Below are 127,742 nucleotides of genomic sequence, written 5' to 3' on the forward strand. Positions count from 1 at the left end.
CCTCCGATTTTCGGTTCACGAACCTCCAACGGAAACATGCGAAAAAAGTTCGGGTTCGTGCTAATTTTTGAGCCGCAATAGACTTCAATGGGGAGGCGAACTTTGAAAACTATAAACACTTATGCTGGCCCCAAAAGTGATGGAAAAGATGTTTCAAGTGGTCTAACACCTGGACGGGGGGCATGGCGGAGTGGGATACACGCTAAAAGTCCCAGGGAAAAATCTGGATGTGACGCAAAGCAGCGTTTTAAGGGCAGAAATCACATTGAATGCTAAATTGCAGGCCTAAAGTGCTTTAAAACATCTTGCATGTGTATACATCAATCAGGTAGTGTAATTAGTGTACTGCTTCACACTGACACACCAAACTCACCGTGTAACGCACCGCAAGTTACCAGCTGTTTGTGTAGTGACGGCTGTGCTGGACTGGTGCGCAACATGGCGAGATTGCTCTTCCTCACTCAGTGATGTCAGGTAATGTCGGACTGCCTTATCAATTTTCAATGGTTCTTTCTCTACCATTGTTAAAGCTTACATCTATTTTTTTAAATACTTGTCCTGCTTGCTGTTTGTTAGGATCTCCTCTGCTGCATGTATTGCTGGCTGCAAGTTTACTGCAGCCAAGCAATTCCTGATGTCTTTTCATGCAAATGGCCTAGTTTTGTATGACTTTCTCTGCTGTCAGCCTGTGATTGATTACCATTAACCTGTGTGGGAATTTGCATGTCCACTCCCTCTGGATGACCTCAGCATAAAGAGTTGCTTCCTGCTGTGTTCCTTGCCCGACATAGTTTAAGTCTTCGCTTGTCTGGCTGCTGCTACTGGACCCCTGTCCCTGATTCCGTGTTACCGTGTGGATCGCACTAGCTCTTGCGGTAGAGTAGTGGATCCTTCCAGTCCTGTTTTGCGAAGGAAGCCATCGCTGCGGTTGCGATTGGCTACTTTGTTCCTGCCTGTCTTGTTTGTGAACGCTTGCTACACAAGCATTCATTCTGTCTGTCTTGCAGTGTGGATCGCACTAGCTTTTGCGGTAGAGCAGTGGATCCTTCCAGTCCTGTTTTGCGAAGGAAGCCATCGCTGCGGTTGCGATTGGCTACTTTGTTCCTGCCTGTCTTGTTTGTGAATGCTTGCTGTGCAAGCGTTCATTCTGTTTGTATTGCCGTGCGGATCGCACTCGCTCTTGCGGAAGAGCAGTGGATCCAATCAGTCCTGCTCCTGTGTATGGATCGCACTCACTCTTGCGGAAGAGCAGTGGATCCTATCAGTCCTGTTCCTGTGTATGGATCGCACTCACTCTTGCGGAAGAGCAGTGGATCCAATCAGTCCTGTTCCTGTGTATGGATCGCACTCACTCTTGCGGAAGAGCAGTGGATCCAATCAGTCCTGTTCCTGTGTATGGATCGCACTCACTCTTGCGGAAGAGCAGTGGATCCTATCAGTCCTGTTCCTGTTATCTGTCTGTCTTGAGCAAATGCTTGCTGTTGCCTGAGGTAAGGCAACCGATTAGCAAGCGTTCCTGTTATCTGTTTGTTTGTATTTTTCGTGTTCATCTGTTAGTCAGTTGGTACGCTTTGTCATTGTTGCGCTTAACGTGCGGTGACCGTACGTCCAACGCGCTTGTCACTGTTGTGCTTAACGTGCGGAGACCGCGTTTAGTTTGCATTTGTTATTTTGCTAGTACTTGAATTAAAATATTAGTTCATTGCCAATATTTATGCATACTGGCGTGTTTGTTATTTTCCTTGCTGGTCTCTCGCTCTGCCTTGTCTTGCCTTTGCCTCTTTTCTGTCTGTCCTTTTAGTCTGTCCTGTTATGAATGCTTACTGTCACTGGGAGTGACTACGATTAGCAGTCAGCCTATCCTCTCCTTCACACTACATCTGTGGCTTCATTCAGAGGTGTTTCTCCTCTGTGCTCCACAGCTCCTCCTGCTGGCTGGTCTGTTCCTCCACAGGTGTATTTGCACCATAACTGGGGTCCTCTGTCTGAGCGCTTGTGGGAAATCTCAGTGTCAGCGTACACGTTGTGCGCTAATCGTGGAGATTATCCCACAATCGTTACACTGTTCAGTACCTGAAATGAGAATCTAATATGGAGGGCAAGTCTGCCATTCATTCAACTGCGTGACTGATAAACTTTCGATATTACTTTCTCAGTACCATGGAGACCACAGGTAATGGCCGGGGAATCAGGGTTCGATTCCGGTCCGGAGTGGGAGCCTGAAAAATGGCTACCACCATCACACATCCAAGGAAGGCAGCTGGCACGCTGTGGGCAAAGGAGCAGGAACGGCTACCATCACACATCCAAGGAAGGCAGCTGGCACGCTGTGGGCAAAGGAGCAGGAATGGCTACCACCACACATCCAAGGAAGGCAGCAGGCATGGCATGCAAGTCCCGAGGTAGTGACGAAAAATAACAATACAGGAGGACTTTCGAGGCCCTGCTATATATGAGACGAATCAACTTTAAATCCTTTAACAACAATTTGTTATGGAGGGCAAGTTTTCAATCCATTCAAGTGAAAGGTATGCACTGACTGCCAGGTATAATACAATGTGCAGTCACAGATGCAGTGAAAGGTATGCAGTGACTGCAAACAGCTGTTTGTGTAGTGACGGCCGTGCTGGACTACTGCGCACCATGGCGAGATTGCTCTTCCTCACTCAGTGATGTCAGGCAATGTCTGACTGCCTTATCAACTTTCGATGGTTCTTTCTCTACCATTGTTAAAGCTTACATCAATTTTTTTAAAATTAGTTTTTCTGCTGGCTTTACAGTGCCTTCAGCGAGAATGTTATAAAGGGCAAGTCTGCCATTCATTCAACTGTGTGACTGATAAACTTTCCATATTACTTTTGTACTTTTTTCCCTGTCTGTGTAGTTCCTACAACGAGAATCTTATGGAGGGCAAGTCTGCCATTCATTCAAGTGAAAGGTATGCACTGACTGCCAGGTATAATACAATGTGCAGTCACAGCTGCAGTGAAAGGTATGCAGTGACTGCAAACCGCTATTTGTGTAGAGACGGCTGTGCTGGACTGGTGCGCACCATGACGAGAGTGCAGGTGATGGCGGCTTTCCAGCCCATATGGTCGCCGGGCTGAGGTAGCTCATGTTGCCGATCTCCAGTTGGTGCGGGGTCAGCCACTGATCCACCTGTTTGTTAAGAGAGGCCAAGAGAGCTACTACAGTGTGGCTCTCCTCTTTGAGGCAAGACATGTCTAAGATGGCGTGACACCGTTGTACCTGACATGCAGCATAGGCCCTGGGGAGCTGGGGCTGTGCAGCTGGAGAGATCGCAGCACCAGTAGAGTTGAACTGCCACTCAGCCAAGGAGGAGGAGGATGAGGACAGCGAAGAGAATGTAACAGGAAGAGAGGAGGTGGCAGCAGGCCTGCCTGCAAGCCGTGGAGGTGTCACTAGGTCCGCTGCACAGCCACGTACTCCCTGCTAGCCACCGGTCACCAGGTTGAGCCAATGGGCTGTGTAAGTAATGTACCTGCCCTGACCGTGCTTGGCAGACCAGGCATCCGTGGTCAGATGGACCCTTGACCCAACGCTGTGTGCCAGAGATGACACCACTTGCCTTTCAACTTCATGGTACAGCTTGGGTATCGCCTTTTTGGAGAAATAATTGCGGCCTGGTATATTCCACTGCGGTGTCCCGATGGTCACAAATTTTCAGAAGGCCTCAGAGTCTACCAGCTGGTATGGCAACAGATGGCGAGCTAACAGTTCCGCCAAGCCAGCTGTCAGACGCCGGGCAAGGGGGTGACTGGCAGACATTGGCCTCTTCCGCTCAAAGATTTCCCTCACGGACAACTGGCTGCTGCTGTGTGCAGAGGAGCAGGAACCGCTCAAGGTGAGAGACGAAGTGGAGGAGGAAGGCTGTGATTGTGAAGGTGCAAGAGAGAAAGTGGCTGAAGATGATGTACCTGAAGGAGGAAGAGGAGAAGGAGGGTGGCTTTGCTTTTGTGTGCTGCTTTTCCTCTGGTGAGCTTCCCATTGCAGTTTGTGCCTTTTCTCCATGTGCCTTTGTAAGGCAGTTTTCCCTACGTAGCGGTTGGCCTTTCCACGGCTCAATTTTTGGTGGCAGAGAGAACAGATGGCAATGCTCTGATCTGAGACAGACACACGAAAACATTTCCAAACCGCTGAGCCCCCCTGGGATGATGGCACTATGGTGGCATCAGCAGCTGACATTGAAGGGCGTGTTGGCTGGCTGTCCATAGGTGGTGATACATGGCACCGGACACTGCCACCAGCTGTTTCTGAAGACGATCTCCCCCTGCTTCTTTCAGCAACTCATCTCCTCCTACTCCTCTCTGACTCCCCCTCATGTCTATTAGGATCCCACGTGGCATCCGTATCATCATAATCATCCTCCCCAGCTTCGCTTGCCTCAGACTCCTTATAAACTGCACCAACAGCAGGTACTTCCTCATCCTCCTTCTCACACGTTAAGTCCATAGTGTCGCCTAACTCAGACATATGAGGTGGTGTAACTTGCTTAGCGCCTTCATCTGGTTGTAACAATAATGTCTGTGAATAAGTTAATTCCCCACCAAATAACTCCTGCGAAGTGTCAAATGCAGCGGATGTGGTGCTTGTAGTAGTGCTGGTGGCTGCCACGTCCTGACAATCTTGGGAGTTGATGGGATGTGTCTTCTTCTGAACACTGTACTTTGATCCAGGGCCGCACGAAATCACGTCAGCACGACCTCGAACAGACCTGCCGGGTGGCCTGCCTCTGGGTCTGCCCCTGCCTCTGCCTGTTTTGTCCATATCGGGGAGGATGAAGTGAAAGGTATGCACTGACTTGACTAATACAATGTGCAGTCACACAGGTGCAGTGAAAGTTATTGTAAGGAGAACAGAGGCGCCAACAGAATATATAATAAGAATAAATATATAATAAGAGTGAGAGGGGCGGGCAGAGGCGGCGATGCTCCGCGATTGTGAAATTCCTTATGCGGCCCAGCCTCATCCTGACTTGCCTCCTGCGGCCCCCAGGTAAATTGAGTTTGAGACCCCTGATATAAGAAATAAATGTAAAAGAAAACCTAAAAGACATAAAAAGTCCTTATTTGATATGTAATAAACAAACGACATATAAGTGAAGTGGTAACTCTATAGGTAAATATATCGCCAGTGGCATGATTAAAAGAGAGGACAATAATACAAGCAGCTATTATTGATTGTGGTATTAATGCATTTTTTCCAGTTGTTCGTTTAGACCATCTGGAACTAAAGTTTTTAGCATCTGAATCCAATACATTTCACGTTTTTTTTAGCAGGTCGAAACAATTGGAATGGTTTTGAGGGATGGTTTCAATGAGGGTGATGTGAAATAGATCAGGATTGCTATTGTGTACCGTGGTGAAGTGCCGTGATACGCTGTGTAAGGGGGACTTGTGAGTATATCTATCATATACTTTTCCATTTACACATCACCCAACTTACTACACTATATTGGGCTCTCGGTGTCACTTCTTTTTTAGGTGCAGTGAAAGAATAAGTGACAGGTATTACAATACAAGGTGCAGTGAATGGTATGCAGTGACTGGTATTACAATACAATGTGCAGTCACACAGGTACAGTGAAAGGTATACAGTGACTGGTATTACAATACAATGTGCAGTGAAAGGTATGCAGTGACTGGTATTACAATACAATGTGCAGTCACACAGGTGCAGTGAAAGGTATACAGTGACTGGTATTACAATACAATGTGCAGCTGTCACACAGGTGCAGTTAACAGGTATGCACGGACTGGTATATTACACAGCGTGCGGTCACACAGGTACTGTGAACAATTATGCAATGACTGGTTTTACAAATCTGCAGATGTCACACACACAGGTACCGTGAACAGGTGCAGTGACTGGTGGTATATAACACTGCTTGTGGTCACGTAGGTAGGTAGATAGGTGCACTGAACAGCAGGTGGGTATGCAGTGATTGGTATTACAAATGTGCGCCTGTCACACACACACACAGGTACCGTGAACAGGGGCAGTGACACTGTGTGCGGTCATGTAGGTAGGTAGGTAGGTAGGTAGGTAGGTGCACTGAACAACAGATGGGTATGCAGTGATTGGTATTACAAATGTGCACCGGTCTCTCACACACACACACACACACACGTACCGTGAACAGGTGCAGTGACACTGCGTGCGGTCATGTAGGTAGGTAGGTAGGTAGGTGCACTGAACAACAGGTGGGTATGCAGTGATTGGTATTACAAATGTGCACCTGTCACACACACACACACATACAGGTACCATGTACAGGTGCAGTGACACTGCTTACAAACAAACAAACACAGAACATTTATATCGCGCTTTTCTCTAGGCGGACTCAAAGCGCCAGAGCTGCAGCCACTAGGACGCGCTCTATAGGCAGTAGCAGTGTTAGGGAGACTTGCCCAAGGTCTCCTACTGAATAGGTGCTTGCTTACTGAACAGGCAGAGCCGAGATTCAAACCCAGGTCTCCTGTGTCAGAGGCAGAGCCCTTAACCAGTACACTATCCAGCCTCCACATCCTACCTACATGCTTACGGTCATGTAGGTAGGTAGGTGCACTGAACAACAGGTGGGTATGCAGTGATTGGTATTACAAATGTGCAGCTGTCACACACACGGGTAGTCACTGAATGTGCTGGGCCTGGCAGTGACACAGAAGGTATTACCAAGGCTGTATATGCAACACAAGTGTCAGTGGGACACACACACACACGCACATGAAAAAAATAGATCACAAGAACAACATGAGCTCACAAAAGAGCTGTTGAGGATGAGGAGTGCTTTTTAGCAATATGATCAGCAAAAAGGAGCAACCTAACACAAGAGCCTAACTAAGCTTTCCCTATGCCAGCAGCAAGGTTCTCTCCCTTCTCTAATTACTGCAGCCACATGAGTGAGTGAAATGGCTGATGCTGCCTGCGTTTTATAAGGGTGGAGTGGCTCCAGGAGGCAGTGTAGCCTGATTGGCTACCCTGTGCTTGCTGACTGTGATGTAGAGGGTCAACGTTGACCCTAATGATGTAATAAAGGGGGCGGGTCATACTCACATAAAGTTTGCGGTTTGCGGACGAACCGTTAGGGCCATCTCTATCCAGCAATGCTGCACAATATAGTGATGTAACAACAGACAATTGGTGTGAAATGTAGGGATAAATATAACATAATCCACATGAAGAAATTACAGCAAAAGTTGTGGAGACAATGCCTTTACCAACCGTTTACCGTTATAACGGCAGTAAATAGCCTTGTTAACAGCTAGTTGACGGTTCAAGAGGAAGGAAAGGCATCAGCTGCAAAAGATACTCCCCTTCCTGACTCCTGCAGCAAAAGATGTGCCCCCTCCATGCCTCCTGCAGCAAAACATTCCTCCCCTCCCTGCCTCCTACAGCCAAAGACACGCCCCTTCCCTCCCTCCTGCAGCAAAACATGAACCTGCTTCCTACAGCCAAAGCTACGCCCCCTCCCTGCCTCCTATAGCCAAAGACAAGCCCCTTCCCTGCCACCTGCAGCAAAACATGCACCCCCTTCCTGCTTCCTACAGCCAAAGATACGCCCGCTCCCTGCCTCTTATAGCCAAAGACATGTCCCTTGCCTGCCTCCTACAACAAAACATATACCCCCTTCTTGCTTCCTACAGCCAAAGACACGCCCCCTCCCTGCCTCTTATAGCCAAAGACATGTCCCTTCCCTGCCTCCTACAACAAAACATACACCCCTTCTTGCTTCCTACAGCCAAAGATACGCCCCCTCCCTGCCTCCTATAGCCAAAGACATGCCCCTTCCCTGCTTCCTGCAGCGAAAAGATACTACCCTCCCTTCCTCCTGCAGCCATAGATACGCCCCTCCCTGCCTCCTTCAGCTATAAATACGCCCCCTCCATCTCATGCAGCCAAAGATACGCCCCTCACTGCCTCCTGCAGCCATAGATACACCCCTCCCTGCTTCCTGCAGCCATAGATACAATCCTCCCTGCCTCCTGCAGCCATAGATACACCCCTCCCTGCCTCCTGCAGCCATAGAGACACCCTCCCTGCCTCCTGCAGCCATAGATACACCCCTCCCTGCCTCCTGCAGCCATAGATACGCCCCCTCTGCAAAAAAAACCCCATATATATTTAATGATTTAGATAATGATCAAAGAGGGATCTATCTGCTGGCCATATATAGAACAGTGTATGGACACCTTAAAAATTAAAGTGAACCAGAGGCAAAGCACCCTCATGTATTTGACCATATATATCAGTGGGAGCATTAGAGAAAACACCTACCCTGCTCTCTGTTTCATCCTTCACTGCTCAGCCTGCCTGTTATCAGCCCTGATAAAATCCCCCACTGAGCATTCAGTCTGGCTTTGCTCAGAAAACATATAGCTGAGTCATTGTAGAAGAGCCACAAGGGGGCAGGTTTGGACTTGAAAAGACATCAGAGCAGACAGACTCAGCTATAATGATTCCTGAGCAAAGCCAGACTGAATGCTCAGTGGGGGATTTTATCAGGGCTGATAACAAGCAGGCTGAGCAGTGAAGGATGAAACAGAGAGCAGGGTAGGTGTTTTCTCTAATGTTCCCACTGATATATATTGTAAAATACATGAGGGTGCTTTGTCTCTGGTTCACTTTAAGTCTCTGAATGTTACATTACTTTTGTACAGTTGTGATCCAGTTCTGCATCATATTACTGGGAGGGAGGGGGTGCCCCCAGGTGTTATGTGTGGAAGGGATAATGTCAGCTGGATAAAACATAAATAAATAGGCTTACCTCTAAAAGAAGGGGGTAGCCCAAATAAACTAATACAATTTTTAATAGAAACCAGAAGCTTGAATGATAACGTGTTTCGCGGATCGCAGTCCGCTTCCTCAGATCAAATAACAAAAAAGTGTCTCAATGCTAGCGATTTGCAAGAAGAGGCGCTCCCTGCAGTATTCTGCACATACTGTTGAGTGTCCCATACCCTCGACGTGCTATCAGGGGCTCCTGGTGTCCCCGTCTCGTTTTTTGTCTCCTTTGGAAGGTCCTCGGACACCATTTGTGCTACACCCTCTAGTTCTGCATCATGCCTGAAGAAGAAACGTAACATCTCGAAAGCTTGCAAAGAAATATTGTACATTTAGTCATTAAAAGTATCACCTAAACAACTTTTGTTGTTGCCTTCGGACCACTTACACCTAAGTCCACTGGGTGGCGGCAAAGAACACATAGGAAAAAGAGCCCTAGGCTTTCGATTTAAGGGGTGGAGCATAGGACACATAAAGGGGAGTGGGCTGTAAGTACAAGGGAGGGGGTGGAGCTATGAAGATGGCAGGTAAGCAATAGTGAACAGATGGGTCTAGGGATATCTTAGTGCTATGTGTGTGTAAAGTTGTGCAGATGCTTACTGCACTTCCGGCTCCGCCGCATCTCCCTCTGTTCTCCAGTAATTATACAAGTTCTTCACTTCCTAGTCAGAGGGGTCGGTGCCCTCCAACCCGCACATACTACACTGAGCATACACAGTATGTCCGCTTGGGCGCCCTCATGAAATGATTCTTCAATGATTGATGAATGGGAACATGTGTTTCCAAAGCCAATCACAGCACCTGTCAATGAATAAGCACAGTTTTAGCCAGAAGCCATGTTCATTCATTAAACGCAAAAAATAAAGTAAAAACTTCCACAAACACTTACTGTGAACACAAGATAAAGTGTGTAGGGGCATCTAGTCAGTGGTGAAACAGTAAAATTAAATTAAACATACATAAAAAATGTGCATCTCATATAATCATTTACCCTTTCTGCCCCTTCCCAACCCCCCATAGTAACCAAATAAAAACACTTGTAAAAAAAATAATAATAATAAAGAGCCAAGGTGACAGCATTTTAAAAATACATAACTAGTTACCTTGGAGACTCGGCTGTTTTGATATGTATGTCATGAGGGTACATTACTGTTATTTTTTGCAAATAAGGGCTTGTAATTATTGCACAGTATAATGGTTATTGTACAGTGAGAAAACAAAGAAAATAGAAAAAATAAACCTTTGTTTCCAAATAATATATTATCATCATTCATTGTACTAGGGACATCATTTAAATGTTATAATAGCCGGGACAAATGGTCAAATAAAATGTGTGGGTTGTATCTACCGCAGCATTGTTTATTTTAAAACTTTAGAGGATGGTTTTGAGAAATAGATTTATTTTTTTTTACCCTTTAAAACGCATAGAAAATGAAGTAATTACTAAATACAAGTATCCCCCCAAAAATCCTAATTTGTGGCAAAATAAATAGGATAGAGATCATTAAGGTATGAGAAGTAATAATAAAGTTATAGCTAAATTAATTTGAGGAGTGCTGACAGGTGAAAATGGCTCTTGGTGTGAATAGAGATGGCCCGAACTAGCTTCCTCAAAAGCTTGTGTTCGTTTGAACTGGGCGACCCGCCATAGACTTCAATGGCCAGGCGAATTTTAAAACATACAAGGACTATTTCTGGCCACAAAAGTGATGTAAAAGATGTTTCAAGGGGTCTAGCACCTGGAGGGGGGCATGGCGGAGTGGGATACACGCCAAAAGTCCCGGGGAAAATTACAGATTTGACGCACAGCAGGGTTATAATCCCTAATGGTCAAAAATCACATTGCATTCCTAAATTGGAGGTCTAAAGTGCTTTAAACCATCTTGCATGTGTATACATCAATCAGGGAGTGTAATTAGTGTACTGCTTCACACTGACGCACCAAACTCACTGTGTAACGCACCGCAAACAGCTGTTTGCGTAGTGACGGCCGTGCTGGACTGGTGCGCACCATGGCAAGAGTGCAGGCCATGGTGGTTTTCAAGCCCATACGGTCGCTGGGCTGTGGTAGTTCAATGACAGAACAATAGTAACTGTCCAGCTGATCAAATTTGGTCTGTCCACAATGAAGCAACGACCTTATGATGTTTGGTGTGCCACCCCCCCCGAGACGCTCATATAGCCGGCGGTCATTGCTTCATTGTGATACGCAAGCCCCTTCACCGCGGCAAGGTAATTATCACGAAGGGGAATTGACACATGTACATGCCTTTTGTTTTGTTGTTGCAGCCGCAGTGCAGCCAAGAAAAGTTAGGCAGGTACACGCACCAGAAAAATTATTATTTAAAAATTCAGGAATCCACCTGGAGTCCTGGTCCCTGTTGGTGGTGGCGGAGAAGGCAAGTGGCCTGCAGGCAGAGATGCTGTGTGTGGGGACTGACTTAAGGTCCGTACACACGCCGGACTGCAGGCAACGACGGGTCTGTTGTCACCTCCCGCTGGGCGGGTTTTCAGCAGACAATCCTTGAGCTTCTTAGATCTAAAATTGGAGGTTGAAAATGAAAAATTGATTACATCTACCTTTCGTAAGCCCACTGCAGGCAACAGCCTCCTTCACGCATCAAGCCATCATCCACCGCCACTCGTCAGGGGGATACCGTATGGCCAATTCATACGCCTACGTCGCAACTGCTCTACAGACCAAATTTTTAGACAAGAGGCTAGGGAGATGTATGACAGATTTCGAAAAAGAGGTTACTCCCATCGAATTCTGCGAAAGGCTTTAAAAAAAGCCTGGAATGTAAATAGACAGAGCCTATTAAATGAAAAAGAGACTAAGAAAAAAGAAAAGGAAGATAATAATAATTTTTTGAGGCTAATTAGCAGATATGGAGGACATTGGGAGGATTTCCGTAAAATCTTGGAAAAAAATTGGGGTATCTTGACAGCATCGCCAGAAATCTTGAAAATTGTAGGCCCTAGGCCTTTAAAGAGACTCCGTAACAAAAATTGCATCCTGTTTTTTATCATCCTACAAGTTCCAAAAGCTATTCTAATGTGTTCTGGCTTACTGCAGCACTTTGTACTATCACAGTCTCTGTAATAAATCAATGTATCTTTCCCCTGTCAGACTTGTCGGCCTGTGTCTGGAAGGCTGCCAAGTTCTTCAGTGTTGTGGTTCTGCTATGAACTCCCCCTTGCAGGCCCCTCTATGCACACTGCCTGTGTATTATTTAGATTATGGCAGCTTCTCTCTTCTCTCTTATCTTTTACAAGCTGGATAAATCGTCCTCTGAGCTGGCTGGGCTTTCACATACTGAGGAAATACAGACAAGGGCAAAGCTGTTTGCAGGAAGAAACGAGCAGCCTTAAACTTCAGTGCATGAGAATTGCAGGGGGAAAGAAACACACAAATGATCTCTTGAGATTCAAAAGGAATGCTGTATACAGCCTGCTTGTGTATGGGTGTATTTTCTATGTGTGGACATACTGTACATCAACCTACTTCCTGTTTTGGTGGCCATTTTGTTTATTTATAAACAAACTTTTAAAAACTGTTTTTAACCACTTTTAATGAAGCGGGGAGCAGCGAAATTGTGACAGAGGGTAAAAGGAGATGTCCCCTAACGCACTGGTATGTTTACTTGTGTGCGATTTTAACAATACAGATTCTCTTTAATGACTGCAAAAAGAGCACAAAATTTGCGCGATAAACTAGTCCAAAGTGAGTACAAGAGGGACAGCTCCACATGGTTGAGTAGACATGTCCCTAATGGCTCCTATCAATGTGCAAAGTGTAAATTATGTCCATATATAGATCGAGCTGATAACAAGCATTTTTGTGACAGTGCAGGGACAAGGCTGTATGATATTAGATCGTGTATAAATTGCCAGACCACAAGGGTAATCTATATGATTGAGTGCCCTTGTGGTCTGAAATACATAGGCAAGACTAAAAGGATGTTAAAAGATAGAGTCCTGGAGCATTTCAAGCTAATTGAAGAGGTGGATGAGGAAAAAAGGTTTCTCGCAACACACTATGCGGAATCCCATGGGAGTAATCTTAGGGGTACAAAAGTGAAAGGAATTTACAGATTAAATGTGTCTAGTAGGAGAGAAGACTATGACGATCTACTATACTGTAGGGAGGCCATGTGGATTTACAAGTTGAATACACTGTACCCACATGGCCTCAATAGAGAGTTGGGTTTGCGAGCATATTTGCGCATGAATGCATATAGTTGAATGGACAGAGTGCAAATATCTGTGCCCGTAAAAAGGTTTTCATATATATATATATTAAAAAAAACTCTGCTGTGTGGAAACTTTGAAGTATGAACTCGGTAACTTCTGAACTTAATGTTTGGAGTGGAAAATATAGCAAAGATCCACTTACAACTGTTTTGCAGTCAATGTCATCCCTTGCTTTTTGACTGTTTGCCCCCACTGTGAGACAAGGAGCCTTGATAGGACCACATGCAGGCCGTGACGTATTCACAGAGGAGGGACTTGGTCTCCGTATAAGCAAGCCAGGGAAGGGGGAGTGTCATACACCCTGAGGAAACGCCCATGGCGTGAAACGCGTAGGTGGGCGGAGCACGAACGACCACGCCACCCGAACTGCTCACACGCACTTCCGGACTGCCGCCCAGCCGTTTTGATACCATCTGCAAGGGTCCCGCTGGAGTGCGCAAGGGAACGCTAAATCGTGGAGACCTCACCGCAAGTAGGCTGGGACGCCGGCCAGTAGCAGGTCCACATAGCTTCCCTGCATCCCCGAGGACATCACACTGCGCAGCAACAAACTATGGCTTCAGTCATGCAAACTGGAAAATCCGGAACAGGGCATGTACAGACCGACAGAAGATGGTGGTGAGATCTAATCCTTTAATTGCCTGTTCTTTGTGCCCTCGCCTTTGCAACTGCTTGCTTCCTGGAAGTAATAGCATGAAGGCTCTAACCGCTTACTACTAACTTTGATGTGCTATATTACTATATGCAGGAAATCTATTGTGCAATATTATCGCATGCGGAAAATTCATTGCGGAAATTATGCAATGGACAGATCTTCTACCTTTTAGTAAAGGAATGCACTTCTATGTAGCAAGTTAGGAGGTGGTACCACCAGTTGTTATGCCCAGTGAGTGCATGTGTGATGTGTGAAAGCATATGGGACGCGTGTATGTGAACTTTAATATCGCACAGGTATGCAAATTTCATGCTCCGCAACTTGCCCTTGTTTTTAACCTTGTATGTCTTTTATCAATTTTCTGCAATTAATAAAATTTACTATATTTTTGAATTGATATGCACGTTATACCGATTTAATTATATCCACTACTAGGGGTTTTCAGCAGAAAGTCCGGCGTGTGTACAGTCTGTCGGCGGACTGATACGGCTGTTTCTGAGCGATCCGCCGCCGCCGGGCGGAGCGCTCAGAAACAGCCGTATCAGTCTGCAGACAGAGTGTACACACGCCGGACTGTCACTGGAACGCCCGCCCAGCGGGACGTGATGACGGACCCGTCGTTGCCTGCAGTCCGGCGTGTGTACGGACCTATAGTCTTCGGGTAGGCAGTAGCCCTCTGGGATCCATGCCTCATTCATTTTAATAAAGGTGAGGTATTGAATACTTTTTTGACATAGGCGACTTCTCTTGCCACTGACAATGCCTCCTGCTGCGCTGAAGTTCCTTTCTGACAGGACACATGAGGCAGGGCAAGCCAGAAGTTCGATGGCAAATTGTGACAGCTCTGGCAACAGGTCAAGCCTGCGCCGCCAGTAGTCCAGGGGTTCATCGCTGCTCAGAGTGTCTTTATCCACACTTAAGGCCAGGTAGTCGGCTACCTGCCGGTCGAGGTGTTGGTGGATCCAAAAGGGCTGAGGCGAGGCATTGGAATAAAGAAAGTCCTCATGTCAGACATCACCATCAGATCGATAGAGTGTCCTGTCCTTGCCTGCGTGGACATGGGAGGAGGATTACCGACACCTTTTTCCCGTTGTGCTGTCACATCACCCTTAAACATAAAGCATACTTGCCTGATTGTTGTGCAAGTGCTGCATCCTTTCAGCCTTGTGGTAATTTGGTAACATCTCCGCCACTTTGTGCTTATACCGAGGGTCTAGTAGCAGTTGCCACCCAGTACAGGTCTTTCTACTTGATATTTTTTTTATACGGGGGTCCCTCAACAGGCTGGACAGCATGAAAGACGCCATCTGCACAAGGTTGGATGACTACTAGTCATCTACTCTTCCTCACTGATGTCAAGTTCTCTTCCTCCCCCCAGCCACAAACAATACTACGGGTACCCATAAGGAGAGCAGCACAAGCCCCCTGCGACGCCTGCTGCGGTTGTTCTTCCACCTCCTCCTGAGTGGTAAGTAGTCGAAAAGACCTGTGGGGTGGCCTGCCTCTGCCTGTCATTTTTTCCATATTGGGGGTATGCAGTTCTACTAACAATATTTAATAGTGGTAGACACTAGACAGTGTGTGTAATCACAAAGAGGCACACAATCAGTATCAAATACACAGCAGCTGTGTGTGTGTGTGTGTGTGTGTGTGTGTGTGTGTGTCACAGGGCTGTGAACTTTAACACACACACACAGAGATATCCTATAGTACTTTCAATCACAAATACAGTTGCAAGCTAAGCACTGCTTATGATACACAATGTGCTGGATTGTAATAGAAGAGGATGGTAGAACTGCAAACTGCAAAGCCCAGCAGTGGCTGTGGTCTGTATGCAGTGTAATCCACACAGACAGATATCAATAACAGATACTGCTAAAAGCTAAGCACAGCTTATGATGGACAGTGTGCTGGCTTGCTTGCAATAGCTAGAATAGTATAGAGTAGAACTACAAGGCCCAGCAACTGACTGTGACCTGTATGCAGTGTGTAACCCATACACACACATATCAATAACATATACAGTTGGAAGCTAAGCACAGCCTATGATACACAGTGTGCTGGCTTGCTTGCAATATAGATAGAGTATAGTAGAACTACAAGTCCCAGCAACTGACTGTGGCCTGTATGCAGTGTGTGTAACCCACACATACAGATATCAATAACAGACACAGTAGCAAGCTAAGCACAGCTTATGATAGACAGTGTGCTGGCTTGCTTGCAATAGACAGAAGAGTATAGTAGAACTACAAAGCCCAGCAATGACTGTGGCCTGTATGCAGTGAGTGTAACCACACAGATATCAATAACAGACACAGTAGCAAGCTAAGCACAGCTTATGATGCAGTGTGCTGGCTTGCTTGCAATATACAGTGGTGTGAAAAACTATTTGCCCCCTTCCTGATTTCTTATTCTTTTGCATGTTTGTCACACTTAAATGTTTCTGCTCATCAAAAACCGTTAACTATTAGTCAAAGATAACATAATTGAAAGCAAAATGCAGTTTTAAATGATGGGTTTTATTATTTAGTGAGAAAAAAAAACTCAAAACCTACATAGAGCTGTGTGAAAAAGAAATTTCCCCCTGAACCTAATAACTGGTTGGGCCACCCTTAGCAGAAATAACTGCAATCAAGCGTTTGCGATAACTTGCAACAAGTCTTTTACAGCACTCTGGAGGAATTTTGGCCCACTCATCTTTGCAGAATTGTTGTAATTCAGCTTTATTTGAGGGTTTTCTAGCATGAACTGCCTTTCTAAGGTCATGCCACAACATCTCAATAGGATTCAGGTCAGGACTTTGACTAGGCCACTCCAAAGTCTTCATTTTGTTTTTCTTTCTGCTCATCAAAAACCGTTAATTATTAGTCAAAGATAACATAATTGAACACAAAATGCAGTTTTAAATGATGGTTTTTATTATTTAGTGAGAAAAAAACCTCCAAATCTACATGGCCCTGTGTGAAAAAGTGATTGCCCCCTTTGTTAAAAAATAACTTAACTGTGGTTTATCACACCTGAGTTCAATTTCTGTAGTCACCCCCAGGCCTGATTACTGCCACACCTGTTTCAATCAAGAAATCACTTAAATAGGAGCTATCTGACACAGAGAAGTAGACCAAAAGCACCTCAAAAGCTAGACATCATGCCAAGATCCAAAGAAATTCAGGAACAAATGAGAACAAAAGTACTGTAGCTGAGATCTATCAGTCTGGTAAAGGTTATAAAGCCATTTCTAAAGCTTTGGGACTCCAGCGAACCACAGTGAAAGCCATTATCCACAAATGGCAAAAACATGGAACAGTGATGAACCTTCCCAGAAGTGGCCGACTAACCAAAATTACCCCAAGAGCGCAGAGACAAACTCATCCGAGAGGCCACAAAAGACCCCAGGACAACATCTAAAGAACTGCAGGCCTCACTTGCCTCAATTAAGGTCAGTGTTCATGACTCCACCATAAGAAAGAGACTGGGCAAAAGCAGCCTGCATGGCAGATATCCAAGGCACAAACCACTTTTAAGCAAAAAGAACATTAAGGCTCGTCTCAATTTTGCTAAAAAACATCCCATTGATTCCCAAGACTTTTGGGAAAATACCTTATAGACCGACGAGACAAAAGTTAAACTTTTTGGAAGGTACGTGTCCCGTTACATCTGGTGTAGAAGTAACACGCATTTCAGCAAAAGAACATCATACCAAAGGTAAAATATGGTGGTGGTAGTGTGATGGTCTGGGGTTGTTTTGCTGCTTCAGGACCTGGCAGGCTTGCTGTGATAGATGGAACCATGAATTCTACTGTCTACCAAAAAATCCTGAAGGAGAATGTCCGGCCATCTGTTCGTCAACTCAAGCTGAAGCAATCTTTGGTGCTGCAGCAGGACAATGACCCAAAACACACCAGCAAATCCACCTCTGAATGGCTGAAGAAAAACAAAATGAAGACTTTGGAGTGGCCTAGTCAAAGTCCTGACCTGAATCCTATTGAGATGTTGTGGCATGACCTTAGAAAGGCGGTTCATGCTAGAAAACCCTCAAATAAAGCTGAATTACAACAATTCTGCAAAGATGAGTGGGCCAAAATTCCTCCAGAGTGCTGTAAAAGACTTGTTGCAAGTTATCGCAAACGCTTGATTGCAGTTATTTCTGCTAAGGGTGGCCCAACCAGTTATTAGGTTCAGGGGGAAATTTCTTTTTCACACAGCTCCATGTAGGTTTTGAGTTTTTTTTCTCACTAAATAATAAAAACCATCATTTAAAACTGCATTTTGCTTTCAATTATGTTATCTTTGACTAATAGTTAACGGTTTTTGATGAGCAGAAACATTTAAGTGTGACAAACATGCAAAAGAATAAGAAATCAGGAAGGGGGCAAATAGTTTTTCACACCACTGTAGATAGAAGATTATAGTAGAACTACACAGCCCAGCAATGCCTGTGGCCTGTATGCAGTGAGTGTAACCACACAGACAGATATCAATTATAGATACAGTTGGAAGCTAAGCACAGCTTATGATGGACAGTATGCTGGCTTGCTTGCAATAGACAGAAGAGTATAGTAGAACTACAAAACCCAGCAATGACTGTGGCCTGTATGCAGTGTGACCAGTGTCTCTCACACACACACACACAAAACAAATAGAACAATATGCGCCCTGAAAAGGGCTTTTGATTTGGGGTGCTTTCAGCAACAAACAGAAGCGCCTAGCTAACTGTCCCTGTCTCTGCAGAAAGGTCTCTCCCTTCCACTCACAACAGCAGCAGCACCAGACTGAGAACATGGCCTGCGTTTATATAGGGAGACGGGGGTCCATGGGTGAGTGCCATGTGTCTGCTGTGATGTAGGGGGTTAAAGTTTAGCACAATGACAAGGTATAGGGGCGGATCAAACCACCCTGTTCGCTACTCGCCGCTAACAGCTGATGTTCCCTGGTAACTGTCTGCTGGTGGACCGTTCGGGCCATATCTAGGTGTGAAGGGTAAAACAAACTGGAATGAAGTGATTAAATATATAAATAAAATCAAATTGCACTTATGATCAAACTATGATGCAAACCAATGACCTTACAAAGAGTGTAACAATTAAGCACTTCACAATTCTGCTAGGCCTTTGCTTAAGTTGATAGATTTTGGGAAATCCTTAAGTCTACCCAAAGATACTTAGTACTTGTTCACACTGGGAGCGTTTTCATTTTATTTACGCACTGGTGATTTTTGAATTGCCATAAAAGCGTTTGTGCAATGTTGCTCTCTATGTGAGTGATTTCACACGAGCAATGAGCTTTCTTTCCGAGCACAAATGCGCCTCCTGCACTATTTCCTGAGCACTTGCGCTTCAATGCAAGGTATAGAGAAATCGCAAAGTGCTTGAAAAAGAACTTGCCTACAGCGGAATGAAACGGAGAGCACGGATGGCGTCTCTGAGGATAAAACTTGCTGCCAGCTATTTCACTTTTTTTTTTATCATTTTCGCCTCGGAAGTCCTTTAAGCCAATCGTACAGTGTGGTCAGAGTTTTGTCAATAATAATAATGGATTGCAGGGGTGGAGCCTGATCTTAGGGGCGGAGTCTGGTCTCAAGAGTCGAAGTCTGGTCTCAGGGGGTAAGAGTCTGGTCTCAGGGAGTGGGAGTCTGGTCTCAGGGAGTGGGAGTCTGGTCTCAGGGAGTGGGAGTCTGGTCTCAGGGAGTGGGAGTCTGGTCTCAGGGAGTGGGAGTCTGGTCTCAGGGAGTGGGAGTCTGGTCTCAGGGAGTGGGAGTCTGGTCTCAGGGAGTGGGAGTCTGGTCTCAGGGAGTGGGAGTCTGGTCTCAGGGGGTCAGAGTCTGGTCTCAGGGAGTGGGAGTCTGGTCTCAGGGAGTGGGAGTCTGATCTCAGGGGGTCAGAGTCTGGTCTCAGGGGGTCAGAGTCTGGTCTCAGGGGGTCAGAGTCTGGTCTCAGGGGGTCAGAGTCTGGTCTCAGGGGGTCAGAGTCTGGTCTCAGGGGGTCAGAGTCTGGTCTCAGAATCTGGTCTCAGGGGTCGGAGTCTGGTCTCAGGGGTCGGAGTCTGGTCTCAGGAGGGGTGGGAGACTGGTCTCAGGAGGGGTGGGAGTCTGGTCTCAGGAGGGAGTGGGAGTCTGGTCTCAGGAGGGAGTGGGAGTCTGGTCTCAGGGAGTGGGAGTCTGGTCTCAGGGAGTGGGAGTCTGGTCTCAGGGAGTGGGAGTCTGGTCTCAGGGAGTGGGAGTCTGGTCTCAGGGAGTGGGAGTCTGGTCTCAGGGAGTGGGAGTCTGGTCTCAGGGAGTGGGAGTCTGATCTCAGGGGGTCAGAGTCTGGTCTCAGGGGGTCAGAGTCTGGTCTCAGGGGGTCAGAGTCTGGTCTCAGGGGGTCAGAGTCTGGTCTCAGGGGGTCAGAGTCTGGTCTCAGGGGGTCAGAGTCTGGTCTCAGGGGGTCAGAGTCTGGTCTCAGAATCTGGTCTCAGGGGTCGGAGTCTGGTCTCAGGGGTCGGAGTCTGGTCTCAGGAGGGGTGGGAGACTGGTCTCAGGAGGGGTGGGAGTCTGGTCTCAGGAGGGGTGGGAGTCTGGTCTCAGGAGGGGTGGGAGTCTGGTCTCAGGAGGGGTGGGAGTCTGGTCTCAGGAGGAGTGGGAGTCTGGTCTCAGGGGGTGGGAGTCTGGTCTCAGGGGGTGGGACAGGGGGTGGAGTCTGGTCTCAGGGGGTGGAGTCTGGTCTCAGGGGCCGGAGTCTGGTCTCAGGGGCCGGAGTCTGGTCTCAGGGGCCGGACTCTGGTCTCAGGGGCCGGAGTCTGGTCTCAGGGGGTGGAGTCTGGCCTCAGGGGGTGGGACAGGGGGTGGAGTCTGGTCTCAGGGGGTGGAGTCTGGTCTCAGGGGCCGGAGTCTGGTCTCAGGGGCCGGAGTCTGGTCTCAGGGGCCGGAGTCTGGTCTCAGGGGCCGGAGTCTGGTCTCAGGGGTCGGAGTCTGGTCTCAGGGGTCGGAGTCTGGTCTCAGGAGTCGGAGTCTGGTCTTGAGAAGTCCAGAAAGGATGGTATTGCAGTAGTCCAGACGGGAGATGACCAGAGCATGGCCCAGAAGTGTGGTGGTGTTAGGTATGGTGTGTGGTGGTGTCAGGTAGGGGTGAATTGTGGCAAAGTTACGCAGATGGAAGTGGCAGGACTTGGAGATGTTCTGGATGGAGGGGGGTGAAGGAGAGTGCCGGGTCCAGGGAGACACCCAAGCATCAGGTTTGAGGAACGGGGCGGATGGACATCTTGTTGATAGAAATGGAGATGTCGGGGAGAGGACTAGGTGATCGGAAAAAGCAATATGTGCGGTTAACTTTATTTTACATGAATTATTTATACATATGGTTTTTACATAAAGAAAAAACCACCTGTTCTAATTCCTAGTTACTCATCATCTCATGCTAATAGCTGAAGCGTGCATGCAAATATCATGCAAATTATATACAGCTTTAGAAATGGGCACAAGTGATACATTTTCACTTCCTGTGTCAAGAAAATGGTGAAATCTGGTATTTTCCCTTCTATAAGGAGGCAATGCTGAGTCATTGATGTCCTGCCATGTAATCTCTGTCCTGTACATCTATTAACTGATGTGACTTTTCTAGGAAACGGCTTATAAACGTTGCCAGTCGGGGTTGAATATTAACCGGCCGGTGCTGTGAAGTCCATCGTGCAGTGGGAGGACAGATGCGGAGCTTTGTAGTGTCAGCAGAGGGAAAAGTGAACAAAAATGCCCAGAAATAATATTTATCCTCCAGGCAGCGCCCTTCACGGAGAATTCCCATCTGATTCTCTCTCCTCCAAGCAGAGTCAACATTTCACTGAGCAGCTTTACGGGACGGGGGGCGATGAGCCAGCGAAATCCTCAATAAGTTCTCTGCACAAACATATGAATGGACACAGGCAAATGTGATCGTCCAGTTGCTACACACTTTCATTGCAATAGACACAGCTTAAAGCAGAACAATTGTGCCACACAGACTGTGTACCACAAAGACTATGCACGCAGTTGCTGTTGAATGATTTTATGGGGATGTATGTGTGTCTTTTGGAGGGAGGTAGTAAGTCTGCTCCAAGAAGTTTCAGCATGTAGTGTTGGTGGTATAAAGGTCAGGATAGCAGCCTACAGAGCGGTACGCCTGGGTTCTATTCATCATTCACTATACACCAGCTCTGATCTACAAGTCATGTGAGTAAAGCTGCCACACATGGATGCAGAGAGATCAGAGCTGGTGTATAGTGTAGACAGTATAGACAGGAACAGGAAGGACCGCACAGTGCAATGATCAGACCTGATCTACAAGCTATGTGAGTAAAGCTGTCACACAGGGATGCAGAGATATCACAGCTGGTGTACAGTGTATACAGTATAGACAGGAACAGGAGGGGCAGCACAGAGCAATGATCAGATCTGATCTACAAGTCGTGAGTAAAGCTGCCACACAGGGATGCACAGATATCAGAGCTGGTTTACAGTGTATACAGTATAGATAGGAACAGGAAGGGCAGCATAGAGCAATGATCAGACCTGATCTACAAGTCATGTGAGTAAAGCTGTCACACAGGGATGCAGAGATATCAGAGCTGGTGTACAGTGTATACAGTATAGACAGGAAGGGCAGCACAGAGCAATGATCAAACCTGATCTACAAGCTATGTGAGTAAAGCTGTCACACAGGGATGCAGAGATATCACAGCTGGTGTACAGTGTATACAGTATAGACAGGAACAGGAAGAGCAGCACAGAGCAATGATCAGGCCTGAACTACAAGTCATGTGAGTAAGGCTGTCACACAGGGATGCAGAGATATCACAGCTGGTGTACAGTGTATACAGTGTATATAGTATAGACAGGAACAGGAAGGAAAGCACAGAGCAATGATCAGACCGGATCTACAAGCCATGTGAGTAAAGCTGTCACACAGGGATGCAGAGATATCACAGCTGGTGTACACAGCATACAGTATAGACAGGAAGGGCCGCGCAGAGCAATGATCAGACCTGATCTACAAGTCATGTGAGTAGAACTGTCACACAGGGATGCAGAGATATCAGAGCTGGTGTACAGTGTATACAGTATAGACAGGAACAGGAAGGACAGCACAGAGCAATGATCAGACCTGATCTATAAGCCATGTGAGTAAAGATGTCATACAGGGATACAGAGATATCAGAGCTGGTGTACAGTGTATACAGTATAGACAGGAACAGGAAGGACAGCACAGAGCAATGATCAGACCTGATCTACAAGTCATGTGAGTAAAGCTGCCACACATGGATGCAGAGAGATCAGGTCTGATCATTGCTCTGTGCTGCTCTTCCTGTTCCTGTCTATACTGTATACCCTGTACACCAGTTGTGATATTTCTGCATCCCTGTATGACAGCTTTACTCACATGACTTGTAGATCAGGTCTGATCATTGCTCTGTGCTGTCCTTCCTGTTCCTGTCTATACTGTATACACTGTACACCAGCTCTGATATCTCTGTATCCCTGTATGACATCTTTACTCACATGGCTTATAGATCAGGTCTGATCATTGCTCTGTGCTGTCCTTCCTGTTCCTGTCTATACTGTATACACTGTACACCAGCTCTGATATCTCTGCATCCCTGTGTGACAGTTCTACTCACATGACTTGTAGATCAGGTCTGATCATTGCTCTGCGCGGCCCTTCCTGTCTATACTGTATACACTGTACACCAGCTGTGATATCTCTGCATCCCTGTGTGACAGCTTTACTCACATGGCTTATAGATCAGGCCTGATCATTGCTCTGTGCTGTCCTTCCTGTCTATACTGTATGCTGTGTACACCAGCTGTGATATCTCTGCATCCCTGTGTGACAGCTTTACTCACATGGCTTGTAGATCAGGTCTGATCAGTGCTCTGTGCTGCCCTTCCTGTTCCCGTCTATACTGTATACACTGTACACCAGCTGTGATATCTCTGCATCCCTATGTGACAGCTTTACTCACATGGCTTGTAGATCAGGTCAGGTCATTGCTCTGTTCTGCCCTTCCTGTTCCTGTCTATACTGGATACACTGTACACCAGCTCTGATATCTCTGCATCCCTGTGTGACAGATTTACTCACATGGCTTGTAGATAGAGATGTCGCGAACCTCCGATTTTCAGTTCGCGAACTTTCGCGGAAGGTTCGGTTTTCGTGAACTGCAATAGACTTCAATGGGGAGGCGAACTTAAAATTTTGGAAAATTTCTACCGGCTGTTATACACTGTACACCAGCTGTAATATCATCAACACATTCCCAGCATGCCCTGCAGCAGCACATTCCCAGCATGCACCGCAGCGACGCACTCCCAGCATGCACCGCAGCGACGCACCCCCAGCATGCACAGCAGCGACGCACCCCCAGCATGCACAGCAGCGAGGAACCCCCAGCATGCACAGCAGCGAGGCACCCCCACAGCATGCACAGCAGCAATGCACTCCAGCATGCACAGCAGCAACACATTCCCAGCATGCACAGCAACAAGTTCTCAGCATGCCCTGCTGCAGCACATTGCCAGCATGCACTGTAGCAACACATTCCCAGCATGCCCTGCAGCAGCACATTCCCAGCAACACACTCCCAGCATGCTCTGCAGCAGCACATTGCCAGCATGCCCTAAAGCAACACATTTCCAGCATGCCCTAAAGCAACACGTTTCCAGCATGCCCTGCAGCAGCACATTCCCAGCATGCCCTGCAGCAGCACATTCCCAGCATGCCCTGCAGCAGCACATTCCCAGCATGCCCTGCAGCAGCACATTCCCAGCATGCCCTGCAGCAACACATTTCCAGCATGCACTGCAGCAGCACATTCCCAGCATGCCCTGCAGCAACACATTCCCAGCATGCCCTGCAGCAACACATTCCCAGCATGCCCTGCAGCAACACATTCCCAGCATGCTCTGCAGCAGCACATTCCCAGCATGCTCTGCAGCAGCACATTCCCAGCATGCCCTGCAGCAACACATTCCCAGCATGCTCTGCAGCAGCACATTCCCAGCATGCTCTGCAGCAGCACATTCCCAGCATGCCCCGCAGCAACACATTCCCAGCATGCCCCGCAGCAACACATTCCCAGCATGCACTGCAGCAACACGTTCCCAGCATGCACTGCAGCAGCACGTTCCCAGCATGCCCTGAAGCAACATGTTCCCAGAATGCACAGCAGCAACGTTTCCAGCAGCACACTCCTAGCATGCCCTGCAGCAGCACATTGCCAGCATGCCCTACAGCAACACATTCCCAGCATGCCCTGCAGCAACACGTACCCAGCATGCACTGCAGCAACACGTACCCAGCATGCACTGCAGCAACACATACTCAGCATGCTCCGCAGTAGCAAATTCCCAGCATGCCCTGCAGCAGCATGTTCCCAGCATGCCCAGCAGCAACACCTACCGAGCATGCCCCGCAGCAGCACATTCCCAGCAACACACTCCCAGCATGCCCTGCAGCAACACATTCCCAGCATCACACTCCCAGCATGCCCTGCAGCAGCACATTCCCAGCATCACACTCCCAGCATGCCCTACAGCAACACATTCCCAGCATGCACTGCAGCAACACGTTCCCAGCATGCACTGCAGCAGCACGTTCCCAGCATGCCCTGAAGCAACATGTTCCCAGAATGCACAGCAGCAACGTTTCCAGCAGCACACTCCTAGCATGCCCTGCAGCAGCACATTGCCAGCATGCCCTACAGCAACACATTCCCAGCATGCCCTGCAGCAACACGTACCCAGCATGCACTGCAGCAACACGTACCCAGCATGCACTGCAGCAACACATACTCAGCATGCCCCGCAGTAGCAAATTCCCAGCATGCCCTGCAGCAGCATGTTCCCAGCATGCCCTGCAGCAACACCTACCGAGCATGCCCCGCAGCAGCACATTCCCAGCAACACACTCCCAGCATGCCCTGCAGCAACACATTCCCAGCATCACACTCCCAGCATGCCCTGCAGCAGCACATTCCCAGCATCACACTCCCAGCATGCCCTACAGCAACATGTTCCCAGCATGTACTACAGCAGCGCTGTCCAACTGGCGGCTCGCGGGCCGCATCCGGCCCGCCAGGCCTCCAGCTGCGGCCCGCTCGTCACCCTGAGTTGCAGGCATGGCTTCCGCTATAGGCGCCATGCCTGTAATCTCAAAACACGCACTTTTCCGTGTCCCCGCTGGCCTGCATCAGCGCTGTCCTCTCCCGTGTCCCCGCTGGCGCTGCCTTAGCTCAGACCTCACAGATCGCGGCGACTGAAGAGAGCAGAGTGCGCATGTGTAGTACCGGCATACACGGAGTACTTCACATGCGGACGTGACATTTGTCACTTCCGCATGTGACGTTCCTCCGCGCGGGTGCTATGCGCACTCTGCTCTCTTCAGTCGCCGCGATCTGTGAGGTCTGAGCTGAGGCAGCGCCAGCGGGGACACGGGAGAGGACAGCGCTGATGACAGGTAACGGGGACTGGACACCTCGCTACTTGGGGGGCACCTGTCTCTAACTTGAGGGGCACATGTCACTATCTAGCTGGGGGGCACCTGTCACTATCTAACTTGGGGGGCACATGTCACTATCTAGCTGGGGGGCACCTGTCACTAACTTGGGGGGCACATGTCACTATCTAGCTGGGGGGCACCTGTCACTATCTAACTTGGGGGGCACCTGTCACTATCTAGCTGGGGGGCACCTGTCACTATCTAACTTGGGGGGCACCTGTCTAACTTGGGGGGTACCTGTCACTACCTCAGCTGGGGGGACACCTGTCACTATCTAACTGGGAGGCACCTGTCACTACCTCAGCTGGGGGGACACCTGTTACTATCTAACTGGGGGGCACCTGTCACTACCTCAGCTGGCCACACCACAGCATCACCGCCAGCCCGGCCACAGCATCACCGCAAGGCCTTTCAGCCCACACATCATCCCCAATCCAGCCAAAAACACTATTGCCAGGCACAGCAGCCAGTAGAGGAGAATTTAAAAGCCAGGTGAGAGGTGTCTACCATATTAAGGGGGCATTCTGCCTATTTATGTGAAATGCTGTCTATTTATGTGCCTCATGATTGCTGAATTTGTTTTCTTGGGTGCCTCATGATTTGTTGGGGGCATCATGATTGCTGAATTTGTCTTGTTGGGGGCCTCAAGATTGCTGAATGTGTCTTGTTGGGAGCCTCATGATTTGTTGGGGGCCTCATGATTGCTAAATTTGTCTTGTTGGGGGCATCATGATTGCTGTTGCCACTTTGCGATAGTGAGTTTTGGGTTGCAGTTTGGGCACTCGGCTTCCAAAAGGTTTGCCACCACTGTCCTGATCTAATGTCCCACATTGCTAACTTCATGTAAATTTGTCTCCACCCGTGGCCACACCCACATTCTGGTCCATGGCCACACCCATTTTTCGGCGCGGCGCGCGTACGTAGAACGGTACCCTTGTTTTTCAGCGCGCGCAACTTCAATGACCTCTTGAATTGCATTTTGTGGGGATCTGCTGCCAATTGCATTGCATTTTGTGGAAAGTGCTGCCAATCTAATGGTCCTTTAATTGCCTTTTTGTTTTACTGCAAGGGGGGGGGGGGGCTGCGGCTCCAGCAAGAACCTTCGGCCCTCCACCATGGGGTCAGAAAAAAAAATGGCCCTCCATGCCCATGAAGTTGGACAGCACTGTACTACAGCAGCACATTCCCAGCAACACACTCCCAGCATGCCCCGCAGCAGCACATTCCCAGCATGCCCTGCAGCAGCACGTTCCCAGCATGATCCAAGCAGATGATGAAATTATCAGCACTGCCAGGATGCTTGTTCTGTTGTATGGAGAGGGAAGAGACTGCAGGAGGTCCTACCAGGAAAAACTATACCGTCTTGCATTAGCCAATAAAACACCCACATCAAGTTACTAATAAACCAGACAGATTCTTTTGCCTTAGCAGCATTTTTATTTACAAACAAACAGCAATCCCCATTGAGTTTTATACCATTTAAAAAAGCAGTTGTACAAGCCTTAAGTCATGTGACCAAAATTAAGCAGCACTGAGTCATATCACAAATCTAAAAAAAAGAAAAAAAAACAAAAAAAGAAAAAAATTACAAGAGTAAAATATCATTTGAATAAATATATATTTTTTTTAAAATCATGCTATAAAATAATCCTTAATGGCAAGTTATTAGTTGTTACAGCATATGTTTTCTTGTTTAGCGAGCTAGTTACTTCATAGAGAAGTGTGGAGTTATGAGGTTACTGGTTTATATTGCAAGTTAATGTCTCCGCACGCCGGTCTAGGCTGCCGATGCCGGGACATTAAGGAGAACGGAGCCATTCACAATGTTTGAGAGATATAGATTATATATATATATATACATACATATATATATACATACACACATACCGTATTTTTGGGACTATAAGACTCACCAAGTGGGGGGGGTCGGAGTCCCTGCATCTTACAGTCCAAACACAGGGAGTTCCTGACTTGTGAGCGGGTGCCAATACAAACCTCCAACTCGCCTCAATGTCGGGAGCTCCCTGTACTATGTCCATGCAGAGGAGAACATAGGGGGACAAACAGAGGACACAAACAGGACAGAGGCGGACACATGGGGGACACAGGGAGACAAGCGGTACAAGGGGGAATAATCCACAAGATGCCCCTTCACCATGGATGCACCAGGCTTAGTTCAAAAAATTTCCCCCCTGGTTTTCGTCCTCTGAACCTAGGTGTGTCTTATGGTCAGGAGTGTCTTATAGTCCAAAAAATATGGTATTTATTTTGAAATCTCATCCTTTTGGCGAGGATCAGAGGTGTGCGGCCCGAGGGCCTTGCATCGGAGATATATATATATATATTTATTTTTTTTAATAGAGTTGAGAACACACCTGCTTTGGCCAAAACATTTCCAACCAAAGTTTATCAGTAAACAGAGAAAATAAGTCAAATCAAACTCAGAACACAAAAGTTAAAAAAACAAAAACACCTTCAACTTGAAATGCCCCTCCCAACACTGAGCGCATCCCCGGCCAACCGCCGCTGCGGCCATTTCCTGTCCCGCTCTTACACTCCGGGCAGCAGCATTATGGACCACCCTAAGGATCCCTCGTAAAGCTTAAATTCACCATCCAGAACATTCACATTCACCACAGGAGGTAGATTGCAAATCTGAACAACCTATAATCAATTTTGTAAAAGTGTGAAGCTTTCAAACACCACCAGATAAATTAGTGTTATATTATCAGACGAGCCAAATAAAAGGGTCGCTGTACGGTGATGAAGGGATATTCCATTCCGTACGGGCGTCTAAAACAAAAAATAACCAAGCTAGTTCTGGAGATTGGAGGGATCGTCTGTTTTTCTCCCAATTCTTTTGGAACTCCCACAAGTAGAGGAGGAATATTCTCCATTGGGGGGAGTTCCAATTTTAATGCCCTTTATAAAAAATGTTTATAAATAATACAGCTTTTTTTTCACATAAATACAGCTGGGATTTCAGATACAGGTAAAGCTATCTATTAATACAGTAGAATCCCTTTATAGTGAACTCCAAGGACCAGGAAAAGTATTGTATTTTTCGCCCTATAAGACGCACCAAAAAAGCCCCTCTACTTTGCATTTTTGTGTGGTGTAAACGTGTACACAAAAACATGTACGGGCATGCACATTCCAACCCCCCCCCACTTCTCCGATTTTTGGGGGTGAAAAAGTGCATTTCATAAGGTTAAAAATTCGGTATCAGAATTGGCGAGACGTATTCTTATACAGACCCATTTGCTAGGACCTGAGGACTGAGTTTACTATATCCAGAGGATTACTATATCAGAGTTTACTATAACGAGATTCTCCTGTAGCAGTTGCTTGAACGGGCATTATTAGCAGGTCTTAATGCTTTGCATACTTGCATGGAGTCAAACAAGGAATTTATCCCAGCAAGGTACCTTCAAAAAATAAAAATTTCTGTAATATTAACAAAATCCTCTGTTAGAGAAAAAAAGAAAAAGATTCAAACATTGTGAATGGCTGAACACCAAACGTTTGTTCGGTCACTGAGATACATGAAATATATGGTTTTATCAACTGACATTATAGAAAGAATTTACACAAGTAAAATCTCCAAATACTTCTTTTTTATAATATAATATATATAAAATTTAATAAATAATCCTGACCAGTCAAAAGAGCACCATTAAAAGGGGCGAGAGTCCCTTAGAAAATAGTTCAGGGTTGCATATTTTAGTCCCTTTCAGTGGAGGGGTGTCCCCTTCTTTTAAAGTATTGAAACGAACTATATCACAGTCCATCTAAAGAGCGAGAAAACAAAATAAAGTGAAATATGTGTAAAGCTTGTGTGGTACAGCTCCACCCCCAGCCCTTGGCTCCTCCCAGGTGTGGAACATTTTACCCCATTTCACTTGTGTTAAAGAGAAAAACAATCCACCCCCAAGCAGAGTCTGGAGGACTAAGTCACCTCCCTGGCATCTTCTACTGTAGAAGGTTTCCCATTGAGGTTACCAGCCCAGTTTCTGCCCATCTTGGGGTCCTGCTTCCCCCAGGTGAGGGTTATACCTTCATTCTCCATTTCACAAAGCATTAAGCTCACAAAATCCAACACAGAGCTTGGAACCCGCTGTTAAATTTCTAGCAAAGCTGTGCAGGCCCAAGAGCACTGAGCAGAGCATTTGTGGCTTAAAGGGACACTGTAGGGGAGGTCGGGGGAAAATGAGTTGAAGTTACCCGGGGCTTCTAACGGTCCCCCGCAGAGATCCTGTGTTGGCGCAGCCACTCACCGATGCTCCGGCCCCGCCTCCGGTTCACTTCTGGAATTTCAGGCTTTAAAGTCTGAAAACCACTGCGCCTGCGTTGCCGTGTCCTCGATCCCGCTGATGTCATCAAGAGCGCACAGCGCAGGCCCAGTATGGTCTGTGTCTGCGCAGTACACTTCTGGTGACATCAGCGGGAGCGAGGACACGGCCTGCAGGCGCAGTGGTTTTCTGACTTTAAAGTCAGAAATTCCAGAACTGAACTGGAGGCGGGGCCGGAGCATCGGTGAGTGGCTGCGCCAACACAGGATGTCTGCGGGGGACCATTAGAAGCCCCGGGTAAGTTCAGCTCATTTTCCCCGACCCCCCTACAGTATCCCTTTAACTTCTCTCCAGAGATCACTGGAAAGGGTCAGATATTGGCTTAACTTACAGGAGGCAGGCATGTTGCCCGGGTGACACCCACTCTGCTAATCCAGCAATCTCCAAGGAAACGGGCGGTGACAAACGTGGACGCATGCACACCGCCGCATGGAGAGCGATGATCGAGGTTTAAAACTGTGATAGTGTACATACAAAACACTGTACTACCTATATACAGAGATGTAAATATGTTGTCTTAGATTGAACAGCTTAGAGAAAAAAAAAAAAATCGATCCCATATGAAAACCACCTACTATACAGTAAAAGAGTATAAAATGTCCAATTTCACAGTCTGTCGTTACAAGTTAAATAGATCTAAAAGAGGAGAAAAAGGATTCAAAATTCACATTTCTCTAAACCAGAGGAGAAAAAACTAACTAAGCTGATAAATTAACAAGCTTCAGAAAGAGAAAAAATACCTAAAAAAAGTGTTTCGGTCCTGATGTAAATGTGATAATGTAACAGCAATGTACCCAAGTAACACTGTAAAGAAATGGTTGTTGTACCAAGAGGCTTGTCTGTTAAACACTGTAGAAGTTGCAGAAAAGAGACAAAGGATGAGTACGACAGACTAGAGGAGCAGCAGCCATTTTCCTGCTTGGATAAATTCTCAGTCACCACTGAGGCAACCGAGGGTCAAACAAACAAAATGGCTTCCCGTGCTAGATTCTACAAAGAGTTATGTACAGGACTGAAGGAGACCGACTTGATGGGGGTTCGGAAAGTAACCATCGTAAGGACCAACCACAAACCTTATTTACAGAAGCAGAAATACAAGATGAATGGATAAGTCAATCGTAAAATGGAAAGATGGCTGAAAATGGCACGAAACTACAGTATTCTGAAACCGGTGAGATCCTATAGCGTTGTGTCTAAATGGTGCGTCGCGGTAAAACTGTACGCATAAGACCTTGCAGCATTCAAGCTAAGAATTCTCTTATAAAAGTAAGAAATTGCATTGAGGGTCAAGTTCAGATTTTCCAACGCTTGTAATAAACTAAAAAGTCCATCTCCCCCCAAATAAAGTCTCTGTCCCAATATACACCCAACTAAATCCCCAAGAAAGTAGCACCATCTTAGCAATAAATACTTAAGTCGTCACAACAGATGTCCAAAACTCCAACTGGAAACTTAAAGGAATACTATCGATTGAAACGACTTTTTTTTAATACTCTATATTAGTGTACACATTACCACTAGTGCTAGGGGCACTTTATTTATTCACCCAGGTCTCTCTCTCGCTATCCCTGCTTAAAAATTCATTTCTCACACAGCTCATAGTAGTTTGGGTCACCCTGAGCTGCTTGGTTACTCTGTCACACAGCTCACAAATATATGTCACTGTGTCACTCACAGCATGCAGCAGACATGAGGAGAAATAGGCTGATCTGAGGTGGTAACAGGTAACTATATGAGCTGTAATATTGCTGGAATATAACTCGCTATACCAGGAGTCTGTGTTTACACTCAGACTGGCTGCTGCTTGAGGTGATTCACTCCAGGCTGCATCCACTTTACAAGCTGCTGAGAGGGGCAGACCACTGTCTACAATTAGCATTATTAGTATCTTTATCAGTCAAGAGAAGCAAAGATAATAAACACACATTGCTAGAATCTTTAACCCCTTACCACCATATCAACAAGATTCTTTCAGCAAGGTGATAATTAAACTATAAACTGAGGAGTTGATAGCATCTCCCCTTTGCAGAGACATGGTCTAGCCCTCTGGGAGCCCAGTATTTAGATACATTTTGTATCCAACACTGACGCCAAAACTGACGGAGGATTTTACAGCTGAGAGGAACAGCTGTGTGAGGAATCAAATTGCTCCTAGTACTTACCCTAATGTGTGCTACAACATACAGCATTTAAAAATAAATGCATACATCGATAGTATTCCTTTAAGAGAAATTGAAATAAGGAAATTCAGGCTGTAGTGCTCTTCTGTCCATGTGCCATTGAGAATGCCCATTATCTGTGGGCCACAATGAGAATAAAGCTAGGAGAACAGGAAGAGGCGTGGAAAGTAAGATCTGACGCAGGCTCTATAAAAGAACATTTTAGTGCAATCTTTGCCGACGAGCTACCTCATGACATAAGAGTAAAAATCTCCTAAAGGCCTCTTGCACACTGCAAGCGATTCCGATTCAGATTCCGCTTTTTAATCAGTTTTTACATCCGATTTGCAGTGTGCAGGGAGCAAACTGCAAATCAGAACCTGAAATCGGATATAAAAACTGATTAAAAAGCGGAATCTGAATCGGAATCGCTTGCAGTGTGCAAGAGGCCAAATGCGATGTGGACAGAATTACCACTCCAAGAAAAGGCTCTGAATTTACTTTCTGTCAAATCCCAAAAATGTTTTTCTTTATGCTAGAGATTATAAAGCATCTGGACTCTTTCCAACATTTTACCACACCTCTGCTCCCCAGCCTTCTTCCCAAGATACAGAACAGGCAGTTACAGAAATAATATCCAGCATGCCGGTCTACTCCTTTCCCAAAGTCCTGCAGCTGAAGTCTTACGTCCGAGAGTCTGCCGGTCTACTCCTTTCCCAAACTTCTGCAGCTGAAGTCTTATGTCCGAGAGTCTGCCGGTCTACTCCTTTCCCAAAGTCCTGCAGCTGAAGTCTTATGTCTGAGAGTCTGCCGGTCTACTCCTTTCCCAAAGTCCTGCAGCTGAAGTCTTATGTCCGAGAGTCTGCCAGTCTACTCCTTTCCCAAAGTCCTGCAGCTGAAGTCTTATGTCTGAGAGTCTGCCGGTCTACTCCTTTCCAAAAGTCCTGCAGCTGAAGTCTTTATATCCGAGAGTCTGCCGGTCTACTCCTTTCCCAAAGTCCTGCAGCTGAAGTCTTATGTCTGAGAGTCTGCCGGTCTACTCCTTTCCCAAAGTCCTGCAGCTGAAGTCTTATGTCTGAGAGTCTGCCGGTCTACTCCTTTCCAAAAGTCCTGCAGCTGAAGTCTTTATATCCGAGAGTCTGCCGGTCTACTCCTTTCCCAAAGTCCTGCAGCTGAAGTCTTTATATCCGAGAGTCTGCCGGTCTACTCCTTTCCCAAAGTCCTGCAGCTGAAGTCTTATGTCTGAGAGTCTGCCGGTCTACTCCTTTCCAAAAGTCCTGCAGCTGAAGTCTTTATATCCGAGAGTCTGCCGGTCTACTCCTTTCCCAAAGTCCTGCAGCTGAAGTCTTATGTCCGAGAGTCTGCCGGTCTACTCCTTTCCCAAACTTCTGCAGCTGTAGCCGCTGCTAGGGATGGTTAATGTGAGATGCAAATAACACCAAGCTTATGCAAAGTTGGAACTATGTGAACCTTATTGGTCATCCCTATCCATAGATATGTGCATCAGATATCAGACCATCAGTGTAGGGGGGGTAGTCACACTGACTAGAAAACATTTTACGATGAAATGATGGTCTTCAGGAGTTTATTCGTCTTGACTAATGATTTGTATTTGTTGAGGTGGGAAGCATTATTATTGCCTACATTCTGCTTGAAGTGGACCTCCGCATGCTTTTTGCATTGCGCAGAGAGGCGTGCCACAATGTGGAGCCTCAGTGGTCAGTCCTGGGCGTGGTCCTTCCTCAGCAGATTTCTTACCACCTACATAATATCTGGACATGTGAGAGTGATCGGCAAGCTGAGGAACCTCGCTTCTTCTTTAGATCTGAAGTTCTGGTCGCACAGCAGTTTATTCACAGCTTGACGCCCAAAATATGGTACTTGGGTGAAACCACGAGTTACTGTGAGGATATCTCAACAACAGTAGCCGATTCTACTTGCAAGCAACCAGATAAACAGATGATTCCCTTTTGGAGAAGGGTAGCCTTGAAATTCCCAGTTTAATGCATCTAAGATAACTTGCTAAACAGAAGATCGTTCTAAATGGACTACGGATAAAAATATTTTGTTGAAATTAGTAGTTTTTGAAAAAACGACAGGGGAAAATACCCACCATGGTAATTTATAGATCTTTATCCTGTACTTCGCGACCTCCAGCCACTTGCCCTGCCCCCTCCCCCCCATCTGTCTGAAGCCATGATAGACCAATCACTCTACTCCTGACATACCCATGTGATTAAAGGGGTGTTTTAGACTTTCCAGAAGAGTGGAGCAGGCAGCTGTCAGACATTGGCTCTGTTTCCTTGCTCTTTCCAATGACAACGGGCAGTGCAGTGAAATATGCTGCCTCTTTATAGTAAGAGAAATTAGTAGTGTGGAAAACTCGTCAGACGAAGAGACTGAAAACTGATCAGAGGTTTATAGTGTTAAATTTATAGTTTATATATTTATAGTGTCTTTCGGAAGCAGAGGAACACAATTAGTAGCCTTCTCATTCCTTGTAGAAATCACCAGCTCTGGCCGACAGACTGGTGAGAAGCAACAACGAGAATATTAACGCGTCTGTGATGAACAGAATGGCGAGGTTGAACACAGTGCTGGGAGGAGCTGCGATAGACTCCACCTTCAGGACTGAGGGGAGGAGCTGCGATAGGCGCCACTCTCAGGACTGAGGGGAGGAGCTTTGCTAAGACTCCACTGTCAGGACTGAGGGGAGGAGCTTTGCTAAGACTCCACTGTCAGGACTGAGGGGAGGAGCTTTGATAAGACCACTGTCAGGACTGAGGGGAGAAGCTACGAAAGGCTCCACTCTCAGGACTGATGGAAGGAGCTGTGATAGACTCCATTCTTAGGACTGAAGGGAGGAGCTGAGATAAACTCCACTCAGGACTGAGGGGAGGAGCTGTGATATGCTCCACTCTCAGGACCGAGGGATAGGCTCCACCCTCAGGACTGTGCAACAGGGATATGTGAGGGAGCAGGCTGGTGTTGTACTTTATACTGGTTGAACTCGATGGACGTATGTCTTTTTTCAACCAAGATAACTTTGTAACTATGTAACTATTGGTCAGAATGAGAAACTAAAGGTCTGTACAGACGCTGGACTGCAGGCAACGACGGGTCCGTCGTCGCCTCCCGCTGGGTGGGCGTTCCAGCGACAGTCCGGTGTGTGTACAGTCTGTCTGCAGACTGATACGGGTGTTTCTGAGCGATCCGCCCGGCTGTCGCTGGAACGCCCACCCAGCGGGAGGTGACGAAGGACCCGTCGTTGCCAGCAGTCCGGCGTGTGTACGGACCTTAAGCAGCGGAGTTCTAGAGCCCAGATAGAATTAACTTGTCTCCCATATTAGCTACAAAATGCATTCTACAACGGTGGAACCCAGAACTGTGTACAGAAATCCAGCCATGTATGCCACTTGCAAGGAGTGCTATACGAGTATAGTGTATCTGAGCTACACCAGGTGATATGTCAGCATTCACTGTCTGGCCGAAGCTGAGCTTGTGGATGTGGGATTAGCTCGGCTTGGGCAAAGCCTGGATGGCAAAAGAGCAGATGCCAGCTACATTATGGATGGTGTCTCCGTCCTACATCTGAGAAGTGCCAGGCTAGTGCCATCTACTGGCGGGGGGGAGGAGGTGCAGCAAGGCTTGGAAGACAAAAAGAAGCAAATTGACCTGGCAACAATTATTTTGTTCATACAGTTGTTTATTTTTAGGCAGTCGTTTTAATTAGCAGGTAAGAGGTGCGAGTCTGACACGGGAATAAGAACTCAGCGTTTGGCAAAACTGATGAAATACTTGTGAGGTCCTGGCTACAGTATTCAGCGCAGAGAGAGAGAGAGAGAGAGAGAGAGAGACAACCAGAAGAACTAGAGGTATCGTTTGTACATAAACATCGTCCCTTATGTCTTTATCTTCCTAAAGTTAACAGTGTGATTTTACTGTACGCAAGCTCCGGGGAGGCCGGTCTGGCCAGTAAAAACGTAAGTCATCTCAGGAAAACTGTAAAAGTATCAACCACCCAAAAAATCACCCCCCCCCCCCCCCCCCCAAAAAAAAGAAGTGTTCATAAACATACAAATTCAGCACCACGAGATTCCGTTCAGGAACATTTGAACATTTTCAGCAATGACTGTTTGGCGTAAGGCGCCGGCTCGCGAGAGGCGGAACTGCGGAAACGTATGAAAGAGAAATGAAGTCATGAACCCGAGAACTGCAAGATAAATGGATATCTGACCTGGATTTTATATCGATTTACACAAACGGAAAATATTAAGTTTATGATAAGCTGTGATAAAAAGTAAAACAATCCCACAGCAGTTTTCACAAACAATTAAGGGAAAATTATTTCAAACTAACCAAGCATAAAAAGTTTTATAAACTGCTTGTTTTATGCACATTAAAAGAAAATAGCCACAGCACCATTTCACCAATCCTCGTCTCCCTCAACAACCTTCTGCTGCCTGCTCACTGCCCTGTACAGAACACAAGCATAGAGGGGGTACAGCCACACCTCCCATCTGCCTACAGATAGCAGCCACACCTTCCCTGCAGCCTACAGACGGCAGCCACACCACCCTGCTGCCTACAGACGGCAGCCACGCCTTCCAGCCTCGTCTCCCCACTGCCTACAGACGGCAGCCACTCCTCCCCGCTGCCTACAGACGGCAGTTACGCCTCCCCACTGCCTACAGACGGCAGTTACGCCTCCCCGCTGCCTACAGACGGCAGTTACGCCTCCCCACTGCCTACAGACTGCAGCCACGCCTCCCCACTGCCTACAGACGGCAGCCACGCCTCCCCACTGCCTACAGACGGCAGCCACGCCTCCCCACTGCCTACAGACGGCAGCCACGTCTCCCCACTGCCTACAGACGGCAGCCACGTCTCCCCACTGCCTACAGATAGCAGCCACGTCTCCCCACTGCCTACAGATAGCAGCCACACCTTCCCTGCAGCCTACAGATGGCAGCCACACCACCCTGCTGCCTACAGACGGCAGCCACACCTTCCAGCCTCGTCTCCCCACTGCCTACAGACGGCAGTTACGCCTCCCCGCTGCCTACAGACGGCAGCCACTCCTCCCCGCTGCCTACAGACGGCAGTTACGCCTCCCCGCTGCCTACAGACGGCAGCCACGCCTCCCCACTGCCTACAGACGGCAGCCACTCCTCCCCGCTGCCTACAGACGGCAGTTACGCCTCCCCGCTGCCTACAGACAGCAGCCACGCCTCCCCACTGCCTACAGACTGCAGCCACGCCTCCCCACTGCCTACAGACGGTAGCCACGCCTCCCCACTGCCTACAGACGGCAGCCACGTCTCCCCACTGCCTACAGACGGCAGCCACGTCTCCCCACTGCCTACAGACGGCAGCCACGTCTCCCCGCTGCCTACAGACGGCAGTCACGCCTCCCCGCTGCCTACAGACGGCAGCCACGCCTCCCCGCTGCCTACAGACGGCAGCCACGCCTCCCCACTGCCTACCGACGGCAGCCACGCCTCCCCGCTGCCTACAGATGGCAGCCACACCTTCCAGCTGCCTACAGATGGCAGTCACACCACCCTGCTACCTACAGAGGGCAGCCCGCTGCCTGCTCACTGCCCTGTGCAGCACACAAGCATGGAGGGGGAACAGCCATGCCTACCTGCTGCCTACAGATAGCAGCCACGCCTCCCCACTGCCTACAGGCGGCAGCCACGCCTCCCTACTGCCTACAGGCGGCAGCCACACCTCCCCACTGCCTACAGGCAGCAGCCACGCCTCCCCACTGCCTACAGGCAGCATCCATGCCTCCCCACTGCTGATCTCCCAGCATTCACTCAGTTTTCTCGCATCTCGCTGACCATTTGTGGCTTTGGCATATTAAGGCTGTCGGTCTCTCGTAGGGATGTGGGGAACATTGCTGATGATCTATGAATTGGTGCAATAGTTATTTTTTTTTTTTTTGCAAAAACTGCAATACAAAACCTTTCCGGCATAGATGTAAACAACACATATTAAAGAAACGTTCTTGCCCGGGTCCGGAACGCTGAACGCCCAGGCCTGTCGAGGTTTATGCACTTACTGTGTCTATATCACTTCTAGTAATAATATACAAGGTGAAGGGTGGCCATACACACTATATTATTTATGTTGTGTGTTACACACGTCCCCTTCATGGTTATATCACTCGAAACTGGATCCCAGCCTCAACCGAACAGAAGATCTTTTGTGGCGCGAGGAAAAGAATGGGAATCTTCTGAGCTTAAAGTAAATGTCAAGCGTGTAAAAAACAACAAGTCTGATACTCACCGAGGGACATGGAAGGATCTGGGTCCTCTATAGAGCCTTCCCCGTCATCTTGTTTTCCCCTCATTCATGCGCCGCCCAGCTTCCGAAGCACTCGTGTCCCCAAGTGCTTCTAAAGCCTTCTGAGGGCTCAGAGACGTGTATTCCACCAGCTGGCCAAATACACACAACGGGGATGAAGACGCTGGAACTAGGGGAGCGTGAGAGGACAGGGAAGGCTCTGCAGGATCCAGATCCTTCCCTCTCCATAGGCGAGTATCAGGGTGTTTAGTTTTTACACGCTTGACATTTTATCCCAGATTCACACGGCCTGCATAGGCTGATCCTTTACCACAGCCAAACTTAAGGTGATCCCTGTGCCAAGAAACAGCCGTGGGCACCAGTGTGTCCTTAGTTACTTTCGAATAGAGCAAGACGATGTCACAGCATCTGCTGGCAGACCTTCCTGTCCTTGTCCTCATGTGGTGAGGGTTTCATCTTGCTCTCTTATAAAGTAAGGACACACTGGTGCCCACAGCTGTTTCTTGGCATACCAATCACCTTGAGCTTGGCTGTGGTAAAGGTTCAGCCTATGCAGGCCATCTAAAGATCAGGGATAAAGAGCTCAGAGGAATAGGTTTTTAGCAATTCTCAAATACTGGTGTATGGCCACCCTAAACCAAGACAAGTGAACCTTTTACAGAGAAATACTGAGATATTTTCTACAAACAGGGTCATGATAGAGACCAGACATGGTTATCTGACAGTTTATACCAGAATACTGGAGGGCACAGCATACTTCACATATCCAGCAATGTCAAAACATTTCAGAGGGTGTAAAAAACTATGAAATGAGGCTTCTGCAACCATCAGTGGAAATCGGAGCACCCATGAGGGACACGGGAAATTGTCCACCCAACCCTAGCTGTGCATCCAGAAACCCTCATGATGGCAATGGCCGATTGTACCCCCCAACCTGCAGGTATGTTCTAGAAAACTACAGATTTTCCAAAACAAATCAGGTAAGGACAAAAAAAAGCTTAAACCGCCAGATTACTGTTTTGCAACCAGTCATGTACGTCCAACATGGATGATCCTGGCCTACCATATCTGCAAAACAAAATGCAAGTCATTTGCTGAAATTAGATTCTTACAGTACGTATACCTAACTTTGCACCGTTTCCTATCTTCCAAGGCCACCCATCTACAACCTCGCCATAGAGTTAGCCATACACCTTACACATATATAGAATTTTTCATTCAATAAAACGCTTGAGTTGTCATAAAAAACAAAAACCAATTTCTTTCACCGTAGAGTAATTAAAACTCACTGTATATTTTTTGCCACTAACTATATGCTTCTTTAGGAGTGCAAATGTACCCTGTCTCCTTAAAAAAGCCAAAAAAAGACAACAAAAAAAAAGTATATATTAGAAAACAAACTTCAAAATAAAATAAAGTACATTTTAGTGTATCACCCAGATATTGTAAAAAGTCTGAATAACCAAGAAGCATTCCCAAAGCACAAAGGATGAGGATTTGCTTTCTCTGTAGTAAAGAGATTACCAAATAAGCATGAATATAAAATAGGCATTAGTTGACGTGTGCTTAATTCAGGGCCTCCACGTGTCTTAGGTCATCGGGGGTGGTGGTGACTCTGTGAATCTCAATACTGGAGTCCATGGCCACATCGGTAGTTGAAGTGTCGTTTTGGTCTATGTATCCTTCCATTTGCTCCGGAGATTCCACGCGATTTCTCACCTCTGCTACTCCTGGGTGGTTTTTCCGTAAGTGTTGGTTGAGTGTACCTTGGAACGGGAAGCATTTGCCACACACCTCGCAACGAAAAGGCTTGTCGTCAGTGTGCCCTCGTATATGGTATTCCAGCTGGTCTTTGCGTGTATACTTCTTCCCGCAGTACTTGCACACGAATGGCGTGATTCCCATATGGAGGCGCATGTGGCGGTCGAGGCTGCCTTTCTGGTTGAAGGTCTTCCCGCAGTAGATGCAGATGAGTCTTTCGCTGTAGGGGTGCCAATATCCTCGGGAAGACCTTTCACGGGGGCTGTTTTCATAACTTGGCGGGCTCACCAGATGTTCGGAGCTTTCCTGACTCTGGATGGAGTCATGAACCTCGGCGGCGAGATGGGATTCACGCTTCTGGCGCGCACGACCACCCCGGTAGCAGCTTAGCATTGACCTGGAAGGGCTTGCATTGCTGATGGTCCTGAAGGGCTCAGACGAGGTGGTTGTTTGGGGAGCAGCTTGAGGATAGGTATAAGCATGTTGCAGCACGGACCCGTAGGAACCTACATTCAGCATCGTCACTTGCTCGCCATCAACTAGTTCTGTGTGGTAGCCGTCGTCACCTAGAGAAGAGCTATCGGAGCAGCTAGGCCGGTCAGATTTTTCAGCTTTGACTTTAACTTCGGTAATTTGGTTTTCCTGCACCGCCTCAGCGTGATCCTGATCACCCTCTATTTGAATTTCATGTTCTGAAATGCTACCGCTACTGCCTCGGTCAGACTGACCCTCCTCTTGGGAACGGCTTCTTAATCCTTTGCCGTCATTGCTTACAATCAAAGGTCGTGCCTGCCCACTGTATGGCGGAGAGATATCCTCAGGATTGGCAAAGTAGCTGTCGTCCTTCACTCCATTGTGGTTACTCTGGCTGTCCTCGCCGCCCGCACCCACCACACTGATCTTGGAGTGTATGCGCTCCAGGATGTGAGTGCACTTGTCGATAACGCACTGCATCTGCAGGAAGCTGGCCGCGGTGAGGAAGCTCACCACATCTTTCACCTGTACGGACATTCTTCCAGTGTAGCAGAATGACAGCAACTGCTCGAATACGTTGGGGTTCTTGATAACCGATATAGATAAGCCACTCATGGTGCTCAGTGCCGAATGGTCCCGGAAGTAGGGTGAGCTGGCAGCAAGGACGGCTTTGTGCGCGCGGAAGGGCTGGCCCTGGATGTGAACGATGATGTCACACAGCTTTCCTTGCATGCGCAGTTCATTCAGTTGGCTCAGGACTGTGTTGCTGTACTCCGCCACCTCAAACTGGATGAAGCTGTTGCTGTCCATCTCGTCTCCTCCGCAGGTCTCTGAAATACAAACACAGAAAGGCTTCTGTAAATCACGACTTCAGCATGTCAGTCGTAAAAACACTTCAATCTGCCAATATTACCCTACAGCGAGAGGAGCGAGACAACACGCACCAGAAATGAGTGATCTTTCCAGGAGACATTCACCCCACTCACATACTACTCAAAACTCTACCCAGCAGCCTGTTCTATTCTACCAGGAAACCCCCCCCCCCCATACATGAGAAAAGTGTGCAGACCACAAGCACCGCACTAAGCCGCTTCCCACCAAACAAAGCTGCTATCCATCAAACTAAGCCGCCGCCCACTCTAAGGCCTCTTTTACAGGATTCGCTGATGAAAAACTGATTTGTTTTAACTTTCCATAGTACTGCATTGTAAAAAAACGTGTAAATATGCATGGAGGAGTCTTTTGGGTACCTGGAGTTGGAGGTTTCATAAACTGTGGCTGAATGCTGTGTTTGGGTATGGCTAATGTGAAGCAGTTTTTATACAACAGTGCTGTTTTTAATAAGATTTGGCCAGGCACACTTTTTATGCTTTGTAAGTCACTTAGTAATTAATAAACAAATCCCTTTTTCACGGCTGACCAGTGTCACGATTTAATTGATTTGTTGACAATTGTGGCGGTCAGGTAATATATACCTGGTGGATTTAGGGGTATTGGTTAAAGGGAACCAGAGACGAAGCACCCTCATGTATTTTACCATATATATCAGTGGGAAGATTAGAGAAAACACTTACCCTGCTCTCTGTTTCATCCGTCACTGCTCAGCCTGCTTGTTATCAGCCCTGATAAAATCACCCACTGAGCATTCAGTCTGGCTTTGCTCAGGAATCATTATAGCTTAGTCTGTCTTCTCTGATGTCTTTTCAAGCACAAGCCTGCCCCCTTGTGGCTCTGCTATAATGACTCAGCTATAATGATTCCTGAGCAAAGCCAGACTGAATGCTCAGTCAGGGAATTTATCAGGGCTGATAACAAGCAGGCTGAGCAGTGAAGGATGAAACAGAGCATGGTAGGTGTTTTCTCTAATGTTCCCACTGATATATATATATATATATATATATATATATATATGGTAACATACATGAGGGTGCTTCGTCTCTGGTTCACTTGTTATCGCATCCCCTCCTCATTCCGCAAAATTACTCTTTTTTTTACTACTCTCTGGAAAAGTGATGCATTTAAATTTCCCATAGCAGTTCATTGTAGAAAAGCTTTCGGTTTTTCAGCATACAATGTTAAGGAGGCCATAGGGAAACATGGTGGCTGGAAGGTGTAATGGTTAAGGGCTCTGCCTCTGACACAGGAGACCTGGGTTGGAATCTCGGCTCTGACTGTTCAGTAAGCCAGCACCTATTCAGTAGGAGACCTTGGGCCAGTCTCCCTAACACTGCTACTGCCTATAGAGCGTGCCCTAGTGGCTGCTGCTCTGGCGCTTTCAGTCCGCCAGGAGAAAAGCGCGATATAAATGTTATTTGTCTTGTCACTACCTTGCACATCAGTTGATCACTTCATTTAGCGCAAAAAGGACCCTAAGCCACCGCCCCCAGGTCCCATGCAGACTTACTGCCTTCGGTAGGTATATAGGATAGAGGGGGGAGGGAGGAGATTGAGCAGTGGACATTTACAGCTACTGCTAGTCAAGTATTATCCAGCTTATTGGGTCACTGAAAAGGAAAGAGCCAAATTGAGGCGACACATGCAATATTTATGTGTGTGTTTGCATGCTATTAGTAAGGATTTGTGAATGGTGCTGTGACATATGTGACAGTATGTATGTGAGAGGCATCGAGGTCCCTCTACTACTCAGCCAAAATCTTCCACTGAGTAAACGTTGAATACAAGAGAGGAGGAAGTGGCAGAAATCCTGCTTGGTCGTCCTCAGGAACAACCTGTCCTCCCTGTCCCCTTATGTCGGAATTGTTGATAACCTGCTTATAAAAGACCCCACAGCAAATCTCACCTACTCCGGGTTCCCTTCGCCATCCTTTCTGTCCCCGTCAGCACCCCTGTTCCGCCGCTGTCTCTCCTCCAAAATGCAGGCATTTTTAACAGCAATGTTGCTGACCCGGAAGTTAGCGCCATGGCACTTCCGGGTCAGCGCCGTGGCACTTCCGGGTCAGCGCCATTGCTGTGAAAACGCCAGCATTTACGAGAGGACACAGCGGCGCAACGAGGGAGCTGACAGGATGGAAAAGACAGCGAAGGGAACCTGAAGTAGGTGATTTATGCTGCGGGTTATTTATTGGTTATCAAGGAGGATGACGCTGGATACTTACCCAAGTAGCGAGTATGTGAAGGGCCAGAAGAACTGCCGATGACGTGCATGACTCGGGCTGTGGAGTCGGTACAAAAATCCACCGACTCCGACTCCTCAGTTTAGGATTCCACCGACTCAGACTCCTCTAATTTGCATATTACAATCTTGTTGATTGAAAGTATGTAACATGAAATTCGTCTCTTAACTGCCAACGCTTAGGAATTTTAAAGGACAACTGAAGTGAGAAGGAGACTGTCATATTTATTCCCTTTAGTCATAGACTAAAACTAGTCCTTGGTAAGAGTACTTGTAAAAGGTACAGGCCGGAACAAAGAACATCTATCAGGCCCTAGGCAATGTAACTGTGGGTACATGTAAGAATGATGTGCAGGTACTCTGCAGGGGAAGGAGGAGATTCTTCCTCTATTACACATTCTTCATGCACAATCTGAACCAGGTTTATGGGTGATGGACAACACCCCTGTGTTCAATGTGCACAGCATTCTCAGTGGATTCCCTGCAGCTCTGTGGGGAGTGCATATGTAGAGTATAGTACTACTGTGTAACAAAGTAAACCTGAGACAGATGAAATTAAAGTTTTATAAGTACCTGGGGCTTCCTCCAGCCCCCTTCAGGCTAATCAGTCCCTCGCTGTCCTCCTCTGCCACCTGGATCTTCTGCTATGAGTCCAGGTACTTGAGCCAGTTGGTGTAGTGCGCATGCACACACTCCGCCATTGGGAGCGTACTACACCTGCGCAGCACTATTGCACAGGTGCAGAATGCTCCTGGCTGTGGAAGCGGCATGCGGCCGGACATCGCTGACTGGCTGAATTACCAGGACTCATAGCAGAAGATCCACATGGTGGAGGTAGACAGCGAGGGACTGATTAGCCTGAAGGGGGCTGGAGGAAGCCCCAGGTATGTATAAAAAAACTTTTCTTTTCATCCTTCTCAGGTACCATTTAATTTGTAGTCACCAAACCAAATTTTAACAACATATCAAATTATTTGATTTCATCAGCAAAGGGAGTGCGTACATTTGCATAAATCAGCATCAATGCAGAATTATTTCCATCTCGTTGACCATCTCTATTAGTGACACAGCTACACATCAGGCTTTATTCTTACAGCATAGATGTTATTTAGTATATATAAGAGATTCCTGTGTACACATCATATATACAGTCACAATCAGATATGTATATCTGACTTTAAAAATACGGGGACTGCTTTATTGAAGCAGCACAAGTAACTAATTTTGATTGGTTGATTTCATTTTTGTGGACTAAGCACAGCTATTACTGTACGTATAAATTATTTATGACTATTTGAGAAATAGAACATTTTATCATATTTTCTATTTTAATTGCAGTTTCAATTCATTACGAGTCGGAGTCTGTGCATTTTTTCCCGACTCCGACTCCAGGCACCCAAAATTACCCCGACTCCGACTCCACAGTCCTGTGCATTAGTGGCTTCTATCTACTGGACATGTGCGGGGAAGGGGGGGGGGGGGGGGGGGTTACATAACCGTATCAAAACATAGGCTGTGTTTCCACTATCCGCCGTGCTGCGGCACTTCCTGTTGTGCGAGTACACATCCGAATCTCAGAAGCCATTCCATGCACAGCTATGGGATTCTCTGCCACTCGCACGAAAACTAACAGCAATGCCGCCAAATCGCTAGGGCAAGCGATACAGAAGGCGGAACCATTATTTCCTATGGCAGAGATTCCCTGTGCGATTTACCTGCGGGGAAACTGCGGATTCGGTCCGGTTTCCGCCCTAGTGGACCCTTATACATCCACTTAACATTTCATAAGTTACAAAGCCACCCACCAAACCACAAATAGTACACACAGTGTGCACATACCACACGCTCTATTAAACTCAGCAGAGACAACCCACCCTACCCCTTCCAGAGAGGTTCATGGTTATAAGACAGATGTCTGTGGCACACAGAGGGGAGTGATTATGAGACAGGTGTCTGTGGTGCCGAGGGGAGTGGTTATGAGACAGGTGTCTGTGGCACAGAGGGGAGTGGTTATGATACAGGAGTCTGTGGCACAGAGGGGAGTGGTTATGAGACAAGTGTCTGTGGCACAGAGGGGAGTGGTTATGATACAGGAGTCTGTGGCACAGAGGGGAGTGGTTATGAGACAAGTGTCTGTGGCACAGAGGGGAGTGGTTATGATACAGGAGTCTGTGGCACAGAGGGGAGTGGTTATGATACAGGAGTCTGTGGCACAGAGGGGAGTGGTTATGAGACAGGGGTCTGTGGCACACAGAGGGGAGTGGTTATGATACAGGAGTCTGTGGCACAGAGGGGAGTGGTTATGAGACAGGTGTCTGTGGCACAGAGGGGAGTGGTTATGATACAGGAGTCTGTGGCAGAGGGGAGTGGTTATGAGACAAGTGTCTGTGGCACAGAGGGGAGTGGTTATGAGACAAGTGTCTGTGGCACAGAGGGGAGTGGTTATGAGACAGGAGTCTGTGGCACAGAGAGGAGTGGTTATGAGAAAGGGGTCTGTGGCACAGAGGGGAGTGGTTATGAGACAAGTGTCTGTGGCACAGAGGGAAGTGGCTATGAGACAGGTGTCTGTGGCACAGAGGGGAGTGGTTATGAGACAGGTGTCTGTGGCACAGAGGGGAGTGGCTATGAGACAGGTGTCTGTGGCACAGAGGGGAGTGGCTATGAGACAGGGGTCTGTGGCACAGAGGGGAGTGGTTATGAGACAGGGATCTGTGGCACAGAGGGTAGTGGTTATGAGACAGGGGTCTGTGCCACAGAGAGGAGTGGTTATGAGACAGGGGTCTGTGGCACAGAGGGGAGTGGTTATGAGACAGGGGTCTGTGGCACAGAGGGTAGTGGTTATGAGACAGGGGTCTGTGGCACAGAGGGGAGTGGTTATGAGACAGGGGTCTGTGCCACAGAGAGGAGTGGTTATGATACAGGGGTCTGTGGCACAGAGGGGAGTGGTTATGAGACAGGGGTCTGTGGCACAGAGGGTAGTGGTTATGAGACAGGGGTCTGTGGCACAGAGGGGAGTGGTTATGAGACAGGTGTCTGTGGCACAGAGGGGAGTGGCTATGAGACAGGTGTCTGTGGCACAGAGGGGAGTGGCTATGAGACAGGGGTCTGTGGCACAGAGGGTAGTGGTTATGAGACAGGGGTCTGTGCCACAGAGAGGAGTGGTTATGAGACAGGGGTCTGTGGCACAGAGGGGAGTGGTTATGAGACAGGGGTCTGTGGCACAGAGGGTAGTGGTTATGAGACAGGGGTCTGTGGCACAGAGGGTAGTGGTTATGAGACAGGGGTCTGTGGCACAGAGGGTAGTGGTTATGAGAAAGGGGTCTGTGGCACAGAGGGGAGTAATTATGAGACAGGGGTCTGTGGCACAGAGGGGAGTGGTTATGAGAAAGGGGTCTGTGGCACAGAGGGGAGTGGTTATGATACAGGGGTCTGTGGCACAGAGGGGAGTGGTTATGATACAGGGGTCTGTGGCACAGAGGGGAGTGGTTATGATACAGGGGTCTGTGGCACAGAGGGGAGTGGTTATGAGACAGGGGTCTGTGGCACGCGGCAGGTGGGAGTGGGTTTGTCCGTTGCAGAGAGGAGTGGTTTATAGTCTCCTTCCTGCTGTACAGCAGTCTTATTGTCGTGGAGTCACAAAGCGGCAATGAAATCCGAAGGAACGCTAATATTCAGCCTTGTGTTGGGAACAAAGACGCCGCGCTGCAGAGAGACGCTTAAATAAACCCACCGCGCCTTTTCCACAGTAATTCTTTCTGCTAGAAATAAGAAAACTAATTGCCCCTGGGAATTACAGGCGAGACAAAAGCCTGCAAATCCCCTGCCAGAAATAGTCGGGTCTGAGCAGTAAAGTAGGTTACCCTGGAAGCTTCTCTATACCGCTCGCTACACAGAAATTGATATTCACTGCGAACGCAATTAAGATTCAGACCCTCTCGCTGCATTCATTCATTTACATACTATATAAAAAGAGAATGTGCTGTACCTGCGCACTGCATGATGGGAGAGCAGGGAAGAGCGGTCCAGAGATACTACCCCTGCATCTGCAGGCTACCTAATCCCCCCCGAAATCACACCTGGTGCTGTACCTGCACTGCATGATGGGAGAGCAGGGAAGAGCGGTCCAGAGATACTACCCCTGCATCTGCAGGCTACCTAATCCCCCCCCGAAATCACACCTGGTGCTGTACCTGCACTGCATGATGGGAGAGCAGGTAATGGCCCAGAGATACTACCCCTGCATCTGCAGGCTACCTAATGCCCCCTGAAATCACACCTGGTGCTGTACCTGCACTGCATGATGGGAGAGCAGGGAAGAGCGGTCCAGAGATACTACCCCTGCATCTGCAGGCTACCTAATCCCCCCCGAAATCACACCTGGTGCTGTACCTGCACTGCATGATGGGAGAGCAGGTAATGGCCCAGAGATACTACCCCTGCATCTGCAGGCTACCTAATGCCCCCTGAAATCACACCTGGTGCTGTACCTGCACTGCATGATGGGAGAGCAGGGAATAGCCCAGAGATACTACACCTGCATCTGCAGGCTACCTAATGCCCCCTGAAATCACACCTGGTGCTGTACCTGCACTGCATGATGGGAGAGCAGGGAATGGCCCAGAGATACCACCCCTGCATCTGCAGGCTACCTAATGCCCCCCGAAATCACCCATGGTGCTGTACCTGCACTGCATGATGGAGGAGCAGGGAATAGCCCAGAGATACTACCCCTGGATCTGCAGGCTACCTAATGCCCCCGAAATCACACCTGGCACTGTACCTGCACTGCATGATGGGAGAGCAGGGAATGGCCCAGAGATACTACCCCTGCATCTGCAGGCTACCTAATGCCCCCTGAAATCACACCTGGTGCTGTACCTGCACTGCATGATGGGAGAGCAGGAAACAGCCCAGAGATACCACCCCTGCATCTGCAGGCTACCTAATGCCCCCAGAAATCACCCGTGGAGCTGTACCTGCACTGCATGATGGAGGAGCAGGGAATAGCCCAGAGATACTACCCCTGGATCTGCAGGCTACCTAATGCCCCCGAAATCACACCTGGCACTGTACCTGCACTGCATGATGGGAGAGCAGGGAATGGCCCAGAGATACTACCCCTGCATCTGCAGGCTCTCTAATGCCCCCCTAAATCACACCTGGCGCTGTACCCGCACTGCATGATGGGAGAGCAGGAAACAGCCCAGAGATACTACCCCTGCATCTGCCTAATGCCCCCGAAATCACACCGGGCGCTGTACCTGCACTGCATGATGGAGGAGCAGGGAATAGCCCAGAGATACTACCCCTGCATCTGCAGGCTCTCTAATGCCCCCCCAAATCACACCTGGCGCTGTACCCGCACTGCATGATGGGAGAGCAGGAAACAGCCCAGAGATACTACCCCTGCATCTGCAGGCTACCTAATGCCCCCCGAAATCACACGTGGTGCTGTACCTGCACTGCATGATGGGAGAACAGGAAACAGCCCAGAGATACTACCCCTGCATCTGCAGGCTGCCCCCCGAAATCACACCTGGCGTTGTACCTGCACTGCATGATGAGAGAGCAGGAAACAGCGTCCCAGAGATACTACCCCTGCATCTGCAGGCTACCTAATGCCCCCAAAATCACACCTGGTGCTGTACCTGCACTGCAAGACGAGAGAGCAGGAAACAGCCCAGAGATACTAACCCTGCATCTGCCTAATGCCCCCCGAAATCACACCTGGCGCTGTACCTGCATTGCATGATGGGTGAGCAGGGCATAGCCCAGAGATACTACCCCTGCATCTGCAGGCTACCTAATGCCCCCTCGAAATCACACGTGGTGCTGTACCTGCACTGCATGATGGGAGAGCAGGAAACAGCCCAGAGATACTACCCCTGCATCTGCAGGCTACCTAATGCCCCCCGAAGTCACACGTGGTGTTGTATCTGCACTGCATGATGGGAGAGCAGGGAACAGCCCAGAGATACTAGCCCTGCATCTACCTAATGCCCCCCCTCCCCCCCGAAATCACACCTGGCACTGTACCTGCACTGCATGATGGGAGAGCATGGAAGAGCGGCCCAGAGATACTACCCCTGCATCTGCAGGCTCCCTAATGCCCCCCGAAATCACACCTGGTGCTGTACCTGCACTGCATGATGGGAGAGCAGGGAAGAGCGGCCCCAGAGATACTACCCCTGCATATGCAGGCTACCTAATGCCCCCCGAAATCACACGCTGTACCTGCACTGCATGATGGGAGAGCAGGGAATAGTCCAGAGATACTAACCCTGCATCTGCAGGCTACCTAATGCTCCCCGAAATCACACCTGGCGCTGTACCTGCACTGCATGATGGGGGAGCAGGGAAGAGCGACCCAGAGATACTGCTCCTGCATCTGCAGGCTACCTAATGCCCCCCGAAATCACACCTGGTGCTGTACCTGCACTGCATGATGGGAGAGCAGGGAATAGCCCAGAGATACTACCCCTGCATCTGCAGGCTACCTAATGCTCCCCGAAATCACACCTGGTGCTGTACCTGCACTGCATGATGGGAGAGCAGGGAACGGCCCAGAGATACTACCCCTGCATCTGCAGGCTACCTAATGATACCCCAAATCACACCTGGCGCTGTACCTGCACTGCATGATGGGAGAGCAGGGAACGGCCCAGAGATACTACCCCTGCGTCTGCAGGCTACCTAATGCCCCCCGAAATCACACCTGGCGCTGTACCTGCACTGCATGATGGGTGAGCAGGGAATAGCCCAGAGATACTACCCCTGGATCTGCAGGCTACCTAATGCCCACCGAAATCACACGTGGTGCTGTACCTGCACTGCATGATGGGAGAGCAGGGAACGGCCCAGAGATACTAACCCTGCATCTGCAGGCTACCTAATGCCCCCCCGAAATCACACGTGGTGCTGTACCTGCACTGCATGATGGGAGAGCAGGAAACAGCCCAGAGATACCACCCCTGCATCTGCAGGCTACCTAATGCCCCCCGAAATCACACGTGGTGCTGTACCTGCACTGCATGATGGGAGAGCAGGGAACGGCCCAGAGATACTAACCCTGCATCTGCAGGCTACCTAATGCCCCCCGAAATCACACGTGGTGTTGTACCTGCACTGCATGATGGGAGAGCAGGGAACAGCCCAGAGATACTACCCCTGCATCTACCTAATGCCCCCCCCTCCGAAATCACACCTGGCACTGTACCTGCACTGCATGATGGGAGAGCAGGGAAGAGCGGCCCAGAGATACCACCCCTGCATCTGCAGGCTACCTAATGCCCCCAAAATCAATGCGGGTTCCCTGAGTCGTTTGTCGCAGCAGGGAATCCTGCCGTTCCTGCAGAGCGGGTGCTGGCAGAAGCAATATCTGCAGCCTCCCCGCTCTGCTGCCCTGGCGCGATGAACGACTCTTGGGGACATGCATGTCCCCGCCTGGTGCCCGTAGGAGAGAGAGAGAGAGGGGCAGGGGGAGGAGATAGAGCTGAATCCGGCGGCTTTATTTGTTACATTGCCGCCGGCTTAATTTCATGAAATTAACTAACTTTTGAAACATTTGGCCGCAGCGAGACGGCCAGAACATACATTAATCTTACTGGAATCATTTCAATTCTAACATTGGCTGCACCGTCGGGGTCACTTCGCACATTGACCGGCCAGAACCCGAAGTGGCCAAACTTCGGGTTCTGGCCGTAACATATATAAGAGATTCCTGTGTACACATCGTATATATACAGTCACAATCAGATGTGTAAATCTGACTTTAAATATACGGGGACTGCTTTATTCAAGCAGCACAAGTAACTAATTTTGATTGGTTTATTTCATTTTTGTGGACTGAGCACAGCTATTACTGTATGTATAAATTTTTTATGATGACTATTATCTGAGAAATAGAACATTTTATCATATTTTCTATTTTAATTACAGTTTAAATTCATTAGGAGTTGGAGTCGGTGCATTTTTCCCCGACTCCAGGCACCCAAAATTGCTCCAACTCTGACTCCACAGCCCTGGTTGTCCTGCTGGAAGGTGAACCTCCTCCCCAGTCTCAAGTCTTTTGCAGTCTCCAAGAGGTTTTCTTCCAAGATTGCCTGTATTTGGCTCCATCCATCTTCCCATCAACTCTGACCAGCTTCCCTGTCCCTGCTGAAGAGATGCACCCCGAACATGATGCTGCCACCACCATATTTGACAGTGGGGATGGTGTGTTCAGAGTGATGCGCATTGTTTTCCACTACACATGGGGCTCGATTTACAAAGCAGTGATAACCCACTTATCACGCCTTAAAGACTTTAGGCGTGATAACCATTGCACCACGCTGGAGAAAAGCCCCTTATCACGCCTAAACTCAGTTTAGGCGTGATAAGTATAGCCGTGATAAGTTTAGATAAGTGTAGACAGCGCGCAAAGTCCTGCACGCAAAGCAGCGCCATTAGACTCTATGCGACGTTTCGCGCGCACCAGACTTTGCTAGGGCAAAACTTTTGATCAGCTGTGCACTGCGGTGCTGACCCAGTTGATGCTATAGTTATCACGTCTAAACTTATCACACTAAAAAACGTATCACGTCAAAACTGAGTTTAGGCGTGATAAGGGGCTTTTCACCAGCGTGCTAACGGTTAGCACCGCTTTTGTGAATCAAGCCCATAGCGTTTTGCATTTTGGACAAAAAGTTCCATTTTGGTCTCATGTGACCAGAGCACCTTCTTCCACATGGTTGCTGTGTCCCCCACATGGCTTGTGGCAAACAATCTGCAAACAGGACTTCTTATGCTTTTCTGTTAACAATGGCTTTCTTCTTGCCACTCTTCCATAAAGGCCAACTTTGTACAGTGCATGACTAATAGTTGTCCTATGGACAGAGTCTCCCACCTCAGCTGTAGATCTCTGCAGCTCATCCAGAGTCACCATGGGCCTCAGTGGTTTGGCGCAGTCTCTCTTAGAGAGGTCAATGGTTTGGCGCAGTCTCTCTTTCTTAGCGATGTCAGTGGTTTGGCGCAGTCTCTTTCCCAGCGATGTCAGTGGTTTGGTGCAGTTTCTCTTTCCCAGCGATGTTGGTGGTTTGGTGCAGTTTCTCTTTCCCAGCGATGTTGGTGGTTTGGTGCAGTCTCTCTTTCCCAGCGATGTTGGTGGTTTGGCGCAGTCTCTTTCCCAGCGATGTCGGTGGTTTGGTGCAGTTTCTCTTTCCCAGCGATGTCGGTGGTTTGGCGCAGTCTCTTTCCCAGCGATGTTGGTGGTTTGGTGCAGTTTCTCTTTCCCAGCGATGTTGGTGGTTTGGTGCAGTTTCTCTTTCCCAGCGATGTTGGTGGTTTGGTGCAGTTTCTCTTTCCCAGCGATGTTGGTGGTTTGGTGCAGTTTCTCTCTCCCAGCGATGGTGGTGGTTTGGTGCAGTTTCTCTTTCCCAGCGATGTTGGTGGTTTGGTGCAGTTTCTCTTTCCCAGCGATGTTGGTGGTTTGGTGCAGTTTCTCTTTCCCAGCGATGGTGGTGGTTTGGTGCAGTTTCTCTTTCCCTGCGATGTTGGTGGTTTGGTGCAGTTTCTCTCTCCCAGCGATGTTGGTGGTTTGGTGCAGTTTCTCTTTCCCAGCGATGTTGGTGGTTTGGTGCAGTTTCTCTTTCCCTGCGATGTTGGTGGTTTGGTGCAGTTTCTCTCTCCCAGCGATGGTGGTGGTTTGGTGCAGTTTCTCTTTCCCAGCGATGTCGGTGGTTTGGCGCAGTCTCTTTCCCAGCGATGTTGGTGGTTTGGTGCAGTTTCTCTCTCCCAGCGATGGTGGTGGTTTGGTGCAGTTTCTCTTTCCCAGCGATGTTGGTGGTTTGGTGCAGTTTCTCTTTCCCAGCGATGTTGGTGGTTTGGTGCAGTTTCTCTCTCCCAGCGATGGTGGTGGTTTGGTGCAGTTTCTCTTTCCCAGCGATGTTGGTGGTTTGGTGCAGTTTCTCTTTCCCAGCGATGTTGGTGGTTTGGTGCAGTTTCTCTTTCCCAGCGATGTTGGTGGTTTGGTGCAGTTTCTCTTTCCCTGCGATGTTGGTGGTTTGGTGCAGTTTCTCTCTCCCAGCGATGGTGGTGGTTTGGTGCAGTTTCTCTTTCCCAGCGATGTTGGTGGTTTGGTGCAGTTTCTCTCTCCCAGCGATGGTGGTGGTTTGGTGCAGTTTCTCTTTCCCAGCGATGTTGGTGGTTTGGTGCAGTTTCTCTTTCCCTGCGATGTTGGTGGTTTGGTGCAGTTTCTCTCTCCCAGCGATGGTGGTGGTTTGGTGCAGTTTCTCTTTCCCAGTGATGTTGGTGGTTTGGTGCAGTTTCTCTTTCCCAGCGATGTTGGTGGTTTGGTGCAGTCTCTCTTTCCCAGCGATGTTGGTGGTTTGGTGCAGTTTCTCTTTCCCAGCGATGTTGGTGGTTTGGTGCAGTTTCTCTTTCCCAGCGATGTTGGTGGTTTGGTGCAGTTTCTCTTTCCCAGCGATGTTGGTGGTTTGGTGCAGTTTCTCTTTCCCAGCGATGTTGGTGGTTTGGTGCAGTTTCTCTTCCCCAGCGATGTTGGTGGTTTGGTGCAGTTTCTCTTTCCCAGCGATGGTGGTTTGGTGCAGTTTCTCTTTCCCAGCGATGTTGGTGCGCTCTCTCTTTCCCAGCGATGTTGGTGGTTTGGTGCAGTTTCTCTTTCCCAGCGATGTTGGTGGTTTGGTGCAGTGTCTCTCTCCCAGCGATGGTGGTGGTTTGGTGCAGTTTCTCTTTCCCAGCGATGTTGGTGGTTCGGTGCAGTTTCTCTCTCCCAGCGATGGTGGTGGTTTGGTGCAGTTTCTCTCTCCCAGCGATGTTGGTGGTTTGGTGCAGTTTCTCTTTCCCAGCGATGTTGGTGGTTTGGTGCAGTTTCTCTTTCCCAGCGATGTTGGTGGTTTGGTGCAGTTTCTCTTTCCCAGCGATGTTGGTGGTTTGGTGCAGTTTCTCTTTCCCAGCGATGTTGGTGGTTTGGTGCAGCTTCTCTTTCCCAGCGATGTTGGTGGTTTGGTGCAGTTTCTCTTTCCCAGCGATGGTGGTGGTTTGGTGCAGTTTCTCTTTCCCAGCGATGTTGGTGGTTTGGTGCAGTTTCTCTTTCCCAGCGATGTTGGTGGTTTGGTGCAGTTTCTCTTTCCCAGCGATGTTGGTGGTTTGGTGCAGTTTCTCTTTCCCAGCGATGTTGGTGGTTTGGTGCAGTTTCTCTCTCCCAGCGATGGTGGTGGTTTGGTGCAGTTTCTCTTTCCCAGCGATGGTGGTGGTTTGGTGCAGTTTCTCTTTCCCAGCGATGTTGGTGGTTTGGTGCAGTTTCTCTTTCCCAGCGATGTTGGTGGTTTGGTGCAGTTTCTCTTTCCCAGCGATGTTGGTGGTTTGGTGCAGTTTCTCTTTCCCAGCGATGTTGGTGGTTTGGTGCAGTTTCTCTTTCCCAGCGATGTTGGTGGTTTGGTGCAGTTTCTCTTTCCCAGCGATGTTGGTGGTTTGGTGCAGTTTCTCTCTCCCAGCGATGTTGGTGGTTTGGTGCAGTTTCTCTTTCCCAGCGATGTTGGTGGTTTGGTGCAGTTTCTCTTTCCCAGCGATGTTGGTGGTTTGGTGCAGTTTCTCTTTCCCAGCGATGGTGGTGGTTTGGTGCAGTTTCTCTTTCCCAGCGATGTTGGTGGTTTGGTGCAGTTTCTCTTTCCCTGCGATGTTGGTGGTTTGGTGCAGTTTCTCTCTCCCAGCGATGGTGGTGGTTTGGTGCAGTTTCTCTTTCCCAGCGATGTCGGTGGTTTGGCGCAGTCTCTTTCCCAGCGATGTTGGTGGTTTGGTGCAGTTTCTCTCTCCCTGCGATGTTGGTGGTTTGGTGCAGTTTCTCTCTCCCAGCGATGGTGGTGGTTTGGTGCAGTTTCTCTTTCCCAGTGATGTTGGTGGTTTGGTGCAGTTTCTCTTTCCCAGCGATGTTGGTGGTTTAGTGCAGTTTCTCTTTCCCAGCGATGTTGGTGGTTTGGTGCAGTTTCTGTTTCCCAGCGATGTTGGTGGTTTGGTGCAGTTTCTCTTTCCCTGCGATGTTGGTGGTTTGGTGCAGTTTCTCTCTCCCAGCGATGGTGGTGGTTTGGTGCAGTTTCTCTTTCCCAGCGATGTTGGTGGTTTGGTGCAGTTTCTCTCTCCCAGCGATGGTGGTGGTTTGGTGCAGTTTCTCTTTCCCAGCGATGTTGGTGGTTTGGTGCAGTTTCTCTTTCCCTGCGATGTTGGTGGTTTGGTGCAGTTTCTCTCTCCCAGCGATGGTGGTGGTTTGGTGCAGTTTCTCTTTCCCAGTGATGTTGGTGGTTTGGTGCAGTTTCTCTTTCCCAGCGATGTTGGTGGTTTGGTGCAGTCTCTCTTTCCCAGCGATGTTGGTGGTTTGGTGCAGTTTCTCTTTCCCAGCGATGTTGGTGGTTTGGTGCAGTTTCTCTTTCCCAGCGATGTTGGTGGTTTGGTGCAGTTTCTCTTTCCCAGCGATGTTGGTGGTTTGGTGCAGTTTCTCTTTCCCAGCGATGTTGGTGGTTTGGTGCAGTTTCTCTTTCCCAGCGATGTTGGTGGTTTGGTGCAGTTTCTCTTTCCCAGCGATGTTGGTGGTTTGGTGCAGTTTCTCTTTCCCAGCGATGTTGGTGGTTTGGTGCAGTTTCTCTTTCCCAGCGATGTTGGTGGTTTGGTGCAGTTTCTCTTTCCCAGCGATGTTGGTGGTTTGGTGCAGTTTCTCTTTCCCAGCGATGTTGGTGGTTTGGTGCAGTTTCTCTTTCCCAGCGATGTTGGTGGTTTGGTGCAGTTTCTCTTTCCCAGCGATGTTGGTGGTTTGGTGCAGTTTCTCTTTCCCAGCGATGGTGGTTTGGTGCAGTTTCTCTTTCCCAGCGATGTTGGTGCGCTCTCCCTTTCCCAGCGATGTTGGTGGTTTGGTGCAGTTTCTCTTTCCCAGCGATGTTGGTGGTTTGGTGCAGTTTCTCTCTCCCAGCGATGTTGGTGCGCTCTCCCTTTCCCAGCGATGTTGGTGGTTTGGTGCAGTTTCTCTTTCCCAGCGATGTCAGTGGTTTGGTGCAGTTTCTCTTTCCCAGCGATGTTGGTGGTTTGGTGCAGTTTCTCTCTCCCAGCGATGGTGGTGGTTTGGTGCAGTTTCTCTCTCCCAGCGATGGTGGTGGTTTGGTGCAGTTTCTCTTTCCCAGCGATGTTGGTGGTTTGGTGCAGTTTCTCTCTCCCAGCGATGGTGGTGGTTTGGTGCAGTTTCTCTCTCCCAGCGATGTTGGTGGTTTGGTGCAGTTTCTCTTTCCCAGCGATGTTGGTGGTTTGGTGCAGTTTCTCTTTCCCAGCGATGTTGGTGGTTTGGTGCAGTTTCTCTTTCCCAGCGATGTTGGTGGTTTGGTGCAGTTTCTCTTTCCCAGCGATGTTGGTGGTTTGGTGCAGTTTCTCTTTCCCAGCGATGGTGGTGGTTTGGTGCAGTTTCTCTTTCCCAGCGATGTTGGTGGTTTGGTGCAGTTTCTCTTTCCCAGCGATGTTGGTGGTTTGGTGCAGTTTCTCTATCCCAGCGATGTTGGTGGTTTGGTGCAGTTTCTCTTTCCCAGCGATGTTGGTGGTTTGGTGCAGTTTCTCTCTCCCAGCGATGGTGGTGGTTTGGTGCAGTTTCTCTTTCCCAGCGATGTTGGTGGTTTGGTGCAGTTTCTCTTTCCCAGCGATGTTGGTGGTTTGGTGCAGTTTCTCTTTCCCAGCGATGTTGGTGGTTTGGTGCAGTTTCTCTTTCCCAGCGATGTTGGTGGTTTGGTGCAGTTTCTCTTTCCCAGCGATGTTGGTGGTTTGGTGCAGTTTCTCTTTCCCAGCGATGGTGGTGGTTTGGTGCAGTTTCTCTCTCCCAGCGATGGTGGTGGTTTGGTGCAGTTTCTCTTTCCCAGCGATGTTGGTGGTTTGGTGCACTTTCTCTCTCCCAGCGATGTTGGTGGTTTGGTGCAGTTTCTCTCTCCCAGCGATGTTGGTGGTTTGGTGCAGTTTCTCTTTCCCAGCGATGTTGGTGGTTTGGTGCAGTTTCTCTTTCCCAGCGATGTTGGTGGTTTGGTGCAGTTTCTCTTTCCCAGCGATGTTGGTGGTTTGGTGCAGTTTCTCTTTCCCAGCGATGTTGGTGGTTTGGTGCAGTTTCTCTTTCCCAGCGATGTTGGTGGTTTGGTGCAGTTTCTCTTTCCCAGCGATGTTGGTGGTTTGGTGCAGTTTCTCTTTCCCAGCGATGTTGGTGGTTTGGTGCAGTTTCTCTTTCCCAGCGATGGTGGTGGTTTGGTGCAGTTTCTCTTTCCCAGCGATGTTGGTGGTTTGGTGCAGTTTCTCTTTCCCAGCGATGTTGGTGGTTTGGTGCAGTTTCTCTTTCCCAGCGATGTTGGTGGTTTGGTGCAGTTTCTCTTTCCCAGCGATGTTGGTGGTTTGGTGCAGTTTCTCTCTCCCAGCGATGGTTTGGTGCAGTTTCTCTTTCCCAGCGATGTTGGTGGTTTGGTGCAGTTTCTCTTTCCCAGCGATGTTGGTGGTTTGGTGCAGTTTCTCTTTCCCAGCGATGTTGGTGGTTTGGTGCAGTTTCTCTTTCCCAGCGATGTTGGTGGTTTGGTGCAGTTTCTCTCTCCCAGCGATGGTGGTGGTTTGGTGCAGTTTCTCTCTCCCAGCGATGGTGGTGGTTTGGTGCAGTTTCTCTTTCCCAGCGATGTTGGTGGTTTGGTGCAGTTTCTCTCTCCCAGCGATGGTGGTGGTTTGGTGCAGTTTCTCTCTCCCAGCGATGTTGGTGGTTTGGTGCAGTTTCTCTTTCCCAGCGATGTTGGTGGTTTGGTGCAGTTTCTCTTTCCCAGCGATGTTGGTGGTTTGGTGCAGTTTCTCTTTCCCAGCGATGTTGGTGGTTTGGTGCAGTTTCTCTTTCCCAGCGATGTTGGTGGTTTGGTGCAGTTTCTCTTTCCCAGCGATGGTGGTGGTTTGGTGCAGTTTCTCTTTCCCAGCGATGTTGGTGGTTTGGTGCAGTTTCTCTTTCCCAGCGATGTTGGTGGTTTGGTGCAGTTTCTCTATCCCAGCGATGTTGGTGGTTTGGTGCAGTTTCTCTTTCCCAGCGATGTTGGTGGTTTGGTGCAGTTTCTCTCTCCCAGCGATGGTGGTGGTTTGGTGCAGTTTCTCTTTCCCAGCGATGTTGGTGGTTTGGTGCAGTTTCTCTTTCCCAGCGATGTTGGTGGTTTGGTGCAGTTTCTCTTTCCCAGCGATGTTGGTGGTTTGGTGCAGTTTCTCTTTCCCAGCGATGTTGGTGGTTTGGTGCAGTTTCTCTTTCCCAGCGATGTTGGTGGTTTGGTGCAGTTTCTCTTTCCCAGCGATGGTGGTGGTTTGGTGCAGTTTCTCTCTCCCAGCGATGGTGGTGGTTTGGTGCAGTTTCTCTTTCCCAGCGATGTTGGTGGTTTGGTGCACTTTCTCTCTCCCAGCGATGTTGGTGGTTTGGTGCAGTTTCTCTCTCCCAGCGATGTTGGTGGTTTGGTGCAGTTTCTCTTTCCCAGCGATGTTGGTGGTTTGGTGCAGTTTCTCTTTCCCAGCGATGTTGGTGGTTTGGTGCAGTTTCTCTTTCCCAGCGATGTTGGTGGTTTGGTGCAGTTTCTCTTTCCCAGCGATGTTGGTGGTTTGGTGCAGTTTCTCTTTCCCAGCGATGTTGGTGGTTTGGTGCAGTTTCTCTTTCCCAGCGATGTTGGTGGTTTGGTGCAGTTTCTCTTTCCCAGCGATGTTGGTGGTTTGGTGCAGTTTCTCTTTCCCAGCGATGGTGGTGGTTTGGTGCAGTTTCTCTTTCCCAGCGATGTTGGTGGTTTGGTGCAGTTTCTCTTTCCCAGCGATGTTGGTGGTTTGGTGCAGTTTCTCTTTCCCAGCGATGTTGGTGGTTTGGTGCAGTTTCTCTTTCCCAGCGATGTTGGTGGTTTGGTGCAGTTTCTCTCTCCCAGCGATGGTTTGGTGCAGTTTCTCTTTCCCAGCGATGTTGGTGGTTTGGTGCAGTTTCTCTTTCCCAGCGATGTTGGTGGTTTGGTGCAGTTTCTCTTTCCCAGCGATGTTGGTGGTTTGGTGCAGTTTCTCTTTCCCAGCGATGTTGGTGGTTTGGTGCAGTTTCTCTTTCCCAGCGATGTTGGTGGTTTGGTGCAGTTTCTCTTTCCCAGCGATGTTGGTGGTTTGGTGCAGTTTCTCTCTCCCAGCGATGGTGGTGGTTTGGTGCAGTTTCTCTCTCCCAGCGATGGTGGTGGTTTGGTGCAGTTTCTCTTTCCCAGCGATGTTGGTGGTTTGGTGCAGTTTCTCTCTCCCAGCGATGGTGGTGGTTTGGTGCAGTTTCTCTCTCCCAGCGATGTTGGTGGTTTGGTGCAGTTTCTCTTTCCCAGCGATGTTGGTGGTTTGGTGCAGTTTCTCTTTCCCAGCGATGTTGGTGGTTTGGTGCAGTTTCTCTTTCCCAGCGATGTTGGTGGTTTGGTGCAGTTTCTCTTTCCCAGCGATGTTGGTGGTTTGGTGCAGTTTCTCTTTCCCAGCGATGGTGGTGGTTTGGTGCAGTTTCTCTTTCCCAGCGATGTTGGTGGTTTGGTGCAGTTTCTCTTTCCCAGCGATGTTGGTGGTTTGGTGCAGTTTCTCTATCCCAGCGATGTTGGTGGTTTGGTGCAGTTTCTCTTTCCCAGCGATGTTGGTGGTTTGGTGCAGTTTCTCTCTCCCAGCGATGGTGGTGGTTTGGTGCAGTTTCTCTTTCCCAGCGATGTTGGTGGTTTGGTGCAGTTTCTCTTTCCCAGCGATGTTGGTGGTTTGGTGCAGTTTCTCTTTCCCAGCGATGTTGGTGGTTTGGTGCAGTTTCTCTTTCCCAGCGATGTTGGTGGTTTGGTGCAGTTTCTCTTTCCCAGCGATGTTGGTGGTTTGGTGCAGTTTCTCTTTCCCAGCGATGGTGGTGGTTTGGTGCAGTTTCTCTCTCCCAGCGATGGTGGTGGTTTGGTGCAGTTTCTCTTTCCCAGCGATGTTGGTGGTTTGGTGCACTTTCTCTCTCCCAGCGATGTTGGTGGTTTGGTGCAGTTTCTCTCTCCCAGCGATGTTGGTGGTTTGGTGCAGTTTCTCTTTCCCAGCGATGTTGGTGGTTTGGTGCAGTTTCTCTTTCCCAGCGATGTTGGTGGTTTGGTGCAGTTTCTCTTTCCCAGCGATGTTGGTGGTTTGGTGCAGTTTCTCTTTCCCAGCGATGTTGGTGGTTTGGTGCAGTTTCTCTTTCCCAGCGATGTTGGTGGTTTGGTGCAGTTTCTCTTTCCCAGCGATGTTGGTGGTTTGGTGCAGTTTCTCTTTCCCAGCGATGTTGGTGGTTTGGTGCAGTTTCTCTTTCCCAGCGATGGTGGTGGTTTGGTGCAGTTTCTCTTTCCCAGCGATGTTGGTGGTTTGGTGCAGTTTCTCTTTCCCAGCGATGTTGGTGGTTTGGTGCAGTTTCTCTTTCCCAGCGATGTTGGTGGTTTGGTGCAGTTTCTCTTTCCCAGCGATGTTGGTGGTTTGGTGCAGTTTCTCTCTCCCAGCGATGGTTTGGTGCAGTTTCTCTTTCCCAGCGATGTTGGTGGTTTGGTGCAGTTTCTCTTTCCCAGCGATGTTGGTGGTTTGGTGCAGTTTCTCTTTCCCAGCGATGTTGGTGGTTTGGTGCAGTTTCTCTTTCCCAGCGATGTTGGTGGTTTGGTGCAGTTTCTCTTTCCCAGCGATGTTGGTGGTTTGGTGCAGTTTCTCTTTCCCAGCGATGGTGGTGGTTTGGTGCAGTTTCTCTTTCCCAGCGATGGTGGTTTGGTGCAGTTTCTCTTCCCCAGCGATGTTCGTGGTTTGGTGCAGTTTCTCTATCCCAGCGATGGTGGTGGTTTGGTGCAGTTTCTCTTTCCCAGCGATGTTGGTGGTTTGGTGCAGTTTCTCTTTCCCAGCGATGTTGGTGGTTTGGTGCAGTTTCTCTTTCCCAGCGATGTTGGTGGTTTGGTGCAGTTTCTCTTTCCCAGCGATGTTGGTGGTTTGGTGCAGTTTCTCTTTCCCAGCGATGTTGGTGGTTTGGTGCAGTTTCTCTTTCCCAGCGATGTTGGTGGTTTGGTGCAGTTTCTCTTTCCCAGCGATGTTGGTGGTTTGGTGCAGTTTCTCTTTCCCAGCGATGTTGGTGGTTTGGTGCAGTTTCTCTTTCCCAGCGATGTTGGTGGTTTGGTGCAGTTTCTCTTTCCCAGCGATGGTGGTGGTTTGGTGCAGTTTCTCTTTCCCAGCGATGGTGGTTTGGTGCAGTTTCTCTTCCCCAGCGATGTTCGTGGTTTGGTGCAGTTTCTCTATCCCAGCGATGGTGGTGGTTTGGTGCAGTTTCTCTTTCCCAGCGATGTTGGTGGTTTGGTGCAGTTTCTCTTTCCCAGCGATGTTGGTGGTTTGGTGCAGTTTCTCTTTCCCAGCGATGTTGGTGGTTTGGTGCAGTTTCTCTTTCCCAGCGATGTTGGTGGTTTGGTGCAGTTTCTCTTTCCCAGCGATGTTGGTGGTTTGGTGCAGTTTCTCTCTCCCAGCGATGTTGGTGGTTTGGTGCAGTTTCTCTTTCCCAGCGATGGTGGTGGTTTGGTGCAGTTTCTCTTTCCCAGCGATGTTGGTGCGCTCTCTCTTTCCCAGCGATGTTGGTGGTTTGGTGCAGTTTCTCACTCCCAGCGATGGTGGTGGTTTGGTGCAGTTTCTCTTTCCCAGCGATGTTGGTGGTTTGGTGCAGTTTCTCTTTCCCAGCGATGTTGGTGGTTTGGTGCAGTTTCTCTTTCCCAGCGATGTTGGTGCGCTCTCTCTTTCCCAGCGATGTTGGTGGTTTGGCACAGTCTTGGCAGCACGCACATTAGAGACAAATCGCTTACATAAGTGGATAGGGCGCACAAGAGCATTAGTGGATTACACAGCAGACACTGGTAAGTAAAATATCAGAATTACACAGAGATTGCAGCTAAGCCTCAGCTGTGATGCCTGTAAGAAGACCAGGTCAAAGGTTCCCTCCATCCCGAATTAGTACGTGCTATTACACCTCTGTTCAGCTTTATCAAAGCAAACTCCAGGATCAAAGTCCCAGGGCTCCAACATACACTGGCCAGTGGCCAGATAATTAGAGACACCCAATAATAAAAACCTCTAGCTCTGATCACAGCCGATGATCTTCTTGGCATGGACTCCACAAGATGCTGATACCGTTGCTGAGGAATGTTGGCCCGTGCTGACATAACGGCAGCTCTAAGTTGGGTCAGATGGGATGGTGGCATTTCCAAGCTTTGAAGTGATCTTTCAACTTCCCACAACCCACAATTGCACAATAGGACTGTGGTTAGGGGACTGAGCTGGCCCTGAAAGCAGGTTCAACTCTGATTGATGTTCCTCAAACCAATTTGAGATCTATTTGAGAGGGCCCACAACAGGCCATCATCCAAGAAAGACGTCTCTTAAAGTCCACAAACAGTTTGCTGAAGACAATGCAATACCATAACATTTGTAAAGCGCTTTTCTCCCATAGGACTCAAAGCGCATAGTTATGTCTTAGATCAAGACAAGGCTGCAGGCTGGACTGTGTTACAGAGGAAATAGACAAGCAGAATAAGGATTACTGGAACCATGTCCTGTGGTCTGATGATACATTTATTTGCTTCAGATGTTGTCAAGCAGGTGAGGAGTACAGAGACAAGTGTGTCCTGCCTACAGTGAAGCATGGTGGTGGGAGTGGTTTGGGGCTGCATGAGTGCTGCCGGCACTGGGGAGCTACACTTCATTGAGGGCTCCATGCATGCCAACATACAAGATGGATTTATTCGCCAAGTGCAGGGGTACCGTACTCGGAATTGCTTGTGGTATACATGGCAAAGGCAAAATACACGTCAACAGTCCTCTATCTTGCATACATGGTTACAAGTACAGATACGAGTACCTAGACTAAACTAAAAGGATTAACAGTCCATTTTACGTTTTACGTCTGCAATTTCTACCATTTTTACATGCTGCTGCGTTAGTAGATAACCCTGACGGAGTCCAAGCAGCCTTAACAGGTACGATGACATCATGGATCATTGTGCTAGTGAGAGTTGGATGCAGACATGCATGCTGATTGCGGGCAAGGAGGGAATAGTCAGGCGTCAGTGTTGTTGAGCAGTAGAACAGCCTGGGGGAAGAAGGAGTTCCTGCGCCTGATGGTCTTGGATTGGATGGTTCGGAAGCGCCGGCAGGATGGGAGAGGCTCAAAAAAGCGGCTGCCAGGGTGGGAGGGGTCGCAGGAGATCCTGGTGGCCCTCTTCCTCATCCTAGCCGTGTGGAGGAGATCCAGAGGTGGTAGGGGCAATCCAATGATCCTCTCTGCCTCACTAATGACTCTTTGCAGTCTATGTCTGTCGCTGGCCGTAGCGCCAGTATACCAGACGATTATTGAAGAGCAAAGTACAGACTCCGTGGTGGCGGTGTAGAAACTGGTCAGCAGCTCCCGAGGAATTCGAAATTTTTTAAGTTGGCGCAGGAAAAATAGCCTTTGTTGTGCCTTCTTCTGGATTTTGGTGGTGTTCTACCCCCATCTTAGGTCGGTGGATAGGGTTGTGCCAAGGAACCGGACTGATGCTACTCTGGAGACTTCGGTGTCGCCTATGTAGACTGGTGGGAGAGTGGGAGGATTCCTCCTGAAGTCAACAGTCAGCTCAACAGTCTTTGCAGCATTGAGGACAAGGTTGTTGTTCTTGCACCAGTTGCAGATTCTCTCTCTCTCACTGCGGTAGTCTCGCTCTCCGTTACCGCCAATGAGACCGATGATTGTTGTGACATACTGAAGCAGAAAGCTTCAGAAGCTGTGCCGCAGGTCAGCATTCCTACAGACCACCCTAAATACACCTCCAAGACGGCAACCTTCTTACTCCAGAAGCTGAGGGTAAAGGTGCTGGACTGGCCAAGCATGTCTCCAGACCTAAACCCTGAGTTACAGAGAACCCAACGAGCTCATGGTGAACCACAACTCCTAGGAGGGTGTAAGGGGCTACAATGGACCAAAAAGCCCTCTTATTAAAATGCTATAGAAAACAAACGTTAGCTTTCTTAAAACAGAAGGTATTTGCAATAATTCAGCTTGGAGTGAGTATATGAAGTCTCCCACAATGCATCACTGCTGAATATGCAAATCACCCATTGTTGTCCCTGTAAGCTAGCCACACCTCCAGAACAGCTAGAATGCAATGATGTGTCAGCTTGTTAATATTACAGAGCCACAATAATCCAACATGCATACAGACTGTTTCAGACTGGTTGATCCTCACCAGTGCATGGCATGGATTAATAAGGTTCTATAGGGTAGGAAACACCCAGTTACAGAGTACCCAGTGAGCTCATGGTGAACCACAACTCCTAAGAGTGACTGGCAGCCAGTGAGGGGAGTGACAGAGGGGGATAGGGCTGGAGAAGCGGGAGGAGAGGTGGATGAGGTGTGACTGGCAGCCAGTGAGGGGAGTGACAGAGGGGGATTGGGCTGGAGAAGCGGGGGGAGAGGTGATGAGGTGTGACTGGCACCCAGTGAGGGGAGTGACAGAGGGGGATAGGGCTGGAGAAGCGGGAGGAGAGGTGGATGAGGTGTGACTGGCAGCCAGTGAGGGGAGTGACAGAGGGGGATAGGGCTGGAGAAGCGGGAGGAGAGGTGATGAGGTGTGACTGGCAGCCAGTGAAGGGAGTGACAGAGGGGGATAGGACTGGAGAAGCGGGAGGAGAGGTGGATGAGGTGTGATTGGCAGCCAGTGACAGGAGTGACAGAGGGGGATTGGGCTGGAGAAGCGGGAGGAGAGGTGATGAGGTGTGACTGGCACCCAGTGAGGGGAGTGACAGAGGGGGATAGGGCTAGAGAAGCGGGAGGAGAGGTGATGAGGTGTAACTGGCAGCCAGTGAAGGGACTGACAGAGGGGGATAGGGCTGGAGAAGCGGGAGGAGAGGTGATGAGGTGTGATTGGCAGCCAGTGAGGGGAGTGACAGAGGGGGATTGGGCTGGAGAAGCGGGAGGAGAGGTGAATGAGGTGTGACTGGCAGCCAGGGAAGGGAGTGACAGATAGGGGTAGGGCTGGAGAAGCGGGAGGAGAGGTGGATGAGGTGTGACTGGCAGTCAGTGAGGGGAGTGACAGAGGAGGATAGGGCTGGAGAAGCAGGAGGAGAGGTGGATGAGGTGTGATTGGCAGCCAGTGAAGGGAGTGACAGAGGGGGATTGGGCTGGAGAAGCGGGAGGAGAGGTGGATGAGGTGTGATTGGCAGCCAGTGAAGGGAGTGACAGAGGGGGATAGGGCTGGAGAAGCGGGAGGAGAGGTGGATGAGGTGTGACTGGCAGCCAGTGAAGGGAGTGACAGAGGGGGATAGGGCTGGAGAAGTGGGAGGAGAGGTAGATGAGGTGTGACTGGCAGTCAGTGAGGGGAGTGACAGAGGAGGATAGGGCTGGAGAAGCAGGAGGAGAGGTGGATGAGGTGTGATTGGCAGCCAGTGAAGGGAGTGACAGAGGGGGATTGGGCTGGAGAAGCGGGAGGAGAGGTGGATGAGGTGTGATTGGCAGCCAGTGAAGGGAGTGACAGAGGGGGATAGGGCTGGAGAAGCGGGAGGAGAGGTGGATGAGGTGTGATTGGCAGCCAGTGAAGGGAGTGACAGAGGGGGATAGGGCTGGAGAAGTGGGAGGAGAGGTAGATGAGGTGTGACTGGCAGTCAGTGAGGGGAGTGACAGAGGAGGATAGGGCTGGAGAAGCAGGAGGAGAGGTGGATGAGGTGTGATTGGCAGCCAGTGAAGGGAGTGACAGAGGGGGATTGGGCTGGAGAAGCGGGAGGAGAGGTGGATGAGGTGTGATTGGCAGCCAGTGAAGGGAGTGACAGAGGGGGATAGGGCTGGAGAAGCGGGAGGAGAGGTGGATGAGGTGTGATTGGCAGCCAGTGAAGGGAGTGACAGATGGGGATAGGGCTGGAGAAGCAGGAGGAGAGGTGGATGAGGTGTGATTGGCAGCCAGTGAAGGGAGTGACAGAGGGGGATTGGGCTGGAGAAGCGGGAGGAGAGGTGGATGAGGTGTGATTGGCAGCCAGTGAAGGGAGTGACAGAGGGGGATAGGGCTGGAGAAGCAGGAGGAGAGGTGGATGAGGTGTGATTGGCAGCCAGTGAGGGGAGTGACAGAGGGGGATAGGGCTGGAGAAGCGGGAGGAGAGGTGGATGAGGTGTGACTGGCAGCCAGTGAGGGGAGTGACAGAGAGGGATAGGGCTGGAGAAGTGGGAGGAGAGGTGGATGAGGTGTGACTGGCAGCCAGTGAAGGGAGTGACAGAGGGGGATAGGGCTGGAGAAGCGGGAGGAGAGGTGGATGAGGTGTGATTGGCAGCCAGTGAAGGGATTGACAGAGGGGGATTGGGCTGGAGAAGCGGGGGGAGAGGTGATGAGGTGTGACTGGCAGCCAGTGAAGGGAGTGACAGAGAAGGATAGGGCTGGAGAAGCGGGAGGAGAGGTGGATGAGGTGTGACTGGCAGCCAGTGAAGGGAGTGACAGAGGGGGATTGGGCTGGAGAAGCGGGAGGAGAGGTGTGACTGGCAGCCAGTGAGGGGAGTGACAGAGGGGGATTGGGCTGGAGAAGTGGGAGGAGAGGTGGATGAGGTGTGATTGGCAGCCAGTGAAGGGAGTGACAGAGGAGGATAGGGCTGGAGAAGCTGGAGGAGAGGTGATGAGGTGTGACTGGCAGCCAGTGAGGGGAGTGACAGAGGGGGATTGGGCTGGAGAAGTGGGAGGAGAGGTGGATGAGGTGTGACTGGCAGTCAGTGAAGGGAGAGACAGAGGGGGATAGGGCTGGAGAAGCGGGAGGAGAGGTGGATGAGGTGTGACTGGCACCCAGTGAGGGGAGTGACAGAGGGGGATAGGGCTGGAGAAGCGGGAAAGAGGGGTGGATGAGATGTGATTGGCAGCCAGTGATGGGATAGAGAGGGGGATTGGGCTGGAGAAGTGGGAGGAGAGGTGGATGAGGTGTGACTGGCAGCCAGTGAGGGGAGTGACAGAGGGGGATAGGGCTGGAGAAGCGGGAGGAGAGGTGGATGAGGTGTGACTGGCACCCAGTGAGGGGAGTGACAGAGGGGGATAGGGCTGGAGAAGCGGGAGGAGAGGTGGATGAGGTGTGACTGGCACCCAGCGAGGGGAGTGACAGAGGGGGATTGGGCTGGAGAAGCAAGAGGAGAGGTGGATGAGATGTGATTGGCAGCCAGTGAGGGGAGTGACAGAGGGGGATAGGGCTGGAGAAGCGGGAGGAGAGGTGATGAGGTGTGACTGGCACCCAGTGAAGGGAGTGACAGAGGGGGATTGGGCTGGAGGAGAGGTGGATGAGGTGTGACTGGCACCCAGTGAGGGGAGTGACAGAGGGGGATAGGGCTGGAGAAGCGGGAGGAGAGGTGGATGAGGTGTGATTGGCAGAAGGTGAAGGGAGTGACAGAGGGGGATAAGACTGGAGAAGCGGGAGGAGAGGTGGATGAGGTGTGACTGGCACCCAGTGAGGGGAGTGACAGAGGGGGATAGGGCTGGAGAAGCGGGATGTGAGATGGATGAGGTGTGACTGGCAGCCAGTGAAGGGATAGAGAGGGGGATAGAGCTGGAGAAGCGGGAGGAGAGGTGGATGAGGTGTGACTGGCAGCCAGTGAGGGGAGTGACAGAGGAGGATAGGGCTGGAGAAGCGGGAGGAGAGGTGATGAGGTGTGACTGGCACCCAGTGAGGGGAGTGACAGAGGGGGATTGGGCTGGAGAAGCGGGAGGAGAGGTGGATGAGGTGTGATTGGCACCCAGTGAGGGGAGTGACAGATGGGGATAGGGCTGGAGAAGTGGGAGGAGAGGTGGATGAGGTGTGACTGGCAGCCAGTGAGGGGAGTGACAGAGGGGGATAGGGCTGGAGAAGCGGGAGGAGAGGTGATGAGGTGTGACTGGCAGCCATTGAAGGGAGTGACAGAGGAGGATAGGGCTGGAGAAGCAGGAGGAGAGGTGGATGAGGTGTGATTGGCAGCCAGTGAGGGGAGTGACAGAGGGGGATAGGGCTGGAGAAGCAGGAGGAGAGGTGGATGAGGTGTGATTGGCAGCCAGTGAAGGGAGTGACAGAGGGGGATACGGCTGGAGAAGCGGGAGGAGAGGTGGATGAGGTGTGACTGGCAGCCAGTGAGGGGAGTGACAGAGGAGGATAGGGCTGGATAAGCGGGAGGAGAGGTGGATGAGGTGTGACTGGCAGCCAGTGAGGGGAGTGACAGAGGGGGATAGGGCTGGAGAAGCGGGAGGAGAGGTGGATGAGGTGTGATTGGCAGTCAGTGAAGGGATAGAGAGGGGGATAGGGCTGGAGAAGCGGAAGGAGAGGTGGATGAGGTATGACTGGCAGCCAGTGAATGGAGTGACAGAGAGGGATTGGGCTGGAGAAGCGGGAGGAGAAGTGGATGAGGTGTGACTGGCAACACTTCTAGGGATTCTGCCAGGTGCCACAGGTCACCGCCCCGGGGCCATGGCCTTCCAACCCACTCACAGGCTGCAGGATAACCTAAATACTAAGCGTTCATCATGTAATTCTACTGAAGCTGTGCGAGGTCTGTGCTGCGTATAAACACTTCCAGGGATTCTGCCAAGTGCCACAGGTCACCACCCCGGGGCCATGGCCTTCCAACCCACTCACAGGCTGCAGGATAACCTAAACCCCTTTCTAAGATTAAACGTGATAATCTGATTCCATGATCAGGGTGGCTGAGCGTTTCACCGTACACAGACGCTAACTGCAGGGCACTGCCAGGCGACATATGGCTCGCATTATTCTCATTCCTCAACTGTTTACTGGCATGTGTTACTAATTGTGGGTTTCGTTGTGTGTGGTGAATTATACAGTGATGAAAAGGTAGCAGATGACCCGTGCAACACCAAGCCATGTCAATAACCAATCTCTGGAGACTGAACAGCCATGATGGGCCTTCCAGGAACAGATTCCTCCCATGGCTACAGGGGTAGAGACTCCCTCCCATGGCTACAGGGGTAGAGACTCCCTCCCATGGCTACAGGGGTAGAGACTCCCTCCCATGGCTACAGGGGTAGAGACTCCCTCCCATGGCTACAGGGGTAGAGACTCCCTCCCATGGCTACAGGGGTAGAGACTCCCTCCCATGGCTACAGGGGTAGAGACTCCCTCCCATGGCTACAGGGGTAGAGACTCCCTCCCATGGCTACAGGGGTAGAGACTCCCTCCCATGGCTACAGGGGTAGAGACTCCCTCCCATGGCTACAGGGGTAGGGACTCCCTCCCATGGCTACAGGGGTAGGGACTCCCTCCCATGGCTACAGGGGTAGAGACTCCCTCCCATGGCTACAGGGGTAGAGACTCCCTCCCATGGCTACAGGGGTAGAGACTCCCTCCCATGGCTACAGGGGTAGAGACTCCCTCCCATGGCTACAGGGGTAGAGACTCCCTCCCATGGCTACAGGGGTAGAGACTCCCTCCCATGGCTACAGGGGTAGAGACTCCCTCCCAAGGCTACAGGGGTAGAGACTCCCTCCCAAGGCTACAGGGGTAGAGACTCCCTCCCAAGGCTACAGGGGTAGAGACTCCCTCCCAAGGCTACAGGGGTAGAGACTCCCTCCCAAGGCTACAGGGGTAGAGACTCCCTCCCATGGCTACAGGGGTAAAGACTCCTCCCATGGGTACAGGGATAGAGACTCCTCCCATGGCTACAGGGGTAGAGTCTCCTCTCATGGCTGCAGGGGTAGTCTCTATCCCATGGATACAGGGATAGAGTCTCCTCCCATGGATACAGGGATAGAGTCTCCTCCCATGGATACAGGGGTAGAGACTCCTCCCATGGCTACAGGGGTAGAGACTCCTCCCATGGCTACAGGGGTAGAGACTCCTCCCATGGATGCAGGGGTAGAGTCTCCTCCCATGGATACAGGGGTAGAGTCTCCTCCCATGGATACAGGGGTAGAGTCTCCTCCCATGGATACAGGGGTAGAGTCTCCTCCCATGGATACAGGGGTAGAGTCTCCTCCCATGGATACAGGGGTAGAATATCCTCCCATGGATACAGGGGTAGAGACTCCTCCCATGGATACAGGGGTAGAGACTCCTCCCATGGATACAGGGGTAGAGTCTCCTCCCATGGATACAGGGGTAGAGTCTCCTCCCATGGATACAGGGGTAGAGTCTCCTCCCATGTATACAGGGGTAGAGTCTCCTCCCATGGATACAGGGGTAGAGTCTCCTCCCATGGACACAGGGGTAGAGTCTCCTCCCATGGACACAGGGGTAGAGACTTCTCCCATGGATAAAGGGGTAGAGACTCCTCCCATGGATACAGGGGTAGAGACTCCTCCCATGGATACAGGGGTAGAGACTCCTCCCATGGATACAGGGGTAGAGACTCCTCCCATGGATACAGGGGTAGAGACTCCTCCCTCCACATACTGGTTTGTCTTTTGTTGCTTCTTTATTTCACTTTAGACTTAAAGGGAACCAGAGAGGATTCAATATACATACCTGGGGCTTCCTCCAGCCCCATACGCACGGATCGCTCCCACGCCGCCGTCCTCCGCTGCCTGGATCCGCCGCCACCGGGTCCCGTCATTGCCGCGAGTCGGCAAGTCGGCCGGCGGACGCGGCCAATTCTCCGCATTACAGGGTGCTCTCTCTCCATACAGATACGCATGTGGCTGCTTACTGCGCTGCCGCATGCGTACATGTATGGAGGGAGCCCCTGTGATGCGGACAATTGGCCGCGTCCGCCGGAAGTGACGGGCCCGGTACCGGCGGATCCAGGAAGCTGAGGACGGCGGCGTGGGAGCGATTCAGGCTTATGGAGCTGGAAGAAGCCCCAGGTATGTATAAAATCATTTTCTTTTTTCAACCCCCCGTTCCTCTCTGGTTCCCTTTAACTAATGTACAGAAGCAAAAAAGGACAACCCAGCATGCCCTGCAACTTCCTTTGTGCGGCAACGTACCAAATAAGAGTCCGGTAAACTGGGGAATGATCATTTATAAACAAGAAAAGTAATAGAGATTTTAACTGTTGGATTGCCTGATTAGCATCCCTATTACTTGTTTACCGGATAAAAATAAACAATTGATTTTTGATTTTATGCCCGACAGTTACACTTTAACCACTTGCCGACCAGGGGATTTTTCACTGATCGGTGCTGCGGGGGCTCTACAGCCCGCAGCACCGATCAGGAGTGCAGCAGGGCGATCAGACTACCCCCCTTTTTTCCCCACTAGGGGGATGTCCTGCTGGGGGCGTCTGATCGCCGCCGGCCATCTGCGTTTTGCGGGGGGGGGCTTCTCAAAGCCCCCCTCCGCAGCCATTTCCGCCCTCTGCCTCCTTACCTTCCTCCCTCTCTCCGTAATGCGCAGGACGGAGCTCCGTCCTGCGCATTGAAGGATAGGCTTCAGCCTATCATATGCCGGCGATCCCCGGCCAATCAGAGGCCAGGGATCGCCGATCTGCCTTACGGCGCTGCTGCGCAGCAGCGCCGTATGATGTAAACAGCGGGGATTTCTTCCCCGCCTGTTTACATTTTGCCGGAGAGCCGCGATCGGCGGCTCTCCGGCTGTTCACGGAGACACCCTCCGTGAACTGACATGGAAAGGCCGCTCGATCCATGGTAACCCGCAGACGACCAGTTTACGCCAATCGGCGTTAGCTGGTCGTCAAGAGGTTAAAGAAAGCAGTTGCAGCTCGCAAGCCTAAGAATGTGACTGAGCTGGAGGCTTTTGTCCATGAAGAATGGGCTAAGATACCCGTAGATCGCTGCAGGACACTTGTGTCAAGCTATGCTTCACGTTTAAAAGCTGTTATAACTGGAAAAGGATGTTGTACTGAGTACTAAGAACGAATGTCACTTGGGGGTTGAATAAAACTGATAATGATGTGAGCACAGAAAAGACATTTGTGGTTATTTCATTACAACATTATATGTTATATTTTTGTCTGACTTACAAGTGCCTCTTTCATTTAATTGTAAACAAGATGATTGAAATGATCAAAATCAATGTCAAACTGGCCAAAACACTCAATTTCACTGGGGGTTGAATAATTGTGAACACAACTGTAAATGCAGAATATTCTAAGTTCTGTGACAACGCAGCTGATTTTACAGACCCCGGCAGGCAATGTACACAGATTTCATGCTGAGATGAAGGGATTAGATCAGAGGGCTCTTTCTGTTGGCCACATTGACCAGTGTATGGCTAGCTTAAAGTGGATCCGAGATATACTTTTACTCATTGCATAATTCTGTTCCTTTCATATAGTTTACAGGGCATTCCTCAAGCCAAATACTGGTTTTGTTTTAATACTCTAATTCCCTACAAACTAAACAAGCCACGCCCACAGCTCCTTTTGTGCCTTGGCACTGTAGCAAGGGCTTATGGGATCTCAGTCTGGGCAGGAGGAGGAGGAGGTTACAAGCCAGAGATCTCAGAGGCAGAGGGGAGAAGGGAGGAGAGGGCACTGAATTTACACACAGGAAGGCTGATAGCATTTCCAGGCCTCAGCCTGTGACAATGTGACAACAGAACATGGCTGCCCTCATTGCATCACAGGAAGAAATAATCATAAACTTTTGAAGCAGTCTGCAGCTAGATTATGCTGTGTAAACTAAACTTTAGATAAGATATATAGACAAGTTATGGTAGTGGCGGTAGCGGGGGGACGCTCGGGGAGGCAGTGCGGGTGTAACGGACAGATCAGTCATGGTGGGGGGGATAGATAGGCATAATCTATATGCACGATATATATTCGGGCACTCTTCCTTGCATGTGTCACAAAGTTGTTGTGGCTTCACTGCTAACTGTTCAATCATATACTATACTGTGGCACTTTCCTTTTGTGGACACTTTTATGTAGGGGGTAGTGTATATATAGGGAATTTTGGATATATACCTTTCTGTATAAACACATGGAGGTCTTCTTTCCCTACCTTTTCAACTCTTTGGTAATTTTTCCTTTTTAACCTATATGTATATATGATACCTTACAGATGAACCATGTGGTTTCTCTAGTATGCAATGTGTGCACTGTTACACATGCATATTCTATGTTGATATACATGGGTTTAACATATCTATATACTAGTATATATACACTGGGTACTATTACAGGCACTACTTAATGATCCACTGCATGGTGCTGGGATATATAAAATGAGTTGGCTTGTATTTTCTGTCTACACGGTGGTTCAGTGTGTGGTCCTCTGTGTTTGAATGCTGATGGATCTGCACATAGGTGTCTATACACTGGGATGTTGGCCGGCGCGTTTCTGTATACCGGTATTTATAGTATTCATAATTTTTGCAGATTGCGGTCTTTGGTATTGACTAGGATCCACATGTGGTAAGATTGGATCTTTGTTTTTTATCTTGACCCTGTATCCTGCGATGTATATGCGCCTAGAACGGTATGTAACATGAAAACTGTTCATTGTGTGTTTTTAACAGATGTACATGTATACTGTATGCCTCTGAAGAAGCGATCTTTGATCGTGAAACACGTGTCAGGCAGTCGTTTTGGTTGTGATTTGGAGTTCTGGAAATTGTGTTTAACTGTGTGTCCGCAACTGTGAAGACCGTTTAGATATGAAGAATTAAAAGACTATTATTCGTTCATTTAAAGTCCCATTTTGTTTGTTTGTGTATTTGGCAATTGATGTAGGGGTGGAACTATACCTGTTGGGTTTTATTTGTAGCGTGTGTTGCATAGGCTGATAGCATTTCCAGGCCTCAGCCTGTGACAATGTGACAACAGAACATGGCTGCCCTCATTGTATCACAGGAAGAAATAATCATAAACTTTTGAAGCAGTCTGCAGCTAGATTATGCTGTGTAAACTAAACTTTAGATAAGATATACAGAAAAGTTATGGTAATGGCGGTAGCGGGGGGACGCTCGGGGAGGCAGTGCGGGTGTAACGGACAGATCAGTCACGGTGGGGGGGATAGATAGGCAGGAGAGGCAGGGTGGGTGTAACAGACGGATCAGCCACTGGGGGGAGAGGCAGTGCGGGTGTAACGGAAAGATCAGTCAAGGGGGGGGGGGAAGATAGGCAGGAGAGGCAGGGCGGGTGTAACAGACGGATCAGTCACTGGGGGGAGAGGCAGGGCAGGTGTGACGGATGGATCAGTCACTGGGGGGAGAGGCAGGGCAGGTGTGACGGACAGATCAGTCACTGGGGGGAGAGGCAGGGCGGGTGTGACGGAGAAATCAGTCACTGGGGGGAGAGGCAGGGCGAGGTGTGTCGGAGAGATCAGTCACTGGAGGGAGAGGCAGGGCGGGTGTGACGGACGTATTCAGTCACTGGAGGGAAAGGCAGGGCGGGTGTGACGGACGGATCAGTCACTGGGAGGGGGGGGGGGGGGGAAGAGGCTGGGCGGGTGTGATGGACGGATCAGTCACTGGGGGGAGAGGCAGAGCGGGTGTGACGGACGGATCAGTCACTGGGAGGGAGAAGCCGGGCGGGTGTGACGGAGAGATCAGTCACTGGGGGAGAGGCCGGGCGGGTGTGACGGACGGATCAGTCACTGGGGGGAGAGGCAGGGCGGGTGTGACGGAGAGATCAGTCACTGGGGGGAGAGGCAGGGCGGGGGTGACGGACAGATCAGTCACTGGGGGGAGAGGCAGGGCGGGTGTGACGGAGAGATCAGTCACTGGGGGGAGAGGCAGGGCGGGTGTGACAGAGAGATCAGTCACTGGGGGGAGAGGCAGGGCGGGTGTGACGGAGAGATCAGTCACTGGGGGGAGAGGCAGGGCGGGTGTGATGGACGATCAGTCACTGCGGGGAGAGGCCGGGCGGGTGTGACGGACGGATCAGTCACTGGAGGGAGAGGCAGGGCGGGTGTGATGGACGATCAGTCACTGGGGGGAGAGGCAGGGCAGGTGTGACGGACGGATCAGTCACTGGGGGGGGAGAGGCAGGGCGGGTGTGACGGACAGATCGGTCACTGGGGGGAGAGGCAGGGCAGGTGTGACGGACAGATCAGTCAGTGGGGGGAGAGGCAGGGCGAGTGTGACGGATGGATCAGTCACTGGGGGGAGAGGCAGGGCGGGTGTGACGGATCAGTCACTGAGGGGAGAGGCAGGGCGGGTGTGACGGACGGATCAGTCACTGGGGAGAGAGGCAGGGCAGGTGTGACGGACGGATCAGTCACTGGGGAGAGAGGCAGGGCAGGTGTGACGGACGGATCAGTCACTGGGGAGAGAAGCAGGGCAGGTGTGATGGACGGATCAGTCACTGGAGGGTGAGGCAGGGCGGGTGTGACGGACGGATCAGTCACTGGGGGGAGAGGCCGGGAGGGTGTGACGGACGGATCAGTCACTGGAGGGAGAGGCAAGGCGGGTGTGACGGACGGATCAGTCACTAGAGGGAGAGGCAGGGCAGGTGTGACGGACGGATCAGTCACTGGGGGGAGAGGCAAAGCGGGTGTGACGGACGGATCAGTCACTGGGGGGGAGAGGCAGGGCGGGTGTGACGGACGAATCAGTCACTGGAGGGAGAGGCAGGGCGGGTGCGACGGACGGATCAGTCACTGGAGGGAGAGGCAGGGCGGGTGTGACGGACGGATCAGTCACTGGAGGGAGAGGCAGGGCGGGTGTGACGGACGAATCAGTCACTGGGGGGAGAGGCAGGGCGGGTGTGACGGAGAGATCAGCCACTGGGGGGAGAGGCAGGGCGGGTGTGACGGACGGATCAGTCACTGGGGGGAGAGGCAGGGCAGGTGTGACGGACGGATCAGTCACTGGGGGAGAGGCAGAGCGGGTGTGACGGACGGATCAGTCACTGGGGGGAGAGGCAGGGCAGGTGTGACGGACGGATCAGTCACTGGAGGGAGAGGCCGGGCGGGTGTGACGGACGGATCAGTCACTGGGGGGAGAGGCAGGGCGGGTGTGATGGACGATCAGTCACTGGAGGGAGAGGCAGGGCAGGTGTGACGGATGGATCAGTCACTGAGGGGAGAGGCCGGGCGGGTGTGACGGACGGATCAGTCACTGGGGGGAGAGGTAAGGCGGGTGTGACGGAGAGATCAGTCACTGGGTGGGGGGGGGGGGGGAGAGGCAGGGCAGGTGTGATGGACGATCAGTCACTGGAGGGAGAGGCAGGGCAGGTGTGACGGACGAATCAGTCACTGGGGGGAGAGGCCTGGCGGGTGTGACGGACGGATCAGTCACTGGGGGGAGAGGTAGGGCGGGTGTGACGGAGAGATCAGTCACTGGGTGGGGGGGGGGGGGAGAGGCAGGGCGGGTGTGACGGAGAGATCAGTCACTGGAGGGAGAGGCAGGGCGGGTGTGACAGACGGATCAGTCACTGGGGGGAGAGGCAGGGCGGGTGTGACGGACGGATCAGTCACTGGGGAGAGAGGCAGGGCAGGTGTGACGGACGGATCAGTCACTGGGGAGAGAGGCAGGGCAGGTGTGATGGACGGATCAGTCACTGGAGGGTGAGGCAGGGCGGGTGTGACGGACGGATCAGTCACTGGGGGGAGAGGCCGGGAGGGTGTGACGGACGGATCAGTCACTGGAGGGAGAGGCCGGGCAGGTGTGACGGACAGATCAGTCACTAGAGGGAGAGGCAAGGCGGGTGTGACGGACGGATCAGTCACTGGAGGGAGAGGCAGGGCAGGTGTGACGGACGGATCAGTCCACTGGGGGGAGAGGCAAAGCGGGTGTGACGGACGGATCAGTCACGGGGGGGGGGGGGGGAGAGGCAGGGCGGGTGTGACGGACGAATCAGTCACTGGAGGGAGAGGCAGGGCGGGTGTGACGGACGGATCAGTCACTGGAGGGAGAGGCAGGGCGGGTGTGACGGACGAATCAGTCACTGGGGGGAGAGACAGGGCGGGTGTGACGGAGAGATCAGCCACTGGGGGGAGAGGCAGGGCGGGTGTGACGGACGGATCAGTCACTGGGGGGAGAGGCAGGGCAGGTGTGACGGACGGATCAGTCACTGGGGGGAGAGGCAGAGCGGGTGTGACGGACGGATCAGTCACTGGGGGGAGAGGCAGGGCAGGTGTGACGGACGGATCAGTCACTGGAGGGAGAGGCGGGGCGGGTGTGACGGACGGATCAGTCACTGGGGGGAGAGGCAGGGCGGGTGTGACGGACGGATCAGTCACTGGAGGGAGAGGCGGGGCGGGTGTGACGGACGGATCAGTCACTGGGGGGAGAGGCAGGGCGGGTGTGATGGACGATCAGTCACTGGAGGGAGAGGCAGGGCAGGTGTGACGGATGGATCAGTCACTGAGGGGAGAGGCCGGGCGGGTGTGACGGACGGATCAGTCACTGGGGGGAGAGGTAAGGCGGGTGTGACAGAGATCAGTCACTGGGTGGGGGGGGGGGGAGAGGCAGGGCAGGTGTGATGGACGATCAGTCACTGGAGGGAGAGGCAGGGCAGGTGTGACGGACAAATCAGTCACTGGGGGGAGAGGCCTTGCGGGTGTGACGGACGGATCAGTCACTGGGGGGAGAGGTAGGGCGGGTGTGACGGAGAGATCAGTCACTGGGGTGGGGGGGGGAGGGGCAGGGCGGGTGTGACGAAGAGATCAGTCACTGGGGGGGGGAGAGGCAGGGCAGGAGTGATGGACGGATCAGTCACTGGGGGGAGAGGCAAGGCGGGTGTGGCGGACGGATCAGTCACTGGGGGGGCTATGGGAAGAGGCAGGGCGGGTGTGATGGATGGATCAGTCACTGGGGGGAGGGGGGGGGATAGAGGCAGGGCGGGTGTGAGGGACGGATCAGTCACTGAGGAGGGTTGGGGGGGGGGGGGGGGGGAAGAGTCAGGGCGGGTGTGATGAAAGTATCTGTCACTAGGGGGGAGAGGCAGCGTAGAGGATGCCAGGCAGGGTGGGTGTGACAGACGGCCGCCGCAGACCAGTTTTTAGCGTCTCATAAAGCAGTCACTTGAGGAAGGTAATGACAGCAGGTGATTTATCCGCCAGTACACATGCCATGCCTGGAGGCTGCAGCATGGGCGGCACATTCTCACAACATTTCACCGACTGCTCAGCACATGTGGCCGGTGGAAGGATAGGCCAGGAGCCAGGAGAAGCCTTTGAAGTGGAAGATTAACAGCCGCAGCCAGATGTACCAACAATGTCACAGCACCGTGCTAAAAACAGCGGTAAATATCCAGCCAGCCCTCGGCTGCAAGGGATTAAAGAGAACCTGTGGCAGGAAAATTTCCTGTAAACTATAATCAGAGGAGGATGCTGGGAAGTGTGCCTAGAGAGAGCAAAAGGAAAAATTGTCAAAAATCTCCACAGCAGGCTTTACATAGCTGACATGTTTCGGACTAACAGTCCTTATTCATAGCTAGATACTTCACTGTCAAGTGCGGAGCATTTTTCCTTTTGCCTAATTTTGGACCAGCTGCCCAGGTCGAGCACTATAGTGAAGATAAGTGGACGGTGTTTCCTCTGGTCTGTATATTTGCCTAGAGAGAGCATTGTATGGAAATCACGGCTCTGACAAACCACCTCAAAAAATCATCAGATGCACAAATATACATAAACCTGCCCCCAAAACTACAGCCCAACACACAGTCCAGGATCTGCCACTCAAAATTCCCCCTTAAGGAGCATTTCAGGAGGCAGCTATGCAAAGCACTGTACAGTCACTACATGATACGAGAACGTTTACATCAATTCATTTCTCAAAACAGTTAGAGGAAAAAGACAAATTGCCATAACTGATATTCGTGTGGTTGGGGGACGGACAAGAGTCACCAGGAGCTGCCAGGACACACTAGTGGCGTGTCGGCGTTCTGCTGCAGCTCGCTCCTGGGCCCCAGCTCTTGCTGAGTAAGCTATTTCTGCAGCTGAAGATCAGCATTCCACACTGCCATGAGGATGTCTTTCAATCACTGTCCTCCGGAACACAGCAGAAGTGTCTGAGGCGTCCAGTCTAGATCTGGAACTCAGGGAACTCAGATAAGCAAAGTCTGGATCTACAGAGAGACCCGGGTTCAGGAACTCAGAGAAGCAAAGTCTGGATCTACAGAGAGACCCGGGTTCAGGAACTCAGAGAAGCAAAGTCTGGATCTACAGAGAGACCCGGGTTCAGGAACTCAGAGAAGCAAAGTCTGGATCTACAGAGAGACCCGGGTTCAGGAACTCAGAGGAGCAAAGTCTGGATCTACAGAGAGACATAGATCTACAGGACATTAGACTATGACTGTGGTAGGATTAGAGTGTGAGCTCCTCTGAGGACAGTCAGTGACATGACTATGTACTCTGTAATGTGCTGCAGAAGATGTCAGTGCTATATAAATACATAATAATATGGTAGGACATTAGACTAGGACTATGGTAGGATTAGATTGTGAGTTCCTCTGAGGACAGTCAGTGACATGACTATGTACTCTGTAATGTGCTGCAGAAGATGTCAGTGCTATATAAATACATAATAATAATATGGTAGGACATTAGACTATGACTATGGTAGGATTAGATTGTGAGTTCCTCTGAGGACAGTCAGTGACATGACTATGTACTCTGTAATGTGCTGCAGAAGATGTCAGTGCTATATAAATACATACTAATAATATGGTAGGACATTAGACTATGACTATGGTAGGATTAGAGTGTGAACTCCTCTGAGGACAGTCAGTGACATGACTATGTACTCTGTAATGTGCTGCAGGAGATGCCAGTGCTATATAAATACATAATAATAATAATAACTAGACGGTGTCGTTTCTGAAGAAACCACAGGATGTTGGCTATGTGTCTGATTGGCTGTATGTGGCTCCGCCCACCTTGCCAACTTTTAACCCCAGTCACCCAGTGACCCAGTGTGCCAAGTCTGGGAACTCTGGCTTTAATACAGTGAGAACTACAGCTGTTTACATTTTCCCATTGAAGTCAATAGGGAAAATCTGATTGGTTGTTTGTGGCTCCGCCCACTTTTTGGGGTCCCCAAAATGTGACAGAATGTTTTAGCATCACCCCATGACCAAGTGACCCAAGTTTGGTGAGTGTAACTTCAAAGGTGTACGAGTGGCACAAGTTTCAAATTTTCCAATGAAAGTCTATGGGAAAAATGGGGTCTTTGGGGGTCCGCCACAGGGGCCCGGAGTGTGGGATTGCTTAAAAAAGCACAAGCAACCTATTCGGGTATGAGCCGAACAAGTGTGCACAGTTTCAGAATTCTACTCCTAAAACTCTAGGAGGAGTAGCGTTTAGAAATTTGCTAAATTTTCATTGGCCACTGGTAGCTCCGCCCACTTTGGGGTGACCCCTCAAAATACGTATTTTTATTTGGGGTGACACCAACAATATGTGGTCCGAGTATAGGGAATGTAGCTTCAAAATTGTACGAGTGGCAGCGATTTGAAATTTTTCCCTGTCAAAGTCAATACGAAAAAAGGGGTCTTCTGGGGTCCGCCCCAGGGGCCCTGAGGGTGGGATCGCTTAATAAAGCACAAGCAACGTACTTCGCTATAAGACGATTAAGTGTGGAAAGTTTGGGGCTTGTACCCCTGAAACTGTAGGAGGAGTAGCGTTTAGAAAATGGGGGGGCGCTAATAATAATAAGAATAAGCTGAACTCGAAGAACAGTATGTTGGCTACTTCATAGCCAACATAATAATAATAATAATATGGTAGGACATTACACTATGACTATGGTAGGATTAGAGTGTGAGCTCTTCTGAGGACAGTTAGTGACATGACTATGTACTCTGTAATGTGCTGCAGAAGATGTCAGTGCTATATAAATACATAATAATACTATGGTAGGACATTAGACTATGACTATGGTAGGATTAGATTGTGAGCTCCTCCGAGGACAGTCAGTGACATGACTATGTACTCTGTAATGTGCTGCAGAAGATGTCAGTGCTATATAAATACATAATAATAATATGGTAGGACATTACACTATGACTATGGCGGCATTAGAGTGTGAGCTCCTCTGAGGACAGTCAGTGACATGACTATGTACCCTGTAAAGTGCTGCAGAAGATGTCAGTGCTATATAAATACATAATGATAATATGGTAGGACATTAGACTATGACTATGGCAGGATTAGATTGTGAGTTCCTCCGAGGACAGTGACATGACTATGTACTCTGTACAGTGCTGCAGGAGATGTCAGTGCTATATAAATACATAATAATAATATGGTAGGACATTAGGCTATGACTATGACAGGATAAGAGTGTGAGCTCCTCTGAGGACAGTCAGTGACATGACTATGTACTCTGTACAGTGCTGCAGAAGATGTCAGTGCTATATAAATACATAATAATAATATGGTAGGACATTAGGCTATGGCTATGGTAGGATTAGAGTGTGAGCTCCTCTGAGGACAGTCAGTGACATGACTATGTACTCTGTAATGTGCTGCAGAAGATGTCAGTGCTATATAAATACATAATAATATGGTAGGACATTAGACTATGACTATGGTAGGATTAGAGTGTGAGCTCCTCTGAGGACAGTCAGACAGTCAGTACATGACTATGTACTCTAATGTGCTGCAGAAGATGTCAGTGCTATATAAATACATAATAATATGGTAGGACATTAGGCTATGACAGGATTAGATTGTGAGCTCCTCTGAGGACAGTGACATGACTATTTGTACTCTGTAATGTGCTGCAGGAGATGTCAGTGCTATATAAATAAATAATAATAATATGGTAGGACATTAGACGGACTATGGTAGGATTAGAGTGTGAGCTCCTCTGAGGACAGTCAGTGACATGACTATGTACTCTGTACAGTGCTGCAGAAGATGTCAGTGCTATATAAATACATAATAATATGATAGGACATTAGACTGACTATGGTAGGATTAGAGTGTGAGCTCCTCTGAGGACAGTCAGTGACATGACTATGTACTCTGTAATGTGCTGCAGGAGATGTCAGTGCTATATAAATACATAATAATAATATGGTAGGACATTACACTATGACTATGGTAGGATTATCATTATGAGTGTGAGCTCTTCTGAGGACAGTCAGTGACATGGCTATGTACTCTGTAATGTGCTGCAGAAGATGTCAGTGCTATATAAATACATAATAATAATATGGTAGGACATTAGACTATGACTATGGTAGGATTAGAGTGTGGGCTCCTCTGAGGACAGTCAGTGACATGACTATGTACTCTGTAAAGTGCTGCAGGAGATGTCAGTGCTATATAAATACATAATAATAATATGGTAGGACATTAGACTGACTATGGTAGGATTAGACTGTGAGCTCCTCTGAGGACAGTGACATGACTATGTATTCTGTAAGGTGCTGCAGAAGATGTCAGTAAGTGACATGACAGTGTAAAGCGCTGTGGAAGGTGTCAGCTCTATATAAATACTAATTAATAACTGTATTGCAGCTACAGAGGTCAGGAGGACTGCCAGGCAACTAGTATATGAAATAATATGGAAGCCTCCATACCCCTCTCAGTTCAGGTATGTTTTAAGGCCCTTACACACACTAGACTGATGTTGCACGATAGAGATTGAGACTGGATCCCTAGGGTAACATCGCTGGCTGAGGCTGTACAGAGACACAGTCAGCCATTAGGCTTACGATGCATTCTGTTACAGACATGAAGCACAAAGCTATGTGTTGAGTTGATCCGCCTGCCTCATGGCTTGCCAGTCAGGGGGCTGCTGTATATCAGCAGAGGCGGTGGTTATCAGTGTGTGTCTGCATGGCCTGTAGGTAACAGTAGGTGTGCACAGCCAAGCAAGTACAATCCATATTCAGAGGCTGTGAATACACCCATTCCCAACTTCCAACCAATCGCAGCATAACAGCATTTACAGAAAAACATTTCCTTGTAACAGAGGATACAAATCCTGCAATAAAACTGCAGTGTCTACTTCCTGCTTTCATGGAAGTCAGACATTAACATCCTGTGCTTTCAAATGAGCTTATATGATGACACAAGGGAGGGATCAAATTACCACTTGTGATAAGTCACAGATGATGGGGAATTATGCAGGCTAAACTCTCTAAATACATACAGGGTGCATTTGTCTCTGTTTTCCTTCTGTCCTGTGCAAGAGTTCAGCTCCACTTTATGCTGCTTGTAACATTGCTGTTTCCATGTGCCTGTTTATGGTTTGTAAATGTTAGATTTGTCTTGTCATATGTGCCCCACGAATAGTTCCTGGTATGTGAAGGGGCACGTCTGGCGAATAAAAGTCATTCTGATCATCTATGTCACTGGATGGGGAGCTGATCCCTCAGTAGTCAGCACCTGAAACCACACACTGTACTCTCCCCTCTGATCTCCAGGAACAGGCCTGCTGCCTCTCTGACTTGTATTTTGATTATCTATGTCACTGGATGGGGAGCGGATCCCTCAGTAGTCAGTACCTGAAACCACACACTGTACTCTCCCCTCTGATCTCCAGGAACAGGCCTGCTGCCTCTCTGACTTGTATTTTGATTATCTATGTCACTGGATGGGGAGCGGATCCCTCAGTAGTCAGTACCTGAAACCACACACTGTACTCTCCCCTCTGATCTACAGGAACAGGCCTGCTGCCTCTCTGACTTGTATTCTGATTACCTATGTCACTGGATGGGGAGCTGATCCCTCAGTAGTCAGTACCTGAAACCACACACTGTACTCTCCCCTCTGATCTCCAGGAACAGGCCTGCTGCCTCTCTGACTTGTATTCTGATTATCTATGTCACTGGATGGGGAGCGGATCCCTCAGTAGTCAGTACCTGAAACCACACACTGTACTCTCCCCTCTGATCTCCAGGAACAGGCCTGCTGCCTCTCTGACTTGTATTCTGATTATCTATGTCACTGGATGGGGAGCGGATCCCTCAGTAGTCAGTACCTGAAACCACACACTGTACTCTCCCTCTGATCTCCAGGAACAGGCCTGCTGCCTCTCTGACTTGTATTCTGATTATCTATGTCACTGGATGGGGAGCGGATCCCTCAGTAGTCAGTACCTGAAACCACACACTGTACTCTCCCCTCTGATCTCCAGGAACAGGCCTGCTGCATCTGACTTGTATTCTGATTATCTATGTCACTGGATGGGGAGCTGATCCCTCAGTAGTCAGTACCTGAAACCACACACTGTACTCTCCCCTCTGATCTCCAGGAACAGGCCTGCTGCCTCTGACTTGTATTCTGATTACCTATGTCACCCCGATGGGGAGCTGATCCCTCAATAGTCAGTACCAGAAACCACACACTGTACTCTCCCTCTGATCTCCAGGAACAGGCCTGCTGCCTCTCTGACTTGTATTCTGATTACCTATGTCACTGGATGGGGAGCGGATCCCTCAGTAGTCAGTACCTGAAACCACACACTGTACTCTCCCCTCTGATCTCCAGGAACAGGCCTGCTGCCTCTGATGTGTATTCTGATTATCTATGTCACTGGATGGGGAGCGGATCCCTCAGTAGTCAGTACCTGAAACAACACACTGTGCTCTCCCCTCTGATCTCCAGGAACAGGCCGGCTGCCTTTGACTTGTATTCTGATTATCTATGTCACTGGATGGGGAGCGGATCCCTCAGTAGTCAGCACCTGAAACCACACACTGTACTCTCCCCTCTGATCTCCAGGAACAGGCCTGCTGCCTCTGACGTGTATTCTGATTATCTATGTCACTGGATGGGGAGCGGATCCCTCAGTAGTCAGTACCTGAAACCACACACTGTACTCTCCCCTCTGATCTCCAGGAACAGGCCTGCTGCCGCTCTGACTTGTATTCTGATTATCTATGTCACTGGATGGGGAGCTGATCCCTCAGTAGTCAGTACCTGAAACCACACACTGTACTCTCCCCCTCTGATCTCCAGGAACAGGCCTGCTGCCTCTGACTTGTATTCTGATTATCTATGTCACTGGATGGGGAGCGGATCTCTCAGTAGTCAGTACCTGAAACCACACACTGTACTCTCCCCTCTGATCTCCAGGAACAGGCCTGCTGCCTCTCTGACTTGTATTCTGATTATCTATGTCACTGGATGGGGAGCTGATCCCTCAGTAGTCAGTACATGAAACCACACACTGTACTCTCCCCCTCTGATCTCCAGGAACAGGCCTGCTGCCTCTCTGACTTGTATTCTGATTACCTATGTCACCCCGATGGGGAGCTGATCCCTCAGTAGTCAGTACCTGAAACCACACACTGTACTCTCCCCTCTGATCTCCAGGAACAGGCCTGCTGCCTCTCTGACTTGTATTCTGATTATCTATGTCACTGGATGGGGAGCTGATCCCTCAGTAGTCAGTACCTGAAACCACACACTGTACTCTCCCCTCTGATCTCCAGGAACAGGCCTGCTGCCTCTCTGACTTGTATTCTGATTATCTATGTCACTGGATGGGGAGCTGATCCCTCAGTAGTCAGTACCTGAAACCACACACTGTACTCTCCCCTCTGATCTCCAGGAACAGGCCTGCTGCCTCTCTGACTTGTATTCTGATTATCTATGTCACTGGATGGGGAGCGGATCCCTCAGTAGTCAGTACCTGAAACCACACACTGTACTCTCCCCTCTGATCTCCAGGAACAGGCCTGCTGCCTCTGACTTGTATTCTGATTATCTATGTCACTGGATGGGGAGCGGATCCCTCAGTAGTCAGTACCTGAAACCACACACTGTACTCTCCCTCTGATCTCCAGGAACAGGCCTGCTGCCTCTCTGACTTGTATTCTGATTATCTATGTCACTGGATGGGAGCTGATCCCTCAGTAGTCAGTACCTGAAACCACACACTGTACTCTCCCTCTGATCTCCAGGAACAGGCCTGCTGCCTCTCTGACTTATATTCTGATTATCTATGTCACTGGATGGGGAGCTGATCCCTCAGTAGTCAGTACCTGAAACCACACACTGTACTCTCCCCCTCTGATCTCCAGGAACAGGCCTGCTGCCTCTCTGACTTGTATTCTGATTACCTATGTCACCCCGATGGGGAGCTGATCCCTCAGTAGTCAGTACCTGAAACCACACACTGTACTCTCCCCTCTGATCTCCAGGAACAGGCCTGCTGCCTCTCTGACTTGTATTCTGATTATCTATGTCACTGGATAGGAGCGGATCCCTCAGTAGTCAGTACCTGAAACCACACACTGTACTCTCCCCTCTGATCTCCAGGAACAGGCCTGCTGCCTCTGACTTGTATTCTGATTATCTATGTCACTGGATGGGGAGCTGATCCCTCAGTAGTCAGTACCTGAAACCACACACTGTACTCTCCCCTCTGATCTCCAGGAACAGGCCTGCTGCCTCTCTGACTTGTATTCTGATTATCTATGTCACTGGATGGGGAGCGGATCCCTCAGTAGTCAGTACCTGAAACCACACACTGTACTCTCCCCTCTGATCTCCAGGAACAGGCCTGCTGCCTCTGACTTGTATTCTGATTATCTATGTCACTGGATGGGGAGCTGATCCCTCAGTAGTCAGTACCTGAAACCACACACTGTACTCTCCCCTCTGATCTCCAGGAACCGGCCTGCTGCCTCTCTGACTTGTATTCTGATTATCTATGTCACCGGATGGGGAGCTGATCCCTCAGTAGTCAGTACCTGAAACCACACACTGTACTCTCCCCTCTGATCTCCAGGAACCGGCCTGCTGCCTCTCTGACTTGTATTCTGATTATCTATGTCACTGGATGGGGAGCGGATCCCTCAGTAGTCAGTACCTGAAACCACACACTGTACTCTCCCCCTCTGATCTCCAGGAACAGGCCTGCTGCCTCTGACTTGTATTCTGATTATCTATGTCACTGGATGGGGAGCTGATCCCTCAGTAGTCAGTACCTGAAACCACACACTGTACTCTCCCCCTCTGATCTCCAGGAACAGGCCTGCTGCCTCTCTGACTTGTATTCTGATTATCTATGTCACTGGATGGGAGCTGATCCCTCAGTAGTCAGTACCTGAAACCACACACTGTACTCTCCCCTCTGATCTCCAGGAACAGGCCTGCTGCATCTGACTTGTATTCTGATTACCTATGTCACTGGATGGGGAGCTGATCCCTCAGTAGTCAGTACCTGAAACCACACACTGTACTCTCCCCTCTGATCTCCAGGAACAGGCCTGCTGCCTCTCTGACTTGTATTCTGATTATCTATGTCACTGGATGGGGAGCTGATCCCTCAGTAGTCAGTACCTGAAACCACACACTGTACTCTCCCCTCTGATCTCCAGGAACAGGCCTGCTGCCTCTCTGACTTGTATTCTGATTATCTATGTCACTGGATGGGGAGCTGATCCCTCAGTAGTCAGTACCTGAAACCACACACTGTACTCTCCCCTCTGATCTCCAGGAACAGGCCTGCTGCCTCTCTGACTTGTATTCTGATTATCTATGTCACTGGGTGGGAGCTGATCCCTCAGTAGTCAGTACCTGAAACCACACACTGTACTCTCCCCCTCTGATCTCCAGGAACAGGCCTGCTGCCTCTGACTTGTATTCTGATTATCTATGTCACTGGATGGGGAGCTGATCCCTCAGTAGTCAGTACCTGAAACCACACACTGTACTCTCCCTCTGATCTCCAGGAACAGGCCTGCTGCCTCTGACTTGTATTCTGATTACCTATGTCACTGGATGGGGAGCGGATCCCTCAGTAGTCAGTACCTGAAACCACACACTGTACTCTCCCCCTCTGATCTCCAGGAACAGGCCTGCTGCCTCTCTGACTTGTATTCTGATTATCTATGTCACTGGATGGGGAGCTGATCCCTCAGTAATCAGTACCTGAAACCACACACTGTACTCTCCCCTCTGATCTCCAGGAACAGGCCTGCTGCCTCTCTGACTTGTATTCTGATTATCTATGTCACTGGATGGGAGCGGATCCCTCAGTAGTCAGTACCTGAAACCACACACTGTACTCTCCCCTCTGATCTCCAGGAACAGGCCTGCTGCCTCTCTGACTTGTATTCTGATTATCTATGTCACTGGATGGGAGCTGATCCCTCAGTAGTCAGTACCTGAAACCACACACTGTACTCTCCCTCTGATCTCCAGGAACAGGCCTGCTGCCTCTCTGACTTGTATTCTGATTACCTATGTCACTGGATGGGGAGCTGATCCCTCAGTAGTCAGTACCTGAAACCACACACTGTACTCTCTCCTCTGATCTCCAGGAACAGGCCTGCTGCCTCTGACTTGTATTCTGATTATCTATGTCACTGGATGGGGAGCTGATCCCTCAGTAGTCAGTACCTGAAACCACACACTGTACTCTCCCTCTGATCTCCAGGAACAGGCCTGCTGCCTCTGACTTGTATTCTGATTACCTATGTCACTGGATGGGGAGCGGATCCCTCAGTAGTCAGTACCTGAAACCACACACTGTACTCTCCCCTCTGATCTCCAGGAACAGGCCTGCTGCCTCTCTGACTTGTATTCTGATTATCTATGTCACTGGATGGGGAGCTGATCCCTCAGTAATCAGTACCTGAAACCACACACTGTACTCTCCCCTCTGATCTCCAGGAACAGGCCTGCTGCCTCTCTGACTTGTATTCTGATTATCTATGTCACTGGATGGGGAGCTGATCCCTCAGTAGTCAGTACCTGAAACCACACACTGTACTCTCCCCTCTGATCTCCAGGAACAGGCCTGCTGCCTCTGACTTGTATTCTGATTATCTATGTCACTGGATGGGGAGCGGATCCCTCAGTAGTCAGTACCTGAAACAACACACTGTACTCTCCCCTCTGATCTCCAGGAACAGGCCTGCTGCCTCTCTGACTTGTATTCTGATTATCTATGTCACTGGATGGGAGCTGATCCCTCAGTAGTCAGTACCTGAAACCACACACTGTACTCTCCCCCTCTGATCTCCAGGAACAGGCCTGCTGCCTCTCTGACTTGTATTCTGATTACCTATGTCACTGGATGGGGAGCTGATCCCTCAGTAGTCAGTACCTGAAACCACACACTGTACTCTCTCCTCTGATCTCCAGGAACAGGCCTGCTGCCTCTGACTTGTATTCTGATTATCTATGTCACTGGATGGGGAGCTGATCCCTCAGTAGTCAGTACCTGAAACCACACACTGTACTCTCCCTCTGATCTCCAGGAACAGGCCTGCTGCCTCTGACTTGTATTCTGATTACCTATGTCACTGGATGGGGAGCGGATCCCTCAGTAGTCAGTACCTGAAACCACACACTGTACTCTCCCCTCTGATCTCCAGGAACAGGCCTGCTGCCTCTCTGACTTGTATTCTGATTACCTATGTCACTGGATGGGGAGCTGATCCCTCAGTAATCAGTACCTGAAACCACACACTGTACTCTCCCCTCTGATCTCCAGGAACAGGCCTGCTGCCTCTGACTTGTATTCTGATTATCTATGTCACTGGATGGGGAGCGGATCCCTCAGTAGTCAGTACCTGAAACAACACACTGTACTCTCCCCTCTGATCTCCAGGAACAGGCCTGCTGCCTCTCTGACTTGTATTCTGATTATCTATGTCACTGGATGGGAGCTGATCCCTCAGTAGTCAGTACCTGAAACCACACACTGTACTCTCCCCCTCTGATCTCCAGGAACAGGCCTGCTGCCTCTCTGACTTGTATTCTGATTATCTATGTCACTGGATGGGGAGCTGATCCCTCAGTAGTCAGTACCTGAAACCACACACTGTACTCTCCCCTCTGATCTCCAGGAACAGGCCTGCTGCCTCTCTGACTTGTATTCTGATTATCTATGTCACTGGATGGGGAGCTGATCCCTCAGTAGTCAGTACCTGAAACCACACACTGTACTCTCCCCTCTGATCTCCAGGAACAGGCCTGCTGCCTCTCTGACTTGTATTCTGATCATGTCACTGGATGGGGAGCTGATCCCTCAGTAGTCAGTACCTGAAACCACACACTGTACTCTCCCTCTGATCTCCAGGAACAGGCCTGCTGCCTCTGACTTGTATTCTGATTATCTATGTCACTGGATGGGGAGCTGATCCCTCAGTAGTCAGCACCTGAAACCACACACTGTACTCTCCCCTCTGATCTCCAGGAACAGGCCTGCTGCCTCTCTGACTTGAATTCTGATTACCTATGTCACTGGATGGGGAGCTGATCCCTCAGTAGTCAGTACCTGAAACCACACACTGTACTCTCCCTCTGATCTCCAGGAACAGGCCTGCTGCCTCTCTGACTTGTATTCTGATTATCTATGTCACTGGATGGGGAGCGGATCCCTCAGTAGTCAGTACCTGAAACCACACACTGTACTCTCCCCCTCTGATCTCCAGGAACAGGCCTGCTGCCTCTGACTTGTATTCTGATTATCTATGTCACTGGATGGGGAGCTGATCCCTCAGTAGTCAGTACCTGAAACCACACACTGTACTCTCCCCTCTGATCTCCAGGAACAGGCCTGCTGCCTCTGACTTGTATTCTGATTATCTATGTCACTGGATGGGGAGCTGATCCCTCAGTAGTCAGTACCTGAAACCACACACTGTACTCTCCCCTCTGATCTCCAGGAACAGGCCTGCTGCCGCTCTGACTTGTATTCTGATTATCTATGTCACTGGATGGGGAGCTGATCCCTCAGTAGTCAGTACCTGAAACAACACACTGTACTCTCCCTCTGATCTCCAGGAACAGGCCTGCTGCATCTGACTTGTATTCTGATTATCTATGTCACTGGATGGGGAGCTGATCCCTCAGTAGTCAGTACCTGAAACCACACACTGTACTCTCCCCTCTGATCTCCAGGAACAGGCCTGCTGCCGCTCTGACTTGTATTCTGATTATCTATGTCACTGGATGGGGAGCTGATCCCTCAGTAGTCAGTACCTGAAACCACACACTGTACTCTCCCCTCTGATCTCCAGGAACAGGCCTGCTGCCTTTGACTTGTATTCTGATTATCTATGTCACTGGATGGGAGCTGATCCCGCAGTAGTCAGTACATGAAACCACACACTGTACTCTCCCCCTCTGATCTCCAGGAACAGGCCTGCTGCCTCTCTGACTTGTATTCGGATTATCTATGTCACTGGATGGGGAGCTGATCCCTCAGTAGTCAGCACCTGAAACCACACACTGTACTCTCCCCTCTGATCTCCAGGAACAGGCCTGCTGCCTCTCTGACTTGTATTCTGATTATCTATGTCACTGGATGGGGAGCGGATCCCTCAGTAGTCAGTACATGAAACCACACACTGTACTCTCCCCCTCTGATCTCCAGGAACAGGCCTGCTGCCTCTCTGACTTGTATTCTGATTATCTATGTCACTGGATGGGGAGCTGATCCCTCAGTAGTCAGTACCTGAAACCACACACTGTACTCTCCCCTCTGATCTCCAGGAACAGGCCTGCTGCCTCTGACTTGTATTCTGATTATCTGTGTCACTGGATGGGGAGCTGATCCCTCAGTAGTCAGTACCTGAAACCACACACTGTACTCTCCCCTCTGATCTCCAGGAACAGGCCTGCTGCCTCTGACGTGTATTCTGATTATCTATGTCACTGGATGGGGAGCTGATCCCTCAGTAGTCAGTACCTGAAACCACACACTGTACTCCCCCCTCTGATCTCCAGGAACAGGCCTGCTGCCGCTCTGACTTGTATTCTGATTATCTATGTCACTGGCTGGGGAGCGGATCCCTCAGTAGTCAGTACCTGAAACCACACACTGTACTCTCCCCCTCTGATCTCCAGGAACAGGCCTGCTGCCTCTGACTTGTATTCTGATTACCTATGTCACTGGATGGGGAGCTGATCCCTCAGTAGTCAGTACATGAAACCACACACTGTACTCTCCCTCTGATCTCCAGGAACAGGCCTGCTGCCTCTCTGACTTGTATTCTGATTATCTATGTCACTGGATGGGGAGCTGATCCCTCAGTAGTCAGTACCTGAAACCACACACTGTACTCTCCCTCTGATCTCCAGGAACAGGCCTGCTGCCTCTCTGACTTGTATTCTGATTATCTATGTCACTGGATGGGGAGCTGATCCCTCAGTAGTCAGTACCTGAAACCACACACTGTACTCTCCCCTCTGATCTCCAGGAACAGGCCTGCTGCCTCTCTGACTTGTATTCTGATTATCTATGTCACTGGATGGGGAGCGGATCCCTCAGTAGTCAGTACCTGAAACCACACACTGTACTCTCCCCCTCTGATCTCCAGGAACAGGCCTGCTGCCTCTCTGACTTGTATTCTGATTATCTATGTCACTGGATGGGGAGCGGATCCCTCAGTAGTCAGTACCTGAAACCACACACTGTACTCTCCCCCTCTGATCTCCAGGAACAGGCCTGCTGCCTCTGACTTGTATTCTGATTATCTATGTCACTGGATGGGGAGCTGATCCCTCAGTAGTCAGTACCTGAAACCACACACTGTACTCTCCCCCTCTGATCTCCAGGAACAGGCCTGCTGCCTCTCTGACTTGTATTCTGATTACCTATGTCACTGGATGGGAGCTGATCCCTCAGTAGTCAGTACCTGAAACCACACACTGTACTCTCCCCTCTGATCTCCAGGAACAGGCCTGCTGCCTCTCTGACTTGTATTCTGATTACCTATGTCACTGGATGGGGAGCTGATCCCTCAGTAGTCAGTACCTGAAACCACACACTGTACTCTCCCCTCTGATCTCCAGGAACAGGCCTGCTGCCTCTCTGACTTGTATTCTGATTATCTATGTCACTGGATGGGAGCTGATCCCTCAGTAGTCAGTACCTGAAACCACACACTGTACTCTCCCCCTCTGATCTCCAGGAACAGGCCTGCTGCCTCTGACTTGTATTCTGATTATCTATGTCACTGGATGGGGAGCTGATCCCTCAGTAGTCAGTACCTGAAACCACACACTGTACTCTCCCTCTGATCTCCAGGAACAGGCCTGCTGCCTCTGACTTGTATTCTGATTACCTATGTCACTGGATGGGGAGCGGATCCCTCAGTAGTCAGTACCTGAAACCACACACTGTACTCTCCCCCTCTGATCTCCAGGAACAGGCCTGCTGCATCTGACTTGTATTCTGATTATCTATGTCACCCCGATGGGGAGCTGATCCCTCAGTAGTCAGTACCAGAAACCACACACTGTACTCTCCCCTCTGATCTCCAGGAACAGGCCTGCTGCCTCTCTGACTTGTATTCTGATTATCTATGTCACTGGATGGGGAGCTGATCCCTCAGTAGTCAGTACCTGAAACCACACACTGTACTCTCCCCTCTGATCTCCAGGAACAGGCCTGCTGCCTCTCTGACTTGTATTCTGATTATCTATGTCACTGGATGGGGAGCTGATCCCTCAGTAGTCAGTACCTGAAACCACACACTGTACTCTCCCCTCTGATCTCCAGGAACAGGCCTGCTGCCTCTGACTTGTATTCTGATTATCTATGTCACTGGATGGGGAGCGGATCCCTCAGTAGTCAGTACCTGAAACAACACACTGTACTCTCCCCTCTGATCTCCAGGAACAGGCCTGCTGCCTCTCTGACTTGTATTCTGATTACCTATGTCACCCCGATGGGGAGCTGATCCCTCAGTAGTCAGTACCTGAAACCACACACTGTACTCTCCCCCTCTGATCTCCAGGAACAGGCCTGCTGCCTCTCTGACTTGTATTCTGATTATCTATGTCACTGGATGGGGAGCTGATCCCTCAGTAGTCAGTACCTGAAACCACACACTGTACTCTCCCCTCTGATCTCCAGGAACAGGCCTGCTGCCTCTCTGACTTGTATTCTGATTATCTATGTCACTGGATGGGGAGCTGATCCCTCAGTAGTCAGTACCTGAAACCACACACTGTACTCTCCCTCTGATCTCCAGGAACAGGCCTGCTGCCTCTGACTTGTATTCTGATTATCTATGTCACTGGATGGGGAGCTGATCCCTCAGTAGTCAGTACCTGAAACCACACACTGTACTCTCCCCTCTGATCTCCAGGAACAGGCCTGCTGCCTCTCTGACTTGTATTCTGATTATCTATGTCACTGGATGGGAGCTGATCCCTCAGTAGTCAGTACCTGAAACCACACACTGTACTCTCCCTCTGATCTCCAGGAACAGGCCTGCTGCCTCTGACTTGTATTCTGATTACCTATGTCACTGGATGGGGAGCGGATCCCTCAGTAGTCAGTACCTGAAACCACACACTGTACTCTCCCCTCTGATCTCCAGGAACAGGCCTGCTGCCTCTCTGACTTGTATTCTGATTATCTATGTCACTGGATGGGGAGCGGATCCCTCAGTAGTCAGTACCTGAAACCACACACTGTACTCTCCCCCTCTGATCTCCAGGAACAGGCCTGCTGCCTCTGACTTGTATTCTGATTATCTATGTCACTGGATGGGGAGCTGATCCCTCAGTAGTCAGTACCTGAAACCACACACTGTACTCTCCCCTCTGATCTCCAGGAACAGGCCTGCTGCCTCTGACTTGTATTCTGATTATCTATGTCACTGGATGGGGAGCTGATCCCTCAGTAGTCAGTACCTGAAACCACACACTGTACTCTCCCCTCTGATCTCCAGGAACAGGCCTGCTGCCTCTCTGACTTGTATTCTGATTACCTATGTCACTGGATGGGAGCTGATCCCTCAGTAGTCAGTACCTGAAACCACACACTGTACTCTCCCTCTGATCTCCAGGAACAGGCCTGCTGCATCTGACTTGTATTCTGATTATCTATGTCACTGGATGGGGAGCTGATCCCTCAGTAGTCAGTACCTGAAACCACACACTGTACTCTCCCCTCTGATCTCCAGGAACAGGCCTGCTGCCTCTGACTTGTATTCTGATTATCTATGTCACTGGATGGGGAGCTGATCCCTCAGTAGTCAGTACCTGAAACCACACACTGTACTCTCCCCTCTGATCTCCAGGAACAGGCCTGCTGCCGCTCTGACTTGTATTCTGATTATCTATGTCACTGGATGGGGAGCTGATCCCTAAGTAGTCAGTACCTGAAACCACACACTGTACTCTCCCCTCTGATCTCCAGGAACAGGCCTGCTGCCTTTGACTTGTATTCTGATTATCTATGTCACTGGATGGGAGCTGATCCCACAGTAGTCAGTACATGAAACCACACACTGTACTCTCCCCCTCTGATCTCCAGGAACAGGCCTGCTGCCTCTCTGACTTGTATTCGGATTATCTATGTCACTGGATGGGGAGCTGATCCCTCAGTAGTCAGCACCTGAAACCACACACTGTACTCTCCCCTCTGATCTCCAGGAACAGGCCTGCTGCCTCTCTGACTTGTATTCTGATTATCTATGTCACTGGATGGGGAGCGGATCCCTCAGTAGTCAGTACATGAAACCACACACTGTACTCTCCCCCTCTGATCTCCAGGAACAGGCCTGCTGCCTCTCTGACTTGTATTCTGATTATCTATGTCACTGGATGGGGAGCTGATCCCTCAGTAGTCAGTACCTGAAACCACACACTGTACTCTCCCCTCTGATCTCCAGGAACAGGCCTGCTGCCTCTGACTTGTATTCTGATTATCTGTGTCACTGGATGGGGAGCTGATCCCTCAGTAGTCAGTACCTGAAACCACACACTGTACTCTCCCCTCTGATCTCCAGGAACAGGCCTGCTGCCTCTGACTTGTATTCTGATTATCTATGTCACTGGATGGGGAGCTGATCCCTCAGTAGTCAGTACCTGAAACCACACACTGTACTCCCCCCTCTGATCTCCAGGAACAGGCCTGCTGCCGCTCTGACTTGTATTCTGATTACCTATGTCACTGGATGGGGAGCGGATCCCTCAGTAGTCAGTACCTGAAACCACACACTGTACTCTCCCCTCTGATCTCCAGGAACAGGCCTGCTGCCTCTCTGACTTGTATTCTGATTATCTATGTCACTGGATGGGGAGCGGATCCCTCAGTAGTCAGTACCTGAAACCACACACTGTACTCTCCCCTCTGATCTCCAGGAACAGGCCTGCTGCCTCTGACTTGTATTCTGATTATCTATGTCACCCCGATGGGGAGCTGATCCCTCAGTAGTCAGTACCTGAAACCACACACTGTACTCTCCCCTCTGATCTCCAGGAACAGGCCTGCTGCCTCTCTGACTTGTATTCTGATTATCTATGTCACTGGATGGGGAGCGGATCCCTCAGTAGTCAGTACCTGAAACCACACACTGTACTCTCCCCCTCTGATCTCCAGGAACAGGCCTGCTGCCTCTCTGACTTGTATTCTGATTATCTATGTCACTGGATGGGGAGCGGATCCCTCAGTAGTCAGTACCTGAAACCACACACTGTACTCTCCCCCTCTGATCTCCAGGAACAGGCCTGCTGCCTCTGACTTGTATTCTGATTATCTATGTCACTGGATGGGGAGCTGATCCCTCAGTAGTCAGTACCTGAAACCACACACTGTACTCTCCCCCTCTGATCTCCAGGAACAGGCCTGCTGCCTCTCTGACTTGTATTCTGATTACCTATGTCACTGGATGGGAGCTGATCCCTCAGTAGTCAGTACCTGAAACCACACACTGTACTCTCCCCTCTGATCTCCAGGAACAGGCCTGCTGCCTCTCTGACTTGTATTCTGATTACCTATGTCACTGGATGGGGAGCTGATCCCTCAGTAGTCAGTACCTGAAACCACACACTGTACTCTCCCCTCTGATCTCCAGGAACAGGCCTGCTGCCTCTCTGACTTGTATTCTGATTATCTATGTCACTGGATGGGAGCTGATCCCTCAGTAGTCAGTACCTGAAACCACACACTGTACTCTCCCCCTCTGATCTCCAGGAACAGGCCTGCTGCCTCTGACTTGTATTCTGATTATCTATGTCACTGGATGGGGAGCTGATCCCTCAGTAGTCAGTACCTGAAACCACACACTGTACTCTCCCTCTGATCTCCAGGAACAGGCCTGCTGCCTCTGACTTGTATTCTGATTACCTATGTCACTGGATGGGGAGCGGATCCCTCAGTAGTCAGTACCTGAAACCACACACTGTACTCTCCCCCTCTGATCTCCAGGAACAGGCCTGCTGCATCTGACTTGTATTCTGATTATCTATGTCACCCCGATGGGGAGCTGATCCCTCAGTAGTCAGTACCAGAAACCACACACTGTACTCTCCCCTCTGATCTCCAGGAACAGGCCTGCTGCCTCTCTGACTTGTATTCTGATTATCTATGTCACTGGATGGGGAGCTGATCCCTCAGTAGTCAGTACCTGAAACCACACACTGTACTCTCCCCTCTGATCTCCAGGAACAGGCCTGCTGCCTCTGACTTGTATTCTGATTATCTATGTCACTGGATGGGGAGCGGATCCCTCAGTAGTCAGTACCTGAAACAACACACTGTACTCTCCCCTCTGATCTCCAGGAACAGGCCTGCTGCCTCTCTGACTTGTATTCTGATTACCTATGTCACCCCGATGGGGAGCTGATCCCTCAGTAGTCAGTACCTGAAACCACACACTGTACTCTCCCCTCTGATCTCCAGGAACAGGCCTGCTGCCTCTCTGACTTGTATTCTGATTATCTATGTCACTGGATGGGGAGCTGATCCCTCAGTAGTCAGTACCTGAAACCACACACTGTACTCTCCCTCTGATCTCCAGGAACAGGCCTGCTGCCTCTGACTTGTATTCTGATTATCTATGTCACTGGATGGGGAGCTGATCCCTCAGTAGTCAGTACCTGAAACCACACACTGTACTCTCCCCTCTGATCTCCAGGAACAGGCCTGCTGCCTCTCTGACTTGTATTCTGATTATCTATGTCACTGGATGGGAGCTGATCCCTCAGTAGTCAGTACCTGAAACCACACACTGTACTCTCCCTCTGATCTCCAGGAACAGGCCTGCTGCCTCTGACTTGTATTCTGATTACCTATGTCACTGGATGGGGAGCGGATCCCTCAGTAGTCAGTACCTGAAACCACACACTGTACTCTCCCCTCTGATCTCCAGGAACAGGCCTGCTGCCTCTCTGACTTGTATTCTGATTATCTATGTCACTGGATGGGGAGCGGATCCCTCAGTAGTCAGTACCTGAAACCACACACTGTACTCTCCCCCTCTGATCTCCAGGAACAGGCCTGCTGCCTCTGACTTGTATTCTGATTATCTATGTCACTGGATGGGGAGCTGATCCCTCAGTAGTCAGTACCTGAAACCACACACTGTACTCTCCCCTCTGATCTCCAGGAACAGGCCTGCTGCCTCTGACTTGTATTCTGATTATCTATGTCACTGGATGGGGAGCTGATCCCTCAGTAGTCAGTACCTGAAACCACACACTGTACTCTCCCCTCTGATCTCCAGGAACAGGCCTGCTGCCTCTCTGACTTGTATTCTGATTACCTATGTCACTGGATGGGAGCTGATCCCTCAGTAGTCAGTACCTGAAACCACACACTGTACTCTCCCTCTGATCTCCAGGAACAGGCCTGCTGCATCTGACTTGTATTCTGATTATCTATGTCACTGGATGGGGAGCTGATCCCTCAGTAGTCAGTACCTGAAACCACACACTGTACTCTCCCCTCTGATCTCCAGGAACAGGCCTGCTGCCTTTGACTTGTATTCTGATTATCTATGTCACTGGATGGGAGCTGATCCCGCAGTAGTCAGTACATGAAACCACACACTGTACTCTCCCCCTCTGATCTCCAGGAACAGGCCTGCTGCCTCTCTGACTTGTATTCGGATTATCTATGTCACTGGATGGGGAGCTGATCCCTCAGTAGTCAGCACCTGAAACCACACACTGTACTCTCCCCTCTGATCTCCAGGAACAGGCCTGCTGCCTCTCTGACTTGTATTCTGATTATCTATGTCACTGGATGGGGAGCGGATCCCTCAGTAGTCAGTACATGAAACCACACACTGTACTCTCCCCCTCTGATCTCCAGGAACAGGCCTGCTGCCTCTCTGACTTGTATTCTGATTATCTATGTCACTGGATGGGGAGCTGATCCCTCAGTAGTCAGTACCTGAAACCACACACTGTACTCTCCCCTCTGATCTCCAGGAACAGGCCTGCTGCCTCTGACTTGTATTCTGATTATCTGTGTCACTGGATGGGGAGCTGATCCCTCAGTAGTCAGTACCTGAAACCACACACTGTACTCTCCCCTCTGATCTCCAGGAACAGGCCTGCTGCCTCTGACTTGTATTCTGATTATCTATGTCACTGGATGGGGAGCTGATCCCTCAGTAGTCAGTACCTGAAACCACACACTGTACTCCCCCCTCTGATCTCCAGGAACAGGCCTGCTGCCGCTCTGACTTGTATTCTGATTACCTATGTCACTGGATGGGGAGCGGATCCCTCAGTAGTCAGTACCTGAAACCACACACTGTACTCTCCCCTCTGATCTCCAGGAACAGGCCTGCTGCCTCTCTGACTTGTATTCTGATTATCTATGTCACTGGATGGGGAGCGGATCCCTCAGTAGTCAGTACCTGAAACCACACACTGTACTCTCCCTCTGATCTCCAGGAACAGGCCTGCTGCCTCTCTGACTTGTATTCTGATTATCTATGTCACTGGATGGGAAGCTGATCCCTCAGTAGTCAGTACCTGAAACCACACACTGTACTCTCCCCTCTGATCTCCAGGAACAGGCCTGCTGCCTCTCTGACTTGTATTCTGATTATCTATGTCACTGGATGGGGAGCTGATCCCTCAGTAGTCAGTACCTGAAACCACACACTGTACTCTCCCCTCTGATCTCCAGGAACAGGCCTGCTGCCTCTCTGACTTGTATTCTGATTATCTATGTCACTGGATGGGGAGCTGATCCCTCAGTAGTCAGTACCTGAAACCACACACTGTACTCTCCCTCTGATCTCCAGGAACAGGCCTGCTGCCTCTGACTTGTATTCTGATTATCTATGTCACTGGATGGGGAGCTGATCCCTCAGTAGTCAGTACCTGAAACCACACACTGTACTCTCCCCTCTGATCTCCAGGAACAGGCCTGCTGCCTCTCTGACTTGTATTCTGATTATCTATGTCACTGGATGGGGAGCGGATCCCTCAGTAGTCAGTACCTGAAACCACACACTGTACTCTCCCCCTCTGATCTCCAGGAACAGGCCTGCTGCCTCTGACTTGTATTCTGATTATCTATGTCACTGGATGGGGAGCTGATCCCTCAGTAGTCAGTACCTGAAACCACACACTGTACTCTCCCCTCTGATCTCCAGGAACAGGCCTGCTGCCTCTGACTTGTATTCTGATTATCTATGTCACTGGATGGGGAGCTGATCCCTCAGTAGTCAGTACCTGAAACCACACACTGTACTCTCCCCTCTGATCTCCAGGAACAGGCCTGCTGCCGCTCTGACTTGTATTCTGATTATCTATGTCACTGGATGGGGAGCTGATCCCTCAGTAGTCAGTACCTGAAACAACACACTGTACTCTCCCTCTGATCTCCAGGAACAGGCCTGCTGCATCTGACTTGTATTCTGATTATCTATGTCACTGGATGGGGAGCTGATCCCTCAGTAGTCAGTACCTGAAACCACACACTGTACTCTCCCCTCTGATCTCCAGGAACAGGCCTGCTGCCTCTGACTTGTATTCTGATTATCTATGTCACTGGATGGGGAGCTGATCCCTCAGTAGTCAGTACCTGAAACCACACACTGTACTCTCCCCTCTGATCTCCAGGAACAGGCCTGCTGCCGCTCTGACTTGTATTCTGATTATCTATGTCACTGGATGGGGAGCTGATCCCTCAGTAGTCAGTACCTGAAACCACACACTGTACTCTCCCCTCTGATCTCCAGGAACAGGCCTGCTGCCTTTGACTTGTATTCTGATTATCTATGTCACTGGATGGGAGCTGATCCCGCAGTAGTCAGTACATGAAACCACACACTGTACTCTCCCCCTCTGATCTCCAGGAACAGGCCTGCTGCCTCTCTGACTTGTATTCGGATTATCTATGTCACTGGATGGGGAGCTGATCCCTCAGTAGTCAGCACCTGAAACCACACACTGTACTCTCCCCTCTGATCTCCAGGAACAGGCCTGCTGCCTCTCTGACTTGTATTCTGATTATCTATGTCACTGGATGGGGAGCGGATCCCTCAGTAGTCAGTACATGAAACCACACACTGTACTCTCCCCCTCTGATCTCCAGGAACAGGCCTGCTGCCTCTCTGACTTGTATTCTGATTATCTATGTCACTGGATGGGGAGCTGATCCCTCAGTAGTCAGTACCTGAAACCACACACTGTACTCTCCCCTCTGATCTCCAGGAACAGGCCTGCTGCCTCTGACTTGTATTCTGATTATCTGTGTCACTGGATGGGGAGCTGATCCCTCAGTAGTCAGTACCTGAAACCACACACTGTACTCTCCCCTCTGATCTCCAGGAACAGGCCTGCTGCCTCTGACTTGTATTCTGATTATCTATGTCACTGGATGGGGAGCTGATCCCTCAGTAGTCAGTACCTGAAACCACACACTGTACTCCCCCCTCTGATCTCCAGGAACAGGCCTGCTGCCGCTCTGACTTGTATTCTGATTACCTATGTCACTGGATGGGGAGCGGATCCCTCAGTAGTCAGTACCTGAAACCACACACTGTACTCTCCCCTCTGATCTCCAGGAACAGGCCTGCTGCCTCTCTAACTTGTATTCTGATTATCTATGTCACTGGATGGGGAGCGGATCCCTCAGTAGTCAGTACCTGAAACCACACACTGTACTCTCCCCTCTGATCTCCAGGAACAGGCCTGCTGCCTCTGACTTGTATTCTGATTATCTATGTCACCCCGATGGGGAGCTGATCCCTCAGTAGTCAGTACCTGAAACCACACACTGTACTCTCCCCTCTGATCTCCAGGAACAGGCCTGCTGCCTCTCTGACTTGTATTCTGATTATCTATGTCACTGGATGGGGAGCTGATCCCTCAGTAGTCAGTACCTGAAACCACACACTGTACTCTCCCTCTGATCTCCAGGAACAGGCCTGCTGCCTCTCTGACTTGTATTCTGATTATCTATGTCACTGGATGGGGAGCTGATCCCTCAGTAGTCAGTACCTGAAACCACACACTGTACTCTCCCCTCTGATCTCCAGGAACAGGCCTGCTGCCTCTCTGACTTGTATTCTGATTATCTATGTCACTGGATGGGGAGCTGATCCCTCAGTAGTCAGTACCTGAAACCACACACTGTACTCTCCCCTCTGATCTCCAGGAACAGGCCTGCTGCCTCTCTGACTTGTATTCTGATTATCTATGTCACTGGATGGGGAGCTGATCCCTCAGTAGTCAGTACCTGAAACCACACACTGTACTCTCCCCTCTGATCTCCAGGAACAGGCCTGCTGCCTCTCTGACTTGTATTCTGATTATCTATGTCACTGGATGGGGAGCGGATCCCTCAGTAGTCAGTACCTGAAACCACACACTGTACTCTCCCTCTGATCTCCAGGAACAGGCCTGCTGCCTCTGACTTGTATTCTGATTATCTATGTCACCCCGATGGGGAGCGGATCCCTCAGTAGTCAGTACCTGAAACCACACACTGTACTCTCCCCTCTGATCTCCAGGAACAGGCCTGCTGCCTCTCTGACTTGTATTCTGATTATCTATGTCACTGGATGGGGAGCTGATCCCTCAGTAGTCAGTACCTGAAACCACACACTGTACTCTCCCCTCTGATCTCCAGGAACAGGCCTGCTGCCTCTGACTTGTATTCTGATTATCTATGTCACTGGATGGGGAGCTGATCCCTCAGTAGTCAGTACCTGAAACCACACACTGTACTCTCCCCTCTGATCTCCAGGAACAGGCCTGCTGCCTCTCTGACTTGTATTCTGATTATCTATGTCACCCCGATGGGGAGCTGATCCCTCAGTAGTCAGTACATGAAACCACACACTGTACTCTCCCTCTGATCTCCAGGAACAGGCCTGCTGCCTCTCTGACTTGTATTCTGATTATCTATGTCACTGGATGGGGAGCTGATCCCGCAGTAGTCAGTACCTGAAACCACACACTGTACTCTCCCCTCTGATCTCCAGGAACAGGCCTGCTGCCTCTCTGACTTGTATTCTGATTATCTATGTCACTGGATGGGGAGCTGATCCCTCAGTAGTCAGTACCTGAAACCACACACTGTACTCTCCCCTCTGATCTCCAGGAACAGGCCTGCTGCCTCTCTGACTTGTATTCTGATTACCTATGTCACTGGATGGGAGCTGATCCCTCAGTAGTCAGTACCTGAAACCACACACTGTACTCTCCCTCTGATCTCCAGGAACAGGCCTGCTGCCTCTCTGACTTGTATTCTGATTATCTATGTCACTGGATGGGAGCGGATCCCTCAGTAGTCAGTACCTGAAACCACACACTGTACTCTCCCTCTGATCTCCAGGAACAGGCCTGCTGCCTCTCTGACTTGTATTCTGATTATCTATGTCACTGGATGGGGAGCGGATCCCTCAGTAGTCAGTACCGGAAACCACACACTGTACTCTCCCTCTGATCTCCAGGAACAGGCCTGCTGCCTCTGACTTGTATTCTGATTATCTATGTCACCCCGATGGGGAGCGGATCCCTCAGTAGTCAGTACCTGAAACCACACACTGTACTCTCCCTCTGATCTCCAGGAACAGGCCTGCTGCCTCTCTGACTTGTATTCTGATTATCTATGTCACTGGATGGGGAGCTGATCCCTCAGTAGTCAGTACCTGAAACCACACACTGTACTCTCCCCTCTGATCTCCAGGAACAGGCCTGCTGCCTCTGACTTGTATTCTGATTATCTATGTCACTGGATGGGGAGCGGATCCCTCAGTAGTCAGTACCTGAAACCACACACTGTACTCTCCCCTCTGATCTCCAGGAACAGGCCTGCTGCCTCTCTGACGTGTATTCTGATTATCTATGTCACTGGATGGGGAGCTGATCCCTCAGTAGTCAGTACCTGAAACCACACACTGTACTCTCCCCTCTGATCTCCAGGAACAGGCCTGCTGCCTCTGACTTGTATTCTGATTATCTATGTCACTGGATGGGGAGCTGATCCCTCAGTAGTCAGTACCTGAAACCACACACTGTACTCTCCCCTCTGATCTCCAGGAACAGGCCTGCTGCCTCTGACTTGTATTCTGATTATCTATGTCACTGGATGGGGAGCGGATCCCTCAGTAGTCAGTACCTGAAACCACACACTGTACTCTCCCCTCTGATCTCCAGGAACAGGCCTGCTGCCTCTCTGACTTGTATTCTGATTATCTATGTCACTGGATGGGGAGCGGATCCCTCAGTAGTCAGTACCTGAAACCACACACTGTACTCTCCCCTCTGATCTCCAGGAACAGGCCTGCTGCCTCTCTGACTTGTATTCTGATTATCTATGTCACTGGATGGGGAGCGGATCCCTCAGTAGTCAGTACCTGAAACCACACACTGTACTCTCCCCTCTGATCTCCAGGAACAGGCCTGCTGCCTCTGACTTGTATTCTGATTATCTATGTCACCCCGATGGGGAGCTGATCCCTCAGTAGTCAGTACCTGAAACCACACACTGTACTCTCCCTCTGATCTCCAGGAACAGGCCTGCTGCCTCTCTGACTTGTATTCTGATTATCTATGTCACTGGATGGGGAGCTGATCCCTCAGTAGTCAGTACCTGAAACCACACACTGTACTCTTCCCCTCTGATCTCCAGGAACAGGCCTGCTGCCTCTCTGACTTGTATTCTGATTATCTATGTCACTGGATGGGGAGCTGATCCCTCAGTAGTCAGCACCTGAAACCACACACTGTACTCTCCCCTCTGATCTCCAGGAACAGGCCTGCTGCCTCTCTGACTTGTATTCTGATTACCTATGTCACTGGATGGGGAGCTGATCCCTCAGTAGTCAGCACCTGAAACCACACACTGTACTCTCCCCTCTGATCTCCAGGAACAGGCCTGCTGCCTCTCTGACTTGTATTCTGATTATCTATGTCACTGGATGGGGAGCTGATCCCTCAGTAGTCAGTACATGAAACCACACACTGTACTCTCCCCTCTGATCTCCAGGAACAGGCCTGCTGCCTCTCTGACTTGTATTCTGATTATCTATGTCACTGGATGGGGAGCTGATCCCTCAGTAGTCAGTACCTGAAACCACACACTGTACTCTCCCCCTCTGATCTCCAGGAACAGGCCTGCTGCCTCTCTGACTTGTATTCTGATTACCTATGTCACCCCGATGGGGAGCTGATCCCTCAGTAGTCAGTACCTGAAACCACACACTGTACTCTCCCTCTGATCTCCAGGAACAGGCCTGCTGCCTCTCTGACTTGTATTCTGATTACCTATGTCACCCCGATGGGGAGCTGATCCCTCAGTAGTCAGTACCTGAAACCACACACTGTACTCTCCCCTCTGATCTCCAGGAACAGGCCTGCTGCCTCTGACTAGGTGCAATTTACTAAGTCCTATTAAGTAACCCCCCTGGGAATGCTAAACAGGAGAGGGGGGGGGGGGGGGGACTGCAGAGAGACAAAAGATCACTGAAGCTTTGCCATATGCCCTCCAGGGAAGGGATTGCAATGTGGACAAATGGCCAGGATGGTCCAGGCAGCAGGATGTGACTCTTTGTCTAACAATTACCCCCCTGGAACTGTATCTCTAATGCCAACACCAACAGGTGTGAAAAGGCACAGCTCTAGGTCTTTCACACATGTGGGGGAAATACAGGCAGCCTGGCAGAGTCTGCTGTGAATGGTGAATATCTGGGGACCTCTGACAAGGGAGAAGCATTTAAGGGGCCCACACACTGGTTGATTTCAGCGTTCGATCGTATTGATTGATCACAAATCGATGCATTGATCTGACAGGATGGAAGATCTAGGTCGATGCGCTGCTGGCAGCAGATCCACGGCCGATAGAGTTGCACTGGATCTAATGGTCCAATAATACAGTTTTTCTCAACATTTTATTGGTATGTACCCCTTTTATAATCCTGTACTTGCCCAGTACCCCCTAGCATAGTAAACATTATCACAAGAACCCCCTAACAAATATATATTTGAAAGATATACACCTGGCCGCCCACTTCGCTCCTCCAACAACCTCCTCCTATCCACCCCACGCACCTCGCACTCCCATGCACAACTACAGGACTTCACTAGAGCTGCCCCCATTCTGTGGAACTCTCTCCCACTGCCCATCAGGCTTGCCCCCACCTTCAAAAAAGCACTCAAAACTCAGTTCTTCAAGGAGACATACTTCAACTCAACACTGCCCTAACCTTCTCTGCCAAGAACTACTTGATGCACCTCCTCCTTTCGTGTCACCAACCCCTCTGTCTAGATTGCAAGCCTTTGGCAGGGCTCATTCTGAAATGTATTAGAAATATGTTCCTAGTGTGTGGCACACATCAGATAGATTCCTGTCAGATTCCACTTCACAGGCATCTGACAAACCTATCTGATGGTCGAATCTGCTGCAAATCTATCAGTGTATGGCCACCTTAGGTCTCATACACACAAGCAACTTTTTCACACGACAAAAGGTGCCCATACACTCGTCAGATTAGCAGCAGATAGATAAGAAATCAATCTGATGATCTATCTGATGCGTTTTTAGAAAAAAATTTTACTAGGATAGAACTCCAATAGATTTCAGTTCGAAATCTATTGAAATTCGATCTGATGGCATTTTTTTTGCCATCAGATTTCCATTAAGGCCAATGCAATATGATAAGCAATCTCATCAGATCGACCTACATTTTCCACCCTGCCAGTTCGATGGAAATCCATCGAAATCGGCCATCGATCGGTCGATTGGCCAACCGATTTGCAATCAATCGATTTTGATCGATCGGCTAGAAAATCGTCTGAGTGTATGGGCCCCTTAACCCGACGACATGACCAACTGTGCAACCCAGCGATTGCACGACTTGCATTTTCCTGGCACCAACCAACTGGACGACCATCTCATTTGCATACCGCACACGCAAGTGAGGGCTCGTTTCCACTGTTGCGGTGCGGAATCGCCTGGATTCCACCGCAGAAGAAATCGCATGTGGCTGCGTTTCCGCCTGCGGATTTAGCCGCGATTTCGCATGGCAAGGAGCCAGGCGAATTTAACCATGTCACTGCCTGAGTAAAGCTCCATAGCAAACCACGCGAAATCGCGGGGAAATCCGCATGACAAAGCCGCATGCGATTTCCCTATTAAATGCATTAGCGGCGATTCGCCCGCATTCCTCCCGCACTCGAAATCTAACGGCTCTGCCGTGCAGTTTTCTGCAGCACCGAAAACCGCTCCCGCCGCCGCACAAGTGGAAACAGCCCCATCCACTTACATTGACTATGCGAATCCGCATGCAGTGCCCGCATGCGGATTCGCTATAGCGGAAACGAGCCCTGAATGATAGACTGCACGACATGGCTTCATTCAAAGGAAAGACAAGTTGTTCAAACACATGCAGCCAACTGCACGATATCAGCCCAACAGTGAGGGCCGGGTTCACACTCGGGCACATCGTCAGCGATCAGTGAAACGCTGCTGCTACTGTATCCCTATGGGACAATTCTTACTGCAGCGTTTGCGAGTTGAATCAAAAGCAAACATGCTGCACGCAGGGCTTTAGGGGCGAATGCATTGGAATGCATTGGAATTCCGATTCTACTAAACAGGAATTAAAATGCAAAATCGAGGCGAAAAATCGTGACTTGTGCTTTGAGTGTGAACCGGTCCTGCGAATTGATCCGCCTGTTGGATCGGGCAAACCGACTTATCAGTCACTCTTCTAGTCATTTGTCATGTGTTCACACGCTTATCGTCCAACAGTCCAAGTTGAGATGATAGTCGGGTGGAACAGCGCTGCGTAATATGTTGGCGCTTTATAAATACAATAAATAATAAGTGTATGAGCCTTTAAAGGACACCCGAGGCGAAAATAAACAAATGAAATAAACAATTGTATCTATCTTCCTTCTCCTAAAAATGACTTAAAGAGAAACTCCAACCTAGAATTGAACTTTATCCCAATCAGTAGCTGATACCCCCTTTTACATGAGAAATATAATGATTTTCACAAACAGACCATCAGGGGGCGCTGTATGACTGATTTTGTGCTGAAACCCCTCCCACAAGAAGCTCTGAGTACCGCGGTACTCTGGGCAAATTGCCACAATGTAACAATGTTCACAGACAGGAATTAGCTGTTTACAGCTGTCTGTAACAGCCAGCACAGCTAGAAACTGCTACATAACCTGCCCACAGTAACAATGTCACCATGTGATAAATGTCAGAATGTGAATCTGGGAGAGGAAAGATTTTACAATAAGCAAACACTGACTAAATCATTTATACATAATTATGGTAAAAAAAAGAGAAGCACTTTTTTTACTACATTATTTTCACTGGAGTTCCTCTTTAAGATATCCCACAGTTTTAATTTATGTTTAAATCTACTTTTAAAGTTTTAAATGTTTTATTGTTTTTGCTCAATGACATTCATTGAAGCATGCCAGAGCTAAAATCTATGAACTATTGACCTTTGTATCTCTTTCCTGCTCTCAGAAGCCATTTTCTGCTAGGGAAGGTGTTTTATAGTTGGAATTTCTTATCTGTGAGGGTCGCACTGTAGTCACTTCCTGTCTGAGTCAGGACTGAGTTAGCCACTTATGCTGGGGATACACGGTACGTTTTCCCCCTTATCAATCGAGCCGCTGATGGCATGATTGATAATTTCCGACAGGTCGGATGACCCCGCTCGATCCCCGCGGGCGGACAATAGCGGGGAGTGGAGCGGAAGATAAGGAAGCGCCCGCGGGGACAAGCGGGAATCGATCCGGACGGCGGCGTGGACGAGCGGGGATTGGGCGGGAGGCGATCTGGCGGCTAATCGAGCCGCCGGGTCGTACCGTGTATCCCCAGCATTACATACCTGATGTTTAACTCTTGCAGGCAGAGAAAGAAAAAAAGGAACACAGCATAGTTATTTATGTGCTAGGTGTCAGGAATATAGCAGCTAGTTATGATGCTGATAATGTTAAGGATAATACAGGAACATATTTCTTTCATTTTTCTGACTGTGATGTCAGCTACAGCCATTCTGGCTTTGGAGAAAACTGTGTTTTCTGTATGACAATGAAGGTCTTTGAGCTTTTGTAGTCCGTTCCTCTGGGAGTTGGATGCTGCTAATTGAATCTCCTGTAGTACATTTGCTTTTGAGGGAGAACAATAGCAGACAATCTCGGATGTGATTGTCTGTGTCTGTTTACAGGCAATTACAGGCAAACTGCTACCTGTAACCAAAATGCAATCTTTTGATGTATGGACTAGACCTGTCGAACTGTAGAGGTCTGCCTGTGGGAATTGGATTTTGAACGAACACGGGATTGCTTTGAAGTCTGCGAGGTGTGACAGGAAATGCCTTGAAATTCGCATGTGACAAGTGGCTCGGCAGACTGTGAGGTCACAAACGAGGAAATTGCGTTAGTTTTGGGGAGGGAACATTCAATGCCCCAGGCCCCAAATGGGCCTACAAGAACCTACACAGGTCCTTCACAACTCGTAGTTCCAGGAGATAGCAACAACGCTAGAACTTCCCCGGCTACTGGCCGGAACCGCGTTCTCCCGCAAACAACGTTCTTCAAGTTGGTAACGTTTTGATTTTTTTTTGTACATTTTTTGTATATATTTTCTGCATTGTTCCATGAAAAATCACAAACTTATTACAAAATGACTGTCAATCACCTGTCAATCACCCATCAATCACCCCCTGTCACTGCCACCCATCTAGCTGTACTAAACTAACACTCATAGCCTAGAAGAGACTGAAGTGTAACTGTATCAGTCCATGCCTGATTGTACGTTTGAGCAATCCTACCATATGAGATTGTAATTGCATTGTGTGTATGGGGCACTTTTGCGCTCGACAGCAGAGTGGCTAACAGTATCGTTCGGAACGACTGTTAGTGGTTTTGCTGCACGACAGTGTAACTTGCATTACAAGTCAGTGCCTGATTGTGCCGTGTTACTGGACAACTGTACTGTGTGTGTGTGCATGGCGTTCCCGTATTCGGCCTAAAGCGCAAAGCTGACCCGAATACGAAAACCCGGATTGCACGCTGAGCACTCGACAGCCGAGTGGACGTGTCTAGCGACAGCTAGTGCTGGCAGTGAGAAGTGTTCTGAGGGGTCACAGCCTTGTTTTAGCTTGACTAAGGCTGCTTCCCCTCTCGATCTGGTCAAACCCGCAGTCAGGAACCGTATACGCAGGCGTGCCGCGGGGCCGGTTCTTGACACTAGGCACTGTATATAACCATGTCTATCTCATCATGTCACTTCGGGTATCCTTTAATGTTGGTGTAAAACAATTCAGGCTACTAATACAGAACTGGCAATATGTGAACAGCACAGACTATGGGAAGTTTTCAGGAGAGTAGCAGGGTTGTGGAATCGGTACAAAAATCATGCGACTCCACAGTTTCTGATTCTACCGACTCCTCTAATTTGCATATAACAATCTTGTTGACTGAAAGTACCCCAAAGCTTAGGAATGTGAAAGCTATATTAGGATGACATGTGCTTTTGGGAACAAAAAGATCCTGGCGAGGAAGCTGACACTCTACTATGTTGGCCTGTCATTGCCAATGTGAACGTCCCAGCATGTCATCTGTATAAGTTTCACCAGAGCCCATATCAGCCGGGTTCCAGCGTGTAGCTGTGCCACTTTGCAGAAAAAGCCTCTGCCTCTTCTATATCTGATATAGGCCAGGGACATTTTCTGCAAGGGGGCCAGCTGATGCGGGGTTCCAGTGGATATTATTAAACAATGTGTTAGGACATTCTAACTTTTAAGTATTAATGTACATCTATGTTTTTTTAAGTAATACCAGGGATGCATTTTAACTAAACTTAGGATATACCTGTATAGTAGCTGTTAAAGTGAACCTAAACAAAACTTTAAAAAAGAAGTTTCACTTACCTGGGGCTTCTACCAGCCCCCTACAGCCACCTTGTGCCCTCAGAGTCACTTAATCTTCCAGTCCCCCGTAGCAGCTAAGTTTCGTTTTAGACCAACTGCCCAGACGATGGCCACTGCACCTGTGTGGCCCAGGCCGCATGCGTCCTTGTTCACGCTCCTGTCGCCAGGAGCGTCCTGCGCATGCTCAGTACAGGATTTTCCATCGAGGACGCAGTGGCTATCAACTGACCAACCTTGGACACTTCTGGATATAAGTTTGCCAGGTGAGCAGAATTAAAGGAAACTACTAAAAAAGAGGGTGTTCCACATTATTAAGCAGACCACCATTTTCAAGCAACATGAGAAAGAAAAATAATCTCTCTGCTGCCGAAAAGTGTGAAATAGTTGAATGCAGTAGGCTAGGTATGAAAACCTTTATATTTCACAAAACTTAAGCATGATCATCGTACTGGTAACAGATTTGTGGCGGACTCACAGCACACACGGGTTTGTGTAGATAAAAGCAAAGTGAGGAAGGGTTCTGCCAAACAAATACGTCAGATTAAGAGAACAGCTGCTAAAATGCCATTACAAAGCAGCAAACATATGTGAAGCTGCTGCTGCCTCCGGAGTCCCGCGTACATCTAACTTCAGGATTGTCCAGAGGATTTCACTGCATAAACCTTCTATTCAACCACCTCTAACCTAAGCTCACAAGCAGAAACAGCTGCAGGGGGCCCAGAACTACAAGTAGACTAATTTCCAAACAGCTTGTTTACTGATAAGTACCGTGCAACTCTTCATGGTCCAAGTGGATGGTGGATGGTTGGTTAAAGCGGATCCGAGATGAAAAACTAACTATAAAAAGTAACTTGTCTATGTATCTTATCTAAAGTTTAGATAGTTTACACAGCAAATCTAGCTGCAAACAGCTTCAACAGTATATGATTATTTATTCCTGTGATACAATGAGGGCAGCCATGTTCTGTTTGTCACATTGTCACAGGCTGAGGGCTGGAGATGCTATTAGCTTGCCTGTGTGTAAATTCAGTCCCCTCTCCTCCTCCCCTCTGCCTCGGAAAATCTCTGGCTAGTAACCTCCTCCTGCCCAGACTGAGCTCCCATAAGCCCTTGCTACAATGCCAAGGCACAAAAGGAGCTGTGGGCGTGGCTTGTTTAGTTTATAGGGAATTAGAGTATTAAAACAAAATAAGTATTTGGCTTGAGGAATGCCCTATAAACTATATGTAAGGAACACAATTATGCAATGAGTAAAAGTGTTCTCCCCAGAATTTTTTTCCAGCCAGGTGGCAAGAAAAAGCAGCCAGATGATGCACATCAGGGTAATGCAGATCTGGTGCAATGCTACTTATTGCATAGGAAGAGGATGATGAGAAGATGACAGCCGGGTGCTCCCCAAAACCAGCCGGGTGCAGCACCCGCCTGAAACGACCTGGGGAACACTGGAGTAAAAGTTTATCTCATGTCCACTTTAAAGCGGATCTGAACTCAGAACTTCCTTTCTGCTCTGTAAGATAAGCAGCAGCAGCATAATAAACTTTAACCAGAAAACATTCTTGTTACAGCTGATAGAAATCCTGCAATAAATCTGTACTGTTTCTACTTCCTGTTTCACGGAAGCAGACATATTGTTATAATCCTGTGAGCTTATCTGCCATGGCAGTCATGTGATACAAGGAAAATATCAAATTACAACTTGTGATTAGACACAAATGAGGGGATTAAGAAGGCTAAACTCTCTAAATACATACAGGGTGCATTTCTCTGTTTTCCTCCAGTCTACTTTAGCAGCCCCCACATCCCAACAAGGCTGCAATGTCAGCAAGGAGGTGGTGGGAGTCATGTGTTGGGCTAGAATCATGGGGAAGCTGTTCAGCCCCTTTAGGGTACCTGAAGGTGTGAAAATGAACTCTGGAAGTACGTGGAGTGACTGACCACTTTCTTCCATGGTACAAAAACAAGAACCGTATTTTCCAGGGCTGTGGAGTCTGAGCAATTTTGGGTACCTGGAGTCGGAGTCGTGATTTCATAAACTAAGGAGTTGGAAGATTTTTGTACCGACTCCACAGCCCTGGTATTTTTTGTGATAAAATCATCTTCCTGCAGGACAATGTACCATCTTATGCTACAAGGATGACCTGAGTCACTGGCTGCTACTGATAGAAAAAGGAGAGAAACTCAGAGTGGCCCCCATCCTCCCCTGACCTCAATCCTACTGAGAACCTCAAGCAAAAGAGCTATGAGAGTGGGAGGCAGTTTACATCCAAACAGCAGCTCTAGGAGGCTATTCTGACATCCTGCAAAGAAATCCAAGCAGAAACTCTCAAAAAACTTGCATGTTCAATGGATGCAAAAATTGTAAAGCGGTTATCAAATAAGGGGTCCTCTGATACTATATAACAAATGCAAAAGTTCCAGGTCGGCACACCAATTCAAAATTAAGTAGTTTTCAATTTATTGCTTCATGAGCACACAAAATGACAATTGTTTCGGGGCCACGGCGGGTCCCCTTCTTCAGATAGTGCAGACAAACAACTCACCCTTCCGTGCACATTACATTTATATCCTCTATACAGTGACTCACCACCCCTGTCAGTCATTGAATATCCCCTCCCATTCCATCCTCCATGATACGTAAACACATACATCAATACAGAACGGTACACAATCGGCATAACCTATAATGCATCTAAAGTGCTGGGCGCAATCCTATGTGTCCTAGCCATATCTGCAATAATTGATTTATCGATGCTATTGCCGGTGAGGCGCCGACAGTACCAACTCCAACTTACCCACAAACGTCAATCACCCTCCTGGGGGCGGAGATCCGTCCCTTTCAAATCCAATAGGGTGAAATAGGGTTTACGTATCATGGAGGATGGAATGGGAGGGGATATTCAATGACTGACAGGGGTGGTGAGTCACTGTATAGAGGATATAAATGTAATGTGCACGGAAGGGTGAGTTGTTTGTCTGCACTATCTGAAGAAGGGGACCCGCCGTGGCCCCGAAACAATTGTCATTTTGTGTGCTCATGAAGCAATAAATTGAAAACTACTTAATTTTGAATTGGTGTGCCGACCTGGAACTTTTGCATTTGCTATTTAACACTGGATGTTGAGGCTCAGCACCCACAGGTTGCAGCACCCACACCTATGGGCAAGGTGTGCCATCTCCACAACTGAATTTCTCGACTGATACTATATAACGACCCGTACTGACAAAGAGTCTTTGATTTCTATAAATATGATCGCTTAATGCTGTAAAATCAACAAATGACCATTTTCAGCTCTTTACAAGTTACTTGTAGAATGTTTTGGAACTCTGTTGTGCATTTGAAGTGTTTTATCTCTGAAAGTCATACCGTTATCATTAGGTTTTGTGTAGTAATATTTGAATTATACTCATATGGCTGATGACTCAAACATTATACTGACTGCCACTTGCATCAACTAGTTAGGAAAATCAGAGTAAAGCATCATTTGCATAATAATGTGAAACACGGTGTATAGAGTGCTTGATGGCGTACATTTGAAATCGGCGCCGGTAGACTTGGGCGCAGGATACAGCGTTATATAGCTGATCCTGCTTCTGCACAAGTCTGGCCGATTTAATTACTATTCCCCCTCCAGGCTGACATTGATAGTGGGGGAATTAAATAATTCGGCTTCAGCGGCTTCCAGCGATCGCTGGAGGTTGAATTATTATGTTTTTAAGCAACTTCGGCTCTGTCTTCTGACGGAGCCGACGTTACTCACTGAGCACTTCAATAGGAATGATTCCTATTGAAGTCTATGGAGGCGCCGGCTGCGCCCAAATCTAGCAGCGCTGAAAAGCACTGCTCCGGCTTGATGCTAGTATGATGGGTTACAATCTGCTTCACAACTATGCCTGAAATACCTAGATCGTCCACCATCATCTTATGTCTGTGGCATTGCAGAGCACCCCACATTCACCCAAGCGATGTCTGAGGGAGGGGTCATATCAGGGTCCGCAAGGATGTTAATGGGCATCATTGAGAAGGAAACAGGATTTCAGGAAAAGAGCCTAACAATTGTTACTTCTCAAACCAAATCCCTGCCTGGCGGCCAGACAAGATGGTGTGTCCCCAGAAATTCGATCTCCCCAATCTTGTGTATGGGGAGCACAACACACCACAGTCACCTGCCTGTTACAAATCACTGCCTGGCGGCCAGACAAGATCGTGTATCCCCAGAAATCTGATCTCCCCAATCTAGTGTATGGGGAGCACAACACACCACAGTCACCTGCCTGTTACAAATCACTGCCTGGCAGCCAGACAAGATCGTGTATCCCACGCGTATCTCATCCCATCGTATGTATGGGGAGCACTACACACCCCTGCCTGTCACGAATCCATCTCCAAGTCCATCCACCCCCATCAAGATCAGCAATTCCTTCCCACATCACACCACCAGCTTCTCTCTACTCATCATAACTACAACTCACAACCTCACTACACCACAAGCCCATCCCTATTACCATCATACCAACCCCTATACCATGCTGCCCTGGTGGGAGGCACGGGTGTCGGGGGCCGGCGGAGGAAGGCACGGGTGTCGGGGGCCGCTGGAGGAAGGCACGGCTGTCGGGGGCCGCTGGAGGAAGGCACGGCTGTCGGGGGGCGCTGGAGGAAGGCACGGCTGTCGGGGGGCGCTGGAGGAAGGCACGGCTGTCGGGGGGGGGGGGTGCAGGAGGAAGGCACGGCTGTCGGGGGCCGCCGGAGGAAGGCACGGCTGTCGGGGGCCGCCGGAGGAAGGCACGGCTGTCGGGGGCCGCCGGAGGAAGGCACGGCTGTCGGGGGCCGCCGGAGGAAGGCACGGCTGTCGGGGGCCGCCGGAGGAAGGCACGGCTGTCGGGGGCCGCCGGAGGAAGGCACGGCTGTCGGGGGCCGCCGGAGGAAGGCACGGCTGTCGGGGGCCGCCGGAGGAAGGCACGGCTGTCGGGGGCCGCCGGAGGAAGGCACGGCTGTCGGGGGCCGCCGGAGGAAGGCACGGCTGTCGGGGGCCGCCGGAGGAAGGCACGGCTGTCGGGGGCCGCCGGTGGAAAGCACGGCTGTCGGGGGCCGCCGGAGGAAGGCCCGGCTGTCGGGGGCCGCCGGAGGAAGGCACGGCTGTCGGGGGGCCGCCGGTGGAAGGCACGGCTGTCGGGGGCCGCCGGTGGAAGGCACGGCTGTCGGGGCCGCCGGAGGAAGGCATGGCTGTCGGGGGCCGCCGGAGGAAGGCATGGCTGTCGGGGGCCGCCGGAGGAAGGCATGGCTGTCGGGGGCCGCCGGAGGAAGGCACGGCTGTCGGGGGCTGGTGGTATGATAGGGGAGGGGCTGGTGGTATGATGGGGGAGGGCCTAGTGGTGGTATGATAGGGGAGGGGCTGCTGGTATGTTAGGGGAGGAGCCAGTGGTATGATGAGGGAGGAGCCAGTGGTATGATGAGGGAGGAGCCAGTGGTATGATATGGGAGGAGCTAGCAGTATAACGGGTATAGATGGTGAGAGTGAGGGAAGGGCTAGCAGTATTGGGGGTCTCTCCATGCTCGCAGTCCGGCTGGCGGCCCCCCCTGGTAATGGCTGCTCCCTTCCCCCCTATATACACACATATCTACACACAGAGGTCCCGGGCTGGGGGAGGGTCTCCCGGTGGCGGGGTTACCGGGGCTGCTGCTTACCTGCCGGGCCCGGCCGTCCTCCTCACATCGCTCCGCTCTCCTCAGCTGCCGGAAACGCTCTCAGGCCTCGCCCAGCGGACACTTCCGGGTCGACGTCCCTCCCGCCGGCCCCGCCCCGCGCGCTCTACGTCACTACGTCACTCCCCTCCGTCTCAGCTGCCGCAGTAATGTCAGAATGGGCAGCCCGGAAGCTCCTCCCTCACTGAGTATCGCGCATGCTCAGTGGGAAAGTAGACATCATTTACCGGAAATATCTCCGCTTCCGCAGCACGTACACTCCGGACATTCTCAGGGAAGGGAGGGGACCCCCAGATCTAGCTCTGTGCCGAATTGCAGCCCCCGAGCCCCGCTAATTCCCGAGATAAGTTTGCTGCAATCAGTCTCGGGAACCAGCGGGGCTCGGGGGCTGCAATTCGGCACAGAGCTAGATTTGGGGGTCCCCTCCCTCCCCTGAAAATTTCGGGAGTGCACGTGGTGTGAAAGCGGAGATATTTAGGACGTTTTACGTGGCTACACAATTTAATGGGCTGCAGGCTCCTACTGCGCATGCGCGGCTGCCCAATCTGACACTACACCGCTGCCGGGTTTTTTTTTCTTTTTCACTAAACTTTATTGTTCACAGAAATCTGAGGACATCAGGACAGAACTCACAGAGGCTGCTGAGGAGACGCAATACACAGAAGGATACCGTGTGAGAAGCCTTGTCCTGCCACAGAGCGCATCCACGGCACACAGAGCGCATGCACAGCACGCAGAGCGCATGCACGGCACGCAGAGTGCATGCACGGCAGAGCGCATGCATGGCACGCAGAACGCATACACGGCACACAGAGTGCATGCACGGCATGCAGAGTGCATACACAGCACGTAGAGGGCATCCACGACACGCAGAGGGCTTGCACAGCAGAGCGCATCTACGGCACGCAGAGTGCATGCACGGCACAGCGCATGCATGGCACGCAGAGCGCATACACGGCAGAGCGCATCTACGGCACGCAGAGTGCATGCACGGCCCAAAGAGCGCATCCACGGCACACGGAGTGCATGCACGGCAGAGCGCATGCACGGCACGCAGAGCACATCCACGGCACGCAGAGTGCATGCACGGCAGAGCCGGATTATCCACCAGGCAACAGAGGCAGTTTGCTTTGATCTAGTTGAAAGGTCAGGGGCCCCGGCCGTCCCAATAAAGATATATTGCCCCTGTTCATGTAACTGTAAAGTCTGCAGCAATACTCTCTGGAAAGCCTCTGTAATCTAACAAGGCTTCCTCATCCTCTGCCGTCCCGGCAATCCAGCACTGGCAGCCCCTGAATGTATTATTGCAGGCGCACCTGCACCACAGTCAACATTGGTTCTGGGGGCTTCCAATGGTGGATCTCCGGAGCAGAGGAGGACAGGAGAAGTGTTGGTAGAATTCAGAGGTAAGTATCCCCCAGGTGGGTGTTTTTTTTCTTACAGATGATCTTTAAATGCTTCCAAAGATGGAGAGGTCCTGATTGGATGTGACAAAGTATGGGGGCAGCATGACCGAAGGCTCTGTACAGAGTCCTCCACCCTCTGAGCCATCATTCTGTACACCTGTGCTGCCTGTATACATAGCTCCCAACTGTCTCTCTTTTGTAGGACTGTCCCTCTGGGGGTATCCAGGCCTTCTATCCATAGTTCATCCATTTGTGCCTCTTTCAGGACTGATGTATAGAGCTATATAAATATATGTATTTTTCTACTTAAAGTGGACCTGAACTCTTGCACAGGACTGAAGGAAGACAGAGAGAAATGGACCCTGTATGTATTTAGAGGGTTTAGCCTGTGTAATGTCACCTTCATTTGTGTCTAATCACAAGTTGTAATTTAATCTCTCCCCTGTGTCACCTGACTGCCACGTCATATAAGGTCATTTATGACAAAATATGCAAACACAAGCGCGCTGAACACACAAAACCAGGGTGCCCCTCTATGAGCAGAGACAGAAAAATACTTAGTTCACCTCCCCTTTCTATCATAAAACACAGTCCACAGAGGTAGCGCCACTCAGGTTTACAGCAACAATATGCACACAAGTCCAACAATCCTATAAGATCGCTATTATCTTCCATATGCTGGATGCTTCCTTGATAGTGAGCCTCCCTCCACCACACCCTCACCGTTCACTAATAAAGGCCCATACACACGGGCTACAACTGTTGCTGGAAACACATGGCGCGCGCATGTTGCGGCAACAGGTCCTCCATGTGTATTGGCCCGTACTCACAGGCTGCAAATGTTGCCTGTCGCCAGCACACGTGAGCGTGTGGGCGACAGGCCGGCGACAGCTCCTCGCCAGGTCCCTCCGCGTACACACGCGGAAGAGGGACCAGCGGCGAGGCGGAAGCTGTCGCCGACGTTCCTCCTCCCTCCGCCGGAAGCTCCATATACTTTAATGGAGGTTGCTGTCGCTAGTCCGCGTACTCACGCGGACTAGCGACAGTTGCGGCGGAGGTGCGGCGGCGACTGTCGCCATGCGATTGAAACTTTCAATCGCATGGCGACATGAGCGACGGGCGACAGTTCGGGGTGCGCGCGCGTGCAACGGCCCATACTCACGGGCGACCTGTCGCCGCAACATGCGCGCGCCGCGTGTTGAGGCGACAAAAGTCCCTCGTGAGTATGGGCCATATGAGGCGCGCACAAGCAACTGTTGCTAATCAGAGCTGTCTCCAGGCGATTGACTTGTTCAATCCCCGGCAACAGTTGTTGCAGCAACCGTCCCTAGTCTCAAGGCCCATACACACGGGCTACAACTGTTGCTGGAAACACATGGCGCGCGCATGTTGCGGCAACAGGTCCTCCATGTGTATGAGGCGCGCGCAAGCAACTGTTGCTAATCAGAGCTGTCTCCAGGCGATTGACTTGTTCAATCCCCGGCAACAGCTGTTGCAGCAACCGTCCCCAGTCTCAAGTCGGTGCGGTCGTGTGTATGCTAGTCTCTAGCAACTCTTGTGAGTCCGACAGTTCATTGAACCTGCGACAGAAGTTGCTGAGCAACAGTTTCCGCTATGTTGCAGACAGGTTGTTGCCGCGTGTATACAATCGTTGCTTGTATACAACTGTCGTTGCTGGAGACTTTCAACTGTTGCTTGTCTCCATGCAACTGCAGACATCCGTGCCTCATGTGTATGTAGCTTTAAGTCGGTGCGGTCCTGTGTATAGCTACATACACACGAGGCACGGATGTCTGCAGTTGCATGGAGACAAGCAACAGTTGAAAGTCTCCAGCAACGACAGTTGTATACAAGCAACGATTGTATACACGCGGCAACAACCTGTCTGCAACATAGCGGAAACTGTTGCTCAGCAACTTCTGTCGCAGGTTCAATGAACTGTCGGACTCACAAGAGTTGCTAGAGACTAGCATACACACCACCGCACCGACGTGAGACTAGGGACGGTTGCTGCAACAGCTGTTGCCGGGGATTGAACATGTCAATCGCCTGGAGACAGCTCTGATTAGCAACAATTGCTTGCGTGCGCCTCATACACATGGAGGACCTGTTGCCGCAACATGCGCGCGCCATGTGTTTCCAGCAACAGTTGTAGCCCGTGTGTATGGGCCTTAAAAGCTACATACACATGAGGCACGGATGTCTGCAGTTGCATGGAGACAAGCAACAGTTGAAAGTCTCCAGCAACGACCGTTGTATACAAGCAGCGATTGTATACACGCGGCAACAACCTGTCTGCAACATAGCGGAAACTGTTGCTCAGCAACTTCTGTCGCAGGTTCAATGAACTGTCGGACTCACAAGAGTTGCTAGAGACTAGCATACACACGACCGCACCGACTTGAGACTAGGGACGGTTGCTGCAACAGCTGTTGCCGGGGATTGAACAAGTCAATCGCCTGGAGACAGCTCTGATTAGCAACAGTTGCTTGCGCGCGCCTCATACACATGGAGGACCTGTCGCCGCAACATGTGCGCGTCATGTGTTTCCAGCAACAGTTGTAGCCCGTGTGTATGGGCCTAAAGAGGAACTCCAGTGAAAATAATTTAATTTAAAAAAGTGCTTCATTTTTACAATAATTATGTATAAATGATTTAGTCAGTGTTTGCTCATTGTAAAATCTTTCCTCTCTCAGATTCACATTCTGACATGTATTACATGGTGACATTGTTACTGTGGGCAAGTTATGTAGCTGTTTCTAGCTGCTCTGGCTGTTACAGACAGCTTTAAACAGCCATTTCCTGTCTGTGAACATTCTTACATTGTGGCAGTTTGCCCAGAGTACCGCGGTATTCAGAGCCTCTTGTGGGAGGGGTTTCAGCACAAAATTAGTCACACAGCGCCCCCTGATGGTCTGTTTGTGAAAATCATTGTATTTCTCATGTAAAAGGGGGTATGAGCTACTGATTGGGATAAAGTTCAATTCTTGGTTGGAGTTTCTCTTTAAGCTAGTCTCTAGCAACTCTTGTGAGTCCGACAGTTCATTGAACCTGCGACAGAAGTTGCTGAGCAACAGTTTTCGCTATGTTGCAGACAGGTTGTTGCCGCGTGTATACAATCGTTACTTGTATACAACTGTCGTTGCTGGAGACTTTCAACTGTTGCTTGTCTCCATGCAACTGCAGACATCCGTGCCTCATGTGTATGTAGCTTTAAGACCCCCTGGTGGGTCTAATGTAGCCTTTATTAAAAGTTAGCCTAGTATTACACTCACGTTCCCAAAGGTTCTTGTGGTCCCACTCCGTTAAGCCGTTCGTGCGCACTCCTCCCGACCTCACCTCACGTGGGACGCCCACCGCTATTACCGTCGGTAGTTCCTGATTGCGTAATTAGGCTCCGTGGGCTAATACAGGGAGGGGCTATGCAGTGACCAGGTGAGGAATGCAGGGAGGGGCTATACAGTGACCAGGTGAGTAGTGCAGGGAGGGGCTATGCAGTGACCAGGTGAGTAATGCAGGGAGGGGCTATGCAGTGAACATGTGAGGAATGCAGGGAGGGGCTATGCAGTGACCAGGTGAGTAATGCAGGGAGGGGCGATACAGTGACCAGGTGAGGAATGCAGGGAGGGGCTATGCAGTGACCAGGCGAGGAATGCAGGGAGGGGCTATGCAGTGACCAGGTGAGTAATGCAGGGAGGGGCTATGCAGTGAACATGTGAGGAATGCAGGGAGGGGCTATGCAGTGACCAGGTGAGTAATGCAGGGAGGGGCGATACAGTGACCAGGTGAGGAATGCAGGGAGGGGCTATGCAGTGACCAGATGAGGAATGCAGGGAGGGGCTATGCAGTGACCAGGTGAGTAATGCAGGGAGGGGCTATGCAGTGACCAGATGAGGAATGCAGGGAGGGGCTATGCAGTGACCAGGTGAGGAATGCAGGGAGGGGCTATGCAGTAACCAGGTGAGTAATGCAGGGAGGGGCTATACAGTGATCAGGTGAGTAGTGCAGGGAGGGGCTATGCAGTGACCAGGTGAGTAATGCAGGGAGGGGCTATGCAGTGACCATGTGAGGAATACAGGGAGGGGCTATACAGTGACCAGGTGAGGAATGCAGGGAGGGGCTATGCAGTGACCAGGCGAGGAATGCAGGGAGGGGCTATGCAGTGAACAGGTGAGGAATGCAGGGAGGGGCGATACAGTGACCAGGTGACGAATGCAGGGAGGGGCTATGCAGTGACCAGGTGAGTAGTGCAGGGAGGGGCTATGCAGTGACCAGGTGAGGAATGCAGGGAGGTGCTATGCAGTGACCAGGTGAGGAATGCAGGGAGGGGCTATGCAGTGACCAGGTGAGGAATGCAGGGAGGGGCTATGCAGTGACCATGTGAGTAGTGCAGGGAGGGGCTATGCAGTGACCAGGTGAGTAGTGCAGGGAGGGGCTATGCAGTGACCAGGTGAGGAATGCAGGGAGGGGCTATGCAGTGACCAGGTGAGTAGTGCAGGGAGGGGCTATGCAGTGACCAGGTGAGGAATGCAGGGAGGGGCTATGCAGTGACCAGGTGAGGAATGCAGGGAGGGGCTATGCAGTGACCAGGCGAGTAATGCAGGGAGGGGCTATGCAGTGACCAGGTGAGTAGTGCAGGGAGAGGCTATGCAGTGACCAGGTGAGGAATGCAGGGAGGGGCTATGCAGTGAACAGGTGAGTAGTGCAGGGAGGGGCTATGCAGTAACCAGGTGAGTAGTGCAGGGAGGGGATATGCAGTGACCAGGTGAGGAATGCAGGGAGGGGCTATGCAGTGACCAGGCGAGGAATGCAGGGAGGGGCTATGCAGTGACCAGGTGAGTAGTGCAGGGAGGGGCTATGCAGTGACCAGGTGAGGAATGCAGGGAGGGGCTATGCAGTGACCAGGTGAGGAATGCAGGGAGGGGCTATGCAGTGACCAGGCGAGGAATGCAGGGAGGGGCTATGCAGTGACAAGGTGAGGAATGCAGGGAGGGGCTATGCAGTGACCAGGTGAGTAGTGCAGGGAGGGGCTATGCAGTGACCAGGTGAGGAATGCAGGGAGGGGCTATGCAGTGACCAGGCGAGTAGTGCAGGGAGGTGCTATGCAGTGACCAGGTGAGGAATGCAGGGAGGGGCTATGCAGTGAACAGGTGAGTAGTGCAGGGAGGGGCTATGCAGTAACCAGGTGAGTAGTGCAAGGAGGGGATATGCAGTGACCAGGTGAGGAATGCAGGGAGGGGCTATGCAGTGACCAGGCGAGTAGTGCAGGGAGGGGCTATGCAGTGACCAGGTGAGTAGTGCAGGGAGGGGCTATGCAGTGACCAGGTGAGGAATGCAGGGAGGTGCTATGCAGTGACCAGGTGAGGAATGCAGGGAGGGGCTATGCAGTGACCAGGTGAGGAATGCAGGGAGGGGCTATGCAGTGAGCTGGTGAGTAGTGCAGGGAGGGGCTATGCAGTGACCAGGTGAGGAATGCAGGGAGGGGCTATGCAGTGACCAGGTGAGGAATGCAGGGAGGGGCTATGCAGTGACCAGGTAAGTAGTGCAGGGAGGGGCTATGCAGTGACCAGGTGAGTAGTGCAGGGAGGAGCTATACAGTGACCAGGTGAGGAATGCAGGGAGGGGCTATGCAGTGACCAGGTGAGGAATACAGGGAGGGGCTATGCAGTGACCAGGTGAGGAATGCAGGGAGGGGCTATACAGTGACCAGGTGAGGAATGCAGGGAGGGGCTATGCAGTGACCAGGTGAGGAATGCAGGGAGGGGCTATGCAGTGACCAGGTGAGGAATACAGGGAGGGGCTATGCAGTGACCAGGTGAGTAGTGCAGGGAGGGGATATGCAGTGACCAGGTGAGGAATGCAGGGAGGGGCTATGCAGTGACCAGGTGAGTAGTGCAGGGAGGGGCTATGCAGTGACCTGGTGAGTAGTGCAGGGAGGTGCTATGCAGTGACCAGGTGAGGAATGCAGGGAGGGGCTATGCAGTGAGCTGGTGAGTAGTGCAGGGAGGGGCTATGCAGTGACCAGGTGAGGAATGCAGGGAGGGGCGATACAGTGACCAGGTGAGGAATGCAGGGAGGGGCTATGCAGTGACCAGGTGAGTAGTGCAGGGAGGGGCTATGCAGTGACCAGGTGAGTAATGCAGGGAGGGGCTCCAGTGAACAGGTGAGTAATGCAGGGAGGGGCTCCAGTGAACAGGTGAGTAATGCAGGGAGGGGCGATACAGTGACCAGGTGAGGAATGCAGGGAGGGGCTATGCAGTGACCAGGTGAGGAATGCAGGGAGGGGCTTTGCAGTGAACAGGTGAGGAATGCAGGGAGGGGCTATGCAGTGAACAGGTGAGTAGTGCAGGGAGGGGCTATGCAGTGAACAGGTGAGGAATGCAGGGAGGGGCTATGCAGTGAACAGGTGTGGAATGCAGGGAGGGGCTATGCAGTAACCAGGTGAGTAATGCAGGGAGGGGCTATACAGTGACCAGGTGAGTAATGCAGGGAGGGGCTATGCAGTGACTAGGTGAGTAGTGCAGGGAGGTGCTATGCAGTGACCAGGTGAGTAGTGCAGGGAGGGGCTATGCAGTGACCAGGTAAGGAATGCGGGGAGGGGCTATGCAGTGACCTGGTGAGTAGTGCAGGGAGGTGCTATGCAGTGACCAGGTGAGGAATGCAGGGAGGGGCTATGCAGTGAGCTGGTGAGTAGTGCAGGGAGGGGCTATGCAGTGACCAGGTGAGGAATGCAGGGAGGGGCGATACAGTGACCATGTGAGGAATGCAGGGAGGGGCTATGCAGTGACCAGGTGAGTAGTGCAGGGAGGGGCTATGCAGTGACCAGGTGAGTAATGCAGGGAGGGGCTCCAGTGAACAGGTGAGTAATGCAGGGAGGGGCTCCAGTGAACAGGTGAGTAATGCAGGGAGGGGCGATACAGTGACCAGGTGAGGAATGCAGGGAGGGGCTATGCAGTGACCAGGTGAGGAATGCAGGGAGGGGCTTTGCAGTGAACAGGTGAGGAATGCAGGGAGGGGCTATGCAGTAACCAGGTGAGTAATGCAGGGAGGGGCTATACAGTGACCAGGTGAGTAATGCAGGGAGGGGCTATGCAGTGACTAGGTGAGTAGTGCAGGGAGGTGCTATGCAGTGACCAGGTGAGTAGTGCAGGGAGGGGCTATGCAGTGACCAGGTAAGGAATGCAGGGAGGGGCTATGCAGTGACCAGGTGAGTAGTGCAGGGAGGGGCTATGCAGTGACCAGGTAAGGAATGCAGGGAGGGGCTATGCAGTGACCAGGTGAGTAGTGCAGGGAGGAGCTATACAGTGACCAGGTGAGGAATGCAGGGAGGGGCTATGCAGTGACCAGGTGAGTAGTGCAGGGAGGGGCTATGCAGTGACCAGGTAAGGAATGCAGGGAGGGTCTATGCAGTGACCAGGTGAGTAGTGCAGGGAGGGGCTATGCAGTGACCAGGTAAGGAATGCAGGGAGGGGCTATGCAGTGACCAGGTGAGTAGTGCAGGGAGGAGCTATACAGTGACCAGGCGAGTAATGCAGGGAGGGGCTATGCAGTGAGCTGGTGAGTAGTGCAGGGAAGAGCTATGCAGTGACCAAGTGAGTAGTGCAGGGAGGGGCTATGCAGTGACCAGGTGAGTAGTGCAGGGAGGGGCTATGCAGTGACCAGGTGAGTAGTGCCGGGAGGGGCTATGCAGTGACCAGGTGAGTAGTGCAGGGAGGGGCTATGCAGTGACCAGGTGAGGAATGCAGGGAGGGGCTATGCAGTGAGCTGGTGAGTAGTGCAGGGAGGAGCTATGCAGTGACCAAGTGAGTAGTGCAGGGAGGGGCTATGCAGTGACCAGGTGAGTAGTGCAGGGAGGGGCTATGCAGTGACCAGGTGAGTAGTGCAGGGAGGGGTAAAAATATGCTTCCGGGTGGCGCAATGTCACAATGCCAATCGCCATAGAGTAACATGACTTCCGGGCCAACGCAGGTCGCCGCACGTTAATAGTTCTGCGCTAGCGTTAAATCGGGCACTTCCGGCCCAGCGTACAGCAACGTGCGAAGTATGAACTTCCCTATAGACTTTCATTAGGCTGCGGCAGCAGCGCGTCGATTTGATGCACCGCATTACCCCAGTGTGAAATGGCCCTCAGCAGATCCAGGACTGCCTGCCCCGTGTATGCAGTAACTGCGTCCCCCATGTTGTATTTCCCTTTCGTACTGCGTGTGCCAGTCATGCTGGGAATACACCATGCGGTTTTTCGGCAGATAGATGGTTCGATAGATCATTTCTGACATGTCCAATCTTACTTTCAATCGTTTTACCGCTCGATTTCTCATAGAAGTGAATGGAAATAGATAAGAAAA

At 50.1% G+C, this 127,742-nt stretch overlaps 1 protein-coding gene across 2 annotated transcripts; it reads right to left on the reverse strand.

Annotated features, from left to right (window-relative positions):
* Positions 1-27,648: 27,648 nt before the first annotated feature.
* Positions 27,649-118,061, reverse strand: ZBTB34 (zinc finger and BTB domain containing 34). Of its 2 annotated transcripts, XM_068249162.1 has the most exons (3): positions 117,974-118,061; positions 40,562-42,102; positions 27,649-27,763 (listed from the first exon to the last, which is right to left on the reverse strand). In XM_068249162.1, exon 2 carries the CDS (start codon positions 42,080-42,082, stop codon positions 40,604-40,606), a length of 1,479 nt encoding a protein of 492 aa, XP_068105263.1. In that variant the 5' UTR covers positions 42,083-42,102; positions 117,974-118,061; the 3' UTR covers positions 27,649-27,763; positions 40,562-40,603. The 2 variants fall into 2 exon arrangements, with proteins under 2 accessions (XP_068105263.1, XP_068105262.1); XM_068249161.1 differs by lacking the exon at positions 27,649-27,763 and having other exon boundaries at positions 39,567-42,102.
* Between the last annotated feature and the right edge of the window lie 9,681 nt (positions 118,062-127,742).

Source organism: Hyperolius riggenbachi, chromosome 8 (genome assembly GCF_040937935.1).
Source record: "Hyperolius riggenbachi isolate aHypRig1 chromosome 8, aHypRig1.pri, whole genome shotgun sequence".
Classification (NCBI taxonomy): domain Eukaryota; kingdom Metazoa; phylum Chordata; class Amphibia; order Anura; family Hyperoliidae; genus Hyperolius; species Hyperolius riggenbachi.

What these genes read in the sequence shown, in the direction of transcription:
- ZBTB34 (XM_068249162.1), bottom strand. Translation starts at nt 42,082, where the DNA reads ATGGACAGCAACAGCTTCATCCAGTTTGAGGTGGCGGAGTACAGCAAC.